This window comes from Coregonus clupeaformis, unplaced genomic scaffold (assembly GCF_020615455.1).
Source record: "Coregonus clupeaformis isolate EN_2021a unplaced genomic scaffold, ASM2061545v1 scaf0221, whole genome shotgun sequence".
In the NCBI taxonomy this organism is placed as follows: Eukaryota; Metazoa; Chordata; class Actinopteri; order Salmoniformes; family Salmonidae; genus Coregonus; species Coregonus clupeaformis.
The window spans coordinates 114,531-258,709 of record NW_025533676.1 but is presented as its reverse complement, the minus strand read 5'-3'; the positions used below and the strand labels follow the sequence as shown (position 1 = coordinate 258,709).

The 144,179-nt window shown below is 42.9% G+C and overlaps 1 protein-coding gene across 1 annotated transcript; it reads right to left on the bottom strand.

Annotated features, from left to right (window-relative positions):
• Positions 1-36,754: 36,754 nt before the first annotated feature.
• zgc:152904 (uncharacterized protein LOC767777 homolog) lies at positions 36,755-136,566 on the bottom strand. Its single transcript, XM_045214239.1, has 14 exons — positions 136,449-136,566; positions 133,702-133,857; positions 130,285-130,422; positions 114,531-114,648; positions 110,072-110,241; positions 106,734-106,879; positions 103,149-103,299; positions 99,874-100,061; positions 99,483-99,579; positions 97,054-97,227; positions 94,228-94,469; positions 67,510-67,684; positions 44,022-44,229; positions 36,755-36,875 (listed from the first exon to the last, which is right to left on the bottom strand). The coding sequence occupies exons 1-14, from the start codon at positions 136,465-136,467 to the stop codon at positions 36,755-36,757; spliced, it is 2,103 nt and encodes a 700-aa protein (XP_045070174.1). The 5' UTR covers positions 136,468-136,566.
• Positions 136,567-144,179: the final 7,613 nt, after the last annotated feature.

The window sequence follows — 144,179 nt, the reverse complement described above, 5'->3', positions numbered from 1 at the left end:
GGGTCTGAATACTTATGCAAATGTCATATTTAAGTAGTTTTATTTATTATACATTTTCAAAAATTTCTAAAAACCTGTTTTTGCTTTGTCATTATGGGGTATTGTGTGTAGATTGAGGGAAAAAACCAATTGAATTCATTTTAGAATAAGGCTGTAACGTAACAAAATGTGGTAAAATTCAAGGGGAGTTTTCGTGAGGAGCGATTTTCGGGATGTCTCCTGGTCTGACAAACACCGCTGTAGCTCACCCACTTTCCACCCCAGATGCGGGTGTGGTGGATTGATACACAGCCCATACAAGAAGATATATATCTAGCTTAATAGACTTTTAGGGATTAATGCCTAATCAAATGAATTTATTTTTTACAGATGTCAAATCTTAACTTGATCACTCTTTTGTCTTGAACTTTCCTGCTGCATCAGGAAATTCAAATGAGCCTCGCGATACCCTTAAAATTAGCCGTTCTCTTTCTCTCCATGTGGGGGCAGTCGAGTCATTGGGATCAGGGCATGCTATCAATCATTTTCTCTCTCACTCGCTCAAATGCTAGGCCTAGGTCCTATTACTGTAACCTGAAGATGGTGCCGACAGACATGGCAATGCACCTTTGCAGTATTTTTTTTGTGTGTGTGTGTGTGTGTAATTTTTTACCTTATTAGCCCAGAACGTTTTTTTGTGTTATTACATACAGCCGGAAATAACTTTTGGATATCAGAGCGGCGGTAACTCACCAGCATTATGACCAGAAATACGACTTTCTCGTACCTCCCAGGGCAATTTAACTTATCCCAGAGGCTGCTCCAAGACGCCACTGGCGGAGAAGTGGTATTCGGAGTGGTCTGCACAACATCCACCGTTTCAGAGTATATTACTCGCTAATGTTCAGTCCCTGGACAGTAAAGAAGATGAGCTCAGGGTGAGGATCAGGGACTGTAACATACTCCTTTTCACAGAATCATGGCTCTCTCTGGATATACAGTCTCCGTCCATACAGTCAGTTGGGTTCTCAGTACATTGCGCAGAAAGGAATAAAGAACTCTCCGGGAAGAAGAAAGGTGGTGGTGTATATTTCATGATTAACTACTCATGGTGTGATTGTGATAACGTACAGGAACTCAAGTCGTTTTGTTCACCTGACCTAGAATACCTCACAATCAAATGCCGACCGTATTACCTCCCAAGAGAATTCTCTTCGGTTATATTCCCCCTCAAGCCGATACCACAGCGGCCCTCAAGGACCTACACTGGAGTTTGTGCAAACTGGAAACCATATATCCTGAGGCCGCATTTATTGTAGCTGAGGATTTTAACAAAGCAAATTTGAGGAAAACGCTACCATTGCCTGTAGTACTCGCCCATCAAAAACTCTTGACCATTGTTACGCCCCCTTCCGGGATGGCTACAAGGCCCTCCCCCGCTCTCCCTTTGGCAAATCAGATCACGACTCCATCCTACTCCTCCCTTCCTATACGCAGAATCTCATACAGGAAGTACCCCTGCTAAGGTCTTTTCAACGCTGGTCTGACCAATCGGAATCCATGCTTCAAGATTGTTTTGATCACGCGGACTGAGATTTGTTCCGGGTTGCCTCTGAGAATAATATTGATGTATACACGGACACGGTGACTGAGTTAATCAGGAAGTGTATAGGGGATGTTGTTCCCACTGTGACTATTAAAACCAACCCAAACCAAAAAATTTGGATAGATGGCAGCATTCGGGCAAAACTGAAACCGCGAACCACCGCCATTCGTTATCCGGAGGGGATGGCTGCTTTTTTACTGGCTCATAACCAATTGTGCTATTTTGTATGTTTTTTCGCATTGTTTGTAACTTATTTTTTTCACATAATGCTGCTGCTACCGTATCCTATGACCGAAAAGAGCTTCTAGATATCAGAACAGTGTTTATTCACCTCGAACTGGAAGAAGATGTTTTTACTTAATGAGTGACGCTGTTGCTCCCGGACCAGGCCCAAATCATTGTCATTCGTATGAAGAAAAGACGGAGATACAGGGGGCGCAGATCCGGATGCTTTGTGAGAATTTGTCGGCGAGTACATAGACATGGAATCACTGGTCACTTTAATAATGGAACACTAGAGGGCGAACATATCTTGACTTTGGTTGCAAGCAGGACTAAGGCAGAGAGGAAGAGATGGAGCGAGAGGGCTCACTCTCGCCTAAATCTGTCCAGAATATGCCCAATGCATTTCAATGGGCTTAATATGCACACCTAAACTTGTCGCCTGCCTTCCTGCCTTTGCAGCCTGATCTCATAGACTAGACATAGTAAACGTAAATCTGGGACTCTTAATGTGTCTTCCGCATTTAATTAGTATGATAATGTTACACGTTTGGTATGGTTACATAAGACAAAAGGTTACTTAAGAAAAAACGAAAGGGTGGTTGGTCAGGGTGGATGGGTAGGCGTATAATGCGAATGACTAGCAAACCAAAGGTTGTGTGTTCGAATCTTATCACAGATAACTTTAGCATTTGAGCTAAATCGCAACTACTTACTACTTTTGAGCTACGTTGAAACGACTTAGCATGTTAGCTAATCCTTACCCTAACCCTATTTCTAACCCTTTAACCTAACTCCTAACAACAGATTGGAATTCGTAAAACATATCATACGTTTCGCAAACTGATAATATATTGTACAAATTGCAATTCGTAACATACCATAAGAAATGGATGATGGACATCCACAAATTAATACATACCATACAAAACTTTACATATCATACTTATTGTTGTCTCCCGGATTTACCTTTACTATGTTACGTCTATCTCTGAGTCCAGGTTGGCCTTTAGGACAACGACTCCCATAGTTAGGGTGGAGACATGAGCATCTCATCATTATATACAGATATCTGACTAAGGTAACACCGTCATCTTTTAGGGGGCGGTAATGAGGTGACCAATAATGGTTGCAATTGAGATCAGCTGTACGCATATTGATGGTTAATGAGTATCAGCTGGTGATAATCTAGTGCCATCAGTGGTTGCAATAGGCCCCTTATTATTTGAATATATTCCAATAGGCTACATTTTGTAGGCTACCCGTTAGCCTATCCATTGTTACACAATGAAAGGTGTGAAAACCGATAATAGGCTGTTTGTGTTTCCCTGGCTGAGTTGATGAGCTGATTTGGGCTGTCAGTTGATTGACAGATGTAGGCGTACTGTAGAACGATAAGCTTTTCTCCAGTGTGGATGCTCGCCCACGTTTTATAGTTAGTTGTAGGTGGGTAGAGTACTGAAAATCTGTACTTAAGTAAAAGTACTGTCACTTAGATTGTAATCTAGTCAAGTAAAAATAAAAGTAGCCCTCTTAAGAAACTACTCAAGTAAGAGTAAAAAATTAACAATCCCAACGGTGTGTTTGAACATTAAGAAACGTCAATAATCACATATTTCATCAGCGAGCAAGAATCCTTAAAATAACAAATACAGCTATGGGTGCCTCAATCAGATGAAACTACACTTCCGCTACACTTCCCGAGTTACGCTTACACACAGGTGTTCAGAGGATGCTAGATAGCTAATTAGCACAGGTGGTCGCCTCTTGTCTTCCATAAACAAGCACTGTAACATGGAGATATGGCCGTATGGGAACACTAACCCTATCAAGGTGTGTATCAATTTAACATTTTGTAAAAAAATAAATAATAATCTCACTGATATGAAAGATAATAACTTCAAGCTTCCAAAAGCGTACCCCAAGCAATGCCTGTTAATGTTCAGATTAAGCGTTGGGGCTCTTAACACAAACTCCCCCATACAGAAGATGCCTTCATCCAATGACGTATGTGTATTGTAATGGAACTGTGAGTCATGATCATGGGCTAGGCTGGCGCATTCTCTTCCCCCTCGGTTGTTCCGCTACAAGCTGTAAATAAAAAGACATACACCCCCAGTATATGGCACAACTCATACTGAGATGATACACTGACTGTATGACAGATGTGCTTATAGGCCTTTTGTCATAAAAACAGAATTACTTTTAGACAGACACACACACACAGCCAGTTATCTAATATAATAATAATAATAATAATATGCCATTTAGCAGACGCTTTTATCCAAAGCGACTTACAGTCATGCGTGCATACATTTTTGTGTATGGCTGGTCCCGGGGATCGAACCCACTACCTTGGCGTTACAAGCACCGTGCTCTACCAGCTGAGCTACAGAGGATCTAGTGGCAACCTAATGTGATAGCTAGTTAGTTATTGCCACACACATCTGATTAATCTGTTAACTGTTTGTGCCAATGACAAGGTGGCTAGTTAGCCAACAAGTAGAGATCATATGGGGAGCTAAAAACAGGAGATTCAACTTTGTCTGTCAGATTCTGGGTTAGCCAAAGCTACTAGCCATTTGATTTGCACTCGCCCTCGAAACACAATTTCAACAGCAGAATTTTATCTGAGAAATACTTATCTTACTCCAGAAATATATCATATTACAAAGGCAGAAGGTAATTAAAGTGCAACTTAACTCTGATCACGTCTGGCTAAGAACCCATGAACAAAAATATCCTCAGGAGTGAAGATGTGCGCTTCACTTCAAGAGCTGTGGTGGAGATATGGGGTTTGACGGACAACTTTGAGAGCCAATGAACTTAAGAGTTTGATGACAAGCTATTTTAAATACAATTCATTATTCAATGGATTGTGAAACGTTCATACAGACGTAAAGGGGCAACCAATAGTATCGATTCATGTAAAAAAAAAAAAAATCACAAAATTTGGAGTTAAAGGCATACCTCAGGAAGTTGCCGCACCTATTTCGAGTAATTTCTGTCCTAGAGAGGAAATTATCGTTAAGGTTCCACCTTGAAGTCTGACACAGGCTGCTAATACCTATTCAGGAATCAGGGGTGGGAACGTTGTGGTGATTTCCACGTGTAGCAGAGAATTAACAACAAATAGGGCACTGACTGACAGCTGTCAGTGTAACTAGCTAGCATGCTAACCTTAGCCAGCTAATGAAAGGTATGTGAGCACCATTTCAGTTAAGACAGGCATACTGTAAGTCACCAGGTGAAAATAATTATTTCAGAAAAAGACTACCAGCCTACCTGTCAAGAGATGAGTCTCAGCTAAACCGTGCCTATAAAAGCTGTTGACATGTTGAGGGTTGACGCTTGTCTGACTCTTGCCATTTGATAATTCCAGTGAAACCATGTTGGATTCCAGACTTCATTAATATTTGAACATGCACACAGACATTATCAAATAGGTATATAATTTGTTCTCTCTGTTATAATTTCAGCAAGCTAGCTAGCTACAGTATATGTCAATGCATTATCTAAATTCCGCAGCTATAGGCTATATCAATGCATTATCTAAATTGTGGCTATCTGAATTGCTGCCACGAATCTGCCACAGAAATAGAAAGAATATAAGCTCCAGTAATATGGATAGCCTAACTATTGAACGGTTTGGAGCGTGTATTGAAGCAATGGGCAAGTTAATTTAGCATGGCCCGGTGCCCCAGGTGGGTGGAGATATCTCTTTAGGATCAATGGAATGGTCGAAATTAAGCAAACCATGCACAACCAGGGCACCGGGCCATGCAAAATTAATTTGCCTAAAACGTTAGTGGTCAAAACCATTCATCTTGGAGCGGTTCTAAAATGCAATCATATCTGGCAATTTTACCATTTACTGTATAAATGGTCATATATTTTCTTTTAAATGTCCCCCCCACCCCCCTCCTGTAATTCTTACAGAAACCACTTCACAGTGCATTCGGAAAGTATTCAGACCCCTTCACTTTTTCCACATTTTGTTAGGTTACAGCCTTATTCTAAAATTGATTAAATTGTTTTTTCCCCCTCAACAATCTACACACAATACCCCATAATGACAAAGCAAAAACTGGTTTTTAGATTTTTTTTGCTGATATCACATTTACATAAGTATTCAGACCCTTTACTCAGTAATTTGTTGAAGCACCTTTGGCAGTGATTACAGGCTCGTGTATTGTCGGGTATGACGCTACAAGCTTGGCACACCTGTATTTGGGGAGTTTCTCCCATTCTTCTCTACAGATCCTCTCAAGGTCTGTCAGGTTGGATGGGGAGCGTCACTGCACAGCTATTTTCAGGCCTCTCCAGAGATGTTTTGATCGGGTTCAAGTCCGGGCTCTGGCTGGGCCATTCAAGGACATTCAGAGACTTGTCCCGAAACATCCCCACAGCATGATGCTGCCACCACCAGGTGATGAGCGGTGCCTGGTTTCCTCCAGATGTGACACTTGGCATTCAGGCCAAAGAGTTCAATCTTGGTCTCATCAGACCAGAGAATCTTGTTTCTCATGGTCTGAGGGTCCTTTAGGTGCCTTTTGGCAAACTCCAAGCGGGCTGTCATGTGTCTTTTTACTGAGGAGTGGCTTCCGTCTGGCCACTCTACCATAAAGGCCTGATTGGTGGAGTGCTGCAGAGAAAGTTGTCCTTCTGGAAGGTTCTCCCATCTCCACAGAGGAACTCTGGAGCTCTGTTAGAGTGACCATCGGGTTCTTGGTCACCTTCCTGACCAAGGTCCTTCTCCCCCGATTGCTCAGTTTGGCCGGGCGGCCAGCTCTAGGAAGAGTCTTGGTGGTTCCAAACTTCTTCCATTTAAGAATGATGGAGGCCAATGTGTTCTTGGGGACCTTCAATGCTGCAGACATTTTTTGGTACCCTTCCCCAGATCTGTGCCTCGACACAATCCTGTCTCGGAGCTCTATGGACAATTTCTTCGACCTCATGGCTTGGTTTTTACTCTGACATGCACTGTCATCTGTGGGACCTTATATGCCTTTCCAAATCATGTCCAATCAAGTTGTAGAAACATCTCAAGGATGATCAATGGAAACAGGATGCACTTGAGCTCAATTTCAAGTCTCATAGCAAAGGTTCTGAATACTTATGTAAATAAGGTATTTCTGTTTTTTATATTTAATATAGCAAACATTTGTGATATTTCAGTTTTTAAATTTTATTTGTCACATATACGTGTATAGCAGATGTTATTGCGGGTGTAGCGAAATGCTTGTGCTTCTAGCTCCGAGAGTGCAGTAATATCTAACAAGTAATATCTAACAATTTCACAACATATACCCAATACACACAGTATATATAAGTAAGGAATGGAATTTAAGAATATATACATATATGGACAAGCAATGACAGAGCAGCATGGACTAAGATACAGTAGAATATTATAGAATACAGTACAGTGGGGAGAACAAGTATTTAATACACTGCCAATTTTGCAGGTTTTCCTACTTACAAAGCATGTAGAGATCTGTAATTTTTATCATAGGTACACTTCAACTGTGAGAGACGGAATCTAAAACAAAAATCCAGAAAATCACATTGTATGATTTTTAAGTAATTAATTTGCATTTTATTACATGACATAAGTATTTGATACATCAGAAAAGCAGAACTTGGTACAGAAACCTTTGTTTGCAATTACAGAGATCATACGTTTCCTGTAGGTCTTGACCAGGTTTGCACACACTGCAGCAGGGATTTTGGCCCACTCCTCCATACAGACCTTCTCCAAATCCTTCAGGTTTCGGGGCTGTCGCTGGGCAATACGGACTATCAGCTCCCTCCAAAGATTTTCTATTGGGTTCAGGTCTGGAGACTGGCTAGGCCACTCCAGGACCTTGAGATGCTTCTTACGGAGCCACTCCTTAGTTGCCCTGGCTGTGTGTTTCAGGTCGTTGTCATGCTGGAAGACCCAGCCACTACCCATCTTCAATGCTCTTACTGAGGGAAGGAGGTTGTTGGTCAAGATCTCACGATACATGGCCCCATCCATCCTCCCCTCAATACGGTGCAGTCGTCCTGTCCCCTTTGCAGAAAAGCATCCCCAAAGAATTATGTTTCCACCTCCATGCTTCACGGTTGGGATGGTGTTCTTGGGGTTGTACTCATCCTTCTTCTTCCTCCAAACACGGCGAGTGGAGTTTAGACCAAAAAGCTCTATTTTTGTCTCATCAGACCACATGACCTCCTCCCATTCCTCCTCTGGATCATCCAGATGGTCATTGGCAAACGTCAGACGGGCCTGGACATGCGCTGGCTTGAGCAGGGGGACCTTGCGTGCGCTGCAGGATTTTAATCCATGATGGCGTAGTGTGTTACTAATGGTTTTCTTTGAGACTGTGGTCCCAGCTCTCTTCAGGTCATTGACCAGGTCCTGCCGTGTAGTTCTGGGCTGATCCTTCACCTTCCTCATGATCATTGATGCCCCACTAGGTGAGATCTTGCATGGAGCCCCAGACCGAGGGTGATTGACCATCATCTTGAACTTCTTCTATTTTCTAATAATTGCGCCAACAGTTGTTGCCTTCTCACCAAGCTGCTTGCCTATTGTCCTGTAGCCCATCCCAGCCTTGTGCAGGTCTACAATGTTATCCCTGATGTCCTTACACAGCTCTCTGGTCTTAGCCATTGTGGAGAGGTTGGAGTCTGTTTGATTGAGTGTGTGGACAGGTGTCTTTTATACAGGTAACGAGTTCAAACAGGTGCAGTTAATACAGGTAATGAGTGGAGAACAGGAGGGCTTCTTAAAGAAAAACTAACAGGTCTGTGAGAGCCGGAATTCTTACTGGTTGGAAGGTGATCAAATACTTATGTTATGCAATAAAATGCAAATTAATTACTTAAAAATCATACAATGTGATTTTCTGGATTTTTGTTTTAGATTCCGTCTCTCACAGTTGAAGTGTACCTATGATAAATATTACAGACCTCTACATGCTTTGTAAGTAGGAAAACCTGCAAAATCGGCAGTGTATCAAATACTTGTTCTGCCCACTGTATATACATATGAGATGAGTAATGCAAGATATGTAAACATTATTAAAGTGTTCCATTTCTTAAAGTGGCCAGTGATTTCAATAGGCAGCAGCAGCCTCTAATGTGCTAGTGATGGCTATTTAACAGTCTGATGGCCTTGAGATAGATGCTGTTTTTCATTCTCTCGGTTCCAGCTTTGATGCACCTGTACTGACCTCGCCTTCTGGATGATAGCGGGGTGAACAGGCAGTGGCTCGGGTGTGCAATAATTTTGCTAAAACTGTTTTTGCTTTGTCATTATGGGGTATTGTGTGTAGATTGATGAGAATTATATATATTTTTATAAGGATGTAACGTAACAAAATGTGGAAAAAGCCAAGGGGGTCTGAATACTTTCCAAATGCACTGTATGTCACCGAAACATTTAACACTTTTCCTGGATGGCACTAGTCTTGCTCAACAAAAAAAAATCCTCTTTCTCATCTCAACATTTTTAAGTCACTCCAACAAAATGATTTTGAGGTACATTTATATAATATTTTGTAATTTAGAAAAAGTTATGCATATAATCTAATGGAGTTCGATCTATAATTTGTTTTATATATACCAGTAGGGGAGCCTAAAGATAAATGATCCACTTGGTCAGAGAGAAAAATTGTAATCAGTTTTTAATACAGTAGTGTAAAGTGAGTATGTTTCGGGGTCTCAACTTACATTATTTTTTATATTTTTTATATTAACACATACAATCTACCTGCAGTGAAGCCGCTCAACATTTACATTACATTCAGTCATCTGGACCCACAGGAGCAAACAGGGTCAAGCACTCCACCAAAGGGCAAGTCGTCAGATCTCGAACCAGCAACCTATCAGCCACCGGCCCAAGCTCCCAACCGCCAGGCCACCAACCATCCGAGACCCCTCCCAAAGACCTCTCCCCAAAGTACCCCACATCCCACCCCCCCCTGAGAAAAAAATAACTCTCCCTCCATTCCCCACCCCCAAACCCCCCTCTCAAGCCACCGTCCCCCAATGCACCAACAACCAACAAAATGAACAAAAGAGAAAAAATAGAAAAACAACAACAGAAAACAATAATGCAAAAACAGCAAGACCAACTTTATACATTTGAGTGCATGTGTGGCACTATTTACATGTGTGTATGTGTGTGTGTGCACATCACAGGAGGTTGGTGGCACCTTAATTGGGGAGAACAGGCTTGTGGTAATGACCTGGAGCGGAATCAGTGGAATGGTATCAAATACGTCAAACATATGGTTTCCAGGTGTTTGATGCCATTCCATTTCCGTCTTTCCGGACATTATTGTGAGCTGATCTCCTAGTTTCCCTCAGCCCATCCCACCAATCTCTGCTGGCCACCCTCTTCGGATTTCTACGCGCCATATATCTTTAAACTATGATGTGATGTTTAACATACAATTTGAATCGATCTAATCGAATAGAATCCACAGATTGCGAGTTGAAGACAAATACTTTTACTAAGATTATTAGTATATAAGTAATTGACTGACCAGGTCTCTCCAGATTTCACATCAATGCTATTTCTAGGGTCAATTTTAGATTAATGTTATGCTTTTTCAGCCATTCCTGAACCTGAGACCAGAAACAGGCTACATGAGGGCAATACCAGAACAAATGGTCTATTGATTCTGTATCCTCATAACAAAATCTACAGAGCTGCGATTATTGTGTGCTCCAAATATTCAACATTTTCTTGGTGGCAAGAATTCTGTAAGCACGAAGTCTTGAATCTTGTATCGTTTTATATACAGTTGAAGTCGGAAGTTTACATACACTTAGGTTGGAGTCATTAAAACTCATTTTTCAACCACTCCAGAAATGTCTTGTTAACAAACTATAGTTTTGGCAAGTCGGTTAGGACTTCTACTTTGTGCGTAACACAAGTCATTTTTCCAACAATTGTTTACAGACAGATTATTTCACTTATAATTTCACTGTCTCACAATTCCAGTTGGTCAGAAGTTTACATACACTAAGTTGACTGTGCCTTTAAACAGCTTGGAAAATTCCAGAAAATTATGTCATGGCTTTATAAGGTTCTGATCATTCTGACATCATTTGAGTCAGTTGGAGGTGTGTCTGTGGATGTAGTTCAAGGCCTACCTTCAAACTCAGTGCCTCTTTGCTTGACATCATGGGAATATCAAAAGAAATACGCCAAGACCTCAGAAAAATAATTGTAGACCTCCACAAGTCTGGTTCATCCTTGGGAGCAATTTCCAAACGCCTGAAGGTACCACGTTCATCTGTACAAACAATAGTACGCAAGTATAAAGTAAGTATAAACATCATGGGACCACGCAGCCGTCATACCGCTCAGGAAGGAGACGCGTTCTGTCTCCTAGAGATTAACGTACTTTGGTGCGAAAAGTGCAAATCAATCCCAGAACAACACCAAAGGACCTTGTGAAGATTCTGGAGGAAACAGGTAAAAAATATCTATATCCACAGTAAAACGAGTCCTATATCGACATAACCTGAAAGGCCGCTCAGCAAGGAAGAAGCCACTGCTCCAAAACCGCCATAAAAAATGCCAGACTACGGTTTGCAACTGCACATGGGGACAAAGATCATACTTTTTGGAGAAATGTCCTCTGGTCTGATGAAACAAAAATAGAACTGTTTGGCCATAATGACCATCGTTATGTTTTGAGGAAAAAGGGGGCGCTTGCAAGCCGAAGAACACCATCCCAACCGTGAAGCACGGGGGTGGCAGCATCATGCTGTGGGGGTGCTTTGCTGCCGGAGGGACTGGTGCACTTCATAAAATAGATGGCATCATGAGGAAGGAGAATTATGTAGATATATTGAAGCAACATCTCAAGACATCAGTCAGGAAGTTAAAGCTTGGTCGCAAATGGGTCTTCCAAATGGACAATGACCCCAAGCATACTTCCAAAGTTGTGGCAAAATGGCTTAAGGACAACAAAGTCAAGGTATTGGAGTGGCCATCACAAAGCCCTGACCTCAATCCTATAGAAAATGTGTTGGCAGAACTGAAAAAGCGTGTGCGAGCAAGGAGGCCTGCAAACCTGATTCAGTTACACCAGCTCGGTCAGGAGGAACGGGCCAAAATTCACCCAATTTATTGTGGGAAGCTTGTGGAAGGCTACCCGAAACGTTTGACTCAAGTTAAACAATTTAAAGGCAATGCTACCAAATACTAATTGAGTGTATGTAAACTTCTGACCCACTGGGACTGTGATGAAAGAAATAAAAGCTTAAATAAATAATTCTCTCTACTATTATTCTGACATTTCACATTCTTAAAATAAAGTGGTGATCCTAACTGAGCTAAAACAGGGAATATTTACTAGGATTAAATGTCAGTGTCACGTTCGCTTAAGGAGGAGGACCAATGCGCAGCGTTGAATGCGTACATATTATTTATTTAACAGATCACCCGATCAAAGAAACGGAAAACATAGAATGAACACACCCTGGCTCAACATAATGAGTCCCCGAGCCAGGGTGTGACAGTACCCCCCCCTAAAGGCGCGGACTGCGACCGCGCCTAAATAAGAGCAAAAACAGGGGAGGGCTGGGTGGGCATTCCTCCTCGGCGGCTCCGGCTCCGGGCTTGACCCCCACTCCTTCTCGAACCCCCCAAAGTACCCCTGGTCCGGTCTGGCCCTGCTGGCCGGAGCTGGACTGAACACTGGTGGAGCGGATTGCTCTAGCTCCGACGTGAAGCCTCTGACCGGTGCCGGACCAGCCACCGGTGGAACAGGCACGGGCCGTGCCGGACTGACGACGCACACCACTGGCTTGGTGTGGGGAGCAGGAGCGGGCCGAGCCGGGCCGTCGAAACGCACTCCCGACCTGGTGCGGGGAACAGGCACGGGCCGTGCCGGACTGACGACGCACACCACTGGCTTGGTGTGGGAAGCAGGAGCGGGCCGAGCCGGGCCGTCGAAGCGCACCCCTGACCTGGTGCGGGGAACAGGCACGGGCCGTGCCGGACTGACGACGCACACCACAGACTTGGTGCGGAGAGCAGGAACGGGCCGGGCCGGGCTGGCGACGCGCACCACAGGTTTGGTGCGGGGAGCAGAACGAGCCGGACAGGGCTGACGAGACGCACCACAGACTTGGTGCGGGGAGAAGGAACAGGCCGGGCCGGGCTGGCGACGCGCACCACAGACTCGATGCGGGAAGCAGGAACAGGCCGGGCCGGGCTGGCGACGCGCACCACAGGTTTGGTGCGTGGAGCAGGAACGAGCCGGACAGGGCTGACGAGACGCACCACAGACTTGGTGCGGAGAGCAGGAACGGGCCGGGCCGGGCTGGCGACGCGCACCACAGGTTTGGTGCGGGGAGCAGGAACGAGCCGGACAGGGCTGACGAGACGCACCACAGACTTGGTGCGGGGAGAAGGAACAGGCCGGGCCGGGCTGGCGACGCGCACCACAGACTCGATGCGGGAAGCAGGAACAGGCCGGGCCGGGCTGGCGACGCGCACCACAGGTTTGGTGCGGGGAGCAGGAACGAGCCGGACAGGGCTGACGAGACGCACCACAGACTTGGTGCGGGGAGAAGGAACAGGCCGGGCCGGGCTGGCGACGCGCACCACAGACTCGATGCGGGAAGCAGGAACAGGCCGGGCCGGGCTGGCGACACGCACCACAGGCTCGATGCGAGGAACAGGAACAGGCCGGACCGTACTGGGGACACACACCACTGGCCCTACGCAGGGATCAGGAACGGGCCGGACCGGACTGGTAACACACCCCAGTACCTCTCGCCGTGCCTCCACACTTTCCCTCTCCTCTGTGACCAGTGGCCCCCTTAACCTGGCGGCCTCCTCTTCACACCCGCTGGACCGCCTCCATCGCGGCCTCCTGCTGCCCCGTCGTCCACGTCGTGAGCCCCCCTAAAAATTTTCTGGGGTTCTCTCCTCCCCCGTGGACCAGGCCTCCCTAGCTCTCGCCAGACTCTCGATCCATTGCTTCATAGACCAGCCTCTCTCCTCTTCACTTAGCGTGGCCCAGCCGAAACTCCTACTCCCCTGATCCCAGGTCCTTCCTCTCTCCTCTTCACGCTGCTTGGTCCATTTTTGGTGGTTTCTTCTGTCACGTTCGCTTAAGGAGGAGGACCAATGCGCAGCGTTGAATGCGTACATATTATTTATTTAACAGATCACCCGATCAAAGAAACGGAAAACATAGAATGAACACACCCTGGCTCAACATAATGAGTCCCCGAGCCAGGGTGTGACAGTCAGCAATAGTGAAAAACTGAGTTTAAATGTATTTGGCTAAGGTGTATGTAAACTTCCGACTTCAACTGTATATGCAAGAAAAAAAACATATGGGGGATTGGAAGTGATGCAGACAATTACTTTGATGGAAGTTACAATCTATCTGAAATATTAAAGCTGATCTACCCCCTAAAAAAAAGTTACAAATAAAAAAATATTCGGCCTATTGCTTGCCTTGAACATATAAATGTAACGTATACGCTAGGAGTCAGGAAGCAGGTGCAGAAGGTGAGTGTAATAATGAGAATAAGCAGATAAACGAAACAGGAGAAGCGTACTGAACGTGAATAAAACCAATACTGCCTGAAGACTGAGGCTACTGAGGGCTAAATAAAGGGGAAGTAATCAAGGTAATGATGAAGTCCAGGTGTGCATAATTATGGGGAGTAGGTGTGCGTAATGATGGTTGCCAGGTGTGCATAATGTGGGTTGCCAGGACCTGTGGTAAGTAGACAGGCGTTGTTGAGCGCCAGAGAGAGGGAACAGGAGTAGGCGTGACAATAATAAAACAATTGATGAAAACAAATTATTTTCCCTAACGAAAAATACATCTACCCCCTACAAATTTCAATTGATTATAATCCACATAATAATTCACACGAGACGCAGTGCAGCCTGCACATAGCCTACATAGGCTTCTTGAACTGACGTCTCATGGACCTGCAGTCTAAGTTATTGTATAGCATACAAATACCGCTTCCAGCTGCCCCCTGGCGGCGATTCTAAATATCACTCATTCAAATCCTCCTGCTGCAGGAGGGGTCAAATTAAGATCCAACATCTGTATCTGTGCTTGGAGTTCAAAAAGTTAATCGAATGTAAGCTAGCAGTGTTTAAAAAAATCCCAGTGACAGTTTTAAGAATGTTATTCAAAAAACTCTAGACAACCTTTTAGAGTGTTAAGAAAACAAAACTTCTGCAGCAGAGAATATTCTAAGTATGTTATTTAATGCCTTTAAATAATCTATCAATTCCGTTCTTAGAATGTAAGGAACCTCACAGAACCTCCCTGCCACCTGTCATGTAAAAATCTTCCCAGCGTGAAATAGTTCCCAATCGTTCTGATCATTCTGATTGTATTCTGATTGTGACGTCATGCTGTAAGATTTGTCCCAGATTGAAAATGTTCCCAGTTTAATAATTGCATCTCTTTATGTGGATGGCTGAGCTCGTGCGGATGTTTCTCACACCCTCCCTCGACCTAAAAAAACTGTTCTGTGGGCACGTGCATTTGCTTCACACATCCGCTAATCAATGGTGGCCAGGAGTATTGACTCTGACCAATCAGAAGCTTGTTGAGGCGTGAGGTCAGCATATAAATACCCGGACTCACGCGTAAAAGTGCTGAGGGTTGATGTGAGCAGAGACTTGGGCGCAAAGTTTTCGATTGACAGTGCATATATTTGTTTGTTTGTTTGTTAGTTAGCTAGCTAGCTATAAAAACAAGTTCAAACTACACACCTCTGAGAACAAGCCATCTCGATCAGTTACGCTAGTTAGCTAGCTAAATAGGGGGTGTGAGAGAAACATCTGCACGAGCTCAGCCATCCACACAGACGAGCGTGCAATTATTGACTGGGAACATTTTCACGCTGTGAAACATTTTACAACATGACGTCACAATCACAGCACAATCAGAACGATTGGGAACTATTTCACACTGGGAAGATTTTACATGACACTACCTACTTTAAAAACAAGTTCCCAGAACATTCAGCTTTCATTATCTTAGTTAGCTTTCGTTCTCCAAATGTATAAAAAACAGTTTTCCACCAGTTCACCTGCTTTTACACATGATTTCACTATTAGATGCTCAATGTTCCTTTTTAATATATTTTTTAAAGGAATGGTTTTTCCATATTAAAACAAGAGTTCAGTTCACGTAACAGGGTTGACCTTAAATCTGAAGGACGAATGTAAATTAATTAACAATCTTCAGAAATGACATAACTAGGGCTTTACAATGAGGGTGAAAACTTGGGGAAATTATGGGGTTAAGTGAGTTAAAATCTTCCTAGAAGTCAAACAAACGATGTGGGACATGCCAAAATTTGGATTTTAAGAGAAAACAATTAATTCATTTGAATGAAAACACACTACAATTGGAGTGTTAGAGTGTAGATGTAAGTGATCCAACTGTTAAATGTTGTTTTATCAAAATGTACACACATAATGTCACAAGGACATAAAAGGCATTCTATTCAGGGAACAAACCAATAGCTCTCTCCAACAAACGGCTCTTGATTTCATCTATTTCACATCTATTCAATAAACTTTCTGGAACAATTAAGAGTATGTTTCTTAACCATTCAGAGCAAAGATGATTGCATGGCTATCTCAAGAAGCATCACAATGTGGTAAGAGATGCACACAACCACTCATTGTATTATTATTCTGATTGCAAATCATTTGCTTCTTTGTACAACACAGTCATGGCCATGGGTATTTGCAAAGTTCTCCATAAGCCAACTTTTTTCTTTGTTATGAGCAGTTCTCAAGTGTGTGTGTGTGTTTGTGTATGTGTGTGTGTGTGCGCATTTACAGAATCCTGATCATTCAGTGGGGCCTAAAACCAATAACAGCTAACTTGATTTCACTGTCTGTTGAGTAGTCTATTCTGTTCCCATCACACCCCAAGGTGACCGTAACGCCATAATACACTCTGATGTGGAGAGAGAGAAAGAGAGAGAGCGAGAGGGACAATGAATAGAGAGTGAACTGAGAGAGTGGGGGAAGGAGATGAGGTAGAGGAGAGGGGGATGATACAGAGGGTAAGTCCTGACTGTGTCTTCTCTGTCTTCTCTTCATACACTATAGTGCTCTCCCCACAATGTGCTATTAGGCCCCCTCTAATCATATTTATCCAGTAGGGGCCAAGCTGAGGGCTTCTATCTGGACTAACTTAATGCAGTATTGGGGTGAGCCGCCCGGGACCCTGTTGGAGCGCCACGCCGAAATAACAGTGATCAATTCTGACAGGAGCGTTTGAGTGGAGACTGCACTCTCATTTGGCACAGCGCTCAAATGTCATTTCACCTTCGGTGCCCGCTAAAGGTGACATAACTCATCTCTTTGGTGAGGGACAGGATGGCCGCAGAACACATGCTGGGCTGGCGAAGGCTGTATGGGGAATAGAAGAGGCAAAGGCAGTAGAAAGTGGAGAGGACACATGCATTTCTAAACAGATGAGGCAATCCAAAGGAAGCTTGTGACTGATTAAAGTAAACTAAGGTGATCTGGTGTTTTACTGGTGTAAGTTTTGTGTTCTTCTCATGATGTTGTGTTAGGTACGTGAGATGTTGATAAATGTTTTAACTTTCTAAAAGCCCTACACTGCTATAGGTATCGGTTTCCATTGTTACTAATACTATATTGTTAAATGGAACCATAACCCTAGCTACTCTCGTCAGAGCTTTGTTCTCCAGCTACAGTTGGTTAGCCTGGTCCCAGATTTGTTTGTGCTCTTGCCAACTCCTATGGTCATTGCTGTTAGCAGTTGATGTTATTCTTCAATAACACAGACCCCAAAGAAAATCAGGGGGAGAAAAATATATTTATTCAAAGAGAACAAATCATAGTTGTTATGTTGGGAAGTAGATGGTAGATGTTCATTCTTCCCTGTTTTCAATGTTTCTCCACTGAACAAAGAGACAAACAGGATGTAGTTTATTGCCTCAAGCCTAGCATGTGGCTGACCAATTAGAATTCCTTGCAATAAAATTGGGCCAATGGCCAACCCCCCAAGTATCCTGTTTCAGGCTCAATGTATAGACCATTTGGACCAATGAAACTTGCCACATGTAGCTATGAATAAAAACAACTATTTCCATTGATCGTAAATTCCCTCTTGACCACTAGTCCTCTTGACCACTAGTCCTCTTGACCACTAGTCCGCTTGACCACTAGTCCTCTGCGTTGTGTACATTTATCTTCGAATATTCTTACATTGCCATGCCAAACGACTATAGTTGGCTAGACAGTACAAACTGATCTGGGACCAGGCTAACCTGGCATTGGTGCTGCTGCTGCTCTGTAACCTCTCGGTGGTCCTGAGAGGAAAGTGGACAGAAGTCGGTATCAGAAGCGATTGACCCATGGGAGACCCTGTGGTAAGGATTAGCCAAGAGCCTCCGGTGATATCCCTATGCCCATTTCCCCCATCCCATTCCAGCCGCAGGCCCCCTCCCTGTCGTCCCATAGGCCATGGATGCATCCTAAGTGGCATCCTATTCTCTACGTAATGCACAATTGTTTACCAGAACCCATTGGGCCCAGGGTCAAAATAAGTGCACTACATAGGGAATAGGTTGCCATTTGAGACGCAGCCCTAGCCTAACAGGATTGCCACTCCCCTCACTCTGTGTTAAGTCCTTATCAAGGGGCCGTGTGGGTTTAACAGTGTGGAGATGCTGTTTACTAATCCACTTACTGGGACTCTATTGGGATGAAACCGACACATGTTTTCATTTTCGACAGGAGACGCAGGGCTTTGGTTGGATTGGATGTTTTGGCTGTTTGTTGACCCAGCATGCCATGATCTCATTGGTTCTGGCTTCAGGAAGAACTCCAGTGATTGGTAAATTGGGGTGATTCGGCATGGTGGGCATGGTGATGGCTTCCTCGATAGTAACCACCAACCCCATACAGTGAGGGAAAAAAGTATTTGATCCCCTGCTGATTTTGTACGTTTGCCCACTGACAAAGACATGATCAGTCTATAATTTTAATGGTAGGTTTATTTGAACAGTGAGAGACAGAATAACAACAAAAAAATCCAGAAAAACGCATGTCAAAAATGTTATAAATTGATTTGCATTTTAATGAGGGAAATAAGTATTTGACCCCTCTGCAAAACATGACTTAGTACTTGGTGGCAAAACCCTTGTTGGCAATCACAGAGGTCAGACGTTGCTTGTAGTTGGCCACCAGGTTTGCACACATCTCAGGAGGGATTTTGTCCCACTCCTCTTTGCAGACCTTCTCCAAGTCATTAAGGTTTAGAGGCTGACGTTTGGCAACTCGAACCTTCAGCTCCCCCCACAGATTTTCTATGGGATTAAGGTCTGGAGACTGGCTAGGCCACTCCAGGACCTTAATGTGCTTCTTCTTGAGCCACTCCTTTGTTGCCTTGGCTGTGTGTTTTTGATCATTGTCATGCTGGAATACCCATCCACGACCCATTTTCAATGCCCTGGCTGAGGGAAGGAGGTTCTCACTCAAGATTTGATGGTACATGGCCCCGTCCATCATCCCTTTGATGCGGTGAAGTTGTCCTGTCCCCTTAGCAGAAAAACACCCCCAAAGCAGAATGTTTCCACCTCCATGTTTGACGGTGGGGATGATGTTCTTGGGGTCATAGGCAGCATTCCTCCTCCTCCAAACACGGCGAGTTGAGTTGATGCGAAAGAGCTCGATTTTGGTCTCATCTGACCACAACACTTCCACCCAGTTCTCCTCTGAATCATTCAGATGTTCATTGGCATACTTCAGACGGGCCTGTACATGTGCTTTCTTGAGCAGGGGGACCTTGTGGGCGCTGCAGGATTTCAGTCCTTCACGGCGTAATGTGTTACCAATTGTTTTCTTGGTGACTATGGTCCCAGCTGCCTTGAGATCATTGACAAGATCCTCCCGTGTACTGGGCTGATTCTTCACCATTCTCATTTTCATTGCAACTCCACGAGGTGAGATCTTGCATGGAGCCCCTGGCCGAGGGAGATTGACAGTTATTTTGTGTTTCTTCCATTTGCGAATAATCGCACCAACTGTTGTCACCTTCTTACCAAGCTGCTTGGCGATGGTCTTGTAGCCCATTCCAGCCTTGTGTAGGTCTACAATCTTGTCCCTGACATCCTTGGAGAGCTCTTTGGTCTTGGCCATGGTGGAGAGTTTGGAATCTGATTGATTGATTGCTTCTGTGGACAGGTGTCTTTTATACAGGTAACAAACTGAGATCAGGAGCACTCCCTTTAAGAGTGTGCTCCTAATCTCAGCTCGTTACCTGTATAAAAGACACCTGGGAGCCAGAAATCTTTCTGATTGAGAAGGGGTCAAATACTTATTTCCCTCATTAAAATGCAAATCAATTTATAACATTTTTGACATGCGTTTTTCTGGATTTTTTGTTGTTATTCTGTCTCTCACTGTTAAAATAAACCTACCATTATAATGATAAACTGATCATTTCTTTGTCAGTGGGCAAACGTACAAAATCAGCAGGTGATCAAAAACCTTTTTCCCTCACTGTACATTAAGCAATATCACAGCATTTCTAAGATAAATTGATACATATTCCCATGTTTAACTTCAAAATGATTCATTCTCCATACCAAGATGGTGATTGATACTGTGATTGATACTGTAGACTAGACGAAAACCAATGAGATAAGGGACGCTATATCCCTATGAATTGATAAATAAAGATCTATTCTATTCAATATCAATCATAATTTAGGGAAGGTCATTTGTGGACATTGCATAAATGTCACCTAATCTATATTTGATGGAAGCTCAACCATTCAGGCTAAGGACACACAGAGAAATATGAAAAGGCAAATGCATTTATCTGTCAAAAGTTCAAATTTTTGTAGTTGCATTCACACAAAGGAAAACATTATGTGCATATTTTGAAGGACAATCCTCTCCGGTGTCCATTATCCGTCAAGTGATGAATCCCATTGAAACATCATTATCTCAATCCATAACATTCTGACTCAATATCCCTGTGTGGCTGTACCCTTAGCCAATTGGTAGAAAACATGTTGGACATTTTTTAATCCAATATCCAATTAGTGTGACCTTTACCACTGTGACAATATGAGGGAGATCCAGTGTAGTCGCATGCTCTTTGTAGTAGAACCAATTAATAACCACAATGTTTAATTAGTTTGACCTACAAACCTACAAGAGCACACATTATTGTATCAACATTATTTAAATTTTACCTGTGCCTTGATAAATGCATGTGCAAACGAATTCCTACAGGCCAACACTACAATCAGACACACAAAATAACACCTTTGGATCTATCTATCTATCTATCTATCTAATCTATCTATCTATCTATCGAATCTATCTATCTAATCTATCTATCTAATCTATCTATCCTGACTGAAGGTGCCTATTCTCTTATTAGTGCATTACTTTTGACCTGGGCCCATTGGGCATATATAGGGAATTTGCTGCCATTTGGGATGCAACCTGAGTGTTCAACTCCTGTGCTGATATATTCACTACCCATTTCAGTTACAGCATGGACAGATACAAGCAGAAAAAAAAGGATATGTTTTTTTAACATGTTTTTTGTTGGGGGGGACCAGTTCTTCTTTTATTTTAGTATTTTTTGGGGGGGTGGGTGTTACAGATACAATTTTAACAAATATTTGTACAATATTCAAACAAGAAAACAAAAAAGAAGTGGGCCTCCACCCCCAACCTCCCATCCCATGCCATTTCCCCAACCCCACCCAGCCAACGTCTTCATCCAACCAACCGCCTCCCCACTCCCGCTCCCTAACACACGGTATAGCAACGTTATAGTAAGAGTGTAGTGGACAGTACTCCAATTGTTTCATTTTCCCTGTTTTCTTTTGTGTTTGATGAGCTCATGCATAGTCATCAGGTGTGAATATGCAAATGTATTATCCACCATAAGGTTATTATCCATAAATGTCAGCCTGTAATGAATTAATCCTGTCTGCCTGTTCGCTCTCCCTGCCTCATTAGCAAAGCTGAGCCTGGCTTATTGTCTTCACGTTCCAATTCCAAATATTATGGCTCTATTTTGGCTCCCCTGGCAGACTTCACTGGACTTCATTAATAGTTTGTTACTGAGTCGCTGGAGGGCCAATTGATGGCCAGAGCTGACTCGCGCCAGCTCGCTCGGCACTCATGCAGTGTCTTGTGGTTTTGGGTTTAGAAACGCAGCCCTGACCCCCAAACCGCTCCCCCGTTGTGGAGCCGTAGTGGCGTTGTCGGCGGTAATGAAAGGACACAAGCGCCGTGCTCACCGTCCCCGAGTCCTCGCAGAGTCAAACAAATTCATTCATAGATGGGCAGTCAAGTTGACTCTCGGTCAAACTGGAATCACCTTCAACGGTAATACAATCCAATGAGACAATTAGGCAGGTAATTGTGTGGTGTTTAGGAAATTGATTTCTTTAAAGCTACCCCAGAGGCACTTCTATTACTGTTGGTTTGCGTTTTAATAAAAATCCAATATGAATTTGCACAAGCCGAGAGTGGAGAAGCTTGGGCACATTATACTAATGGAAGTGAATTCCACTGTCCATAACAATGAAGTCTAATGGTTTAATGTTATCCCCCTCTCACTCAGTTGGCTGTTCATCGAGATATATATTCAGTTACAGGTGATTCAGGGGACTCACTGCTATAACATTTGTTATAGGATTTAAAGGGGAAATCTGGGATTGGTACCTCCATTTTTTGACTTTTGAAATTCATGATATACACACTACCAGCATGGCTACCACAGCATTCTGCAGCGATACGCCATCCCATCTGGTTTGGGCTTAGTCGGACTATCATTTGTTTTTCAACAGGACAATGACCCAACACACCTCCAGGTTGTGTAAGGGCTATTTTATCCCCCGACCTCAACCAAATTGAGATGGTTTGGGATGAGTCGGACAGCAGAGTGAAGGAAAAGCAGCCAACAAGTGCTCAGCATATGTGGGAACTCCTTCAAGACTGTTGGAAAAACATTCCAGGTGAAGCTGGTTGAGAGAATGCCAAGAGTGTGCAAAGCTGCATCAAGGCAAAGGTGGCTATTTGAAGAATCTCAAATATAAAATATATTTTGATTTGTTTAACACTTTTTTGGTTACTACATGATTCCATAGTTTTGATGTCTTCACTATAGTAAAAATAAAGAAAAACCCTTGAATGAGTATGTGTTCTAAAACTTTTGACTGGTAGTGTAGCCATTGATTCACATTGTTGTTGTTTGAATCCCATATTGCCCCTTTAATCATTGGAAACAGTTACACTTACAAAAAGTATGCTCAATATTTCTTTGCTTTTTAATGGTTTGTTGACTTTATATCCAGTCCCATCCAAATCTTGTGGTATAGGATCGGCGAGTTAACACTATCCTAAAACTATACTATTTAAAAATAAAAGCAACAAGGTATCTAATAATATGTTTTCTGTTTGTAAAGTATGTCAGTGATATTTAATAAAAATAACAACATAATCAACAGGCAATTTCTAAAATATAGAGGACTGTAATAACGTAAGGTCGAACATCAGTCTAGATTCCATGATTATGTGACTGAGAAAATATTGAAAGTCTGAACAAATCGTCAGCAAGTTTTTGGATACTGATGTTGGATACTTTATGCAAGGCAATACTCATTTCCGCAGGCGCTGACAATAACCAATTTAAATGCTGTGAGTTGGTGGCCTGACCTCGTTCTAAGCTAAAACAAATCTAAAAGAGAGAGAGGGAGGGAGAAAAGGTAAAGAAACTCAGCACATTCAGTACTGAAGCTGTCCCTTCCACTGAGATATTGTATCATGTTGAATATGGCACACCTCTCAGATGTAATGCCTCGGCTGTGAGAAAGTATAAATAAATAATGGGACAAGTGAAAGCTTTCACATACGTTGCTGGTGCTGTGTGGTGCACAGTTAATGTTTCCATAGTGTGCTCACTTCCTACACATACATAAATGACTAGGGGGGCTTGGCAATCCCAGGGTGCGATACATGCATGCCACATCGGACAAACTCACAGGCTCATACATGTATTAGCTTCGTACATGCTTCAAATGATGTTATGGCATCAAAAACAGTGTACTAAAACAGTGCAACGTTAACACCTCTTCTTATAGAGTTAGTGGAATAATACTGTACGATCACAAACATAGGAACTCTGGCTCCAAGTTCCACCAATGTGTCTTTGACAGATAAACAGATTTGCTTTTGTTTGTCATTTTTTTATGTTATTTTCCCTCGTAGGATTACCATGCTCTTAAATTAAAAGTGCTTGTGTCTCACTATCCCCATCATCATAGTACCTGCTGTGTAAGACTGAGGGCCCAAATGAAGGCAAGGCTTCGGCTGCAGTCAACATGGTCACTCCGGTGCTCCACTCCTGCAGCCGGGCACGCCTGCAGCCGGGCGTGAGCTGCAGCTGCAGCCAGAGGAACGAAACATCCCTCCCCCTCTTTAATTAGGAAGTGGTTATCTGCACGTGTCCCTCCAGGGCCACCAACCTCCCCCTCCTCCTTCTCTCTCCCTCTTCTCCCTTTATCAGAGGTAAGGCGAGCCTCAGGATAACCCCCACAGCATCATGGGAGATTCTGAAAGCGTGAAGATTAAGGAGGGGAGGCAGCACCTGCCAACAGGCTTACCGGAGGATTTGCTCATGTGGCGTAGAGTTTGGGGGGACCTCTCCACACTTCAGGAAAAGTCTGACTTTATTGTGTGTGTGCCTGTGTGCGTTTGTGAGCCTGTGTGTGTAACTGTGTGTCTATGTGTGTATGTTTGGTTGTGTGTGTGTGTTTGTGTGGAACTGTGTATGTCTGCCTGTGTGCGTGTGTATGGTAAGTTGTGGCAATAGTGACATTAACTATTTCCTTGAAAACTTCCAAGAGTTCTCTCATTGTGCGGATTAAAGTGCTGTCAGCCCCTAGCATCCTGGGAGATTCTGGAAACGGAGATTAGGGGGAAATGTACCTGACTGAAGGCTCGCTGAGACATCTGTTCATGCAGAGGAGGACATTAGACAGAGTAAGAGGGTGTGTGTGTGTGTGTGTGTGTGTGTGTGAAATATATATAGAGAGAGGGGGATGGAGAGCAAGAGGGAGAAAGGAGAGAGTCTGTGTAAATCATCGCGTTAACTTATGATATGCATAAAACAACAGTTTATCCTTTATAGCCTAGCCATAGGTACCTTGTCATGCACTCGGAACACAGAGGCCTTCCTCGCTGTCATTGGCCAAACTGAACACACCCAGTGATTGACATATGTTACTTGTTTCAGGAAACTAGGCGTATGTTGCGCATCACTACCTCACAGGAGAGCCATTTAAAAAAATCAAAATTAGTTTTTTGGCAGAAATGCCTTCTGGAACATGTGAAATGTAATTTGCCTTAATAACAAACTTGTATGCCATCTGTAAATATGAATACAATTGTTAAATTACGAGCCTAGTTGATTTAGCCACAGAAAAAGACAGCAACCTTCCCGCTAGCAATGTTTGGCTGAGATAATGAGTAGGTTGGACATGCCGATAGATGAGTTCGGATTGGTATGCCATGTAGCACGCTTCTGTCTATTTGAGCTGTTCAGTATGTATAGGTAATCCTGTCTAACGCAGCTTTAAAAAATATATATATCGCGTAATAGAACTGCATAAGTGTTGCTCTCCAGTTTCTGGAGGACCAAAATTTGAAATCAGTGGAATTAGAGCATGATAGCTAAGGAGATGGAGAAAACACCTGTTTCCGGATTACATCTTCAAACTAAAGGCAACCATGGCTAGTTATAGCTTAATGTTAACTAGCTAACATTGAACCTGGTTGGTTAGCTACGTGCAGATTCATGCAGGGTAGTAATGTCAGGAGTTGGGATTATGGTTCATTGTTTAGATAGCTAGCTAGCTAGCTAGCTAGCTAGCTAGCTAGATGTCTTAACAAAAGACTCCATTATGCAAGTTTCCATTCCAATAGAATGTTCATGATGTCACTGCAACAGCTGTTGATAGACGTAGCTGGTAAATTCGCTCTGGCTATCTACTCTGATTTCAGAGCACTCTCGTCTGAGTGTGCCAGAGCACAGAATAACTGACAAATTTACGAAAGCTCAACACCCGTTGAATATGGCCGGTGTCAGCAGACATTGGCAAAAAAGCATAAATTGTTTCCAGCAGCACAGTTGCAGTCACCAACGCTCTGAATAACATAAAAACAGCCTAACCAGCTCTGCTAAGGCGAGTAAAACGGTCAGAGTGAGCTGTTCTCTCATTTGTGTCTGGAAGTAGCTAGCAAGCTAGCCAATGACTTGACTGCTGTTGTTAGGACAGAACGCTCAGATCAACCCTTAAAGAGATGGGAGGGGCTAAAGCTTAAGAGGGTGTGAACGATGCTGAATGGGTGTAGACAAAGAAGAGCTCTCCAATAGGTGTACCAAAACATTCAAAGGCCATTTTCTCAAAAGTGAGGTTACAAGTTTATCAACTTTCAAAGCAGAATTACTTTCCCATTGTTCCTCAACTGTAGTGTATGATATTCCATACTTTTATCCAATGTAAAAAACACAATTTCAAATGTTGCTACATAAGATCTAATCAAGCCGGTCGGTCACATATGGTCACAGTGCACACATCCCTGCAGCCCCAAGTACATCTGCTGTCTTTCACTGCTTCCCAATGGCATAGCCATTCTTTTTTATCAGGGCCCTGCACTTTGTAGGGAATAGGGTGTAAATTAGGACGGAGCCTCTCACTCACTCACTCACTCACTCACTCACTCACTCACTCACTCACTCACTCACTCACACAAAGAGTATGCTGAATATACCAAACATTAGGGCATGACTGGATGTCCTTTGGGTGGTGGACCATTCTTGATACACACTGGAAGCTCTTCAGTGTTAAAAAACCTGTAGCTTTGCAGTTCTTTACACAAACCGGTGCGCCTGGCACCTACTATCATACCCTGTTCAAAGGCACTTAAATATTTTGTCTTGCCCATTCACCCTCTGAATGGCACACATACACAATCCATGTCTCAATTGTCTCAAGGCTTAAAAATCCTTCTTAAACCTGTCTCCTCCCCTTCATCTACACTGATTGAAGTGGATTTAACAAATGACATCAATAAGGGATCATAGCTTTCACCTGGTTTCACCTGGTCAGTCCATGTCATGGAAAGAGCAGGTGTTCTTTATGTTTTGTTCACTCAGTGTCTTTGAGCCCTCTGATATGAGTGTTCTCATTGAGCTCGTTGAGGGAGATAAACTTGGGGAAATGGCCATCTCTTTGATGCATTAAAGGTCCCGCAAAGTCATCCTATTTCCCAAGTAAAAATAGCCTTTGAATGACCAAAACATCACCCATATATTTGTATGCTATTAACCTTTTCACTCATGAGTTCCAAATATCTCTAACGGTCGCCGTTATGCAAAAGGACAGTTAACACGCGCTAACCAAAACATGCTGCCTGCTAATTATCTATATGTTTCAACTTGTCAACTTCAAGTTATTTTCTAACAAGTTTCATTTTCTAACAACAACATGTGTACGTTCATATCGAAGTAAGTGCCTTATTTTCTGTATATCGTATTGTCGTTTCTACTGTGGCATACAGTATGTATGTATGGAGCATAATGTATTTACAGTTTTATTCACATGTTTTCAAGTACTGGTGACAAATCACGCATTCCGATTATTGCATATATTGTAATGGACACCTATGATGTGTGTAGAATACTTTTTTGAAGGTTGTACTGATTATGAGCTAATGCTAAGCTATTTGCCAGCTATGTGTGGCGCCATGTTTGTTGACATTATACAATGCATTCTGGGTCTCACGTAAACTTCTGTCAGAACAAAGATGTTATAACAAAATGAGGTCAAGGAATGGTTTCACTCATCTTTCAAGTAAACTTACGGAAGTGAATGAAGGGAAGTGAATGATCGTAGACGACACACCCCCTTCAACATGTATACTGCAAACAAACCAAACTCATGTTGTCTCCTCTTCTTATCTTTGGTTGATGGGAAAAAACGAACATGGTGGCGCACACAAACTACCCATCGTCGGTTTACTTTTGATTTTTAGAAAGTGTTTTACTTAATTATTTCGATCAATGGTGAGCTCACCCGTGATGTGATGAATTGTAAATAGTAGCTAAGTACTATTAGCTAATTCATATTGTGGTTTCTGTCAGCCAAGAGTTAGCTAAATATGACCGCTTGTGTTATCAATCTTTCCTCAGTTAGCTCTAGGACTAGCGTAGCCTACATTTTCCGGTTTGGATGATTGTGTTATACTGTAACTACTTCTGTAAATGTCTAACACTGCATCCAAAAATAAACTGGTCACATTCAGGACATAACTTTGTAAGGACTGTGTTTGTGCAAAATGTTTCTGTGAAAAAACAGCGGCCAATCGAAATAAGCATTCTCTAATCACACCGGTTTGAGCGTACGCTGCAGGGACCACTGTAGAATGATCACATCCGTTTGTTGGCACGTGTCAAAGGGTTAAAATGCTCAGATTTGAAGAAATGTTTCCTTTTCTCTCATCTCTATCAGGAAGCCTGAAATAACAGGTTGTAGGCGGGGAGCTTATATTCATGAGCTCGCCTTGACTGGCACACCATTGTCTCTGCAAAATGCTCTCATGTTCATCAGAGCTGATCATGGACTGTTGGATATCAGACAAACAACAGACATACACAATTGCATTTCTATTGTTTTGTAACTAATTACAGAATACAGTTCACTGATACACTTCTTCACAAGAATTAGTAAAGCCTGAGTCACCTTAGAAGCTTAGACATAAGAATGTACGTGAAATCAGGCTACAATAAGTCTACTGGACAATCTATTGGTTGCTCTGCATTAGCATAAAAAATGACAATATGTTCATAATTGTATATAATGATCAGACATTTATTTGATTATTTACAATAGGCCAGCATAGACGAAATATTGATCAACATGAACACTCATGAGAAATAAAGGTGAGACATCATTTGTCATAAAAATTTTTTTAGAGCCATAAGCTTAATATAGGCACCCGGCCGCCCTACAGTGTACAGGACCCAATGAATCGTACAATTTGTAACAAATCAAATTGTATTGGTCACATACACATATTTAGCAGATGTTATTGCGGGTGTAGCGAAATGCTTGTGTTCCTAGCTCCAACAGTGCAGTAGTATCTAACACTCATCTCCCGTCCGAATTCTTGAAAAAAAACAATACAAAGTAACAAAATGTGATATATCAAGTAAAAATGAATAACTTAGACTTTAGGAAATACAACCAACTACTGTCAGGATCGTTAACGGATGAGACGGACCAAGGCACAGCGTGATAAGTGTACATATTTATTTAAGTACACAACACGAACAAAACAACAAACAAACGATACGTGAAGTCCAAGGTAGACTAATAACATACCCTCTACGGAAGAAGATCCCACAACGACTAGTGCCAAACAGGCTGCCTAAGTATGGTCCCCAATCAGAGACAACGAGATACAGCTGCCTCTGATTGGGAACCACCCTGGCCAACATAGATCTAAACGATCTAGCACATCAACATAGAAAATATAACACAGAAACTACACACCCTGGCTCAACATTTCAGAGTCCCCAGAGCCAGGGCGTGACAACTACAGAGATTGATGGGGAGGGGAGTGGGACAGGAGGGGGACCCATGTACCCCACTTCAATCAAGTAGGCTTCGGTCACCCCCAAGATTGAAGCGGAAGACAAATTCAGCTATGGCCTCCTCCTTGTCAGGTCTCTCACACTGGGCAGACAGGGGTCCTGGGATGGACAGCTCGCACAGCTTCCCCACATACGGCGCTGGATCAAGGGTGACCTCGTTGAAGAGGAGATCCAGGAGCCTGTCAACGTAGCCTGTAATGTTTTTGACAAGGGAAAGTTTGTTAAATGGTTAGTGAATTTGATTTCCTTTTATTTACTGTTCAGAGTTATGATGCTATCAATTCGTTGATGTAAGGATCTACTCATTCTATGAATTAATAACTATGACGTACAGTATGTTGGGTCTGTCTTCACAGGCTTTGCAGAATATCCCCCGTTCTTTGCCTTGGGAAAGCATATTTTGTATCACAGCATTCAAGCTGCGGTGGTTGCCTGAGAAGCTGTGCAGACAGAGTAGATGTTGCATTTTCTAAAATGTCTATCATTACAGCTTTGTGATAGTGGAAAGACAAAAGGAGATGGCAAAATATGATTATTCAGAGGTAAATTACAAAAACTCAACTCCTTTTGTGGACAACATTCCTTCGTGCCAGCTGTGTGCTGGCAGTTCTCAGACTCAATGTAGTGGACTTAGGGATGAAAGAACAAAAACCATATAGTGACTATCAGGTGTGTTACGGAAAATACACCATTCACAAGTCAAAGCATCCACAGCCACATTATCTAACGTTAGCCCCCCGATCCCCCCCAAAATGTTGGTTAACATGTCAGACTCATCAAACGCTGATACTTACATTATGGTCAGCGCTTGCAAGATCCACTGTCAATAATGGTACAGCATCCGTCTTCAGGATTAGCTTCCTGGCAAGACCTATCGAATGTTCTCCCCAACTGATAAAGCAACTTCACTCGAAATGTGCACTGCACACGCGTGACCATATCTTAATTTTTGGTGCAGTCTGTCCACCCAAAATGATAAGCAGCCACTGCTGTCGGATGTCTTCATTCTTCGTAAAATAGTGTACGGTTATTTTTACACTGTGGCATCCAGTCACAACACATTGTGCTTTTGCTGGCATGCTGGTAAGTAGCTTTCTACCTAACAGTCAAACCACAGGTGAAAGGTTACCAGTATCTATGGTCATACGTTCTGCTTGAGATTTACGGTTTGTAAACAAAGCCAAAGAAAGGCGTAGGCGCACATGTGATGACGGTTTTAAAGCGGTACATATTTAAATTAGTTAAGATGATAAGAGGCTACCATTGGTGTATTACATTTTCTGTCTTTATTGCATAAAGCCGGAAGTAAATCCTTGGTAATGCCTGCCTCCTGAATGAAATTGGGGGGAGGGGACCAGTAACTTTATGATCAAACTTGAGCAATGTACCAGTTACAGTCAATTTTCATACTTGGGTCACACTACTTTGAACTGGTTTCAGCCAAATATCATCCAATTTGATGAAAAACATGATTTTCACTGTTCAGGACCTTTAATGGACTCTCCTTTGAGTCTGTTAACATCGAGCAAGAACAGAGAGAAGCCCTCAAAGCCAAATCAAACCATCAGTGAACAGGGCCCTCTTGTAGGGAAAACAGAGCAGCGAGGAGAGAGGCGAGTACATGTTATCTATAAACTTCAAATGAGTTTTGAAGAGGGGGCAGCTTAGTTAGAAAACACTTCAGTCTCTTATTTTGAACCATTTGGATCCCTTTGAGCTGAGTTCAATTTTTTTGTTTAGTAAATTATCGTTAATAAAGCACTTTGTCTCTTGAAATAGAATCCAGATGAATATGTTTTGCTCGGCCCCTCTCATCCGAGGCTGGCTGATAGGGTTTTGGAAGCAACCTTGGTGCGATTGAGGTTTATCTACAAATCTGCACTTACTGACTTTGCATAAAGTGCAAAAGCATGCTGATAAATTGTGTCTTTGGGAGGTATTCTCAGCTTTTAGGGCATTCATTGCCACTCAAAAAATATTCAGAAATATGTTCATTTATTACAGGTCAGTGTGTTTAGGCAGTGTATGTAAAAATTAGCATGATGATATCTGGCTAGATGAAATGTTTAGCACTCTATAAGTAGGGCCAGGAGTAAAATCACATCTATTCATCACCGAGTTCAAATACTATTTATTGTATTTCAATTACTTTCGCATACATTTCGAAGTGAGTATTTGAATATTTTGTCTTTGAAAATAGAAGTAGTTGAATATTGGAATGTATTTGGAAATACACTTGGAAAATATTGGCATGTATTTGAAAATACTAAAATACAAAGAAAATATGTATTTAAAATACAAATGCTTAAATACGCATGTATTTGAACCCAGGTCTGACATTGAATAAATTCCCATTCAAGTCTTGTGTTGCACCACTACACTCGGTGCCCTGCGTGAGGATACCTGTGTCCCAAATGACACCCTATTCCCTATATAGTGCACTTCAGGGTACCATTTGGTACACACACAATTATTCTTTAATTATCCACACACTGGTCACCAAATGTAGTAAAATCACAACCAAGATAAAAGACGAGATGAAACCTCCTGAATGACCGACTCCCACATGCATAATCTTTTACCAGGACATGTTTATTTACAGCTGATAAAATGACAGGAGGTTTGTTACAGGGTGTTCCACAGGTTACGGCCACGTCGACAGTTTCCACCCCCTGTGTAAGCACACTCAGTCTGGGGTGTCCAGAGGGGGACACAATACACGGAGCTAGAAACACACCAGTACTCTCTATGGAAACAGACTGAGACGGAGTCCGAGGGGGAGAGATGTGGGAGGAGGGGGAGGAGGGAAGGGGGGAATTGACTCATATTCAGATATAAAATAACATGTACAAATCTCATGGCCATCAGGCACTGTGCTCCCTATTTACAGTTGTTTTAACAGGCTACAGAGCAACTCCAGGACTGCAGGTACAGTTTACACATGTGCTTGGGGGGAGAAAACAAAGCCAGTTTTATGGGGTAAAACAAATGGGGCATGGGAAACAGGGGTAGAGGGGATTCTCAGACACACATGCAGAGCGCTCCAGCCAGAGAATTGATGACTGCGATAAACATGATAATCCGTTTTTAAATTCAGTGTAAGACACACACAGCACACGCAAGCAGCACACATGGACTTATACTTACATGTACAGTACATGCACAGGCACGCACACACACGCAGTGTCACACACATATTTCAGTGGTCAAATACTGTACGCTGCCTGTGCTAATACCCTAGTTACCCTAGCAGAGCCAACTGTCAGAGTCCAGCTAGCCCTCAAGCAGTGGCAAATACTAAATTTCCCAGCATTCACAGCGCCACTGTATAATTAACGACAGGGTCATTACAAACTCATGGGCAGAACGACGGTGTCCATCACGTCGACTCTGCGAGGAACAGTCCAGTCACCAAAGATCATGTGCGCCGCTCCATCGGCTAATGGCAAACATGCCTCCTATTAAATTTTAATTTAATGATTTACACTGTTGCCACTGCAGCAAGGGACCAGGGGGACAATGGGCCGTGGGAAAACCAAGGCATGCTATTATCTTAATTACAGCCTCCATTTCAATGCTGTGAAGTAGTCTAAGGGCCCATGTGTGTGTGTTTTCTTGAGGGTAAAGTGATGAATAATAAAGACCACTGTTACGTCGTCACTGAACTGTCGGACCAGAAATAAAATAAGCGTTTTTTCAGCTGGAGAGCATTCACACAAGAAAGCCTGTTTTTGCTTTTGAAAAAAGACACATCTTTTCCAGGTCTATTTACATAAGAGCTTTGTAAAATATCTTTTTTTCTTTACCTATTTACATGACAACATCAGAGACAGAAAATGAACTGAAAAAAGTGATTGGTTTTTTATAATTAATATTGGCATTAAATTAAAATCAACTATAAATTAAGTGTATCTAAAAAAGATGACTGAAATACTGTATGTCCGTGTGTTGGAGTCCAATCTTTAGCAGTTGAGAACAGAAAAATTTGACATTCATTGGTTTTCGCCTTTAGCCAATAGAATGATGGCACAACTTTCAAATGAAACAAACAATATCGGGTCTTTTTCTTTTTATAGACTACTTTTTTTCCACTAACTACTCACACAACTGTATGACAACCACATTATTTTCACATTTCAATTTCACGTTCATGCCCGATATCATGAACAGCAAAAGAAAAGAAGAAAAAATACATTCAATGTACAGCAGAGTAACCAGGAAAGAACACAAAATGGTCTCTGTTGTTTATTGAGTTTTGAAGTGCGAGATAACAAGCGCTATAACCTGGTTATGGATACACCATGAAGACGGTTAACAAATACACAGGAAACGTTACCCATAACTCTTAAGGGCCTGGTACAGATGAATTTCCTGCCAAAAAAACAGCAATCTGTTTTTGACATTATTGGTCATGGCATCACCATCAAAACCAGTGCTAAAACGCAACCTTGCACAATCCCTACAATGAAGCCAGCTCATTGGTCAACAGTGGCAGGTGTAACTATGTTCATATTCTGTTCAAAATATTTTCAATTTCCTGGCTAACTTCCTGACCACACAGACCATGTGTGCTGACCATGTGGTCCTCCCAGATGTAACCACCTAGAACCATAATGGATCTTGGGAGATTCTGCCTCGACTGGCTAACAAATAGATGTTATCATCAAAGATATTTTTTTCCTGTCATCCTGTCACCTTATGGAAATACATGGTACACTAGTAAAATAATAGAGACAGACGGTCTGCACAGTCAACGCAAAGGATTTTGATCAAATACGCTAAATATATTTACACAAAACTAGCTCTCACGCTCATAACAGCAGATGCACGCTTCAGTGGAAGCTCTCATTCAGACACACCAAGACAAGTATCACTACAATGTGCAAAGGTACCTTTACAGTACCTGTTAATTTTTTTATCTTCTTTAAAACAAAAACAAAACAAAAAATGGTGGCATAACCGATGAGCAAGCTCGACATTCTCTGAGCCAGAAGCTCAAAGAGGAGTGGGCATACTCAGGCATACAGGGGCGGATGTAGCATAGCACACAAGCATGAGACAGGACAACCCAGACATCACATCTTAGACCAGAGCCGCAATAGAATACAGACGAGACTGCTGCAATGAGGGTAGGGTAGCTTACTCTGTAAATGCTACTGTAGGAGATATTTTTACCAGGCACAGCAGACTTGAGTGGGAGTCGATAGTGGTGGTACTTATCCTTAAGACAGAGAGCTTTGATGTGTGTGTGTTCGTGTGTGTATGTATGTATGTGTGTAGGAGCGGGTGGGTTTTGCTAATGGGGATTGAATAAGAGGGGGAAGGAAAATAAATAAAAGCAACGGATAAGCAACGGCCAAGGCGTAAAAAAACAACATCGAAACCAAAGTCAGAGGAAATAAACGAAACAATATTACAATCACTGATCAACACGAAGTGTCTTCGACTGGAGCCATCTTGGATAGAAACAACAACATTGATTAATCACATAAAAACGCTTGTTGTTGGGGTCTTCCTCTCTCTTTCTCTCTGGCTTGCTCTCTCTGATTGGTATTTACACACACTTTTCTTTTTCTCTGGGCCCTTATGGACATATAAGAGATATCATCATATTTTTTTCGGTGTCTTTTTTTTTCTGGGTTTTGGCCTCAGGGTAGGACGCTCCGAAATGTTCTTGTTTGCAGCGAGGGGCGAGAGGGCACACACGTTTTATGCTTTACTGACGTCCTGCTTTGTGTGGATGCTGTTGTCGCTGTGCACTTTGATCTCGATCATGTCGGGCTTGAGCGTCTCCTTCCCGTTCTCCTCCTTCAGCGGTAGCTTCCTGTGGGAGAGAGACAAAGGAGACAGACACATCTGAGAGAGAGAGACCTCAGAGGAAAGGGTTAATTATAACTACACATTTCACTCAACCCATGTCTCACTCATGACCATGGCTGTTAATTGTTAACTACGGTAACAGTAAACATTTTTACATTTTAGTCATTTAGCAGACGCTCTTATCCAGAGCGACTTACAGTTAGTGAGTGCATACATTTTCATACTGTACAGAGAAGACACACATAAACAATCAATATATAGAAATGTGGAATGTGAAAGGACTTAATAATAACTCTGTGAAACGTATACATTTTGATATGACATTTAGATAATGCATTTACATACATGCATACAGAGCATGCATCTTTATTGTAGAACTATAAGAGGTGCGATGAGTGGTGGTTTCCATGGCAGCATAGAGTGAGACGATTGAGAATGATGCATCCATAACATAAGTGACGGTCCCCTACTGCTACTCAATGCACGTAATACATTAAAAGTTAACACTACCTGACTGACTGTCTAATTTAATACATTTACTTTATCAATATATTAAAATAGTGGTTTATATAGTCAACAGTTTCAACAGCCCTCAATTCACTCACTGAACATACATAAAAAATACACAAACAAAAAATGATGTAACAAAAACAATCCTTAATCTTTGATCATAACGTTGAAAATACAACAAAGAACAATCTACACCTGATTCACTTACAGTACGCATACAAGCTCAGTCGATTAAAGACAACACTTCACTGACTGAGCACGGTTGTGGCCTGACTTCGCCATACTCTTTCATACTAAAGCACATTTCCACTACTATATGTCCAGTCCACTACTACAACCTATAACCATGTCGATAAATTATATCAGTTAAGTGTGTGCAAGGGTAACAGCATAAGCCAAGACCTGCAAAACAGACTAAAACATCAACTCATTATGCTTCCTGTCAACTTCAGCTAAAGCGCTGTGCCCTTTACTACTAATAGGCTGCATATTTGGGTAAGAGTGGGGTTACATTATGCTGTGGTTAGACGAGGGACACAAAAAACGTCATACCAGTCAGCATAGCTGGACAAGAAAGCAAGAAAGAGGGTGTCGGCAAAAGCAAGCCAGCATGACGGTATGCGTTGCTATGGTGATTTCAGTAAACAATCAGTGCAAATCTACATCCGGTAGAAAACAACGCTAATGCAAAAGTTGAAATATTTCAACTCTGGCGGCAAGTCCCTTCTACCATGGCAGCTACCGCCAGCATCAACAGCATTTAATGTCGTGCTGTCATTGAAAACAATGACATCCGGTTTGCCGTCTACTATCTACCTCGTAGCATCTAAACGCAGCATTAGGGTGGACAGGGCCTTAGAACCCTAGTGGTTCTGGTTTCTTACTCTGGCTCTGTGAGAGGTGTAGTCTCGTTGGGTTCGTGCACTGGGCTCCCATCGTGGTTAGTTATTCTCTCCTCTTCCGTTCTCATCTCAACGATAGGATCCTTGGACCCATCGCCCCTATGCATAAACACACACAGGCATGAGCATGCACGTGTGTGCACACACAGTTGCACACACACACACACACACAAACTTCAGCAAATCCATTTGTGACACAATGCAGACAGAAGCAGTGCTTTCCTGTTCTCGTCTCTCCTTCTCTTCTATGATATCTCCAGCGGCCATGACTCCGCGCAGCCCTGTATACTTAACCCTCACACAGAAGGCTGAGGAGATATCTCAGTGTGCCTGCCTGTAATCTAACAGAGCCTCAAAGTGACACTAAAGCACAGTGGGGAAGCCTCTCGTTCGCTCGCTTGCTCTTCCCTCCAACAATGTTAATCGCGCCAATAAGGCCATCCACACCAGTGCTTTGGGGCTTGCTGACAATCCAAAGGGATTGCATTGGGCTGAGTCGAGGAACCTGGCTGGCCCTGGGTTCAACCACTTCCTATCTCAGGGGGTTTGGGTGTTAAGCTCCACAGTATGTTAGTAGTGACTCTGAGGGGACCGATGTCCTACAGTGAGGGAAAAAAGTATTTGATCCCCTGCTGATTTTGTAAGTTTGCCCACTGACAAATAAATTATCAGTCTATAATTTGAATGGTAGGTTTATTTGAACAGTGAGAGACAGAATAACAACAAAAAAATCCAGAACAACGCATGTCAAAAATGTTATAAATTGATTTGCATTTTAATGAGGGAAATAAGTATTTGACCCCCTCTCAATCAGAAAGATTTCTGGTTCCCAGGTGTCTTTTATACAGGTAACGAGCTGAGATTAGGAGCACACTCTTAAAGGGAGTGCTCCTAATCTCAGTTTGTTACCTGTATAAAAGACACCTGTCTACAGAAGCAATCAATCAATACGATTCCAAACTCTCCACCATGGCCAAGACCAAAGAGCTCTCCAAGGATGTCAGGGACAAGATTGTAGACCTACACAAGGCTGGAATGGGCTACAAGACCATCACCAAGCAGCTTGGTGAGAAGGTGACAACAGTTGGTGAGATTATTCGCAAATGGAAGAAACACAAAATAACTGTAAATCTCCCTCGGCCTGGGGCTCCATGCAAGATCTCACCTCGTGGAGTTGCAATGATCATGAGAACGGTGAGGAATCAGCCCAGAACTACACGGGAGGATCTTGTCAATGATCTCAAGGCAGCTGGGACCATAGTCACCAAGAAAACAATTGGTAACACACTACGCCATGAAGGACTGAAATCCTGCCACGCCCGCATGTTCCCCCTGCTCAAGAAAGCACATATACATGCCCGTCTGAAGTTTGCCAATGAACATCTGAATGATTCAGAGGAGAACTGGGTGAAAGTGTTGTGGTCCGATGAGACCAAAATGGAGCTGTTTGGCATCAACTCAACTCGCCGTGTTTGGAGGAGGAGGAATGCTGCCTATGACCCCAAGAACATCATCCCCACTGTCAAACATGGAGGTGGAAACATTATGCTTTGGGGGTGTTTTTCTGCTAAGGGGACAGGACAACTTCACCGCATCAAAGGGACGATGGACGGGGCCATGTACCGTCAAATCTTGGGTGAGAACCTCCTTCCCTCAGCCAGGGCATTGAAAATGGGTCGTGGATGGGTATTCCAGCATGACAATGACCCAAAACACATGGCCAAGGCAACAAAGGAGTGGCTCAAGAAGAAGCACATTAAGGTCCTGGAGTGGCCTAGCCAGTCTCCAGACCTTAATCCTATAGAAAATATGTGGAGGGAGCTGAAGGTTCGAGTTGTCAAACATTAGTCTCAAAACCTTTAATAACTTGGAGAAGATCTGCAAAGAGGAGTGGGACAAAATCCCTCCTGAGATGTGTGCAAACCTGGTGGCCAACTACAAGAAACGTCTGACCTCTGTGATTGCCAACAAGGGTTTTGCCACCAAGTACTAAGTAATGTTTTGCGGAGGGGTCAAATACTTATTTCCCTCATTAAAATGCAAATCAATTTATAACATTTTTGACATGTGTTTTTCTGGATTTTTTTGTTGTTATTCTGTCTCTCACTGTGCAAATAAACCTACCATTACAATTATAGACTGATCATGTCTTTGTCAGTGGGCAAACTTGCAAAATCAGCAGGGGATCAAATACTTTTTTCCCTCACTGTATAATAAGCCTGAAAAGTCCATAATGCCAGGCATACACTACACTATTTTTTTTGGCCACGAATTCCCCATCCCACACCAATTTCCATGATCGGGGTGAAATCCTATGAACTTGGGCTAGGATCAGTACGTTGGGACTCGTGTAGTTTGAGCGAGTCAAGGACACACAGATGATGGCTGTTCCATTCTCCAGACCCCTGTCAGTTGTCTGAGAATTTTTGGACATTTTGGTCGTGCATCTTGTAGTATGAGCAGTGCTACAACGCGATTGGGCAAGGATTGCTGACAATAGCCAATGAGCACTCAGCATGTGAGACCAAAACAATGATGGCGAAGAGGAAAGCAACAACAACACACACCGTGTGGAATGAGGTGATGGAAGATAGATTGGTGGAGCTGTGGAGAGAACGCAATGCCTTTTCAATGGGCAAGTTCATTTTACATGGCCTGGTGACCCGGATGAGCAGAGTTTGCTCATTTTAGAACATTCCAATGGTCCTTAAGTGAAATCTCCACCCACCCGGGGCACCAATATCACATCTGCATCCTACCATGACAAAAACCAAAAAGATTATTTCATATTATCATTATTATTTCATATTAAGTCCATATTCTGCTCCTCTGTCTCTTAAAAAATAAAAATTCTGCACATAATAATGTGCACACAAATAAACCAGCTCACTGTTTGCGTGTCGGCAGTTTTTTCCTACGACAACCGAGAAACTCAGAGCAAGATAATAATAAATAATAATAATATGCCATTTAGCAGACGCTTTTATCCAAAGCGACTTACAGTCATGCGTGCATACATTTTTGTGTATGGGTGGTCCCGGGGATCGAACCCACTACCTTGGCGTTACAAGCGCCGTGCTCTACCAGCTGAGCTACAGAGGACCACACTAGGGAATCATCATGTAATGTGAGCAACCTGGGGTTGAGGATGGACAGAATGAAATATTTGAGACAAGGAAATCGGCGCACGTCCAAGTTGTTAAGATTTTAGAAGTCGTGTTGTGTATGCCCAGCATAAGGTTCAGTCCTCAAACAGTCTGAGACGGCCGAATATAAACGTGTAAAGACAATTGACAAGTACCATCCACATTAAAGCAGCTTGCGGGCCGCATTTGGCTTACGGGCCTGTAGTTTGAGACCCCTGCTTTAAACACAAGAGAGAAACGAGTCCAAGTCCTCTAAACAGCATGTAGGAAACAAATATAAACCATGCTCTTTATGAAGCAAAAGTGCAGTGCTCAAGTCCCATGAATGAACCAGACCTTAAATATCCTATTATAACCTATAATATAAGACAGCACTCCTAAGCCAAAGATGATTCAATTACTATTTCTTCCAAGATGTAGAACTAATCTTACAAACCTAAAAAAACATGGTCAGTTACTTTGCCACTATATTTGCCACTTAGTGAAAAGTGTACAGTGCTTTAAATGCTAAACAATAATTAAGTGTAGGAGATTAATTGCACATTTATCTCGGTAGAAGACATAAATGGGTTAATCAATACTGTTCGGTGTTGTACATAAACAAACTGGAACATTATTCTGTGTAATTTATTCCATCCTAATGTTATTCATAGTAATATTATGTCCCCAAATGCATTTTTCTAGATTTGGACGTGTGTTAATTTGTTTTTATATAATGTTGTGCTTGTTTATTTAGCTTTTTAAGCACTTAGAGATGTTTTATTGTACTGAAAAGCACTATATAAACTAAATAAATTATGATTATGAATTATTTCTGTTTCTATAGAAACACAATGTGAATCTCTTAAAAGGACACAAACCGTTTATAAACACCTTTTCCACATAAGCACGTCCTTGCTCAATACAAAATTAATTATGGCAGGCAAAACCACATCAAATATGTAACTAAATAACTCATATTATACATTGCTAATGCACATTTATATGTTTAGTCACCTAAAAATGCTGAAAGCATTCATTCCTGAAATCAATGAATAGTTAATTAGCCAGTGAATTAAAGTTAAAGTTTAATTTAATCAAATTATTTAGTGATAATGTGATTCTTTGGGAAATATAAAGTGGGCAGCTATTGTTCAACACCCCTGCAGATCTGAGACAATTGAGTTGGTGTAGGCAGTAGCTCCAGCTAGTTTATTTTATTTTGCTTACACCCAGTCTAATCAGATCTAGCGAGGCTGCAAGGAAGGGAACAACTTTTTGGAATAAGATGCTGCCCAAAGCAAACTGGTAAACCACGCTGTATGTTTTCCGTCATAGACATGACCAGCACAACCATACACGGATTACGTAGCACAACCCTACACGAGTCAACTCCATCAGAATCAAATGTAACTATACATATGGTATTAACTCTTTCCATTCACCACTTACTGGCATGAGTAGGTGGACCATTTACATGTAAGTGTCTTACATAACTTATACAATCCTACAGAACATTCAACACATCTCTAAGACTTAGAATCCCATCTTAGCTCCACTTAAGCACCGTGATGGACCTGAATTAGCATCTTAAACTTAAAGCATCTCCTACTTTCCATTAATCCAAATCCCTCAGATGTGTAGAAAGGCCTGAGTCAGAGGCAGTCAGAAGTCTCAGCAGGAAGATTTCACCCACCCACCGGCCAGACAGTCACACGCACGCGCACACACACACACACACACACACACACACACACACACACACACACACACACACACACAGCAGACTCCATTACACCTCCCTGTGACTCAGCACAATGTCAGTCTAGCTACACGCTGTCTTGTTAGGCTCTTCCCTTCTCATCCCTTGCCTCAAGTGAGAGACAGCACGTAGGCACACTGACAACTCTCCCACTCTATCCATCTTTCTCCCTATATTCAGATCTCCTCTTGATTCATCTTTCACTCTCGTTCTCCCCAACCCCTATCTCTCGCTCTTTCCATCTCTCCCTATCTCTATCGCTCTTTCACTCTCACTCTACATCCATTCTGCTGTGCTAGAGTCATCAGTCCTATCTTGAATGTATTAATTATTCATGCTTTTGTCAAATTAAACTCCAGTTCCATGGGAATGAAAGCGGAGGTACATAGTAATAGCTGTGGTTTTGTAATGGCATGCTCAGTGAAGCCTGAACACAGATAAGCACACACTGTACCTTGATTTAGACACTCTGAACAAACACATAGCCTTGTATTCCCCCTCTCTCACACATACAGATTTGTCCGCGTACACTACCAGTCAAAAGTTTGGACACACCTACTCATTCAAGGATTTTTCTTTATTTTTACATTGTAGAATAATACTGAAGACATCAAAACTATGAAATAACACATATGGAATCATGTAGTAACCAAATAAGTGTTAAACAAATCAAAATATATTTTATATTTGAGATTCTTCAAATAGCCACCCTTTGCCTTGATGACAGCTTTGCACACTCTTGGCATTCTCTCAACCAGCTTCATGAGGTAGTCACCTGGAGTGCATTTAAATTAACAGGTGTGCCTTGTTAAAAGGTAATCAGTTGTGTTGTGACAAGGTAGGGTGGGTATACAGAAGATAGCCCTATTTGGTAAAAGACCAAGTCCATATTATGGCAAGAACAGCTCAAATAAGCAAAGAGAAATGACAGTCCGTCATTACTTTAAGACATGAAGGTCAGTCAATACGGAACATTTCAAGAACTTTGAAAGTTTCTTCAAGTGCAGTCGCAAAAACCATCACGTGCTATGATGAAACTGGCTCTCATGAGGACCGTCACAGGAATGGAAGACCCAGAGTTACCTCTGCTGCAGAGGATAAGTTCATTAGAGTTACCAGTCTCAGAAATTGCAGCCCAAATCAATGCTTCACAGAGTTCAAGTCACAGACACATCTCAACATCAACTGTTCAGAGTGGACTGTGTGAATCAGGCCTTCATGGTCGAATTGCTGCAAAGAAACCACTACTAAAGGACACCAATAAGAAGAAGAGACCTGCTTGGGCCAAGAAACACAAGCAATGGACATTAGACTGGTGGAAATCTGTCCTTTGGTCTGATGAGGCCAAATTAGATTTTTGGTTCCAACCGCCGTGTCTTTGTGAGACGCAGAGTAGGTGAACGGATGATCTACGCATGTGTGGTTCCCACCGTGAAGCATGGAGGAGGTGTGATGGTGTGGGGGTGCTTTGCTGGTGACACTGTCTGTGATTTATTTAGACTTCAAGGCACACTTAACCAGCATGGCTACCACAGCATTCTGCAGCGATACGCCATCCTATCTGGTTTAGTGGGACTATCATTTGTTTTTCAACCGGACAATGACCCTTCACACCTCCAGGTTGTGTAAGGGCTATTTCACCAAGAAGGAGAGTGATGGAGTGTTGCATCAGATGACCTGGCCTCCACAATCACCCGACCTCAACCCAATTGAGATGGTTTGGGATGAGTTGGAACGCAGAGTGAAGGATAAGCAGCCAACAAGTGCTCAGCATATGTGGGAACTCCTTCAAGACTATTGGAAAAGCATTCCTCATGAAGCTGGTTGAGAGAATGCCAAGAGCGTGCAAAGCTGTCATCAAGGCAAAGGGTGGCTACTTTGAAGAATCTCAAATATAGTTTGATTTGTTTATTACCTTTTTGGTTACTACATGATTCCATATATGTAATTTCATAGTTTTGATGTCGTCACTATTATTCTACAATATAGAAAATAGTAAAAATAAAGAAAAACCCTTGAATGAGTAGGTGTGTCCAAACTTTTGACTGGTACTGTATATGTAAAGTTTGGACAGGTGAAAATAAATATGTCTGAAACCAAATGGAGGATTAACTTTCACCTATCCAATTTTTCCAGATCAGAATGTATGAGGGAAAAGGGAGTAGAAAGAATTGAGATACACTCTGAGTGAGTGAGTGAGTGAGTGAGGTAGTGAGTGAGTGAGTGTGTGAGTGAGAGAGTGAGTGAGAAGGTGAACAATAGCTTGCGACTAACTGCCTGACTGACTGACAATGTCACATCACACATTCTATGACACAAGGTCAGTCTTCGCAGTTCAAAGGTCAAAGGTCCACTCACAGGTAGGCGGCCTTGCCCTCCTCCATCTCCTTGCTCTTGCCGCTGGTGGCCGTCTTCTTGCTGCAGAGTTTGCGCGTGATGCACATGAGCAGGCCGCACTGGCGCAGGAAGTAGCAGCTCACGTCCACCACCACGAGGACCAGGAGGAGGCCGACCAGGCCCAGGCCCACCACAGGCCCCAGGCCCAGGCCGCTGAACAGGGAGTCTGCTGGATGGAGGCCGGACAGAGAGAGAGTTCTGTCACTCAACGAGTTACAGAGAAAGAGTAAGTGACACATATCATATTAATGTAACCCAGGCCCCCCACAGGCCCGAGCCCAAGGCCACTGAACATGGAGTCTGCTTGATGAGAGAGTATTGTCACTCAACGAGTTACATAGGCATCAGACACACATCAAGGTGATATAACCCGGGCTGAGCCACATCACCACTGCCCCCAGGCCCAGGCTGCTGAACATGGAGTCTGCTAAGACGGGAGAAACAGAGAGCGAGCCCTGTGGGAAACTGCTATAGACCACCAAGTGCTAACAGTCTCAATATGTGTGAAATGCTCGATAATGTATGTGATATCAACAGAGAGGTATATTTTGTGGGTATTTTAAATATTGACTGGCTTTCATCAAGCTGCCCACTCAAGAAAAAATGTCAAACTGTAACCAGAGCCTGCAACCTGGTTCATGTTACCAGTCAACCTACCAGGGTAGTTACAAACAGCACAGGAATAAAATCATCAACATGTATTGATCACATCTTTACTTATGCTGCAGAAATGTGCTTTAAAGCAGTATCCAAATTCATTGGATGTGGAGATCACAATATAGTAGCCATATTTAGGAAAACCAAAGTTCCAAAGGCTGGGACTAATATAGTGTATAAGAGGTCATTCAATATGTTATGTAGTGATTCCTATGTTGTTGATGTAAAAAATATTTGTTGGTCTGTGGTGTGTAGTGAGGCACAACCAGACGTTGCACTTACTAATAAGCATGCACCCATTTAAGAAAATGACTGCATGAAGCCAAGATGGCACCAACATACAAGGCAGCTCTGCTTCTAGCTCCTAAGCAACTTTGCAGTATTTTGTTTTTTTGTGTGTTATTTCTTCCATTATTAGCGCAGAACGTTTTCATCTCATATGTATATACTGTATTCTATTCTACTGTATTTTAGTCAATGCCAGTCCGACATTGCTCGTCCTAATATTTATATATTTCTTAATTCCATTCTTTTACTTTTAGATTTGTGTATTGCTGTGAATTGTTAGATACTACTGCACTGTTGGAGCTAGGAACACAAGCATTTCACTACACCCACAATAACATCTGCTAAATATGTGTATGTGACCAATACAATTAGATTATATTTGATTTGTAAAAACGGTTAAATCACCGTGGATTGAAGAGGAATTAAAAAATTGTATGGTTGAGAAGGGTGAGGCAAAAGGAATGGCAAATAAATCTGACTGCACAACCGATTGGCAAACATACTGCAAATTGAGAATCATGTGACTAAACTGAATAAAAAGAAGAAGAAACTATACTATGAAACAAAGATAAATGATATAAAGAATGATAGCAAAAAGCTTTGGAGTACCTTAAACGCAGCTCCATCATTCATAGAATCAGATGGCTCATTCATCACAAAATCCACTGATATTGACAATTACTTCAATGATTTTTTTATTGACAAGATTAGCAAACTTAGGCATGACATGCCAGCAGCAAACGCTGACACTACACATCCAAGTATGACTGATCAAATTATGAAAGACAAGCATTGTAATTTTGAATTCCGTAAAGTGAGTGTGGAAGAAGTGAACAAATGATTGTTGCCTATCAACAATGACAAGCCACCGGGGTCTAACAACTTGGATGGGAAATTCCTGAGGATAATAGAAGGCCAATATTGCCACTCCTATTTGCCATATCTTCAATTTAAGACTACTAGAAATTGTGTGCCCTCAGGCCTTGAAGGAAGCAAAAGTAATTCCGCTACCCATGAATAGTAAAGTCCGCTTTACTGGCTCAAATAGCCGACTAATCAGCCTGCTACCAACCCTTAGTAAAATTCTGTTTGACCAGATACAATGCTATTTTACAGTAAAGAAATTGACAACAGACTTTCAGCATGCTTATAGGGAAGGACATCGAAACAAGCACAGAACTTACACAAATGACTGATGATTGGCTGAGAGAAATTGATGATACATATATTGTGGGAGCTTTTTTGTTAGACTTCAGTGCAGCTTTGACACTTTCGATCATAGTCTGCTGCTGGAAAAATGTATGTGTTATGGCTTCACACCCTCTGCTATATTGTGGATAAAGAGTTACCTGTCTAAAAGAACAAATAGGGTGTTCTTTAATGGAAGCATCTCCAATATAATCCAGGTAGAATCAGGAATTCCCCAGGGCAGCTGTCTAGGCCCCTTACTTTTTTCAATCTTTACTAACGACATGCCACTGGCTTTGAGCCAGTGTGTCTATCTATGCGGATGACTACTACAGCGACTGAAATGTCTGCAACACTTAACAAAGAGCTGCAGTTAATTTCAGAATGGGTGGCAAGGAATAAGTTAGTCCTAAATATTTCTAAAACTAAAAGCATTGTATCTGGGACAAATCATTCACTAAACTCTAAACCTCAACGAAATCTTGTAATGAATAATGTGGAAATTGAGCAAGTTGAGGTGACTAAACTGCTTGGAGTAACCTTGGATTGTAAACTGTCATGGTCAAAATATGTTGATTCAACAGTAGCTAAGATGGGGAGAAGTCTGTCCATAATAAAGCACTGCTCTGCCTTCTTAACAACATTATTGTCATGACTTGCCATCATGGGTTGAGGATCAAACATGCCAGCTAGGCAAAGGTTTGAACACCCCCTTTCCTGGGGGCCAGTTTTATGACCGGTCTAAATACCGTGCAGACTTTCCCTTCCTTGCCATGAAGTATTGGGAGAAAGGACCCCTTTGTTAACAACGGAAGTCTTCCCGCCAAGACTCCAACATCCAAAAGTGGATAATGAAACAATATTCCTACTTAAAATAATGTGGGAAATGGTTGGTGGGGACTTAAAGAACAATCATGTCAAATTCGTTACTATGTTGTGATGTCATTAAAGATGGTGGAACAACATAACTGTATCTCTGGAGGGGTACACTTCCCAGTTATGAGGTTTGCATCTAATTGTTGTATAAAACAAATGATTTAAGTATAATAATACTTTGTGAAGATAACAATGTGAATTTAGCATTCTAGATGAGATTATTGTTTTCCATATTGATTTGTTCTCAGTCAGTGGCCATGCCCAGATGAGCACAAACATGATGGAACGCCCCTTTTACCCCGAGTGCATAAAAAGCCATCTGACAAAATTCACCTCAGACCAGCAGATGTGAAGCGTGAGCTAAACGTTGCAAATGGTTGAATTTCTACCAGACCAGGAAGCCCACGGCTTAAAATGGTTGACACTCTACAAGACCAGCAGACGTGAAGCGTCAGCTAAACGTTACAAAATGGTTTAAAACTACAACTCCATTACCAAAGGAAGACCAAGCATACTACGGTATAAGCCGGATGTTGCAAATGGTTGAATTTCTACAAGACCAAGAAGCGTGAAGCTGAAGCTATACGTTACAAAATGGTTAGACCAGAAAGACCAGAAAACGTGAGACGTTAGTCCACACGTTTGAAATGGAGAAACTCTGAAACTCTCAACCTCTACCCGAGGTGAAGAAGAAGACCATGCACTAGACCTTATCATCGCAGTCTGCAGCTGGCATGTATAGTCGTCTAGAGAACTTTCACTACAGACACGAGAGCAGAGGACAATCCCTCTCAGACAACCACTGGTACATCTGAAGTATCCAGTCTAACCACTACTACGACCAGAAACTCTACCAAGGACATTGGGATCTCTGGTGGGCAAACCAAAGTCCTACATCATCAACTCAACTATCGAGGACAGCTACACGTAAATAAATGTTGCATTTCTAATCTGAATGAGCGTATTTGGGTGCATAAGTATTACGTCAGCATAGTAACCACGATAGTTTGAATCTCTGTCTCTCCCTTCCACTCTGACCCTCCTTCTACCCAAGCATTCATGCTATTGTTAGTCCAGTCCACTAGGGACCTGTTTTCATTGTATAACGTTAGTAATCAATGACCTGTGTGTGTGTGTTTGTATTGTGTTATTATTTAGTTAGTTAGTAAATAAATAATTAAGCCAATTTATGTATTGCTGATTCATCAATAAGGTTAGGGTTCTTGCAGGTTCATGGATTATGCGACGTTCAGAATGAGACTGTTGAAGTAATTATTAGATAAGTGACTGTTATCGATATATAACATATATATTCAAAGAGTTTAATTCGGGAGATGGTAACTCATTAAACAACTTCTTCCATGGTGCCCCAAATTCCTAATGAGTTAATTGTTACATGATTCATTTAATCGAGTGACAATTAAACATAGTTAGGTGATTCAATAAATAACAGTCATACATTAAAGTAAGTCACGTCACAACACTATAAACAAGGCAGGTCCTACAGGCCATAGTTTTGTCGCACCTGGACTACTGTTCAGTCGTGTGGTCAGGTGCCACAAAGAGGGACTTATTACAATAGGCTCAGAACAGGGCATCATGGCTGACCCTTAAATGTATATGGGGAGCTAACATTAATATTATGCATGTTAATCTCTCATGGCTCAAAGTGGAGAAGAGATTGACTTCATCACTACTTGTTTTTTTAAGAAGTGTTGACAAGCTGAATGCACTGAGATATCTGTTTAAACTACAAGCACACAGCTCGGACACCCATGCATACCCCACAAGAAATGCCACCAGAACAGACTATGGGAGGCGCACAGTACTACATAGAGCCATGACTACATGGAACTCTATTCTACATCAGGTAACTGATGCAAGCAGTAGAATCAGATTTTATATTATGCATGTTAATCTCTCATGGCTCAAAGTGGAGAAGAGATTGACTTCATCACTACTTGTTTTTTTAAGAAGTGTTGACAAGCTGAATGCACTGAGATATCTGTTTAAACTACAAGCACACAGCTCGGACACCCATGCATACCCCACAAGAAATGCCACCAGAACAGACTATGGGAGGCGCACAGTACTACATAGAGCCATGACTACATGGAACTCTATTCTACATCAGGTAACTGATGCAAGCAGTAGAATCAGATTTAAAAAATAGATGAAAATACACCTTATGGAACAGCGGGGACTGTGAAGAGACACACAGACAGGTACACACACACATATATGCACATAAATGCTAGCACTCTACAAACACGTACATTGAAATAACGTTGTATGGTGGTATTATACATTTTGTATTGTAGATACAGTGCATTTGGACCCCTTGACTTTTTCCACATCCCCCCCCCCTCATCAATCTACACACAATACCCCATAATGACACAGCAAAAACAGGTTTTTATAAATTTTAGCAAATGTATAAATAAAAAAACTGAAATATCACATATACATAAGTATTCAGACCCTTTACACAGTACTTTATTGAAGCACCTTTGGCAGCGATTACAGCCTCGAGTCTTCTTGGGTATGACGCTACAAGCTGGGCACACCTGTATTCAGGGAGTCTCTCCCATTCTTCCCTGCAGATCCTCTCAAGCGCTGTCAGGTTGGATGGGGAGCGTCACCGCACAGCTATTTTCAGGTATCTCCAGAGATGTACGATCGGGTTCAAGTCTGGGCTCTGGCTGGGCCACTCAAGGACATTCAGAGACTTGTCTTGAAGCCACTCCTGTGTTGTCTTGGCTGTGTGCTTAGGGTCATTGCCCTGTTGGAAGGTGAAGCTTCGCCCCAGTTTGAGGTCCTGAGTGCTCTGGAGCAGGTTTTCATCAAGGATCTCTCTGTACTTTGCTCCGTTAATCATTTCCTCGATCCTGACTAGTCTCCCAGTCCCTGCCACTGAAAAACATCCCCACAGCATGATGCTACCACCACCATGCTTCACTGTAGGGATGGTGCCAGGTTTCCTCCATACGTGACGCTTGGCATTCAGGCCAAAGAGTTCAATCTTGGTTTCATCAGACCAGATAATCTTGTTTCTCATGGTCTGAGAGTCCTTTAGGTGCCTTTTGGTAAACTCCAAGCGGGCTGTCATGTGATTCTCCCATCTCCACAGAGGAACTCTGGAGCTCTGTCAGAGTGACCATCGGGTTCTTGGTCACCTCCCTGACTAAGGCCCTTCTCCCCTGATTGCTTAGTCTGGCCAGGCGGCCAGCTCTGGGAAGAGTCTTGGCGGTTCCAAACTCCATCCATTTAAGAATGATGGAGGCCATTGTGTTCTTGGGGACCTTCAATGCTGCACACATTTTTTGGTGGCCTTGCCCAGATCTGTGCCTCGACACAATCCTGCCTCGGAGCTCTACGGACAATTCCTTCGACCTCATTGCTTGGTTTCTGCTCTGACATGCACTGTCAACTGTGGGACCTTATATAGACAGGTGTGTGCCTTTCCAAATCATGTACAATCAATTGAATTTACCACAGGTGGACCCCAATCAAGGATGATCATTGGAAACAGGATGCACCTGAGCTCATTTTCGAATCTCATAGGTATTTCTGTTTTTAATTTTAATACATTTGCAAACATTTCTAAAAACCTGTTAACGCTTTGACATTATGGGGTATTGTGTGTAGATTGATAAGGATTTTTCTTTTTTTTATTCCATTTTAGAATAAGGCTGTAACGTAACTAAATGTGGAAAAAGTAAAGGGGTCTGAATACTTTCCGAATGCACTGTATGTAGTAGTGTAATTATGTTATATGATGTACTGTTTTATCTTTTGTTTTATGTGTAATGTAAGTTTGTTAATGTGTTTGGACCCCGGAAGAGGGGATCCACAATAAAATACAAAATACTGAGTAACCCACACAGACACCAGACAGAAAGAACACAGTCACAGTAACCTTCAAACAGAGAACCAATAACCCAGACAGGCATAGTACAAATCATACATTAAAATACCCCATTTCTACAACAGAGTCTGCTAAGGCAGGGCAAGAGGGACAGAGAGAACACTGTCACTCACCGAGCCAGATAGGCATAGACTGAGATACTATACGCTCAGGATCCTGCATAGAGTGCCAATAACCAACCCAGACAGACACACATGTCATAGTCATATACTCCAGGCATAGGCTGTTGGAGATAAATGCAGGCCCAGGCAGGACAAGAGGACATAGAGAGCTAGACAGACAGACAAACAGACAGACAGACACTGTGAGCCATTACCTGTGCCGGTAACCTGGACAAAGGTGGTCATACCAAATAAATACGATACCCCTCACTGAAAGCTACCCCAGCTATTTCCACATACAGTGGGGGAAAAAAGTATTTAGTCAGCCACCAATTGTGCAAGTTCTCCCACTTAAAAAGATGAGAAAGGCCTGTAATTTTCATCATAGGTACACGTCAACTTTGACAGACAAATTGAGGAAAAAAATTCCAGAAAACCACATTGTAGGATTTTTAATGAATTTATTTGCAAATTATGGTGGAAAATAAGAATTTGGTCACCTACAAACAAGCAAGATTTCTGGCTCTCACAGACCTGTAACTTCTTCTTTAAGAGGCTCCTCTGTCCTCCACTCGTTACCTGTATTAATGGCACCTGTTTGAACTTGTTATCAGTATAAAAGACACCTGTCCACAACCTCAGACAGTCACACTCCAAACTCCACTATGGCCAAGACCAAAGAGCTGTCAAAGGACACCAGAAAAATTGTAGACCTGCACCAGGCTGGGAAGACTAAATCTGCAATAGGTAAGCAGCTTGGTTTGAAGAAATCAACTGTGGGAGCAATTATTAGGAAATGGAAGACATACAAGACCACTGATAATCTCCCTCGATCTGGGGCTCCACGCAAGATCTCACCCCGTGGGGTCAAAATGATCACAAGAACGGTGAGCAAAAATCCCAGAACCACACGGGGGGACCTAGTGAATGACCTGCAGAGAGCTGGGACCAAAGTAAAAAAGCCTACCATCGGTAACACACTACGCCGCCAGGGACTCAAATCCTGCAGTGCCAGACGTGTCCCCCTGCTTAAGCCAGTACATGTCCAGGCCCGTCTGAAGTTTGCTAGAGTGCATTTGGATGATCCAGAAGAGGATTGGGAGAATGTCATATGGTCAGATGAAACCAAAATATAACTTTTTGGTAAAAACTCAACTCGTCGTGTTTGGAGGACAAAGAATGCTGAGTTGCATCCAAAGAACACCATACCTACTGTGAAGCATGGGGGTGGAAACATCATGCTTTGGGGCTGTTTTTCTGCAAAGGGACCAGGACGACTGATCCGTGTAAAGGAAAGAATGAATGGGGCCATGTATCGTGAGATTTTGAGTGAAATCCTCCTTCCATCAGCAAGGGCATTGAAGATGAAACGTGGCTGGGTCTTTCAGCATGACAATGATCCCAAACACACCGCCCGGGTAACAAAGGAGTGGCTTCGTAAGAATCATTTCAAGGTCCTGGAGTGGCCTAGCCAGTCTCCAGATCTCAACCCCATAGAAAATCTTTGGAGGGTGTTGAAAGTCCGTGTTGCCCAGCGACAGCCCCAAAACATCACTGCTCTAGAGGAGATCTGCATGGAGGAATGGGCCAAAATACCAGCAACAGTGTGTGAAAATCTTGTGAAGACATACAGAAAATGTTTCACCTGTGTCATTGCCAACAAAGGGTATATAACAAAGTATTGAGAAACTTTTGTTATTGACCAAATACTTATTTTCCACCATAATTTGCAAATAAATTCATTAAAAATCCTACAATGTGATTTTCTGGATTTCTCATTTTGTCTGTCATAGCTGACGTGTACCTCTGATGAAAATTACAGGCCTCTCTCATCTTTTTAAGTGGGAGAACTTGCACAATTGGTGGCTGACTAAATACTTTTTTCCCCCACTGTATATATATATTTTTTTACCACAGCAAAAATATCTAATCTCATACATATTATGCGAATACACACTTAAGCCATTAGCTCAGATTCCTCTCCTCTCCTCTTCTGGGCTGTGTCCCAGTACTGTAGTGCACTATATAGGGCTAACGGTAACATTTGGGACACACCCCTGGTGTTTTCTGATTGTGAGCACCGGTGACCTTGGTGTTAATCAAACAGAGCCAGTGGTATGGGGTCAGAGCTGAACACCTACAGACACCTTCGAACGAGAACGAACGACACTGGCGGCAAGCGCAATCAGTGGCAAGCACCGTCAGAGCTAACGAGCAGCTTAGCACAAGGAAGAGAGGGAATAGAGAGAGATGAAGATTGAGAGAGAGAGAGAGGGAGAAAGAAAGAGAGCCTTGTGGCTAGGAATTCTAATTAAAGTAGTGTGTTTTTAGTGTTGCATCATGGGACATGAGGCAGCGGCAAACCTCTTTGATTGGATCAATATTTCTCCTCCGCCACGGGGCTCTCTTTGCCGGCAAATGTATCTGAATTCATTTGAAGGCAGATGAGCCAGAGCTTAGTAGATAGTAACCACTTTCCTGTCTCCCATGAAGAATGTTAGCTTGCATCCCAAATGGCACCCTATTCCCTTTATCGTGCACTACTTTTGAGTAGGTGAGCAGTAGTGCAGTATATAGAGAATAGGGTGCCATTTGAGACGTACAGTGGGGAAAAAAAGTATTTAGTCAGCCACCAATTGTGCAAGTTCTCCCACTTAAAAAGATGAGAGAGGCCTGTAATTTTCATCATAGGTACACGTCAACTATGATAGACAAATTGAGAAAAAAAAATCCAGAAAATCACATTGTAGGATTTTTAATGAATTTATTTGCAAATTATGGTGGAAAATAAGTATTTGGTCACCTACAAACAAGCAAGATTTCTGGCTCTCACAGACCTGTAACTTCTTCTTTAAGAGGCTCCTCTGTCCTCCACTCGTTACCTGTATTAATGGCACCTGTTTGAACTTGTTATCAGTATATAAGACACCTGTCCACAACCTCAAACAGTCACACTCCAAACTCCACTATGGCCAAGACAAAAGAGCTGTCAAAGGACACCAGAAACAAAATTGTAGACCTGCACCAGGCTGGGAAGACTGAATCTGCAATAGGTAAGCAGCTTGGTTTGAAGAAATCAACTGTGGGAGCAATTATTAGGAAATGGAAGACTTACAAGACCACTGATAATCTCCCTCGATCTGGGGCTCCACGCAAGATCTCACCCCGTGGGGTCAAAATGATCACAAGAACGGTGAGCAAAAATCTCAGAACCACACGGGGGGACCTAGTGAATGACCTGCAGAGAGCTGGGACCAAAGTAACAAAGCCTACCATCAGTAACACACTACGCCGCCAGGGACTCAAATCCTGCAGTGCAAGACGTGTCCCCCTGCTTAAGCCAGTACATGTCCAGGCCCGTCTGAAGTTTGCTAGAGTGCATTTGGATGATCCAGAAGAGGATTGGGAGAATGTCATATGGTCAGATGAAACCAAAATATTACTTTTTGGTAAAAACTCAACTCGTCGTGTTTGGAGGACAAAGAATGCTGAGTTGCATCCAAAGAACACCATACCTACTGTGAAGCATGGGGGTGGAAACATCATGCTTTGGGGCTGTTTTTCTGCAAAGGGACCAGGACGACTGATCTGTGTAAAGGAAAGAATGAATGGGGCCATGTATCGTGAGATTTTGAGTGAAAACCTCCTTCCATCAGCAAGGGCATTGAAGATGAAACATGGCTGGGTCTTTCAGCATGACAATGATCCCAAACACACCGCCCGGGCAACGAAGGAGTGGCTTCGTAAGAAGCATTTCAAGGTCCTGGAGTGGCCTAGCCAGTCTCCAGATCTCAACCCCATAGAACATCTTTGGAGGGAGTTGAAAGTCCGTGTTGCCCAGCGACAGCCCCAAAACATCACTGCTCTAGAGGAGATCTGCATGGAGGAATGGGCCAAAATACCAGCAACAGTGTGTGAAAACCTTGTGAAGACTTACAGAAAACGTTTGACCTGTGTCATTGCCAACAAAGGGTATATAACAAAGTATTGAGAAACTTTTGTTATTGACCAAATACTTATTTTCCACCATAATTTGCAAATAAATTCATAAAAAATCCTACAATGTGATTTTCTGGATTTTTTTTCTCATTTTGTCTGTCATAGTTGATGTGTACCTATGATGAAAATTACAGGCCTCTATCATCTTTTTAAGTGGGAGAACTTGCACAATTGGTGGCTGACTAAATACTTTTCCCCCCACTGTATACACAGCTTTGCAAGTACTCCTCAAGGGTAAACAGAACAATGTTAAAAACATTTTACCTTATTAATAGACAGCCTAATGTGGAGCTGTTTTTCTTTTGCGGTAGAGGTTAGGCCTTGAACACTTCGTCAATGAATGCAATCAATTCAACATGGGTAGTAATAAAACAGTTAAATATAGGGTGAATTGAACTAAATAAATTAAAATCTATTGAATAAAATAATCACGCAAAAGCCGCCATGTTATGAAAAGAGAAAACTATGGAATACACATAGAAAAAGAAAAGAAAACAGTAATAGATGATTGGCCTTCCCTGAGCTACAAACCCCATTCTGAATGAAGGATAAGGACAAAATAATAATTTAAGGACATAGAAGAGACACAATTACTTTTATTTACCCCTAGTTGCCTTCTAAATAGGACATTATGAGAATTTGGTCATAGCCATAGAAGGGTATTTACTGTTGTGCTGAGTCACATTCTGCACACTTCCTGGTTGTTGTCCAATAGGCTCCTTTGGTTTGGAGGCTGGTGGCTCTGGCCCTACGGCTTTAATCCCCTTGTATCATAGTAATACAACTTTACTATTCAATTATAGCCTTTTGAAGGACAGGGACAGATCCTTATGGATCAAGACAATTACAGGAAGCAAAAGAGAGACAAAACATAGTGTTAGTGCATCACTTTAATGTCGTAGAGTTTGGGGGTTATAATGAAGAAAACTTTTACCTGGTTGTAATCTGACATCTCTATAACTAGAAACCAGTTTACAAGCAGGAAGCAACGTCATTATAACGTCCAATGTCAATATTTGCCGACTGGGTATGATGGTTCACTGACCACGGTCCAAGTAGTGGAAAGAACATTGTCAAAGCATATATAGTAAATTAGAAATAGTTTGGGATTGAAAATGGGGCATTCCATGAATAGTGTCGCTTTTCCTCACAGTGGCACATACTCTCTAAACCGTATCAATCTTTCTTGAGCCGGTAGCTCAGCAGTCGTTTGCCTTGTATTCCATTGCGAGCCTGGTTTGATCTCTGCATTATTGGAGGGAATCAATGGACGTGAAGCAACACATTTCAAATGAGCGGGACCAAGGAAGGAAGCCAAGGGGAAATACACAGCGCATTTCGACTTTTCACACCTCCGATTTCCAATTTGCTGAGCAATAAGGTGAAATGAAAAAGAATCCTCGCCAAGTGAATGTAATTCAAATCTTGACAAAGACATGTTGTAAATGTCTATTAGGTGCCTTGCAATTTTCAAACGATGATAGTGGGGGTGTCTCAAGGTCTCGGGGTAGCTAGATCTCTCAACTGAAAACAATGAAAATAAAAAAGGAGGGAAAACAGAAAAGGAGAACAAGGAGAAGTCTCGTTCTGCTGTCAAGTGCCTCTGGGGTTAGCTGCTCTAGCTGCCTAGCTTCTGTGTGTTCCAAATTCATTCCAATCTATTCTGCCAAATGTATTACCTGGGCTCGGCTTCAAAACACAACTACTACTACTTCCTTTCGCAGTGCCGAGTTATGTTTTTGAGGCCTTTGAGAATAACAGAGACCATATCAGTTCCAGAGCCCCAGTGAGGGAATAGAACTCTATATCTTATCCTCTTAAAATAATCCAAGTAATGACAAATCAGCTCATAGTAGTAGAAAAGACCGGAAATGACAACGCTAATTGCGTGTCTTTATAGTCTTCTACTCTATATCCTATCAAACCGATGGCGATGTGTATCAATTTCCCTGTCTGCTTATTCCATGTCATTAATCTAGAAAGCACCTCCTATTGGCTCTTGATTTATTAGCCCATTAGCGGCTCAATTTGATAGCCTGTTAATGCTAGTCATCCTGCAACACTCTCAGAGTGGGAGCCATCCGTATGCATCTGCGTCTCTGACATCGACTCATTAGGCCTGAGCACTGATTGAGTTGCACTTGATTATATCTGAGAGGTTGTTAGTCGAATAACAATGACTAAACGGGAGCCATTGATTGGGCGGAAACTTGCGGGTGCTAATGCATTTTAGGGATAAAACATCACTGTGAGTGTGTGTGACTGTGATGCCATCATAGCTAGACTTAAGGGTACACTTTGTGCTCTATGACATGGGGAAGTATTGCTACTCCATTAGAGAAAGCCTTGGAAGAGAATCAGCACACCCACACCAGATCCTCTTATTCAAGAGATAAGAGGAATGATGAGTCTCCACCATTACTAAGGCTGAAGTACACTTCAATAATCAGGAAATGGAAAAACCATCAAAGACTATTAAGGAGTCTGAAACAATAATGTTGTTTTAAACTAGAGTGTTGTCTGGAGCAACATATATGTTGTAAATCATTCTTCTCGTGCTATTTCAAGCAAACTAAGAAGTGTATAACTTTGCACTTTAATGCTTGAATTGCATGTACTATAATATCTACTCTATAATGTCATTTTAAACATTCTCCTTGCAGTTACGAGACAACATTACCTTGACCAAAAGTTTAGCCCTCCTTTCACTCTTTATCCCAGTGCTTTTACAGTGTTCCATTTATACTGTCTACTACATCTCTTCCACATCCAAGACCAAAGGTCACAGAGACATTAGACACAGATATCCAGGCACTTTCTCTCCTTAACCACTCTCCAACAATTCGGCAAGAGCGATGACTCACGAAAAGGACCCGAGAACTGGCCTGCACACAACTCCAAAACGGCGAGCCCAAACGGAGCGTTACCACCGAACACGCTTTTAAAGAGCAAAGTACCCTCGTTGCCGCTAGGGTTGTGGAACTAAATGGGTCCGACCATTTGGGCCCGACGGTGTGGTGATTGCTGTAAAGCACATATAAAAGTGTTCCTGGGAAAGGCCTAGAATCAGCCACTCGTTAAATCACACGGCTCAAATGACTCAAAATGACCGCATAAATGGGATGCCTGACGACCGAACGACTGTTATCATAGTGACTTGACATGGTCTGTCCTTTCGGAGAGTTTCTGTCATATTCAGAGGCTCCACCAGGGATTATTGCGTAGAAATGTTAGAGAAAGTACTTAAGGGTCCCTTAGGGGTCATGGCGGTGAAGAAAAAAAACAGCCAGGCTAATCCGTTCCCTCTGTCTTTTTATCTGTTCCCTCATATTTGTATTAATTCCCTCAGATTTTTTTTGCCATTCCCCCTGATAAAATAAAATAATCTGTTCCCTACTATTTTTTATTGGTTCCCTCTTCTCTTTATGTAGGCTACCATGACGGTCCCACTTCGCCGATAACATATTGCAGCCTATATGCTTAAAATGGTGGTGATCAATGACCATTCAATAGCTTATATTCATATGCCTCTGAATCATAAGGGCATATTAGTAACGGCGTTTAAAACCACTCAAGGTGCAAATATGCTGCAATGATGCACTCTCATCCCTAGGCAGGAATTCCGTCTGGCTCTGCTTGATGAAAGTATTCAGACCCCTTGACTTTTTCCACATTTTGTTATGTTACAGCTTTATTCTGAAATTGATTAAATTGTTTTTTTCACTCATCAATCTACACACAATACCCAATAATGACAAAGCAAAAACTGGTTTTTAGATTTGTTTGCTAATTTATTTAAAATTTTTGGGAAACGGGCTGCCATTTGCCTTTTACTGAGGAGTGGTTTCCGTCTGGCCACTCTACCATAAAGGCCTGATTAGTGGAGTGCTGCAGAGATAGTTGTCCTTCTGGAAGGTTCTCCCATCTCCACAGAGGAACTATAGAGCTCTGTCAGAGTGACCATTGGGTTCTTGGTCACCTCCCTGACCAAGGCCCTTCTCCCTCGATTGCTCAGTTTGGCCGAGCGGCCAGCTCTAGGGAGAGTCTTGGTGGTTCCAAACTTCTTCCAATTAAGAATGATGGAGGCCACTGTGTTCTTGGGGACGTTCAATGCTGCAGAAATCTTTTGGTACCCTTCCCCAGATCTGTGCCTCGACACAATCCTGTCTCAGAGCGCTACGGACAATTCCTTCAACCTCATGGCTTGGTTTTGCTCTGACATGCACTGTCAACTGTGGGACCTTATATAGACAGGTGTGTGCCTTTTCAAATCATGTCCAATCAATTGAATTTACCACAGGTGGACTCCAAGTTGTAGAAACATTTAAGGATGATCAATGGAAACAGGATGCTCCTGACCTCAATTTAAAGTTTCATAGCAAAGGGTATTTTTGTTTTTTGTAGATTGCAAAAAATATTTATTTTTTAATCAATTTTAGAATAAAGCTGTAACGTAACAAAATGTGGAAAAAGTCAAGGGGTCTGAATACTTTCCGAAGGCACTGTATATTCCGGAGCAGTTTTTTAGCTACCTACCCTAGCCTGGAAATTAGCTCATTTCGAGGTGAATGTATTGTCATCACAAAAAAGCAAATAGCTATCAGTTTTAGTTATGAACATAGAGCCATCTCTCTGTGCCTGGTTGTCTACGTCACACAAGATGTTCACCTGCCTAGCGCAGGGATGAGAGTGCATAATTGCACCTGTTAACACCGAAGCCTCTTGGAAATGATGCACAATAAATGTGCAAGCCTTTCCTTTCTGTCTCCGATGAGTCACATGTACAACTGTAAACTACATAAACACATACAGGTGCTTGGATGCACCACGTTTTGCTGGACGTATATGACCCTAACTTGAAGCACGAGGGGTACGCGCCCAAAATTGACAAATGTTCATGTTGTCCAAGTGAGCCTATTTGGTTTGCATTGTAAACATACAGTTGAAGTCGGAAGTTTACATACACTTAGGTTGGAGTCATTAAAACTAGTTTTTCAAACAATCCACACATTTCTTGTTAACAAACCATAGTTTTGGCAAGTCGGTTAGGACATCTACTTTGTGCATGACACAAGTAATTTTTCCAACAATTGTTTACAGACAGATTATTTCACTTATAATTCACTGTATCACAATTCCAGTGGGTCAGAAGTTTACATACACTAAGTTGACTGTGCATTTAAACAGCTTAGAAAATTACAGGAAATGATGTCATGTCTTTAGAAGCTTCTGATAGGCTAATTGACATCATTTGAGTCAATTGGAGGTGTACCTGTGGATGTATTTCAAGGCCTACCTTCAAACTCAGTGCCTCTTTGCTTGACATCATGGGAAAATCAAAAGAAATTAGCCAAGACCTCAGACATTTTTTTTTAGACTACCACAAGTCTGGTTCATCCTTGGGAGCAATTTCCAAACGCCTGAAGGTACCACGTTCATCTGTACAAACAATAGTACGCAGGTATAAATACCATGGGACCACACAGCCGTCATACCGCTCAGGAGGAAGATGCGTTCTGTCTCCTACAGATGAAAGTACTTTGGTGCGAAAAGTGCAAATCAATCCCAGAACAACAGCAAAGGACCTTGTGAAGATGCTGGAAGAATCAGGTACAAAAGTATCTATATCCACAGTAAAACTAGTCCTGTATCGACATAACCTGAAAGGCCGCTCAGCAAGGAAGAAGCCACTGCTCCAAAACCACCATAAAAAAGCCAGACTACGGTTTGCAACTGCACATGGGGACAAAGATCGTACTTTTTGGAGAAATGTCCTCTGGTGTGATGAAACAAAAATAGAACTGTTTGGCCATAATGACCATCGTTATGTTTGGAGGAAAAGGGGGGGTGCTTGCAAGCCGAAGAACACCATCCCAACCGTGAAGCACGGGGGTGGCAGCATCATGCGGTGGGGGTGCATTGCTGCAGGAGGGACTGGTACACTTCACAAAATAGATGGCATCATGAGGAAGGATAATTATGTGGATATATTGAAGCAACATCTCAAGACATCAGTCTGGAAGTTAAAGCTTGGTCGCAAATGGATCTTCCAAATGGACAATGACCCCAAGCATACTTCCAAAGTTGTGGCAAAATGGCTTAAGGACAACAAAGTCAAGGTATTGGAGTGGCCATCACAAAGCCCTGACCTCAATCCAATAGAACATTTGTGGGCAGAACTGAAAAAGCGTGTGCGAGCAAGGAGGCCTACAAACCTGACTCAGTTACACCAGAGCTCTGTCAGGAGGAATGGGCCAAAATTCACCCAACTTATTGTGGGAAGCTTGTGGAAGGCTACCCGAAACATTTGACCCAAGTTAAACAATTTAAAGGCAATGCTACCAAATACTAATTGAGTGTATGTAAACTTCTGATCCACTGGGAATGTGATGAAATAAATAAAAGCTGAAATAAGTCATTCTCTCTACTATTATTCTGATATTTCACGTTCTTAAAATAAAGTAGTGACCCTAACTGACCTATGACAGGGAATTTTTACTAGGATTAAATGTCAGGAATTGTGAAATACTGAGTTTAAATGCTTTTGGCTAAGGTGTATGTAAACTTCCGACTTCAACTGTACATCATTCAGTTATGACTGCCAGTGAGACTCCTTGATTTTCAGGCTTTTGAAATTACTTAGGCTAATTGAGGGGGTTTTCACGCCCATTACTTATTATTTGCCCTTATGATTTAGAGGCATATGAAAACACTGAAACTGGAAATAAGCTATTGAATGGTAAGTAATCATCACCATTTGAAGCCTGTAATTAACTAAATATAATTATGTTATGGGTAAGTGGGACTATCATGGTAGCCTACATAAGGAGAACAACAAATAAAACATCTGAGGGAACAAATACAAAAATCAAAGGGAATGGAAAGAAAACTAGGGAACGGATTAGCCTGCCAGTCTTTTTTTCTGCACCATGACCCCTAAGTGGCTCCATAAGAAAGTAAACATTTTCAAAGCATTTCTAGGATGCTTCCCGAACCTAGTTTATCTCCAAACTTAAATTACTCTTGATGAAAAAAATGTATTGCAACAGTGTTGAGTGTTTTGTTTTGCATGTACATGCTTGTGAGTTGTCACGCCCTGGCTCTGGGGACTCTTATATGTTGAGCCAGGGTGTGGAGTTTCTATGTGTTATTTTCTATGTTGTGTTCTAGTTCGTGTTTTCTATGTTGGCCAGGGTGGTTCCCAATCAGAGGCAGCTGATTCTCGTTGTCTCTGATTGGGAACCATACTTAGGCAGCCTGTTGGCACTTTTGTTTTGTGGGATCTTGTTCCGGAAGGTTTGTGTATTTAACCTAGGACTTCACGTATCGTATATTGTTTTGGTTCGTTGTGTGTACACTAATAAAAGTATGTACGCCTATCACGCTGCGCCTTGGTCCGCTTCATCATGTGTCAACGATCGTGACAGAAGATCCCACCTCGACTGGATCAAGCAGCGTGACGAGGAGAGAGGATGGACGTGGGAGGAGAAGAGTGAGAGTCTGGCGAGAGCCATGGAGGCCATGTTCACGGGGGAGAGACAAGCCCAAAACATTTTTAGGGGGGGCTCACACCGTGGATGGCGAGGCAGCGGGAGGCCGCGATAGAGCGGTTCGGCAGGTTTGCAGAGGAGGCCGCCAGGTTACGGGGGCCACTGGTCACGAGGGAGAAGGAGAGTGTAGAGGCACGGCGAGAGGTACTGGGGTGTGTTACCAGTCCGGTCCGGCCCGTTCCTGATCCCCGCACAAGGCCAGTGGTGTGTGTTCCCAGTACGGTCCGGCCTGTTCCTGTCCCTCGCACCAAGCCTGTGGTGCGCGTCGCCAGCCCAGTCTGGCCTGTTCCTGCTCCCCGCACCAAGCCTGTGGTGCGCGTCGCCAGCCCGGTCCGGCCTGTTCCTGCTCCCCGCACCAAGCCAGTGGTGCGCGTCGCCTGCCCGGTCCGGCCTGTTCCTGCTCCCCGCACCATGCCAGTGGTGCGCGTCGCCAGCCCGGTCCGGCCTGTTCCTGCTCCCCGCACCAAGCCAGTGGTGCGCGTCGTCAGCCCGGTCCGGCCTGTTCCTGCTCCACGCACCAAGCCAGTGGTGCGCGTCGCCAGCCCGGTCTGTTCCTGCTCCCCGCACCAAGCCAGTGGTGCGCGTCGCCAGCCCGGTCCGGCCTGTTCCTGCTCCCCGCATCAAGCCAGTGGTGCGCATCGTCAATCCGGCACAGCCCGTTCCTGCTCCACCGGTGCCTGGTCAGGCACCGGTCAGCTGCTCCACACCGGAGCCTGAGCAATCCGCTCCACCGGTGTCCAGTCCAGCTCCGGCCAGCGGGGCCAGACCAGACCAGGGGCGCTACGGGGGGGTAGCGAGAGAGTGGTGGTCACGCCCGGAGCCGGATCCGCCCCCGAGGTGGAATGCCCACCCGGCACCTCCCCTGTTGGTTTTGGTTGACGCGGTCGCAGTCCGCGCCTTTGGGGGGGGGGGGTACTGTCACGCCCTGGCTCTGGGGACTCTTTTATGTTGAGCCAGGGTGTGTAGGTTCTATGTTATAGTTTTCTAGGTTTCTGTTCTAGATCGTTGTATTTCTATGTTGGCCAGGGTGGTTCCCAATCAGAGGCAGCTGATTCTCGCTGTCTCTGATTGGGAACCATACTTAGGCATTCTTTTGGCACTAGTTTATTGTGGGATCTTGTTCCGGAAGGTTTGTGTATTTAACCTAGGACTTCACGTATCGTTTATTGTTTTGGTTCGTTGTGTGTACACTAATAAAAGTATGTACGCCTATCACAATGCGCCTTGGTCCGCTTCATCATGTGTCAACGATCGTGACAGAAGATCCCACCTCGACTGGATCAAGCAGCGTAACGAGGAGAGAGGATGGACCTGGGAGGAGATGAGTGAGAGTCTGGCAAGAGGGATGGAGGCCATGAGCACGGGGGAGAGACAAACCCAAAACATTTTTAGGGGGGGCTCACACCGTGGACGGCGAGGCAGCGGGAGGCCGCGATAGAGCGGTTCGGCAGGTTTGCAGAGGAGGCCGCCAGGTTACGGGGCCACTGTTCACGAGGGAGAAGGAGAGTGTAGAGGCACGGCGAGAGGTACTGGGGTGTGTTACCAGTCCGGTCCGGACCGTTCCTGATCCCCGCACAAGGCCAGTGGTGTGTGTTCCCAGTACGGTCCAGCCTGTTCCCATCCCTCGCACCAAGCCTGTGGTGCGCGTCGCCAGCCCAGTTCGGCCTGTTCCTGCTCCCCGCACCAAGCCTGCGGTGTGCATCGCCAGCCCGGTCCGGCCTGTGCCTGCTCCCCGCACCAAGCCAGTGGTGCGTGTCGTCAGCCCGGTCCGGCCCGTTCCTGCTCCCCGCACCAAGCCAGTGGTGCGCGTCGCCAGCCCGGTCCGGCCTGCTCCACCAGTGCCTGGTCAGCTGCTCCACACCAGAACCTGAGCAATCCGCTCCACCGGTGTCCAGTCCAGCTCCGGCCAGCGGGACCAAACCAGGGGCGCTACGGGGGGGTAGCGAGAGAGTGGTGGTCACGCCCGGAGCCGGATCTGCCTCCGAGGCGGAATGCCCACCCGGCCCATCCCCTGTTGGGTTTGGTTGGCGCGGTCGCAGTCCGCGCCTTTGGGGGGGGGGTACTGTCACGCCCTGGCTCTGGGGACTCTTATATGTTGAGCCAGGGTGTGGAGTTTCTATGTGTTATTTTCTATGTTGTGTTCTAGTTCGTGTTTTCTATGTTGGCCAGGGTGGTTCCCAATCAGAGGCAGCTGATTATCGTTGTCTCTGATTGGGAACCATACTTAGGCAGCCTGTTGGCACTTTTGTTTTGTGGGATCTTGTTCCGGAAGGTTTGTGTATTTAACCTAGGACTTCACGTATCGTTTATTGTTTTGGTTCGTTGTGTGTACACTAATAAAAGTATGTACGCCTATCACGCTGCGCCTTGGTCCGCTTCATCATGTGTCAACGATCGTGACATGAGTTTTTGTTTCTGGGGGGGTTCAAGGTAATTGGCTGTACATAACCCTGTCTTGTTTTCCTCTGAAAAAAAAACGGAATTTATGAGAACTGCAGTTACATTAATGGGCATCATTATCATATCTATTTTGATAGCAACAGCAGCATTGTACTGAAATAGTTTAAGCATGCATACGTTGTATTCTTCCAAAATCAAGGGGAATATTTTAGAAGTTTACATTACCAGTGAACAGTGGTACAACTTACAACTTTAATGATCCTTTAAAGGTGGTTTAAGGAGCACATAGTTTGCAGGCCTTTCTGTTCTGTTCTTTTCAATAGCTTTAAACCAGCACCACTGGTGTGTGTTGGAAGGGTGTAGTCTATGCTATTGTCCAGGAGGATGATTAGCTCTATGGTAGCTTTAAACAGAGACAAACACTCACATCAATATCATTCAACATACAAAATGTTCCATTCCATTCACATCCACCAGGCCATATGGTAAACACACAGGGGACATAAAACCAAGATGGATGCTGAAAATCCCACAGAAAGGAGATAATTCAAAAAGAAACAGCCGGGACAAGAGAGGATTTAGGAGGGAGAGAGGGAATACTCTATAGTGATTTAGGAGGTTGAAAGTGAGTCGAGTGCTATGATTTAAGAAGGATAGAGGGAAGGAGAGTAAATTGAAAAGGAACCAAGGGCAGAGTGGCAATCAATGATATTTTTCAAAGGGCAGTTTATGGATGGGAAAAAAGGAATGAAGCAGGGAGAGGGGAGGTGTAGTGGCAGTTCATTGCAAGAAAAACTAGGAGAGAGAAAGAAAGGGAGGAGAGGTGGAAAAAAGAAAAGTGACAATTTCAGACCCAGGGAATGCATAATGCATATAGAGGGGGAATTGAATAGAGAGATTGTTTAGAAAAGAAACACAGAGGCATATAGTAGATCCTTGGAGGTTATACAGCATATCAGATAGACTGCAGGTAGGCATTTAATGGTGCCACTACAATATCAAAAGTCAAACAATTTGGGTGTGTTCAGTGAGGGGAAATATTCAGAAGGTTGCAGATAGAAATATAATGGATAGAGCTGTCACGAATCCCTATTCAACAGACAATCATTCTATTCTACATACTACATTTATATAATTTTTCTTTAATATTTCACCCTCCTGAACAGACCCCATTGGCGGCGATTAATGACGAATACTGACAGGTGACAGGACTCCATTGTCATTGGTCCATTTTGGCCCCTCCTTTCCCTCTCATTGGACCCTTCAACAGGAAATAAATGTTTTTTTTGGTTTTCTTGCCACTGGTCTCCCTCTCCCTCTGTTCGCTAACGAGAGGGGACAGCCAATCGAAGTGACTCGGCTTAAGCACTGTGTTCGCAGCCTTGTTTTCCATTTAAGGAGCAGCACACACACACACACACACACACACACCACACACACACACACACCAACACACACGCGTGAACACACACACACACACTCACAGGCAGTTTAGCCACCCCAGTAATGAGAGAGGCAAAGTCACTCCTTCATGAGCAGCAGTAGAAACGACCTAAGCAACAGAAAGAGTAAACACCAAAGAAAACATGTTCCCCTTGTTTTTTTTATCAGACTCTACAGGGGGGCATACATATTGAAGTGGTGACTCACTGTAAACTGTTCCCTTTGTGATGGTTTGTGTGTGTGTGTGCATCTCTATGTGTGTGTGTATGTATATGTGTGGTCTAATATAAAACTCTGGGGGCTGTTTGAAAATGATATGCATCCTACAGTGGGCCTCAGAAGTCTTCTCTCCAAGGAACATTAAGAGTTGGACTTTTCAAAGGCCCAGACAGATACTCTCTTCAAACAGCATGGCCTAATCAAACTAACGCTCTCTGCATTTGATCCTGCTCCCTTTGCCCACACATAACCTCAATACAAGGTGATTGGAGTGTGTGCTCATAACTCTACAGTGGGTTTACCTGGGTGAGTGGGTACAGTACAGTGTGTGTACAGTATGTGTTTGCGCTCAGCAGTGTGTGTCACAGGAGTCTGGTAAGGGGAGGACGGCTCATAATAATGAATGGAACGGAGTAATTGGATTGGTATCAAACACATGGAAACCAGCTGTTTGATATGTTTGAGAACATTCCATTTATTCCATTCCAGACATTACATTACATTCCATTCCAGACATTAATGGAACGGAGTAATTGGATTGGTATCAAACACATGGAAACCAGCTGTTTGATGCGTTTGAGAACATTCCATTTATTCCATTCCAGACATTACTATGAGCCCGTCCTCCCCATTTAAAGTGTCACCAGCCACCACTGGTGTGTGTGTGCACGTGCGTCTGTGAGTGTCAGTGAATATAAACAACTGTGTGTGTGTTTGTCTGAGCAATTGTTGTCTTTGTGTGTGTACACGATTGTCTGTGTATGCATGCTTGCACATGCAGGTCCCACAACTATGTGTACCTATGATGTCGGGTTTCTGGGGCATGAAGAACTGGTAGAAGGTGGGCTCTGAGAGGCCCTTGACGTTGCGAGCCGTGATCTCCACCTCGTAGCGCGTGTTCCACTGCAGCGGCTGTAGCAGGGCAAAGTCATGCTGCCCTGACACCAGCTTTGTCATCCACTGCTCCTCCTTGTCCTATGGAGAGGGGGTGGAGAGGTGGAGGGAGAGAAGGAAAAATAGAGAAAGGGGGAGGGGAAGAGGGGAGGGAGAGAGACAGAGGGTTAGATGGGAAAGGGGGTATTGAGGGAGGCGAGGGGGAGAAAAGAAAGGATGAGAGAGAGGGGAAGAGAGAGGGAGAGAGAGTGTTAATGACTGTACGAGAACAAGCACACTAGGTAAATTACAGTCTTTGTATACACTTCATCTTCATATGATCAAATTCGAATCAAATATAGAACAAAGTACACTACATGGCCAACAGTAGGTGGACACCCCTTCAAATTAGTGGATTCAGCTATTTCACCCACAACCGTTGCTGACCGTTGTATAAAATCGAGCACACAGCCATGCAGTCTCCATAGACAAACATTGGCAGTAGAATGGCCTTACCGAAGAGCTCAGTGACTTTCAACGTGGCACCGTCACAGGATGCCACCTTTCCAACAAGTCAGGTCGTCAAATTTCTGCCCTGCTAAAGCTGCCCCGGTCAACTGTAAGTGCTGTTATTGTGAAGTGGAAACATCTAGGAGCAACGTCAGCACAAGAACTGTTCCTCGGGAACTTCATGAAATGGGTTTCCATGGTGGTGTAAAGCTTGCCGCCATTGGACTCTGGAGCAGTGGAAACACGTTCTCTGGAGTGAAGAATCACCTTCACCAACTGGCAGTCCAACGAATGAAACTGGGTTTGGCAGATGCCAGGAGAATGCTATATAGTGCCAACTGTAAAGTTTGGTGTAGGAGGAATAATGGTCTGGGGCTGTTTTTCATGGTTCGGGAAATCTTAACGCTACAGCATACAATGACATTCTAGACGATTCTGTGCTTTCAACTTTGTGGCAACAGTTTGGGGAAGGCCCTTTCCTGTTTCAGCATGACGATGCCCCCGTGCACAAAGTGAGGTCCATACAGAAATGGTTTGTCGAGATCAGTGTGGAAGAACTTGACTGGCCTGCACAGAGCCCTGACCTGAACCCCATCAAACACCATTGGGATGAATTGGAACACCGACTGCGAGCCTCACTAATGCTCTTGTGGCTGAATGGAAGCAAGTCCCCGCAGCAATGTTCCAACATCTAGTGGAAAGCCTTCCCAGAAGAGTGGAGGCTGTTATGGCAGCAAAGGGGGGACCAACTCCATATTAATGCCCATGATTTTGGAATCGGATGTTCGACGAGCATGTGTCCACATACTTTTGGCCATTTTGTGTAATTACATTGTGAGTGTACCTAACCTTTATGTATGTCTGAAAAATCGGAGAAAATGTTATTCTGAGCCAGAGTCAAGAACATTGTTGTAATAGATCCAAATCAAATCCAATTTTATTTGTCACATGCTTCATAAACAACAGGTTTAGACTAACAGTGATACTTACTTCCCAACAAAGCAGGGAGAAAAATAGAAACATTATAGAAAAATAACAACAGAAGGAATAATTACACAATAAGTAACAATAACTTGGTTATACAGTCGTGGTCAAAAGTTTTGATAATGACACAAATACCAATTTTCACAAAGTCTGCTACCTCAGTTTTGATGATGGCAATTTGCATATACTCCAGAATGTCATGAAGAGTGATCAGATGAATCGCAATTAATTGCAAAGTCCCTCTTTGCCATGAAAATGAACTTAATCCCCAAAAAAACATTTCCACTGCATTTCAGCCCTGCCACAAAAGGACCAGCTGACATCATTTGAGTGATTCTCTCATTAACACAGGTGAGAGTGTTGACGAGGACAAGGCTGGAGATCACTTGTCATGCTGATTGAGTTAGAATAACAGACTGGAAGCTTTAAAAGGACGGTGGTGCTTGAAATCATTGTTCTTCCTCTGTTAACCATGGTTACCTGCAAGGAAACACGTGCCGTCATCATTGCTTTGCACAAAAAGGGCTTAACAGGCAAGGATATTGCTGCTAGTAAGATTGCACCTAAATCAACCATTTATCGGATAATCAAGAACTTCAAGGTGAGAGGTTTAATTGTTGTGAAGAAGGCGTCAGGGTGCCCAATAAAGTCCAGCAAGCACCAGGACCGTCTCCTAAAGTTGATTCAGCTGCGGGATCGGGGCACCACCAGTGCAGAGCTTGCTCAGGAATGGCAGCAGGCAGGTGTGAGTGCATCTGCACGCACAGTGAGGTGAAGACTTTTGGAGGATGGCCTGGTGTCAAGAAGGGCAGCAAAGAAGCCACTTCTCTCCAGGAAAAACATCAGGGACAGACTGATATTCTGCAAAAGGTACAGGGATTGGACTGCTGAGGACTGGGGTAAAGTCATTTTCTCTGATGAATCCCCTTTCCGATTGTTTGGGGCATCCGGAAAACACCTTGTCTGGAGAAGACAAGGTGAGCGCTACCATCAGTCCTGTGTCATGCCAACAGTAAAGCATCCTGAGACCATTCATGTGTGGGGTTGCTTCTCAGCCAAGGGAGTGGGCCCACTCACAATTTTGCCTAAGAACACAGCCATGAATAAAGAATGGTACCAGCACATCCTCCGAGAGCAACTTCTTCCAACCATCCAAGAACAGTTTGGTGACGACTAATGCCTTTTCCAGCATGATGGAGCACCTTGCCATAAGGCAAAAGTGATAATTAAATGGCTCGGGGAACAAAACATCGACATTTTGGGTTCATGTCCAGGAAACTCCCCAGACCTTAATCCCATTGAGAACTTGTGGTCGATCCTCAAGAGGTGGGTGGACAAACAAAAACCCACAAATTCTGACAAACTCCAAGCATTGATTATGCAAGAATGGGCTGCCATCAGTCAGGATGTGGCCCAGAAGTTAATTGACAGCATACCAGGGCGGATTGCAGAGGTCTTGAAAAAGAAGGGTCAACACTGCAAATATTGACTCTTTGCATAAACGTAATGTAATTGTCAATAAAAGCCTTTGACACTTATGGAATGCTTGTAATTATACTTCAGTATACCATAGTAACATCTGACAAAGATATCTCATAACACTGAAGCATCGAACTTTGTGAAAACCAATAATTGTGTCATTCTCAAAACTTTTGACCACGACTGTATACATGGGGTACCAGTGCCAAGTCAATGTGCAGTGGTCCGAGGTAATTTAAGTAGATATGTAAATATAGGGAGGGTAAAGTGACTAGGCAACAGGATAGATAACAAACAGTAGCAGGAGAGTATGTGATGAGTGTCAATGCAGATAGTCTGGGTTACGATTTGGTTAACTATTTAGCAGTCTTATGAAGCTGTTCAGAGTCGTGTTGGTTCCAGACTTAGTGCATCCGTGCCGCTTGCCATGCGGTAGCAGAGAGAACAGTCTATGACTTCGGTGGCTGGAGTCTTTGACAATTTTTAGGGCCTTCCTCTGACACCGCCTGGTATAGAGGTCCTGGATGGCAGGAAGCTCGGCCCCAGTGATGCACTGGGACGTAAGCACTAACATCTGTAGAGCCTTGCTGTCAGATGCCAAGTAGCCATACCAAGTGGTGATGCAGCCAGTCAAAATACTCTCAATGGTGCAGCAGTATAACTTTTTGAGGATCTGAGGGCCCATGCCAAATCTTTTCAACCTCCTGGGGAGGAAGAGGCATTGTCATGCCTTCTTCACGACTGTGTTGGTGTGTGTGGACCATGATAGATCCTTAGTGATGTGGACACCGAGGAACATGAAGCTCTCGACCCGCTCCACTACAGTCCCATCGATTTGAATGGGGGCGTGCTTGGCCCTCCGTTTCCTGTAGTCCACAATCAGCTCCTTTGTCTTGCTGACGTTGAGGGAGAGCTTGTTGTCCTGGCACCACAATGCCATGTCTCTGACCTCTTCCCTATAGGCTGTCTCATTGTCGTCTGTGATCAGGCCTACCCCCGTCATGTCGTCAGCAAACTTAATGATGGTGTTGGAGTCGCGCACAGCCATGCAGTCGTGGGTGAACAGGGAGTACAAGAGGGGACTAAGCACGCACCCCTGAGGGGGCTCTGTATTGAGGGTCAGCGTGGTGTATGTGTTGTTGCCTACCCTCACCACCTGGGGGCGGCCCGTCAGGAAATCCAGGATCCAGTTGCAGAACGAGGTGTTCAGTTCCTGGGTCCTGAGCTTATTGATGAGCTTGGAGGGCACTGTGGTGTTGAACGCTGAGCTATAATCAATCAGTTCCTCTTTTCCAGGTGGGAGAGTGCAATAGCGATTGCGCCATCTGTGAATCTGTTGGGGTGGGCTCAGGGTGTCTGGGATGATGGTTTTGATGTGAGCCATGACCAGCCTTTCAAAGCATTTCATGGCTACAGATGTGAGATCCGTTGTGTATATTGATCAAGTATAAATGTTTTTTTTAAATTAACCTTTCATGCGTGAGTGTTTTTATGCGTGTGATGTCAGAATGCGCTCACTGTTCCAAAATTGTTACGCAACAGGACAGTTAAGCCGTGCTGCCCTCAAACCCAGGCACGCTGCCTGCTAACTATTTATAGGCTATGTTTCAACTAGTCTATTTAAAATGATTTTCCAACAACAGTTTTATTTTCAAACAGTTTGAAATTAGGTGCGAACTGCCTCCTCATTAATTCCCATAGAAGTAGCCCATTTCACTGTGGTGGACAATTTACGTTTGAGGCATGCTATGCTAATGTAAGGCGAAGATTAGCTAGATGAGCCGGACAAACTTCTCTCTTCAGTGAGAGCCCAAGCACTCCCCCAGTGTTTCCCCAGGTCAAGTATGCAGACATTTGCGCATATCCCGCCCAATCTTTTTCCCACTGGCTCCTGCATTGCCTTTATTGTTGTTTGCCTTACTAATAATAACTTTGTATGTTCCTATCAATAATAAAAATGTCTGTATATCGTGTTATGTCATTTCTACTGTAGCACACCATATGTATGTATGGAGTATAATGTATTCTGTGTGTATTCCTTTATAAAAGCAGATCCGCGAGGTACTAAATTCATTACCTTTATGGTGTTATATTCAATTGTGCTTATGTAGCTACATTCATCTATTAGTTCTGTAAAACAATGCTAATGGCGTCAGAGAAGTATTAGCTTGTGTTGTATCCTTTGAAGCTGCCCTGGCCTTATCATGACCATTGCATTGGCCTGTGTATTCATTTGGCCTGTTTAGAATAGCTCTGCCCTGCCCTGCTCCCTTGTGGAGCTCTTCAGTTACTGTTTCTTATATCATTCAAAATTGTCATGTTGTCAATGCAACTTATTATTTTATAGCAGTGTTATTATGTTACTTCTTTGTAATATTGTTTTATTGCTATATCCTGATATAGTATTATAATTACTAATAATTCCTGTTTATTCTGTACTTTCAGAAACCACATACACAAACAGTATTGAACATAATTTGCCATATCATAACTGGAACTGGACATATTTCTTGCCGGAGATTGAGCCCAGATTTTGTATGCTAGCAACAGACTGTTTGGAGAGAGAGTGAGGAGGATGAGGGAGTGGATTTTTATTTTATTATGATCTCTTTTAGTCCTCATTTGGACTAATCTTCCAAGTCCTTAAACATTAAAATACAATTTATAATACGATCACATTTTCACATACAGTGGGGAGAACAAGTATTTGATACACAGCCGATTTTGCAGGTTTTCCTACTTACAAAGCATGTAGAGGTCTGTAATTTTTATCATAGGTATACTTCAACTGTGAGAGACGGAATCTAAAACAAAAATCCAGAAAATCACATTGTATGATTTTTAAGTAATTCATTTGCATTTTATTGCATGACATAAGTATTTGATCAGAAAAGCAGAACTTAATATTTGGTACAGAAACCTTTGTTTGCAATTACAGAGATCATACGTTTCCTGTAGGTCTTGACCAGGTTTGCACACACTGCAGCAGGAATTTTGGCCCACTTCTCCATACAGACCTTCTCCAGATCCTTCAGGTTTCGGGGCAGGGCAATACGGACTTTCAGCTCCCTCCAAAGATTTTCTATTGGGTTCAGGTCTGGAGACTGGCTAGGCCACTCCAGGACCTTGAGATGCTTCTTATGGAGCCACTCCTTAGTTGCCCTGGCTGTGTGTTTCGGGTCGTTGTCATGCTGGAAGACCCAGCCACGACCCATCTTCAATGCTCTTACTTACATTTACATTTTTACATTTTAGTCATTTAGCAGACACTCTTATCCAGAGCGACATACAGGAGCAATTAGGTTTAAGTGCCTTGCTCAAGGGCACATCGACAGATTTTTCACCTAGTCGGCTCGGGGATTAGAACCAGCGACCGTTCGGTTACTGGCACTACGCTCTTAACCACTAAGCTACCTGCCGCCCTTACTGAGGGAAGGAGGTTGTTGGCCAAGATCGATACATGGCCCCATGCTTGAGCAGGGGGACCTTGCGTGCGCTGCATGATTTTAATCCATGACGGCGTAGTGTGTTACTAATGGTTTTCTTTGAGACTGTGGTCCTAGCTCTCTTCAGGTCATTCACCAGGTCCTGCCATGTAGTTCTGGGCTGATCCCTCACCTTCCTCATGATCATTGATGCCCCATGAGGTGAGATCTTGCATGGAGCCCCAGACCGAGGGTGATTGAACGTCATCTTGAACTTCTTCCATTTTCTAATAATTGCGCCAACAGTTGTTGCCTTCTCACCAAGCTGCTTGCCTATTGTCCTGTAGCCCATCCCAGCCTTGTGCAGGTCTACAATTGTATCCCTGATGTCCTTACACAGCTCTCTGGTCTTGGCCATTGTGGAGAGGTTGGATTCTGTTTGATTGAGTGTGTGGACAGGTGTCTTTTATACAGGTAACAAGTTCAAACAGGTGCAGTTCATTCAGGTAATGAGTGGAGAACAAGAGGGCTTCTTAAAGAAAAACTAACAGGTCTGTGAGAGCCGGAATTCTTACTGGTTGGTAGGTGATCAAATACTTATGTCATGCAATAAAATGCAAATTGTTTACTTAAAAATCATACAATGTGATTTTCTAGATATTTTCATGCTTTGTAAGTAGGAAAACCTGCAAAATTGGCAGTGTATCAAATACTTGTTCTCCCCACTGTATAATACACTGTTACAAACAGACATAATACACTGACATATTGACCAGATAAATACTCTAACAGTCTGAAAAGATAGATTGATTCTTCATCGATCATAGTCCTGCACAACCTTCCGATTTATTATATTGAAATGGTTCTAAAGTATTGTTTGAATATATATATTGAAAGGTTTCTGGTTTCTGTTATTTTGCCTATTTCTCTTTTCTGTCTGGATAACACATAGATGGTGGACAATCTATTCCTAGTATTTACTGAATGTCTGTCTCTTACCAACTGAATACTGTTGTGAATGGAGTTTGGCCGTTTTAAATGGTGTACATTGTGAAATAAAATAAGCATGTTTTTTTCAATTATCTTGTTAATTGATGACCAACCAAGAGCATTGTGCATATCTACAACAGAATAACCATATATCCACCTTAAAACAATCCTTGCTGCTTTGTTCTGTGCAATCTACAGCCTCCTAATTTCACTTGCTGATGCATTTCCCCAGACCACAGTACAGTAGTTCACCTGACTCCCAATTAATGCTTGGGTTGTTTGCTTAAGAATCTTTCCCGGTAAATATTTAGCTATCCTTCTGATCATGCATGCAGTTTTTATTTATTTATTTTTACATAGATTAGTTATTTGAGACGACCATGATAAGCAGTTGTCTAGCTGCACCCCTAGTAGTTTTGTTTCTGACACATCCTCAATTTGTTTTCCCCCCATACTTAATAGTATCCCATGCTGTGTTGGCCTTTTCCTGATGGAACAGACCAACATAACCTTGGTTTTCTTGGTGTTCAAAACACGTTTTTTCCGGCAAACCCACTCCCTGATATTTCCCCGATCTACCTGTAGAGCTTGCTGTACCTGTTGAACCGATTGTCTTGCTGTATAAATTGTAGTATCATCTGCAAGTATAGTAGCTTGACTTTCAGATAAGGCATAAGGAAGGTCGTTGGTATATATTAAATAAAGAAGTGGCACAAGGCAGCTCCACAGATTAAAGCATGAGGGGAAGAAAACGACCCATTGATATAGGTGGACTGTTTTCTGTCAGTTAGATATGACTGTACCCAATTCAATGCTGCCTCAGTAAACCCATAATGCAATAATTTTGTCAAAATTATTTCATGATCCACTAAATCAAATGCTGCACTAAAATCTAAATATAGTACACCCACAAACCTGCCATTATCTATAGCATTGAGCCACTGGTCAGTCATGTCAACCAATGCAGTGGTAGTGGAATGGTTTTTGCGATAAGCATGCTGATTGGCTGTGATCAGATCATTCTTTTCCATGTACTCCCATATTTGTCTACTTACAATACCCTCCAATATCTTACTGAGTGAAGGGAGTAGACTAATTGGTCACCTATTGGCAGGAGAAATGGGTTCTTTGCGGTCTTTCGGGATTGGACAAAGTTTAGCATGCTTCCATACATTTGGAAATGTCCCCTATTCCAGTGACAATTAAATATGTATTTCAGCTGCAATCTGGGGAGCAGCATAGCGAAGTAAAAATTGTCCATAAGGTCATAACCTGTAGATTTACCATTGGATAATGACTTCAATAGGTTTAAAACCTCCTCTACTGACACCATTTGTAGACTAAAAGAGCAGGTTGTTTTGCTCATAATATGATCATCAATCCATTGGAAGACATTTTCTTTGTAAAAAATCAGCAAAATGATTGGCAATATCAGCTGGTTTTGTTATTGTTCTCCTGTCAACCTCCACACTAGATGGGCATGATGAGATAGATGTACAGTGGGGGGAAAAAGTATTTAGTCAGCCACCAATTGTGCAAGTTCTCCCACTTAAAAAGATGAGAGAGGCCTGTAATTTTCATCATAGTTACACGTCAAATCCAGAAAATTACATTGTAGCATTTTTTATGAATTTATTTGCAAATTATGGTGGGAAATAAGTATTTGGTCAATAACAAAAGTTTCTCAATACTTTGTTATATACCCTTTGTTGGCAATGACACAGGTCAAACGTTTTCTGTAAGTCTTCACAAGGTTTTCACACACTGTTGCTGGTATTTTGGCCCATTCCTCCATGCAGATCTCCTCTAGAGCAGTGATGTTTTGGGGCTGTCGCTGGGCAACACGGACTTTCAACTCCCTCCAAAGATTTTCTATGGGGTTGAGATCTGGAGACTGGCTAGGCCACTCCAGGACCTTGAAATGCTTCTTACGAAGCCACTCCTTCGTTGCCCGGGCGGTGTGTTTGGGATCATTGTCATGCTGAAAGACCCAGCCACGTTTCATCTTCAATGCCCTTGCTGATGGAAGGAGGTTTTCACTCAAAATCTCACGATACATGGCCCCATTCATTCTTTCCTTTACACGGATCAGTCGTCCTGGTCCCTTTGCAGAAAAACAGCCCCAAAGCATGATATTTCCACCCCCATGCTTCACAGTAGGTATGGTGTTCTTTGGATGCAACTCAGCATTCTTTGTCCTCCAAACACGACGAGTTGAGTTTTTACCAAAAAGTTCTATTTTGGTTTCATCTGACCATATGACATTCTCCCAATCCTCTTCTGGATCATCCAAATGCACTCTAGCAAACTTCAGACGGGCCTGGACATGTACTGACTTAAGCAGGGGGACACGTCTGGCACTGCAGGATTTGAGTCCCTGGCGGCGTAGTGTGTTACTGATGGTAGGCTTTGTTACTTTGGTCCCAGCTCTCTGCAGGTCATTCACTAGGTCCCCCCGTGTGGTTCTGGGATTTTTGCTCACCGTTCTTGTGATCATTTTGACCCCACGGGGTGAGATCTTGCGTGGAGCCCCAGATCGAGGGAGATTATCAGTGGTCTTGTATGTCTTCCATTTCCTAATAATTGCTCCCACAGTTGATTTCTTCAAACCAAGCTGCTTACCTATTGCAGATTCAGTCTTCCCAGCCTGGTGCAGGTCTACAATTTTGTTTCTGGTGTCCTTTGACAGCTCTTTGGTCTTGGCCATAGTGGAGTTTGGAGTGTGACTGTTTGAGGTTGTGGACAGGTGTCTTTTATACTGATAACAAGTTCAAACAGGTGCCATTAATACAGGTAACGATTGGAGGACAGAGGAGCCTCTTAAAGAAGAAGTTACAGGTCTGTGAGAGCCAGAAATCTTGCTTGTTTATAGGTGACCAAATACTTATTTTCCACCATAATTTGCAAATAAATTCATTAAAAATCCTACAATGTGATTTTCTGGATTTTTTTCTCTCATTTTGTCTGTCATAGTTGACGTGTACCTATGATGAAAATTACAGGCCTCTCTCATCTTTTTAAGTTGGAGAACTTGCACAATTGGTGGCTGACTAAATACTTTTTTTCCCCACTGTACCAAGTAAGCCCTTAACTGTATTCCATACCGTTTTTGAATAATTTTTACAATCAATAAAATCATTTTTATAAAATAACATTTTTTCCTTACGATTTAATTTAACTGCATAATTGCGTAGTGTTCTATAATTATGTTCATCAATTTCTAGTTTAGATTTGGCTGATAAGACTTTTGCCATATTTCTTTGAGAAAATGCCTCACCCAGTTCATCATCAATCCATGGAGATGGACGAGACCCAACTGTACTCTTTCTTACTGGGGCATGATGGTCCATTACCTCATTGAGAAAATCAATAAAACATTCTGTAGCGTGATTTAAATCATCCTCTAGATAAATCAGCTCCCAGGGTACAGCAGCCAAATCATTTTGAAATAGCTCATGATTAAATGTTTTAAAATGTATCTTGACCACAATCCTTGGGGGTTTCTTTGGAACCTTGGTGTTCATGGTTATGGCCACAATATTATGGTCTGTCCAGCCCACTAGCATTGATCTGGCTTTTGAGCATTGCAGTGATATATTACAGAAGATCAGATCAATGCACGTGTCCGAACGGTGACCTAACTTAGGAGAAGATGACGAGGGAGAGAAGAGGTGGGTGAGATAGACAATATAATTGCATAATGGAACTGTATTTGATTTGTAGGTGAACCATATGCCAAATTACAAAAGACCTTGTTCAATAATCATCTCACTTGTGACCTATGTGGCCATTGAGGACAGCAGTGTCGATCAGATGGAAAAATATATTTTTAAGCAAGCAAGCAAGTTTATTTATATAGCACAATTCATACATTGAAGCAATTCAATGTGCTTTACAAAGATGTTTATCAAAAATAATGAAAACATCATAATAATAAAAATACAAGATTTTTTTTAAAATAAAGATTAAAAATTAAAAATTAAAAATGGGATAAAAACATAGGAAGCTATAAGGCTAAAGAGTGTGGTTAAGTTTAAGTGCTCAGTCGTAGACACGTGAAAAGAGAAGTGTTTTTAACCTGGATTTTAAAATGGATACGTTTGGGGCACATCTAAGATCTTCTGGTAGTTTATTCCAGTTGTGTACAGCATCAGTGCTAAATGCAGCTTCTCCATGTTTAGTTTGGGCTCTAGGCTCTACTAGCTGACCTGTGTTCATGGATCTAAGAGCCCTGCTCGGTTTATATTCTTCAAACATATCAGACATGTACTCGGGTCCTAAACCATTCAAAGATTTATAAACTAAAAGCACCACTTTGAAATCAATTCTGTAACTGACTGGAAGCCAATGTAAAGATTTAAGAACCGGAGTGATGTGCTCCGTTCTCTTGGTCCAAGTTAACATTTTAACAGCTGCATTCTGAATGAGCTGCAGCTTTTTTACAGTCTTTTTCGGGAGTCCTGTTAAGAGGCCATTAAAGTAGTCAACCCTACAAGAGATAAAAGCATGGATGAGCTTCTCTTGATCTTTTTGGGACACCAAGCCTTTGATTCTGGCTATATTTTTTAGATGATAGAATGCTGTTTTGGTGACCGCTTTGATATGACTGTTAAATGTGAGGTCGGAGTCTATCAGAACACCAAGATTACGCACTTGATCGCTGGTTTTAAGGACCCGAGAATCCAGCTCTTAACTAATACTTGTTCTTTTTTTGTTGTTGTTGCCAAACACAATAATCTCAGTTTTATCTTGGTTTAATTGTAGACAATTTTGGTTCATCCAGGTATTTATGTGCTCTATACAGTGACAGAGAGTCTATTGAGCTGTTGTCATACGGTTTGAGAGCCATATATATTTGAGTATCATCAGCATAGCTGTGGTAGTTAATGTTGTTGTTCTGTAAAATTTGGCCCAGAGGTAGCATATAGAGATTAAACAGAATCGGTCCGAGAACTGATCCCTGTGGAACTCCGCATGTCATAGCCACCCTATCAGATTCATGATTACCAATGGTGACAAAGTTACTCCAGCCATCTAGATAAGATCTAAACCAATCAAGGACTGTCCCGGAGAGTCCTACCCACTTTTCCAGCCTATCTATAAGTGTTCCATGATCGACAGTGTCAAATGCTGCATTGAGATCTAATAGAACCAGAACTGTTACTTTATCAGAATCAGTATTCAGCCGTATATCATTTAAAACTTTAATCAGGGCCGTTTCAGTACTGTGGTGAGGTCGGAAACCTGACTGAAATTTGTCTAAGAGACCGCATGAGGTCACAAAATTGCTGAGTTGATTGAAGACAACCTTCTCAATGATCTTGGCTATAAAAGGGAGATTTGATACAGGTCTATAGTTGTTCATTATAGATGCATCCAGTGTTCTCTTTTTTAATAGAGGCTTAATGGCAGCTGTTTTTAGAGACGTTGGGAAAATGCCTGATTGCAGAGAGCCATTAACTATTTGCTGTAAGTCCATTGTTATAGAGTTAAACATTGTTTAAAAAAAGTCTGATGGCAGTGTGTCGAGACAGCCAGTGGAAGCTTTAAGATGTCGAACTGTTTCTTCTAGGGATTCTTGATCAATTGTATTAAAATGCGACATAATAACCAAGTTATGTCTTGGTGGTCGTGGTGACGGTACAGAGTCCTTTTTAGACTGAGCAGTTTTGATGGTCCGTCTTATACTTATAATTTTTTCACTAAAGAAACACACAAATTCATTACATTTCACAGTGGACATGAGTTCTGATGGTATCTGTTTTATTGGGTTTATAAGCTTGTCAACCATGACAAATAGAGTGCGGGTATTGTTGATATTCTTGTTGATCATTCCCGATAAATGTTGCTGTCTGGCCCTGCGTAACTCATTGTTGAAGCTACCAAGGCTTTGTTTATAGATGTCATAGTGAATTTGAAGTTTAGTTTTCCTACACTTGCTTTCTGCTTTCCTACATTCTCTTTTCAGGGTGCTTACCATCATGGTGGTTGTCCATGGTGTTTTCTGTTTGCTCATAGTTTTCTTTACCTTTACCGGTGCAACATGATCCATGACATTCAATATTTTGGCATTAAAATTATCCAGGAGTACATCAACTGACTCAGCACTTATTATTGGAGAGATAGCTATGGCTTCCATAAACTGAGCATTGGTACTCTCATTAATGTACCTTTTCTTAACAGAAACTGAGTTTACTGGAACATTCGGGGTGATAAGTGATTAAAAAAAGACAGAGAAATGATCAGACAGGGCCATGTCTTTAACCATGACAGAGGAAATATCGAGACCTTTAGAGATAACCAGATCTAAAATGTGGCCCAAGATCTTTCTACAACTTGATTGGAGTCCACCTGTGGTAAATTCTATTGATTGGACATGCTTTGGAAAGGCACACACCTGTCTATATAAGGTCCCACAGTTGACAGTGCATGTCAGAGCAAAAACCAAGCCATGAGGTTGAAGGAATTGTCCGTAGAGCTCCGAGACAGCATTGTGTGGAGGCACAGATCTGGGGAAGGGTACCAAAAAATGTCTGCAGCATTGAAGGTCCCCAAGACCACATTGGCCTCCATCATTCTTAAATGGAATAAGTTTGGAACCACCAAGACTCTTCCTAGAGCTGGCCGCCCGGCCAAACTGAGCAATCGGGGGAGAAGGGCCTTGGTCAGGGAGGTGACCAAGAACCCAATGGTCACTCTGACAGAGCTCCAGAGTTCCTCTGTGGAGATTGGAGAACCTTCCAGAAGGACAACCCATCTATGCAGCACTCCACCAATCTGGCCGTTATGGTAGAGTGGCCAGACGGAAGCCGCTCCTCAGTAAAAGGCACATGACAGCCCGCTTGGAGTTTTCCAAAAGGCACCTAAAGGACTCTCAAGCCATGAGAAACGAGAATCTCTGGTCTGATGAAACCAAGATTGAACTCTTTGGCATTAATGCCAAGTGTCACGTCTGGAGGAAACCTGGCACCATTCCTACGGTAAAGCATGGTGGTGGCAGCATCATGCTGTGGAGATGTTTTTCAGTGGCAGGGACTGGGAGACTAGTCAGGATCGAGGGAAAGATGAACGAAGCAAAGTACAGAGAGATCTTTGATGAAAACCTGCTCCAGAGCGCTCAGGACCTCAGATTGGGGCGAAGGTTCACCTTCCAACAGGACAATGACCCTAAGCACACAGCCAAGATAATGCAGGAGTGACTTCGGGACAAGTCTCTGAATGTCCTTGAGTTGCCCAGCCAGAGCCCGGACTTGAACCCGATCGAACATCTCTGGAGAGACCTGAAAATAGCTGTGCAGCAATGCTCCCCATCCAACCTGACAGAGCTTGAGTGGATCTACAGAGAAGAATGGGAGAAACTCCCCAAATACATTTTACATTTTAATCATTTAGCAGACGCTTATCCAGAGCGACTTACAGTTAGTGAGTGCATACATTTTTCATACTGGCCCCCCATGGGAATCGAACCTACAACCCTGGCGTTGCGCGCGCCATGCTCTACCAACTGAGCTACAGGAGGGCTTACAGGTGTGCCAAGCTTGTAGCGTTATACCCAAGAAGACGCGAGGCTGTAATCACTGCCAAAGGTGCTTCAACAAAGTACTGAGTAAAGGGTCTGAATACTTATGTAAATGTGATATCAGTTTTTTATTTACATTTGTAAAAATGTTTTTTTTTTTAAACGTTTTTTGCTTCGTCATTATGGGGTGTTGTGTGTAGATTGATGAGGAAAAAATGAATACTTTCCGAATGCACTGTAGGATGTGTGTAAAATAGTTTTTTAGAAAGTTGTACTGATTATAATGAGCTAATGCTATGCTATTTGTTTGTTGACACACAAGGTGTTATAGCAAAACGAGGTGAAGGGATGGTTCACTTGTCTTTCGAGTAAACATCCGGAAGTGAACGATATGAAGTGAATGATGATAGACGACACACGCCCTTCACCTTGAACATGCATACTGCAAACAGACCCAACTCATCTTGTCACATCGTCTTATCTTTGCTTTACTCAATTATTTTGATCACTGGTGAGCTTAGGGCTGTAGCGGTGATCATATTACCGTCACACCGGCAGTCATGAGTCATGACCACAGTCAAATTCAATTTGACCGTTGAGTCATGGTAAACTCCTCTTATGCACTCTGGATATGCATTGGTAGTACCCAACTCGTTAACAAGTCAGGTCGCTAATGGCCTGGTACTCAGCTCTCTATGTCCCTCTAACCACTCTGACATCAATGCAAATGCAATTGAAAATCACATCAAACACTTATCATCAAAACAGTATCATGCTTTTAAAACTCACAATTAAAGCTACATTGTTTGACCTCACTGATCTATCAATTTGAAAAAAGAAGTTCAACAACATGGTTTTTGTGGATGTTGTTTCAAAGCCAAACACAACGAAATGGACAGCGTTTTTTAAGGTGATGATTAATTCAAAGCATTTAGATGTCGCATGTAGAACACCCATACGCATTTTGAGCGTATGCATACGCATAAGCCTATACATGATGCCAAGCAAAAAAATTACAATTACAATAATGATTGTGCCGTTATACAAATCATAGCCTAATGCATATTACGCATGGCAGAAAAACATTTTTTTAAAGGATTTAAGAGGTCTTTGGTACATAATTGGTCTAGCCTATACTCAAAATTAAACAAATTCTAGTAATTGCCTTTGATTGTGGACTGTATTATTATGCATACTGGATGGACTGGTTACCTTATGCTATGCTCCAAAATTTCTATTCATGAGTCTGGGAGAGAACATATAGGCCTAGGCAATGCTGTTGCCTACAATCATATTGAATTTGTATTGATTTTGAATAGATAAGTAATAGGGCATTTTTTATATTTTCATTATTAATAGGCTGACACATTACCTTTAGCTACAGAATATCTCACCACTGTGCGCTTCCATCTCCTCCCTTCTCTCCTTCATTCCTTTCTTGAGCTCACAGAGAGAGGGGCTGTCAACAGTTTAATTAAATACGTTTTGTTGTGAAAACATGTTACTATCGATGTTCCCGAACAGATTTCACTTGGTTTCCCAAATTAAGCACTGGATAGCTGCAGGAACAGGGTTGGAGAGCCAATGGCATACATAGTTTGGGTGGAATATCACCCGTCGCGCAGGAGAGCCTACATGCTCCTCAAACATTGGTTGATGCGTGGAGTGAAATAAGTGTTCTTATAAGCCCATACATTTCTATATACAATCCCGTGTGAAAGCAGAGTTTTGATGGTTGCCACTAAAAAGAGGAGGATCCCAGCCTTCTACTGCTGCTATATTTATTTCTTAGCTGCTAATATTAAGCATTGCGCCGCTATAAAACCAGAGTAGCCTACCCGCCATGATTGAAAAACGAACCAAGGGAAAGCGGCCTCCATTTACTATTCGAGTGCATACGGATGACATGTCTTTTTTCCCCTGACCCTGTTCCTGCCCATTTGATAATGGGCCATTATAAATCAAAACTAATTTTAGATATTAGTAAAGACTTGATTAACTGAGAATAGTCTGATGGGTGAAAATCTGATCACTTGATGAGAGAACAGCATGTGCTGCCTGAGGCAAAGAACAGAGCGCAAGCTTTTTATGCAACTTTTTCAAATCATCAATAGCCTATAGTCGCATCATGCAAACCATATATGTTTTCATTTCGAAGACATTCTAATGTTTGTATCATTCGCAACTAAAGTTGCGAAATAACAATAAATCTAGTTTATAGGACCTGTTTCAAATTATTACTTTTATGCTCAACATAGCCACTTCCTATGCACACTCATTCTGGAATAAGTTCAAGGATATACAGTTGAAGTCGGAAGTTTACATACACTTAGGTTGGAGTCATTAAAACTTGTTTTTCAACCACTCCACACATTTCTTGTTAACAAACTACAGTTTTGGCAAGTCGGTTAGGACATCTACTTTGTGCATGACACAAGTAATTTTTCCAACAATTGTTTACAAACAGATTATTTCACTTATAATTCACTATATCACAATTCCAGTGGGTCAGAAGTTTATATACACTAAGTTGAATGTGCCATTAAACAGCTTGGAAAATTCCAGAAAATGATGTCATGGCTTTAGAAGCTTCTGATTTCTCATTTGAGTCAATTGGAGGTGTACCTGTGGATGTATTTCAAGGCCTACCTTCAAACTCCGTGCCTCTTTGCTTGACATCATGGGAAAATCAAAAGAAATAAGCCAAGACCTCAGAATTTTTTTTGTAGACCTCTACAAGTCTGGTTCATCCTTGGGAGCAATTTCCAAACACCTGAAGGTACCATGTTCATCTGTACAAACAATAGTACACAGGTATAAATAACATGGGACCACGCAGCCGTCATACCGCTCAGGAAGGAGACGCGTTCTGTCTCCTACAGATGAACGTACTTTGGTGCGAAAAGTGCAAATCAATCCTAGAACAACAGCAAAGGACCTTGTGAAGATGCTGGAAGAATCAGGTACAAAAGTATCTATATCCACAGTAAAACTAGTCCTGTATCGACATAACCTGAAAGGCCGCTCAGCAAGGAAGAAGCCACTGCTCCAAAACCACCATAAAAAAGCCAGACTATGGTTTGCAACTGCACATGGGGACAAAGATCGTTCTTTTTGTAGAAATGTCCTCTGGTCTGATGAAACAAAAATAGAACTGTTTGGCCATAATGACCATCGTTATGTTTGGAGGAAAAAGGGGGGCGGCTTGCAAGTCGAAGTACACCATCCCAACCATGAAGCAAAGGGGTGGCAGCATCATGCTGTGGGGGTGCTTTGCTGCAGGAGGGTCTGGTGCACTTCACAAAAAAAATGGCATTGTGAGGAAGGAAAATTATGTGGATATATTGAAGCAACATCTCAAGACATCATTCAGGAAGTTAAAGCTTGGTCGCAAATGGGTCTTCCAAATGGACAATGACCCCAAGCATACTTCCAAAGTTGTGGCAAAATGGCTTAAGGACAACAAAGTCAAGATATTGGAGTGGCCATCACAAAGCCCTGACCTCAATCCTATAGAACATTTGTGGGCAGAACTGAAAAAGCGTGTGCGAGCAAGGAGGCCTACAAACCTGACTCAGTTACACCAGCTCTGTCAGGAGGAATGGGCCAAAATTCACCCAACTTATTGTGGGAAGCTTGTGGAAGGCAACCCGAAACGTTTGACCCAAGTTAAACAATTTAAAGGCAATGCTACCAAATACTAATTGAGTGTATGTAAACTTCTGACCCACTGGGAATGTGATGAAAGAACTAAAAGCTGAAGAAATCATTCTCTATACTATTATTCTGACATTTCACATTCTTAAAATAAAGTGGCGATCCTAACTGACCTAAAACAGGGAATTTTTACTAGGATTAAATGCCAGGAATTGTGAAAAACAGAGTTTAAATGTATTTGGCTAAGGTGTATGTAAACTTCCGACTTCAACTGTAATATAAAATAATGGTACGGGATTTATAAGCATATATTGTCTGCTAAATGAACTAAACTATGGCATGGCACATAGCCAGATAACATCCTGAAATACATTTTCTTTATATCATAATGTTTCTTTAGACTTGCCTAAAATAAATAAATGATTTATTGTGATGGTGAATATTAAATGGATTTATTATACTTTTTTTAATGTAAATGTTCCAAAGGCGCGCATCAGCGGCTTGTATGTGTGGAGGCCAGGTTATGCTAAACGTGTTTATGTAAATTAACGGTAATTTACCGTGAGACCGGCCAAATTTCATGATCGCCACAGCCATAGGTTAGCTCACCTGTCATGTAATAAATTGTAAATAGTAATTGCTATTAGCTCATTCATATTATGGTTTCTGTCAGCCAAAAGTTAGCTAAATATGACCGCTTGTGTTAGCTCACTCTTTCCCCAGTTAGCGCTAGGACTAGCCTACATTTTCCGAATTGGATGAGAATTGTGTTATGCTGTTGCTACTTATGTGAATGTCTGAACATTGCATCTGAAAATAAACTGCTCAACTTCTGTGAATGTCTGAATATTGTATCTGAAAATAAACAGCTCACATTGGGAACTTAAAGTTGTAAAGACTGTGTTTGTACAAAATGTTTCTGTGAAAAAACAGTGGCCAGCTCAAACGCTGACTGTTGCGTGAATCAATACTAGACATTATAATGAAGCATTATAATCACCCTGGTTTGAGTGTACGCTGCAGGGACAACTGTAGAATGATCCACTGTAGAATTATTACAGCCCTGTGCTCCTATGCCTCAAAGGGTTAAATAGGCTACACAACTATGCACATTTCCACAGTTTATTTTAGATTTCCACAACAACAGAGAAGGAGAAATTCACTTTTCATGCGAACACTTTTCAACTGTTCAGGTCACCATTGCCACCTAGCTTCTTTCTTTCTTTCTTTCTTTCTTTCTTTCTTTCTTTCTTTCTTTCTTTCTTTCTTTCTTTCTTTCTTTCTTTCTTTCTTTCTTTCTTTCTTTCTTTCTTTCTTTCTTTCTTTCTTTCTTTCTTTCTTTCTTTCTTTCTTTCTTTCTTTCATATCCTTTATTTCCCTTCCCTCTCCTTTTCTTTCCTCTCCCCTCTTCCCACTCTCCTCTCCTCCCCACCCCTCCCAGTCTTTAACTTTATTTTCCTTTCTTAAATCAGCTTTTTATCTCATCATAGGAGAACAGAGTGAAGTGTCACAGTGTGAGGCCTGTGCTTTGACAGCATGCCAAATGCATATTCAACCGTTTAGCCTGTGAGGATTCTTCCACAAAATGTCAAAATAGAAGAGCGAGAGATAATATTGTGGAATGGGCTTCAGGAAAACGGGCCATGGTTTCATTTTTCAGAGTCATGGTAGGTGGAATAATGTGGAATAAAGCTAAGGCTAGCCCAGCATTGGAAAGCAGTTAGATACGGGTGACTGTGTGTGTTAATACAAATATGTGTGTGTGTTGTGTGTGTGTGTGTGTGTGTGTGTGCATGAACATTTGTATGCATACTGTATGTGTGTATGTGTTTGTGTAAGAGAGTGCATATATGTGCACACATGCATGTGTGTATATGGCACTCCTGCCTGGCCTGTGCGTACTCGCATGAGCCAGGGTCACAGTGGGAGAGAGAGGAGGATGGATGGTGGGATTACTGGGGTGTGGAGGATTGTCCTATTCTTCCCCTCGTTCCCCTGCATTTGGCCTTCAAAGGGCCTGCTGGAGAGTCCCTGACGTTCTCTCCACACACACACTTTCATCTGCTATAGTATAACTACACATCGCTGTCAGCCTCCCAATGAGACAGAGACACAGCTGTATGGATATATTAGCATTGGCTACATCAAATCCCATAAATCAAAGTGTGTGTGTGTGTGTGTGGGGGGGATTGTGTGTGAGAGAGAGAGAGCGAGAGAGCGAGAGAGAGAGAGAGAGAGAGAGAGAGAGAGAGAGAGAGAGAGAGAGAGAGAGAGAGAGAGAGAGAGAGAGAGAGAGAGAGAGAGATGAACGAATTGCGGGATTCAACGCAATTGTGCATTAGTTGATGCCTTCGCAATATGGATGTGCCTATTATGTTGATTTTTGCTCGTACTAAATATATTTGTTAATAAACAGTGCATTCTAAATAGTATTTAATATGATTAGTACACAGTGTGTAGTTTAAGTAAGTAGTAGGCAAGCCAGATTTCGGACACGGCCATAGTCTATACTGGTCTCTCTCCACAGAATAGTATACAGTATTTACCCCCCATAGTTTCACTGCCGAAAACAAAAGCACTTCAAAGCAGACATAAACAAAGTGTGTGTGCTAATTATTTTTAGGCATTGAGCGTGTGTGTGTGTGTTTGTGCACATGTCAGCACGGGGACAGAAAAATACAGCATTCGTGCGCGCAAACACACTCAAAGCAATGTGATAGACACTGCTATTTGCGATTACCTTAAGGGGAGGTATGCAGCATTATCTACGACCATTAAACTAGATACAAAACAACTAATGTGCTTTACGAGAGTGCTTTAGAGTAGAAGTGGACCAAATTGGCCTTGTTCAGGGGCACTTGCAGTCCGTAAATGCTGTGGTTCTTAACCTTTTTTGATAACTGTACTCCCAACCACTCCTCAGCCTGATGTACGCCCTTCTGTGCAACCATTCATTAGGCCTATGTTATAGGTGTTAATGCTTGAACTGATAGTAAGCCTACCAAGAACCATTTTCATCTGAAGAACCCTTCTTGGAAAATGAGGGTTCTTTGTAACCTTTTTCATCCTAAGAACAGTTTTTCTAAGAAAGGGTTCTTTGATGATTCTTTGGAAAGCAATAAGGATCATTTCTACATAGAACCATTCTGAAGAACCCTTCTAAGCTTTATTTATTGTATTTTTTTTCTTTCTTTTAAATAGTGGCTAAGCATTAGTGTTTACCTCAGTGTTAAAACTGCCATGATGTATTTCAAATGAGTATTTTCTGTTCAATATCTGTGTTTTTGCATGTATATTGATTGGTTGATTAATGTTATTCTACATATAAATAACATTTTTCTAAACTAATCTAATCTGTTAGCAGTTGGACTTATTGCAACCATTACTGAAATGGTTGTTCCAATTTAGATGATTTAGGTAGTCTTAGTATTCAGTTTTCCCTACCATGGCAGTTATTCTGAATGCAGGTTGCAGGTGATTAAACATTCCAATTGTTGGACATCCTCAATCTAGTTGGACTCCAATAGGAATTATACATCACCTTGCAAGCCAGCATAATGTGACTTGCAGGCCTGATTAGGCCTGTAAACCAGAAGTTTCCGACCACTGTGTTAGGGTATAACTAGGCCTTGAAAGAAAGGCCTTATGATATACACTGAGTATACCAAACATTAGGAACTGTTGAGCTTGAAAAACCCAGCAGCGTTGCAGTTCTTGACACAAACAATACCCGGTTCAAAGGCACTTAAATGTTTTGTCTTGCCCATTCACCCTCTGAATGGCACACATACACAATCCATGTCTCAAGACTTAAAAATCCTTCTTTAACCTGTCTCCTCCCCTTCATCAACACTGATTTAAATGGATTTAACAAGTGATATCAATAAGGGATCATAGCTTCCACATGGATTCACCTGGTCAGTCTGTCATGGAAAGAGCAGGTGTTCTTAATCTTTTGTACACTCAGTGTATGTACGCGACGCGAACTGGCTGAGTCAATTCAGTGGCTAGCTTTGCACTTGGCTAGCTAACAGTAGCTGCTAGGGGTAAGTCATAACCTACATTTGTGTTTGTTTTTACATATTGGTAGCCAGAGTCGTTCAAGGAATTTGGGACATGGGTGACTAGTTAACGTTAGCTTGGCTCTCTCTGTGTGTTCGTGCCGTGAAAGGAGGGGTTTCTTCTTTGTCTGAAAGCAATGGCTAGCTAGTATGCTAACTATTCTAGCTAACTAACTGACTGAATAAGTTGACGACGGACTCGCTCAAGCTGTCGGAACTAACCCACAACGTTAGACACGGACACGAACAATCTGCTTGGCGTGTTGACACACTGGTGGTTTGTTGTGGCCGAGTATTGGTGCTAAACCGTGTTGTTGGAGTCCGGCATGCTAGCTGGCTGTGGCGTCTTATGACTAGGTGCCCTGGACGATTTTCACGGAAGAATACTGTACCAAGTTAGCTAGTTGAATAAACTAAGTTAGTCTATTCCTAGAAAACATTGAACCGCTGTAGTTTACAACAATTATAGTTTCTGAGGTGGAAGTGGGAGAGTTATATTTGGGTGTTGTGGTGAGGGAGGCCCCGCTCTCTCCTTTCCCAGATGTTTAGTTCATTTCATTCCGATCTCCTTTGCATTATTGTAGCCATTTTCTGCAGCCTGTCAACTATGACTCTGTCTATCCCTGTTCTCTCCTCTCCGCACAGGCTATACAAACGTCTCACACCGTGTGGCTGCTGCCTCTCTAACCTGGTGGTCCCTGCACGCACAACCCACGTGGAGTTCCAGGTCTCAGGCAGCCTCTGGAACTGCCGTTCTGCTGCCAACAAGGCAGAGTTCATCTCAGCCTATGCTACCCTCCAGTCCCTCGACTTCTTGGCGCTGACGGAAACATGGATTACCACTGAAAACACTGATACTCCTACTGCTCTCTGATCGTCTGACCATGTGTTCTCGCATACCCCGAGAGCATCTGGTCAGCGGGGTGGTGGCACAGGAATCCTCATCTCTCCCAAGTGGACATTCTCTATTTTTCCCCTGACCCATCTGTCTATCTCCTCATTTGAATTCCATGCTGTCACAGTCACTAGCCCATTTAAGCTTAATATCCTTGTCATTTATCGCCCTCCAGGTTCCCTTGGAGAGTTCATCAATGACCTTGACGCCTTGATAAGTTCCTTTCCTGAGGATGGCTCCCCCCTCACAGTTCTTGGGGACTTCAACCTCCCTACGTCTACCTTTGACTCATTTCTCTCTGCCTCCTTCTTTCCACTCCTCTCCTCTTTTGACCTCACCCTCTCACCGCCCCCTACTCACAAGGCAGGCAATACGCTTGACCTCATCTTTACTAGATGCGGTTCTTCTACTAATCTCACTGCAACTCCCCTCCATGTCTCCGACCACTACTTTGTATCCTTTTCTCTCTCGCTCTCCTCCAACACTACTCACTCTGCCCCTACTCAGATGGTAATGCGCCGTCGCAACCTTCGCTCTCTCTCTCCCGCTACTCTCTCCTCTTCCATCCTATCATCTCTTTCCTCTGCTCAATCCTTCTCCCTCCAATCTCCTGATTCTGCCTCCTCAACCCTCCTCTCCTCCCTTTCTGCATCCTTTGACTCTCTATGTCCCCTATCCTCCCGGCCGGCTCGGTCCTCCCCTCCAGCTCCGTGGCTTGATGACTCATTGCGAGCTCACAGAACAGGGCTCCGGGCAGCTGAGCGGAAATGGAGGAAAACTAGACTCCCTGCGGACCTGGCATCTTTTCACTCTCTACATTTTCTTCATCTGTTTCTGCTGCTAAGGCCACTTTCTACCACTCTAAATTCCAAGCATCTGCCTCTAACCCTAGGAAGCTCTTTGCCACCTACTCCTCCCTGCTGAATCCTCCTCCCCCTCCCACCCCTCCTCCCTCTCTGTGGATGACTTCGTCAACCATTTTGAAAAGAAGGTTGACGACATCCGTTCCTCGTTTGTTAAGTCAAATGACACTGCTGGTCCTGCTCACACTGCCCTACCCTATGCTTTGACTTCTTTCTCCCCTCTCTCTCCAGATAAAATCTTGCGACTTGTGACGGCCGGCCGCCCAACAACCTGCCCGCTTGACCCTATCCCCTCCTCTCTTCTCCAGACCATCTCCGGTGACCTTCTCCCTTACCTCACCTCGCTGATCAACTCATCCTTGACCGCTGGCTATGTCCCTTCCGTCTTCAAGAGAGCGAGAGTTGCACCCCTTCTCAAAAAACCAACACTCGATCCCTCTGATCAGTATCCCTTCTGACCAGTATCCCTTCTTTCTTTTCTCTCCAAAACTATTGAGCGTGCCGTCTTTAGCCAACTCTCTTGCTATCTCTCTCAGAATGACCTTCTTGATCCAAACTAGTCAGGTTTCAAGACTGGTCATTCAACTGAGACTGCTCTTCTCTGTGTCACGGAGGCTCTCCGCACTGCTAAAGCTAACTCTCTCTCCTCTGCTCTTGTCCTTCTAGACCTGTCTGCTGCCTTTGATACTGTGAACCATCAGATCCTCCTCTCCACCCTCTCTGAGCTGGGCATCTCCGGCGCGGCTCACTCTTGGATTGCGTCCTACCTGACCGGTCGCTCCTACCAAGTGGCGTGGCGAGAAGCTGTCTCCGCACCACGTGCTCTCACCACTGGTGTCCCCCAGGGCTCAGTTCTAGGCCCTCTCCTATTCTCGCTATACACCAAGTCACTTGGCTCTGTCATATCCTCACATGGCCACTCCTATCATTGCTACGCAGACGACACACAACTAATCTTCTCCTTTCCCCCTTCTGATAACCAGGTGGCGAATCGCATCTCTGCATGTCTGGCAGACATATCCGTATGGATGACGGATCACCACCTCAAGCTGAACCTTGGCAAGCGGAGCTGCTCTTCCTCCCGGGGAAGGACTGCCCGTTCCATGATCTCGCCATCACGGTTGACAACTCTGTTGTGTCCTCCTCCCAGAGTGTGAAGAGCCTTGGCGTGACCCTGGACAACACCCTGTTGTTCTCCGCTAACATCAAGGCGGTGACCCGATCCTGTAGGTTCATGCTCTACAACATTCGGAGAGTACGACCCTGCCTTACACAGGAAGCGGCACAGGTCCTAATCCAGGCACTTGTCATCTCCCGTCTGGATTACTGCAACTCGCTGTTGGCTGGGCTCCCTGCCTGTTCCATTAAACCCCTACAACTCATCCAGAATGCCGCAGCCCGTCTGGTGTTCAACCTTCCCAAGTTCTCTCACGTCACCCCGCTCCTCCGCACACTCCACTGGCTTCCAGTTGAAGCTCGCATCTGCTACAAGACCATGGTGCTTGCCTACGGAGCTGTGAGGGGAACGGCACCTCCGTACCTTCAGGCTCTGATCAGTCCCTACACCCAAACGAGGGCACTGCGTTCATCCACCTCTGGCCTGCTGGCTCCCCTACCTCTGCGGAAGCACAGTTCCCGCTCAGCCCAGTCAAAACTGTTTGCTGCTCTGGCACCGCAATGGTGGAACAAGCTCCCTCACGACGCCAGGACAGCGGAGTCACTCACCACCTTCCGGAGACATTTGAAACCCCACCTCTTTAAGGAATACCTGGGATAGGATAAAGTAATCCTTCTACCCCCCTTACCCCACCCCCACCCCCCCCCCCAAAAAAAAAAAATACATTGGAAAGTGGTTATCCCACTGGCTATAAGGTGAATGCACCAATTTGTAAGTCACTCTGGATAAGAGCGTCTGTTAAATGACGTAAATGTAAATGTAATGTATTGCCAGAAAATATATGCAAATAAAGTTAGCTGAACCGTTCATGGAGGGTTCTAAGAAGAACCCTTCAAATATAATAAGGCTCTTGGTATAACTGTTCATAGAGGGTTCTAGAAAGAACCCTTCAAAGATAAAGTCTCTAGGAAGAACCATTCATAGAAGGTTCTAGGTAGAACCTTCTGCAAAGGGTTCTACCTAGCACCAAAAAGGGTTCCCCTATTGGGACAAATTGAAAAACCCAATGGTTCTACTAAGCACCTTTTTTTTTTCTAAGAGTGTATGGTAGTATTTGTTGTCAATCCTGACATCCAGCTACTCACTGTCTTGTACTTGACAATGTACTCAACGATGGGCATGCCCCCGTCATCTTGCTTGACCAGGCCCAGCCGGTAGGCCTTGCCCATCCCTCTCTGGCCATGCACCGCCGGGGGGCTGGGCTCACGTATGGGTAGAGTCTGGAAGGACTCTGTGTGGCTGAACTCCCCCTGGCCCTTCCCATTGACTGCAGCCACTCGCACTTCGTAGGTGGTGTTGGGCTCTAGGCCTGTCAGCAGTACTATCACTGTAGGAGGAGAATCAGGGAGAGCATTTGTTAGCACGTTAGCATGTTGTTAGCTTGTTCGCAGACAGACAGAGAGGTAGAGCGATAGAGAGAGACATACAGATAGGCAGGCAGACAGACAAAAAGACACAGCAACAGAGACGGACGGAGAGACAGAGACGGAGAGACAGGTGGAGAGACAGACAGACAGTCAGACAGACAGAGGTTGAGAGAAGGGAAAAATACAGACAGACAGAAGAAGAGATACAAAGAAGCATAGAAAGTCAGAGAGGGATACAGACGAACACAGATTTTTTGACAAGTGGAGTGAAGGGGGTGGTCACCATCTACGCTAAAGCTAATCGCTAACAGCACCGCTAACACCACTATGCTAGTGCCACAAATCCCCTGTTCCTATCAGGACCACTCTCTTGTCAATACAGAGGGTGGGACGTACCATTGTGGAGTGCCACAGGGGGATCTGTGTGCCTAGATGTGTTGGGTGAGTAATCCACTGCAGCTGAGCTAGCTAGCATACCTCCTCCCTGCCTGCTTCCATTCATGGCCAGAGAGATAATACAGAAGGTAATGCTGTACACTGAGGCTCTAAGCCAATATGTGGGAGTGCTGTTTGTGTGGAAACAGTATGAAAGCAATAGTACTCCATTATTGATCCTCTGGGATCAGTAGATAGTAAAGCATCAACATCAATGTTCGGAGTAGAACAACATGTCACTGTAACCTCTTTGGAACTCTCAAACTCTACCGGAATACACTTTAAACTAGTGACTACCGATATACTATGTGACAACTTCACAGTGTGGAGTGAAATGATAAGCATCTGTCAATAACTGATATTCAATATCGGCCTAAAATATTGGCCATCGGCCTCCTTGACCCCCAGAAAATGGTATCGGCATCGCCCCTAAAGAATCCATATCGGTCGTTCTCTAAAAAAGACATTAGATCATACAACCACTCCTAAAATAGCAATACATGAATCAGTAGAGCTTTATGACATTTTCTCAGCAGTCAGCCCAAAATCATTGATTTCTATGTAAATTCGACAATAAAGTAATTTACATAGCTTTCATAGGTCGTCCTGCGGAAATCCCAAGTTAGGCATTAGCTGAACTTGGGTGAAGGTTGTTGTTTTGCAACTTGTGCTGCTGTAAACGTGTGCTAAGGGTAATGGTTGCTTTGCAATTGTATAATGGGGGATCTAAATACGAAATGAGCTATTTGCTAAACTTGGGGCTCTACCAGGGGTTTGACGAGACCTTTAGTGAACGCCACTGGCATTCAGATGAACAAATTGTGCCAACTCATTATACACGTAGCAGTTTTATAGTGCAAATGTGCATCATTACTATTAAGGCCCTGAAGTGGCTCCGAGGGCTAAATGTCAATTTGCAACTGGTAATTAGTTGATTTGGCTATCTCCATTAACATGCTCACCTCAAGACAAGGAAGGTGGTTAAACAGGTGGAGGTGGAACACAAGAACTAACACAAATTAAGAATTCTCACTGTACATATCTCTCGAATATCTCCCTCTCCCAAATCTCCCTTTCTCTCTAAAATCTTTCTTCCTTCTTTGCAAATCTTTCTTTTTGTTTTTCTCTCCATCTTCCTCATCTTTTCTCTTTTATTCTTTCCTCTTTAACGCCCTCTGTCTTTCTTTCTGTTCCCATTGCCTGTATATATCACTTTGTTCTCTCTCTATCCCTCAGTGCTTCCACGCTGCTCAAAATTCTCCGCATTCCATCTCACTATTGTAATTGACTCCAAAATGAGGGATATTAGCGATAAGCCCTTCAGGTTTGTCAGACCTGCTTATCGTCTGAGCATTCGTCCTTCTGAGTTCCTTATTTTTTTTTGTCCTCCATCACGCACACACTCCCCTGAGTGCCTCCAAAATCAATATGGAGTCGTGGAGCCAGAGCGGAAAGGGAAATAGAAAGTTGCTTTTCAGCCCCCCCACCCCACCCTCCCCTCCCCCCTCTCTCTCCCTCCCTCCCTCCCTTTCACAGGCTCTGTGACCCGAGCGTAGGAGGCCTCCTGATCTTGTGGAGGCTTGCCATGGAGCGACGGTTTTAAAGGATCGCCGCGCGGATCAAGTAGCGACGGTTTCCTGCTCACGCTTGTTTGGCTGGTTCACTGGTTCGATTTGTGTGTGTGAGGACTGGGACTAACGTGCAGAAACAAAGGTTCGTCAAGGATGAGGGGTCTTAGTCTGACTTAGGTGGGCAAGACCTTGCAGTGAAAGACCTAACCTTACTTAGTCCCCGAACACAGCAGCTTTTTTTTGTCTGAGTAAATGTAAGGAGTGTAAATGTGAGAAAACGTGAGGTGTGTCGCTATAGTGGAGATGGTCATCTAGAATGTCCGTACCATTGATGATGATGATGATGATGATAATGACGACAACGATGATTGATGATGATAAAGATGGTGTTGAAGATGAAGATGATTAAAATGATGTCCATTTTGATGTAGATGATGATGGGAATGAAAATAACAATGATGATGACATAATGACAGCGATAATGATCAGAATAGGGATAATGAAGACCAAAACAGGGGAAATAAGGGAACACACTCACTCTGGATGCCATGTGACTTGACGTCTCTCCAGTCCTGCGAGCCCACTTCCTTGTAGTTGACCAGGTAGTGGCCAATGGGTACGCCGCCATGTGAGTCGGGTTTCATGAATGTCACTGTGGCGATGCGCTGCGACACGGCTGACAAGCGCACCGAGTACGGGTTCGAGGGCACGTCTGGAAAAGAGCAGAGAAATAGGTGTCACACTCATAACCGTCCCCCATTGAAACACACATCCAAACATCAGTTCCGGTAACCCTTCAGAAATATTACATTGATGTCTCTATTTGTTCTGAAACATAATGTCGCTGGTGTGTAGTTATTGGCAAATCAAAACTCTCACACTTGATAAAAAGATGTAGCCATGGCAACTCGAGCTCATTGGGTTTTGCAATGCAGAATGCTTTGTGTTAACCCACACACAGTGTTCAGGCGTAGTTCAAAAAAGCCAAGGCCATTATATTTATCAGTGGTCGACTCAATCCCGTTATCACACAAACACTTCCCTTTTATCTGGTGGAGCCACGGGGCTTCGAGCAAATCAAAAGAAAATGTTGCTGTCCTACAGAGCCTCTCTTTTATAAGACCAGGAATACATTAAGTAGAGCGAGGCCTTTCAGCACGGTTGCGGGGCTGTACATAATCGAGCACACACATGCCCACACATACACACACAAGCATAAACGCACGCACGTACACACTGATATGCAGCATGCACACACACATACTAGTATAAGTACACGCACACACACACTCACACACATAAACACACATGCAAGGCCATGTGCACACACACACACAAAGGGAAACCATCAACCATATAGATAAAAGCAAAGTTTGAGCTATGAAGGTCTGTGTACAAAGCCAGATTCAACAATTGATTCTGAAAACCCATCACATATCTTCTAAATAAGTCGTACACATCGCTAAAGTTGAATAGTTAGAATGTGTATCTAGCAACAAGTTATTATTTACACATAAACTGTATTTATTTCATTCTTTCTATCTCTGTTGAGATATGACACAAAGTTAGAGTGGGAAGTGGGACAAATTGAACTCTGTTTGCTAGCACTGTGGGTATAGGCAGTTCAATCCTTCAGAGTCAAACCTTCACAGTCTTATATACACTGCATTTTTACTTGGCACAACCCCATGATATCTTGAGTAATACACCAGAGACCGTATTCACGATGCATCTCAGAGTAGGAGTGCTGATCTGATTTAGCCTTTTAAGTCATAATGAATAAGAGGATGGACCTGATACTAGTTCAATACTCCTACTCTGAGACGCTTTGTGAATACAGGCCCAAATCTTCTTAACATCAGGGATAATACATGACTTTTCAACTATGATCTGCTATTCATAATATCATTCAAGTTACATAAAGAGTTGCATAAGCTGGTTAGCGCTGCGACACAGTTTCCATATGAATGAATTGATCATGAATCAAGTGTTAGCATTTAGCTGGGTAGTTGGCTGACAGGGTTGGCTCACAGTCTTCTATCTAGAGAAGTTTCCTCTCTCTTTAATGATCAGACTTTGAAGCCGAATCAAACTGATGGGCGGGAGAGTGTGTGTGTGTGTGAAGGACCCGTTGTTTCATTTAATAGATTCCCAAACCTCTGTTTTAGTCTTATGGTTTGTTATTCACAATGTGGCGACACTCCATTCATTTTGAGAGAGAGGGAAAGAGATCTGAATCTTAATTCAGCGACGCCTTGTTTACTTTCCTTTAGTGTGCGTGTCTGTGTGTGTGTGACAGAAGGAGAGTTTGTAAAGGTGTCTCTGTGTGTTTGAAGTGTGCGTTCCGACGTGTGTGTGTGTGTGTGTGTGTGTGTATGCGCAAATGCATACGTATCTGGGTATGTGTGTGGAAGAATGTCTCTTAAAAAAATAGTAAGTCCTTTTTCTCAGTATTCTACTTCTAAGAGGCCCTGTGTTTGAAGTAATTGAATCTGCACTAAAGTGAATTGGACTGCGTTATTGTATATTAGCCTGCGCTATGCACCGTAAATTAGGGGGTACTTTAGTAAATAGGGGGAACTATGTTAAATCAGCGAGCACTATTTGAGATTAGGTTAGGCTAAATAGAGGTTGGGGGGTGGTTATGGGATTTACTGCCATGGAAATGGCAAATAAGGAGGTTATCAACAACAAAAAAGAGCAGGTGGGGTGCAAAACAGTTGGAAGATCCTATCTGGACTTCCAGTTGGGGTGGAGTTTTGTTGCTTTGGTCAGTAGTAGATTATATCATTGGTTGACTGGGGCTATATTTGGTCAATCATGCCACATGGATGATACACAGTTGGAACTATTTGGTTAATGGATGAACTTTGATATGTTGAGGTGCATGGTTTACCCGATTCCATGTGTATGATATCAAGGGAAAGTCCAATGTGGAATTGGTTACTTTATGAGGCCAGCACTTACCTGCCTGGGCCAAGATGAACTCCTGGTATTTCGCTCCGATGTTGTTCCGGGCCGTGCAGTTGTAGCGTCCGAAATCCCTATCGGACACTGGGGTGACCTAGGGACAAACATTTGAGTGAGCACAGAGACCAGAGCTAAGTCAATATACTGACACTGGCATTACACTTAGTGAAGGCTTTGGGTAACACTATTTTAGCCAGTATAAAGCATTGTTTCTTTCATTCAGCCCTTATTTTACCAGGTAAGTTGGCAAGGACCTAGGGAAGAGATGCAGAGGAGAGGAAATGAGTTGAATAGACCACTTGGAAGCTGGGGATGATAAGGTGGCCATGATTTTTATTTCTGAAGTTAGACTGTTACCGGTGAGTGCCCTGTTGCTTCCTATACCCACCTCTAGCAAGGACTTGCCGTCGGTCGTGTGGACGCGTGTGTTGGCAGTGCCCTCGGCCGAGATGGTGAGGCGTTCTCTCCTCCATAGCATGGTGGCGGGCGGGTTGGACTTGACGTCACAGCTGATGTTTACCGGGTTGCCCTCCCACGAGTAAAATATGGTTTGGTTGGTCTGGAACTTGGGCATGTCTATCCAAGACACAACATGATTGGTTGGTTAGCTTCCAAGTCATGCAAAACCAGCCAATTAAAAAACACCCAGAACATCTGAGATGATCCGTGTAGCACAGTTGGTAGAGCATGGCGCTTGCAACGTCAGGGTTGTGGGTTCGTTTCCCACGGGGGGCCAGTATGAAAATGTATGCACTCACTAACTGTAAGTCGCTCTGGATAAGAGCGTCTGCTAAATGACTAAAATGTAATGATCAAAATCCAAAAAACTGATTGTTGGGCTTAAGTGTAATCGCTCCCTAAAGTTAAAAGGAAGCTTAAACTTAATTGAAGACACCTCATGCTGGGCGAGAGATCTTCATTATGATACTCTTCCTGAGTGTGTGTGTGTGTGTCATTGTGTGTGTGAATGTGTGCATCTGCGGTGCCGAGCTGGATAGGCGCTAATGAACGATCCCCCTACTACATTGGGGGGGCCGCTCGCCATCACCGCTCGCTGCTGCATTCACCCCGTAGTCAGTAGAGTGGCATTATGGTCTGTCACGTGGCCTGGCGCTCTGTCACGAAGGAGGACGTGCCTCTACCTCCTCCTCTCGTCCCGCCACAGACTTAATAAATTAGTTCATTAGTTCCGCTGCAACGGTTGGCTTAGCCTCCGCCACTCCTACACCCAGTCACACAGCTCTTGGACCCATTTTTGTCCCTCTACTTTCTGACTGTCATGTGTTGAGGGAGGGTGTGATGGGTCACTGTTCTGAGGGAGTGGCACTGCCAAGAGTGGCGGGGGAAAATCTCAGTGATCTCATGCATGCTCACCTCAAAGGGTGCCACCTGGGTCTAGATAGTTACTAAGTGCAATTGCACATCTACTTTGGCAATTATTACATGTGTGTTTCATGCCATTAACCTTTTCACGTGTGAGTTCCAAATATCTCTAACGGTCACCCCAGCGTGAGTTTTTTTATGCGTGTGATGTCAGAATGCACTCACTGTTCCAAAATGTGATTGTTACGCAACAGGACAGTTAACCCGCGCTGTCCTCAAACCAAGGCACGCTGACTGCTAATTACCTATAGTCTGTTTCAACTTGTCAATTTCAAATTATTTTCTAACAAGTTTTATTTTCTAACAACAGTTTGAATTGAGGTGTGTTCCGCCTCCTCATTAATTCACATAAGAAGTAGTCCATTTCACTGTTGCTGACAATTTATGTTTGAGATTTACAGAGCCGGACAAACTTCTCTATTCAACAAGAGCCCTTCCCCAGTGTTTCCCCAAATCAAGTATGAAGACATTGCACATCTCTAGTCAGAACAGGCCTTGCACAAACGATTCCCCCCTGGCACTGTTTCTGGCTGGCGCCCGCATTGCCTTCATTGTTGTTTCCTCACAAATAATAACTTTGGACATGTGTGCGTTCCTATCAAAGTAAGTGCCTTATTTTCTGTATATCGTGTTGTCGTTCCTACTGCAGCATACTGTATGTATGGATCATAATGTATTTACTGTTTTATTCACGTTTTCAAGTACTGGTGACAAATCATGCATTCCGATTCTTGCAAGATTGTAATGGACACATATGATGTGTGTAAAATACTTTTTGATGGTTGTACTGATTATGATGAGCTAATGCTAAGCTATTTGCCAGCTATGTGTGGCACCATGTTTGTTGACATCATACAATGCATTCTGTTTGTCACGTAAGCGTCTGTCAGACCAAAGATGTTATAAAAAAACCAGGTGAAGGCATAGTTCACGCGACTGACTTATGGTGCTTTCAAGACAACTGGGAACTGGGAAAAATACGAGGTCAAATCATGACGTCAGTGATCTTCAGGTCGGAAAGTCGGAGCTCTAGAAAGAGGCCTGAGTTCCCGAGTTGGAATTCCTAGTTGGAATTCCTAGTCGGAGCTCGTTGTTTTCAGAGTTCCCAGTTGTCTTGAACGCACTGAAGTCGGAAGTTGGAGATTTCCGAGTTCCCAGTTCCCAGTTCTTTTGAACGCGGCATCAGATTGTAACTATGGTACCTCAGGGTTGCCAGCTCAGACCCCCCCTTTCCAGGGGTTTTATTTGATTTATCCTGTGTTTGCACCCCATTTATTGATAAATCCCCCATCATAGTAATATTTCCTGCATCATATCTCCGCACAATACCTTCCCCCATTTCTACCTCCCATGGACTTCAAAACCCCCCCACAAATGAAATGAACCCCCCCACAAACCCCCCTAAAATGGTTTCATCCCTGTCTAGCTTTCGCACTACGGTTAGGCTAGGCAGTAGGCTTATATTTGGGGTGATGATCTGTGAGGTGATAACATTTGATTTGTGAAAAACGGTAAACGACTTGTCAAGTCATGTGCTCCGGTTCTTGTATACACTGTAACAAGTATATCGAAGATTTGTAAAATGCTGAAAAGTGGCCAAACTAAGTTCATATGTTTCAGGCAATGGGCGCAGCCATCTTTGACTTCGTTTATTTGCATCTTATAGTGAATGGTATTCTGGGATTATGGAGTTTTCGCTTGTCAAACATAAACAAAAAGAATTTAGCTGCTTAAAGAACCATTGGATTGAATTGAACTGTGTTCTGAAATGAGATGGTGAGATCTTTAGCTTTAATCTTATTATTAAAGAGTACTTGAGGAAGCAGTTTTTTCACCAGGAATTATGTGTGTGTGTGTGTGTGTGTGTGTGTGTGTGTGTGTGTGTGTGTGTGTGTGGATAAATAATGCAGCAGGATATCCTCGTACTAATTAGCCTTTCTGGGGGGCAGGCAACTCTGTTGTGATTAATCTAGCATTTGTTAAAAAGGGAAAACAGAAACAGTGTTCAACAATGGAATATTACAAGTCAGCAGCTTTGTGTGTGTGGTTGTGATGCTTTGCATGTGCAAATGAGTTGTATTGGTTTTAGAAATAATAATAAAAATAAGTTTTTTTATTAACTTCCATTGTCCTCAATTCATGCACCTTGGTTAAAGAGTGAGGTAGCGGCTGTGCTCCATTCTCTTTGTGTGTATACTGTTCAGATGTGCAAACTTGTGTGTGTGTGTGTATACTGTATCTGTGCAGGCATGTGTGTTTTTGTTCTCAGACTGTACTTACACTCTATATCGAGGAACATGCTCTTTTGGTGGCCCCCGATCCTGCTGAGGGCCTCACAGTCAAAACGGCCCAAATCAGTTAGCTTCACCCCACTGATGGTCAACATGGACTTGCCATGGCGGCCCCGCACGTCCACACGCCCATCCTGGCTCTGTGCACACAAACATGCATGAGCACACGCATGCACACACACAGACACGCGCGCGCACACACACGCACACACCACACACACATGAATGGATCGTGAATGTATTTCATACAGTACATCTCGTGAAGAATTTGCTTTATCCACTCCATCCATCCACACACACACATACACTTTTTTTTCTGTTGACCTTTTACTCCATAACAACCTCACACACCTTCAAAACTGTTAAACCCCCTCTGACACTCAGTCAAACCAAGTATCTGATGTAAAATCCGTTTTACGCCTCTGGCTAGGATTAATGTGATTGACTATCAATTGATTTGCAATAATTAGATAGAGAACTGTGAAGACAGATGGTCTCAATTTGAAGCCAAGGGTCAATTAGATTGGCAGCAGCAATCATTCCTTATAATCATCAATGATGCTTAACAAAGACAAACTATCTCAGGGTGATCATCACTTAGAAAGGAGATCTTTTGGGTTCTTCAAATACTTTGAGAGTTTGATCAAGCCTGTCTGGAGTGCCAGATGGGCGGGATTTGCACTTTTGAGACTACTCCAATGGTTATTTTAATATTTGAAAGAAAACAAATATTATTTGAACACGTCTGCTAGCTGGGCGGACTCCCTAAACAGATAGTGACTGCCATTGATTAATCAAGTGCTAGGGTTAGAAACCAGCACTCAGAAGACTGCAGTCGTAACCCACAGAGTTCCCATGCCAGGTCTAATTTGGCCTATAGACATCTCTCCCCCCTCTGGGACCCGTCTCTGTGTCATTTTCCTCCCTTCTCCTTTAGTCTTGACACTCTTTCAGACTGACACATTCTCTTGCAGTTATTTCAGCTCACACAGTCTCTCGCTACTGCCAGGTTAAAGAGGCCTCCCTTTTTAGGAGTGATAAAGGGTATAATAAAGTTGGTTTGATTTCGGGTGAATCGTCACTTGTGTAGATTAAAGTTGGTTTGATCCTGGTTTTACCTTGAACATGATTTTTTAAAATAAAATTGTGGTTGGCTATGAAAGTGGTGCTTTCAGTAGCATGGTCACAGTGTGCTCCCTCACCTATACAGCAGGTTCCCTCCACATTCCATTTGAACAATTCAGGAGTGCAACTGGACATTGAATTTGGAGTGAATAGAAATGCTGTCAAATAAACAGGGGGGCAGAAAGCAAAGCAAATCTGCCAGAGGAAGAGAATGCTGACTCTGGGCTTTGTGCATTCTCTCTCTCGCTCTCCCTCTTGCTCTCTCTCCTAGAATTGGGTTATTTATTCCCAGGTTCCCCTGGCATAGGAAGGGATGCTCTCTCTAGGGAGAAGGAGGGAGGCGATTGGGGGAGGAAAGGGAGGAGGGCGAGAGAGAGGGCAGGAGGGAGTGAGACACTAGCCTGTTTGATATGCAGTGCAGAGGAGCTGACATGGACAGGAGGCACTGCAGGAGCACACACTCAGACACAGACAGACACAGACAGACAGAGAGAGAGAGAGAGTATGAGACAGCAAGCCCACATAGCAAGAAAGAGACAGAGATGAAAACAGAGAGATAGGTAGAGAGAGAGAGAAAGAGAGAGAGAGAGAGAGAGAGAGAGAGAGAGAGAGAGAGAGAGAGAGAGAGAGAGAGAGAGAGAGAGAGAGAGAGAGAGAGAGAGAGAGAGAGAGAGAGAGAGAGAGAGAGAGAGAGATGGAGAAAAAGAGAGAGAGGTAAAGGTAGGTGGAAGATGAGAGATGGAGAGCAGATCAGTGGAAGCCCTCTCCTATCTGATGTGATGAAACTGGATATGCCCTCCCAAACCCTGCAATGATCACACATGATTTTAAATAAGATATCTCCAAAGCTGAACTCCATACGAACTTCTCAGATGGTATTAGTACTGGCTCTGGATCAGTTAAAACAAGATGCCCCATCTTTCCTTATCCTCTTTCTTCAGTAAAGATATAGTGGCTGTTGCTGTTGCCCTTGGGAGTGTCGGCTCACTGTAAGACCTTATTAAGCTGCCGTGAATGGGGAGCTGCTGTAGCTCGCTGCTGCGTCTAGCATAACCTCGCCATTGGCATTGAGAAGAGAAAACAGGTGAACAGAAACCCACAATGCTCTGTTACTATGTATCATTGACTTTCAGCCAGGGTACAATGTTTCTCAGCAGGTTTGCTGGGTTTGTATGTGCTTCAATGAGAAACAAATACGCTAGCTGGCTGGCGAAGGCGAAAAGGAAACAAAACAAAACAAAACAATGCTCTTGCTACATTACCCCGACGTAAAAGTAGTTGCGTTACGCTTTATGGTACTGGATAAGAGAATAAGAGAATAGAGACTAGCGTGCTGGCTGTGTCTGGATATGCAGATGTAAATTGAGAGAAGAAGCAACTAGCTTTACACCTAAATGACCATGGCCATCCATCAAGGCAGCAGTATACACAAAGCCCTGTTTGTTCTTTCCCATACATTTAGGTGTGTTGCTCAGCGCTCACATAATTGCATTTGCCTCGGTGCGCAAAGACGCATTTACTCTCTTTCGGCACCGTGATTTATCAAGCCGAGCGGTTTGAGCCAACGCACACATTCATTTATCTCAGCCATTGACCTTTTTTCCATAGAAAGCGGCAGCCATCTTTGCTAATGCAGCGTCTCTTGAAAAGCATTAGTGCTCGGCGGCTACTGAGACAATGACAGACAAACACACGGTAGCTGTCTGTTTCCTCTTAGCCATGTTGAGAGCATTTCTTTAACCTTTGTCCGTTGAGGCACTATGACTCACAATGTATGCTCAGAGAATCTCAGATTAATGGTCTTTATTGAAAACATCCTAGTCGTATACAACATGGTTTTATTTCGATTGAGTCATCAATGGCATCCAACCTTGATACACTGAGTATAACTTAGCTTACCCTATGGCTTAAATGTATCTCTTTGTTTAGTAACACAATTAATAATATTTTACTTCACATATACCTTAGGAAGGAGATGTTGGAATTACTAGGCCCACAAAACGTTTATACAATATTTTTTCTCAGTGCTGAGAATTACTCTATGATGCAGTCACAGCCATCCTCAAAGGTGAGCATTCTCCTCAGACATGTTCTTTGTTAATACCAGCCATCTGGTTTGCGCATGTGTGTCTGCGCAAGAAATAAGTGGTGAGAGAGGGTTGAGGACGGTACTTTGTGTGACTGTAGGCAGTATGCAGTGAGCGGAGGGCGGACAGTAAAAGCAGGGACAACGGGGTTACCTTGTGTGTGTGTGTGTGTGTGTGTGTGTGTGTGTGTGTGTGTGTGTGCACTCAAGCGTGCCTGCGTGTGTGCGAGCGTGTGTGTGCTTGCTTGCATGTGACTGTGTGTGTCTAGAGAGGGGGAAACGGGTACCAGTAGAGTGCAACAGTAGGCAGCATATAGTGAACAGGGGGGCTGACAGTAAGAGCAGGGGACAGCCCAGCGTTACCTTGTCTCTGTCGGCGAAGCTCCGACCGTCGCTGGCTCTCCTCCAGGAGATCTCAGGCAGCGGCTCCCCCTCGGCCACGCAGGAGATCATGGCGGCGCTGCCCTCTACCGCCGTCACGTTACGCAGCTGGGTAATGTGTGGCTGGACTGGAGGGACAGAGAGAGAAAGAGATTGAAAGAGAGGGAGGGAGGGAGAAGGGGGGAGAGAGTCCAAGATAGATAAAGGAGAGAGAGAGAGAGAGAGAGAGAGATGGAGGAAGGGATGAAAGAGATAAAGAGAGAGCGATAGGGAGGAAGAGAAAGACAATAATTTAAGACAGGACACGCCTAAGGCTAACACCATGTATTGGGGGATGGACGACATTGGGCTTGATTATTAATGCCAGCCATAAGATCTAAATCTACTGTTCATACTTCTCTAGGCTATAAACTGTGCAGTCCTTGGTACATTTGAGTCCACTGTCCACACCGTGCCCAGACAGACAACCAGGACTTTAAGTCTCCCTACTCCCTCAAAACCTCTTTCTCACGATACCTTTACTCCTCCTCTTTCTCTTCAACAGAAGTTTCTTCCTCTTTCATATATTCTTTAATATACTGTCTATTTTATTCCTTCTTTCTGTGGATCCTCTGGCTTCTTAACAGACACAGCATTATGCTGGCTGGCTGCCGGTGGGGGTGTTTAGCGACGAGACACGCGGTGTACAGACAAACCCTTTTTTGATGCTGAGCGCCTCTGATAAAAAAACATTAAGGAGCGGGGCACCGCGGCTGTGACGTCGAGGCCCGCTCACCATTTGTCTCTGGCGAATAAGCCACTCTCAGACACGGCTGTCTAAGCTAGAGCCTGAACGCCACACGTGTCATGGGCAAATAGTGTGCACTATAAATCATGTATTTTTTTTTAAATGACACCCTGTAAAAGTAAAGTAGAGACGGCTGTAAAGCTGTGAAGAAATGGAAGTGAATGGAGAAATAGGCCTAAAGTGTGTCTGGATTTTAAGGCTTTCTTGGCGAGATCAAGAAGTCATTTGTAATTTCACACAGAGTGAACCTTAGGGTGGATGAGCCATCTGAGGGGATTTGGAGCTTTTCACATAACGGGGTCATACACACACATATGCCTAAATGCACCAACACACACACACACACACACACACACACACAAACACAAAATCAATGACTTTCTTTAGGCCTTCGGCCTACATAGTTAAATTTGCTTTGTCCTTGAAGCCAAAAATGTAAACATAAACAATTATCTTTCGACAGAAATAACGAGGCACTAATATTTTGGTGGAGATAATTTTTTAAGGTAAGCTAAATACTTTCAAACATGGCCTTGAGACCGGCCTCAAGTACTACACCGCTTCTCTATTTACACCCAGAGGCCCTAGTGGGAACCAAGCAGCGATACACAGATGAGGCCTATGATTCATACAATAACTCCTTAACCCGCTTAAGCTTCTGAACAACAGGTACAAGAAATGGTCAATTCGGTTGAAGTGTGTCTTCTCCTTTATAGATGAATAAATGATCAGTGGAGCAAGCTGAAGATTAAAAGATATTAAGCGACTCTTGGTAGCACAATGGAAGTTTGTTTTATTGTTAAAATCTACGCGTTTAGCCAATACCTTCATCAAGGTCTTCTCTTATACACATTATTATGTAAAATAAGCTTTTGCTTCAAGTTTTTTAACATGTAGATTAGATTCCCATTTCAATATAGCCTATGTATATTGATATTTCATGGTAGACCCTATGTTGGCCAGCGCAGCTCGCTGCGGAGGACACCAACCGCAAGAGGCCACATATTCAACCCTGTGAAACACCAAGAAATGTGGCATAAACTCTTAATGACAAATCCCTCTCTTCTCTTTATCCCCTGCTCTTTCAACTGTCAGGGGTAATAAAACTATCTTACAACTGTGTTTCCCCGCCGCACTTTGCAAAACAAAACTCAAGCCCTCCACTAACTTCTTCATTTAAATGTGCATTTTGAAGAACAACCGGAGCCTGGGCCTTGAAAGGATCTTGATGACTAGAGCATAAATCTCCATACATTTTCATAAAGAGGAAAGAGCTCCATCAGAATAATCAGGGAGGAAATATGCTGGCAGCTTTATTAAAATATACATTGAAACTTTTATGAACAGGGTGTCACCGATTGTAAAATAAATTAGATATATTTTTTCCCTCCGGAATTGTATTAGATTCAAGTTGTTGGATGATTGGTTGAGGTAGTGGCGACTGTATAGCGAACGTTTTCCACTGAAATAATATTTTCCCTTGGTGAATAGGAATTGGCTGTTTGTAACGCTCAAGACGAAACACCTTATATTCAAATCCATATTAATATTCATAGACACAGATGAGGTCGCATAAGGTCAAGGACTGTACACTCTCTAGAAACATCCAGTAATACCACAGATATTGAGCCAGATATTTCACTGGATGTATAAGTGTGAAGCATCTGGTTGGCGTTTCCACTCACTACCAAATACGGTGCTGAGAGGAAGCCCAGTGGCCGGCATTGGGAGAAGATGGAGCGAGATGGATTTTGGTCGACATTATTCAAATGTTCTCATCAATAAAACATTTGATCTCAACACAGTTTTCTGTTCCCAAAACTAAAATCTGTTACGAACAGAGTGGACTACGTTTTGTAGATATTTCAATGGAAATATGAAAATACATTGTAGAACGCGCCAATAGGATCTCACTTGCTCATGCTTGGCTCTGCCCACTATGACTCATTTGTTCCTATTGGAAACGACAGGCTGTGGTCTATCTTGGGCTAGTTATAATACTCAGGAATATGTAGCTTATGTTGGAATATGTTCCTTATAATGCACAGGAAACATGTAGATTCCTATAGTGCCTGCTGCCTATGGCGGAATTTGCAGTTTGTGGCTCTCAAGACCCAGTGTCTTTCATTCCAATCCATATGGATTTCTATTTATAGAGAGACACACATAAGGTCAAAGACTATAGACTCTCTAGGAACATACAGGGATACACAGTAAACATGTTAAAAACTTTCTATAGTGCCTACTGTTTATAGACATCTAAAGAAAAATTTATTGAAAAGTAAATGGGTATGCTATAATGACATCAATTCTTGGTCCAATTCTGGTTTTCTGGTCGAAGCAACATCAAATAGCCAGATAAAATCCAGGTATCAATGTGTTTTTCATGATGACATCAAGACGGCTGCGAAGGACATTATATTTTGGTTGTAATTATTAAATGCGACTTGAGACCATTTTACATGTTTACTTAAATTTGAGAATGTCATAACATAAGTATGGATGCCCACGAGGGACATGCTGCTACACTCACCGAATACTTTGAGGAAGAGCTCCCTCTCCTCCGCCCCGGCCTTGTTGGTGGCTCGGCAGGTATAGTCGCCCCCGTCCCCCTGGATGATGTTACGGATGGTCAGGGTACTCCTGCCTCCCTCCAGGGTGTTGAGGACATACTGATCCGACCTCTCCAACTGCTGGCCCTTCCTGTGTACAGAGAGATAGTACAGGTAGAGATGATGAATTCGTACAATACACATAAAAACATATAGGCTAGAGGTGCACAACCAATTCAATTACACACACATGCAAACAGAGATAAAACATGTACAGTGGGGAAAAAAAGTATTTAGTCAGCCACCAATTGTGCAAGTTCTCCCACTTAAAAAGATGAGAGAGGTCTTTAAATTTCAACATAGGTACACGTCAACTATGACAGACAAAATGAGAATTTTTTTCTCCAGAAAATCACATTGTAGGATTTTTTAAGAATTTATTTGCAAATTATGGTGGGAAATAAGTATTTGGTCAATAACAAAAGTTTCTCAATACTTTGTTATATACCCTTTGTTGGCAATGACACAGGTCAAACGTTTTCTGTAAGTCTTCACAAGGTTTTCACACACTGTTGCTGGTTTTTTGGCCCAATCCTCCATGCAGATCTCCTCTAGAGCAGTGATGTTTTGGGGCTGTCGCTGGGCAACACGGACTTTCAACTCCCTCCAAAGATTTTCTATGGGGTTGAGATCTGGAGACTGGCTAGGCCACTCCAGGACCTTGAAATGATTCTTACGAAGCCACTCCTTCGATGCCCGAGCGGTGTGTTTGGGATCATTGTCATGCTGAAAGACCCAGCCACGTTTCATCTTCAATGCCCTTGCTGATGGAAGGAGGTTTTCACTAAAAATCTCACGATACATGGCCCCATTCATTCTTTCCTTTACACGGATCAGTCGTCCTGGTCCCTTTGCAGAAAAACAGCCCCAAAGCATGATGTTTCCACCCCCATGCTTCACAGTAGGTATGGTGTTCTTTGGATGCAACTCAGCATTCTTTGTCCTCCAAACACGACGAGTTGAGTTTTTATCAAAAAGTTCTATTTTGGTTTCATCTGACCATATGACATTCTCCCAATCCTCTTCTGGATCATCCAAATGCACTCTAGCAAACTTCAGACGGGCCTGGACATGTACTGGCTTAAGCAGGGGGGACACGTCTGGCACTGCAGGATTTGAGTCCCTGGCGGCGTAGTGTGTTACTGATGGTAGGCTTTGTTACTTTGGTCCCAGCTCTCTGCAGGTCATTCACTAGGTCCCCCCGTGTGGTTCTGGGATTTTTGCTCACCGTTCTTGTGATCATTTTGACCCCACGGGGTGAGATCTTGCGTGGAGCCCCAGATCGAGGGAGATTATCAGTGGTCTTGTATGTCTTCCATTTCCTAATAATTGCTCCCACAGTTGATTTCTTCAAACCAAGCTGCTTACCTATTGCAGATTCAGTCTTCCCAGCCTGGTGCAGGTCTACAATTTTGTTTCTGGTGTCCTTTGACAGCTCTTTGGTCTTGGCCATAGTGGAGTTTGGAGTGTGACTGTTTGAGGTTGTGGACAGGTGTCTTTTATACTGATAACAAGTTCAAACAGGTGCCATTCATACAGGTAACGAGTGGAGGACAGAGGGGCCTCTTAAAGAAGAAGTTACAGGTCTGTGAGAGCCAGAAATCTTGCTTGTTTGTAGGTGACCAAATACTTATTTTCCACCATAATTTGCAAATTAATTAATTAAAAATCCTACAATGTGATTTTCTGGAGAAAAAAAATCTGAATTTGTCTGTCATAGTTGACGTGTACCTATGATGAAAATTACAGGCCTCTCTCATCTTTTTAAGTGGGAGAACTTGCACAATTGGTGGCTGACTAAATACTTTTTTCCCTACTGTATATCTCTATGCATGCACACAGACACAAAACACACACGTATGCACACACACACTCATACACACACACACGCACACAGACAAGACACACACACATCCCCCTTCCACCACCTCAACCACCTTCACCCTGATACGATAAACATACAATAGCTCTACTGCATTTAGAAATAAATGGTTTATCACACATATACATCCCCCACCCCCACACACATTACAATGGTGTTAAAACTCTGTCTCTAAAGGAAAGAGAAAGTGAGAGAGAAGGAGGATAATTGAAAGGGGACTGGGAGAAACACTGAGGCAGAGTAATAAGGCTGGAAGGAGTCAGGGAGGAAATGAAGAACAGTGTGTGTGTGTGTGTGTGTGTGTGTGTGTGTGTGTGTGTGTGTGTGTGTGTGTGTGTGTGTGTGTGTGTGTGTGTGTGTGTGTGTGTGTGTGCGTGCGTGTACGTCCAAGCTGGTCTGTGGAGCGGGCAGCGCACTAGGCACAGGAAATTACTCTGACTTTATCGGAGTCTATGACTGACTGAAAGGCACAGCCAGCCAGCCAGGTGGAAACACAACACAACAGGAAATATAACTGTGGGAGGAAGGGGAAGGAGGGTGTGTGAGCAAGAGAAGATGAGAAAGAAAGAGGTGTGCTCTAGCTCTTTAATACCAGAATGGTGGGGGGTATGGTTATGGTGGCCCAGTGGTCAGATTGCAGTTGATCATGATGAAGAGGTCACAAGTTGTTGTAGTTGTGGTCAGTGATGACATGTGGTCAGTGTGTGGATTGATGGTAAAAGGGTGAAGCTGCAGTCAGGGTGGAGATATGGTCAGGGTAGAGTTGTGGTCAGTGCGCAAGGTGAAACAGAGAGGGCAGTACACTCTTAGACAAAAAGGTTCCAAAAGGGTTCTTCGGCTGTCCCCATAGGAGAACCATTTTGGTTCCAGTTAGAAACCTTTTGGTTCCAGGTAGAACCCATTTTGGTTCCATGGTTTTGGTTCCAGGGTTCTACATGGAGCCCAAAAGGGTTCAACCTGGAACCAAAAGGGTCCTTCAAAGGGGGGACAGCCGAAGAACCCTTTAATGTTCTAGATAGCACCTTTATTTCTAAGTGTATGGTGATGTGGTCACATGCGGTCACAGTACAGAGTCAAGCTTGGCAGTCAGGATGGTTAACAACCAGAGCTTTCTAAACCATTTATTTGAAAGTCTACATGGAGCAATTATGCAAGCCAGTGGTGCAAGGCGAGGCACATCAAGATATAATTTTCACAGGATAAACATAGATTTAACATTTCAATTGCTTTCTGTAATTATACGGCCAATTATAACTCCATCTCTCCCATTGATAGAAAAGCTATTACAAAAGTGAATTTGAGGCGGGGGAACAAAAACATTGTCAGTCAAAATCCTTCCCACAGCCAATACAAAAACTGTTCTATTTGGAACCACTCCAAAGGTTATATGCATGACACAGTTTAGACTTTTCTTCTGAAAGTTGAATATGAACTTTGACATGTACACAACATTTATGAATTCCTCCCACACAACTGTATTAGCGTTTGATAGAGCAGCATATATATATGAAAGTACATTTGGGACACCTCCTTGAGTTTCCCAAATCTCTCCTCAAGTATCTCTAGCCCCTCCACTTTTTACATCTATTACAGTACTAGCTCACATGAACTAATCAAAGGCTTGATGATTAGTTGACCAGAAGAATCCGGTGTGCTAGCACTGGAATATACAAAAGAACGTGAAAGGCTGGGGGGTTTCACAAAAGAGAGGTTGTGTTCATTAGGGCATACATTGAAAAGTGTTTTAAAGCATTTTGCAATGGAGAAGAAATCTGCATATCTCATTGGACAAGCGCAAGTTGTTCATCCATGTTTCAGACTGTTTTCTTCTGTTTGGTGCCTAATGAACACAACCCTGTTATTATAGCTTCTAAGAGCATGCTAATGAGTGTGTCACTCAGGTTAAGGATATATGCAACAGATGTTGTATGAATGAATGAGTGTGTTACATGTAACATATGTTACTGATGCAGGTGTGACTAATGTGACACACGGTACAGGTGGCGGCACACTCTTGAAGGACATGTCACAGTGTCAACGCAATGTCATCATTTACAGTGTCTGTCGACAGCACTGGCTTGTGAAGAAAGAGTGTGTGTGTGTGTGTGTGTGTGTGTCATTTAGAACATTGGGACATTGAAGGAGGCACTAGTCTGTAACAATGATAGATAAACCAGACTACAGTTGGTGACATCGCCATAATATAAATCAAAACCTACCCCAAATGTGGTTGAGCTAGTGGTCTGATTGGCTAATAGTTTTGTCAAAGAATGGGTGGATTACATTTGGTTTACCAAGCCACAAGCGTATAGAAGTTTCGATGTATGAATAGGACACATTAATCATGTTTATTAGGTCACAAGGTAGCAAAACATTTTGCAATGGAAAACGAAAACGAGCGTTTCTTTTTGAAGTTCAGGTAGTGCCTCCCCTGTATTCTTCAGTTTTGTGCTTAATGAACACAACCATGACTTAGTATGTAGGGGGGCTAACTGTACCTGTGCCAGGTGACCTCGGGGTCGGGGGATCCCGATGTGACGCAGGTGAAAGTCACTGACTCCTGGTAGTCTGCTGTGGCATTGAATGACTGCTGTAGTACCGACAGCACAGGAGGAACTAGAGAAACAAGACAAGGATTACAGTTAGTGGTGAGGAGAACTTAATCAAATTACACATAGGAGAGCAAAACAGTGCCAGTGAAACAATATGCACACAGACAACTAGCATTGTCATCTTCCCACCCCCTCTTCAAATGAAGATTGTTGTGACTTAAGAACAAGGCAGATCAACACGAATTTCAGCCGTGCACAGTGGTTGTGCAGAGAGTGGTTGTCCTATTGCTTCTGACCATAGAATATCAGATGTCATTTTTTTCCAATTTCCAAACGATTCTACATGTTGAATCGCCACCGTTCATCAACACCAAGTGATTTACTGTGCACGGCCAATGTTCGTGTTGGACTGTCTTGTCCTTAAAATAGGGGAAATAGGGACACTGTAATGTCACTGTGCATTCTTCCAAGGGACAGGTAGACAGGTAACCAGGCTAGCAATGGTGGCTAGCATTTAGCCTGTCATCCTAGCTAGTTAACCAGGCTAACGTTGAGCTAGCATTTAGCCTGTCATCCTAGCCTAGCTGGTTAACCAGGCTAATAGTGGTAGCTAGCATGTAGCAAGTCAACCAAGCCTAGCTGTTTATCCAGGCTAAGAATGGTAGGTAGCATTTAGCCTGTGATCCTAACTGGTTAACCAGGCTAACAGCAGTAGCTAGCATTTAGCCTGTCGTCCTAGACATAGCTGGTTAGCCTGGCTGACAGCAGTAGCTAGCATTTAGCCTGTCATCCTAGACCTAGCTGGTTAGCCTGTATGAAAGCAGTAGCTGTATTCTTCCCTATTCAACCAGGACACTGTGTGTAGCCAGAACGTCCAGACAGATCCATCATGGGGGACAATTACCCAAGGAACGATAAGAAAAGAACAGAGCAAAACATCTCGTCGAGAAGTTGTCTTCCACACACATATACAGATGGATTTTGAGGTGTTACTGTCCTGTACATAGCCAATGAAATGTGTCACTGCCATACTGCCATGCAATCAACATGAGCTGTCATCTCGTAGCAGTGAAAGGAGAGCTATCCCAGACTGCTGGCTGATAGTCAGCCTACTGACAGGCCGGTGACAGCTCTATATTACAACTGTGTTTATCCGTTCTCACTCTCTGACTGCACAGTCCTTTTTTCTGTCCCCTCCGTCTACTCTCAATCACTCTCTGTATGTCTCTCGCTCTCTCTTCCACTCTCAGTCGAGGATGCAGTTGCACATGTGAACATACAGGCCTGCCTAAACAGACACATACACATGCATGCATGCACACACACACAACCCCCCACACACATCCACACACTCACTCATTATTATTCACGATTCACTCAGGATTATCTGTAATCATGGTAGCATCCTCATTAATTTAGAAGTGTTTAGAAACATTCTATTCTTATTTACAATAAAATAACATTTACCATTAACTTCTATTGGGCACATAAGTCAGAAGTTTACAAACATTTAGGTTGGAGTTTTTCAACTCCACAAATTTATTTTTAACAAACTATAGTCTTGGCAAGTCGGTTAGGACATCTACTTTGTGCATGACACAAGTAATTTTTCCAACAATTGTTTACAGACAGATTATTTCACTTATAATTCACTGTATCACAATTCCAGTGGTTCAGAAATGTACATACACTAAGTTGACTGTGCCTTTAAACAGCTTGGAAATATTCCAGAAAATGATGTCATGACTTTAGAAGCTTCTGATAGGCTAATTGACACCATGTGAGTGAATTGGAGGTGTACCTGTGGATGTATTTCAAGGCCTACCTTCAAACTCAGTGCCTCTTGCTTGACATCATGGGAAAATCAAAAGAAATCAGCCAAGACCTCAGAAAAAAATTGTAGACCTCCACAAGTCTGGTTCATCCTTGGGAGTAATTTCCAAATGCCTGAAGGTACCACATTCATCTGTACAAACAATAGTACGCAAGTATAAACACCATGGGACCACGCAGCCATCATACCACTCAGGAAGGAGCGCGTGTTCTGTCTCCTAGAGATGAATGTACTTTGGTGCGAAAAGTGCAAATCAATCCCAGAACAACAGCAAAGGACCTTGTGAAGATACTGGAGGAAACAGGTACAAAAGTATCTATATCCACAGTAAAATGAGTCCTATATCGACATAACCTGAAAGGCCACTCAGCAAGGAAGAAGCCACTGCTCCAAAACCGCCATAAAAAAGCCAGACTACGGTATGCAACTGCACATGGGGACAAAGTTCATACTTTTTGGAGAAATGTCCTCTGTTCTGATGAAAAAATAATGTAACTGTTTGGCCAGTATGGAAAATGTATGCACTCACTAACTGTAAGTCGCTCTGGATAAGAGTGTCTGCTAAATGAATAAAGTGTAAAGTGTATAATGACCATCGTTATGTTTGGAGGAAAAAGGGGGAAGCTTGCAAGCTGAAGAACACCATTCCCACCCGTGAAGCACAGGGGTGGCAGCATCATGCTGTGGGGGTGCTTTGCTGCAGGAGGGACTGGTGCACTTCACAAAATCGATGGCATCATGAGGAAGGAGAATTATGTGGATATATTGAAGCAACATCTCAAGACATCAGTCAGAAAGTTAAAGCTTGTTCGCAAATGGGTCTTCCAAATGGACAATGACCCCAAGCATACTTCCAAAGTTGTGACAAAATGGCTTAAGGACAACAAAGCCAAGGTATTGGAGTGGAGGCCTACAAACCTGACTCAGTTACACCAGCTCTGTCAGGAGGAATGGGCCAAAATTCACCCAACTTATTGTGGGAAGCTTGTGGAAGGCTACCCAAAATATTTGACCTAAGTTAAACAATTTAAAGACAATGCTACCAAATACTAATTGAGTGTATGTAAACTTCTGACCCACTGGGAATGTAATGAATGCAATAAAAGCTGAAATAAATCATTTGCTCTACTATTATTCTGACATTTCACATTCTTAAAATAAAGTGGTGATCCTAACTGACCTAAGACAGGGAATTTCCACTAGGATTAAATGTCAGGAATTGTGAAAAACTGAGTTTAAATGTATTTGGCTAAGCTGTATGTAAACTTCAAATGTGTATATATATATATATATATATATATATATATATATATATATATATATATATATATATATATATATATATATATATATAATAGCATAACTCAGTATTTGAATTATTTCATTTAGTCATTATTGCTCATCACCCCGGGGCACTGTATATGAGTATCAAAACTTTCCAAGCTTCCAGGCTATTGAAACGACCAACCAATATCAATAGCATGCATTTTATTCAGTACTACAGTGCCCCGGGTTGAGCTGAGACAGAATTTCTCTCTCTCTCTCTCTCAGACAAGATTACCATTGATTTGCTTGCCAATCGAACACCATTCTCTCAAGTCCCTGATCCAATACAGTCCATTCCCACATCAGTGAGCCTCATTGAAAACAGCTCAGTTAATGGGAGACCCATGCTAGGCACAGAGACAGCAAAAGAGCAAATATGCAACATGCTAAGTAGCCGAGATAATACATGTTCAATCTCCTTTATCATTTCAATTTCAAAGACTTGGAGAAGAAGAAAGGTTGAGAGATGTATGAGGTGGGGGGAGACATGCTCCCTTGTGCACACAAACATACAGTAATAGACAAAAATGCACACACATGCATGCACACACACAGGCACAAACACACACAAACAAACACATATAATTGAACTAATTCATTTTTTGATCATGCAGGGTAATTGACTGTAATCAATCACATAAAATGGGTGCCAGAAATCTACCTAAATCAAACTTATTTCTGAAGGTTGTCTGAACAATGATGAGTTTGAAAAGGCTACAGGTCCTTTTTGCATTTAAAAGTTGTTTCAATTGGAAAGGGTGACGAAAGAGCAGGTGTAGCCGATGGGTATCAGCCTCAAATGACTCAGCCTCTTCCCTGACAAACTTTTCTTTTCAGCCGGCCAATCAGAAGAGGAGGACACCCTGCTGAGTTGACCCCTATCCACCAGCCAATCAGTGGGAGGCCAGCCCTCTGCCACTTCCTCCTCTATCGCTTGCTTTGATGATAACGCCGGAGTCTGAGAGGGAAGGGTACGCTAGGCTAGCCACACTGTTTGCATGATAATGTCAATGTTAATCAAAAACATCTGAGCCGTATCGTGGTTTAATCCATTATAGACCAACTCTGTACTGACTGGCAAACTGACTGATGCAATGATTCCCCCCTCAACTAAACTTCTAAATATGTTTTTACATGACTATTTGGTTGAATCTATAGTTTCATATATAATTCTGAGGTTTGGGGAAAATTATACCCACTTTGGGACAAGCTGTGTAACAGAGTGAGTAAAACACATAAATGAGTACACTTCAAAGTCCAGAAGGACCTTGTATCTATGTTACTTAGGGCCTTCCTTTGGGTGTTTCTTTCTTTAGTGTTTCACTTATGGTCTCCTAAGATCTAGTTAACTTCTTAGAGCACGAGTGACAATACTTCAAATTCCATTAGGACCACATATAGTATCTATGCTTCTTAGGAGGGCCTTACTTTGGGCTGTTTAGAGGGGTTTCCTTCCCTTCGTTCTACTTAGTTTTCCCCTCCTTAGGGCTCTTAGATTATTCTTAGTCTTTCCCTATTTCCTCCCTCTTAGAAAGTTCCCACTGGGCACACTACATCACTTCAACGTGGATAATTGGGTAATATTTGGTTGAGACGTTGATATATGAGATTACAACCTATATTCAACCTCTCAAAAAGATAGCTAAAAGTTACTTGAATTTCCAATGTGTTCTCACTATGCTTTCAACCATCTAAAAGCACAACCACATTCTAAATGGAATAACAATGTCAGATTTTTGGTTTAGTTGTCACCCAAATGTCTATCACTGCGCTTTCAACCATTTAAAAGTACAGCAAAGTTAAAATATGAATACAATGTCAAACATTTCGTTAATTTATACAACAGATGAATGTGATATCACTGTGCTTTATCTAATAGCAGAACTAAATGACCTGGATTGCAGTTGATATTACATTACATGATCAATGCCAATCAAGTATTACAGCAATTGTGAAGATCCCCACAGACCTGCATCAATGCCAATCGAGATTCTGAGTAGAGTATTACAACAATTGTGAAGATCCCCACAGACCTGCGATGACCTATGCATGCTATCTTGAACATGCAGGCTTTATATGATTACATAAGAAAATATTTATAGTTACACTAGCTAGGTTTCCATCCAATTGGCGACAGCTTTTTATGCAAATATTCTAAAATCCGCATTAAAACAATATGCAAATATTCCCACTAGAGATGTGTTTCCATCAAATTGACTTGTTGCGTATAAAGTGTGTGATGACGTAGTGCACATAAAAATTACTTTTGTGGTTAAGTTCTCAAGTGTCAAATAAAAAATACAATTTAAATGGATTTCCATTGCATTTTCTAGAGAAGAGTATTAGGGCTAAGTGAAGAGAAAAAATAATGGGTGGTGGTACTTGGATTTTGTTTTTGCCAGGATAGTACTTAAAAAAATTGAAATACTTTGATAATAAAGTCAACATTTCGAGAATAAAGTAGATTTTTTTTTTGGGGGGGGGTCTAAATACATTTATGGGAATAAAGTGGCAATATTTTGAGAATAAAGTCTAAATTAAAATTTGAGAATAAAGTGGAAATATTTTGAGAAAATAAAGTGCCAAAATGTTGAGAATAAAGTGGCATTATTTCGAGAATAAAGTGGGAATACATCGAGAATAAATAGGCAATATTTTGTGAATAAAGTCACAGTTATATTTTAAGATTAAAGTAGGGGATTTGCTTATTAATTGCATGCCTCACTGGCTCCCTGTTGCTGTGCACGCCACCTTTGAAATGCCTGAGTTAGATGACTGGTGAAACTATACTTTAAAATTGGCTTTAGTAACAAGAAAATCCTTGCCCTTAGCACATAATAACCATATTATTATAAGTAAAAGGACCGGGAAAAGGTTGTGCCACAGATTGGGTATTTTCAGAAGGAGGAACCACACGGACTTGGATGAGATATTTAATCCAAGTCCATGTGGTTACATACAGTGCATTCGGAAAGTATTCAGACACCTTGACTTTTTCCACATTTTGTTACGTTACAGCTTTATTCTAAAATTTATTAAATTATTTGTTTCTCATCAATCTACACACAATACCCCATAATGACAAAGCGAAAACAGGTTTTTAGACATTTTTGTAAATATATAAAAAATGAAAAACAGAAATACCTTATTTACATAGGTATTTCAGACCCTTTGCTATGAGCCTCGAAATTGAGCTCAGGTGCATCCTGTTTCCATTGATCATCCTTGAGATGTTTCTACAACTTGATTGGAGTCTGCCTGTGGTAAATTCCATTGATTGGACATGATTTGGAAAGGCACACACTTGACAGTGCATGTCAGACAAAACCAAGCCATTAGGTCGAAGGAATTGTCCTTAGAGCTCCCAGACAAGATTGAGTGGAGTCACCGATCTGGGGAAAAGTATCAAAAAATGTCTGCAGCATTGAAGGTCCCCAGGAACACAGTGTCCTCCATCAATCTTAAATGCAAAAAGTTTGGAACCACCAAGACTCTTCCTAGAGTTGGCCGCCTGGCCAAACTGAGCAATCGGGGGAGAAGGGCCTTGGTCAGGGAGGTGAACAAGAACCTGATGATCACTCTGACAGAACTCCAGACTTCCTCTGTGGAGATGGGAGAACCTTCCAGAAGGACAACCATCTCTGCAGCACTCCACCAACCAGGCCTTTATGGTAGAGTGGCCAGACGGAAGCCACTGCTCAGTAAAAGGCACATGACAGCCCGTTTGGAGTTTATCAAAAGGCACCTAAAGGCTCTCAGAACATAAGAAACAAGATTCTCTGGTCTGATGAAACCAAGATTGAACCCTTTGGCCTGAATGCCAAGCAATACGTCTGGAGGAAACCTGGCACCATCCCTACGGTGAAGCATGGTGATGGCAGCATCATGCTGTGGGGATGTTTTTCCGCGGCAGGGACTGGGAGACTAGTCAGGATCGAGGGAAAGATGAACGGAGCAAAGTACAGAGAGATCTTTGATGAAAACCTGCTCCAGAGCGCTCAGGACCGCAGACTGGGACAAAGGTTCACCTTCCAACAGGACAACGACCCTAAGCACACAGCCAAGACAACGCAGGAGTGGCTTCGGGACAAGTCTCTGAATGTACTTTAGTGGCCCAGCTAGAGCCCGGACTTGAACCCGATCGAACATCCCTGGAGAGACCTGAAAATAACTGTGCAGCGACGCTCCCTATCCAACCTGACAGAGCTTGAGCGGATCTGCAGAGAAGAATGGGAGAAACTCCCCAAATACAGGTGTGCCAAGCTTATAGCGTCATATCCAAGAAGACTCGAGGCTATAATCACTACCAAAGGTGCTTCGACAAAGTACTGAGTAAAGGGTCTGAATACTTATGTAAATGTAATATCAGTTTAATATTTTTAATAAATGTGTTAAAATTTCTAAAAAACTATTTTTGCTTTGTCATTATGGGGTATTGTGTTTAGATTGATGAAGAAAAACATGTTTAATCAATTTTAGAATAAGGCTGCAACGTAACAAAATGTGGAAACAGTCAAGTGGTCTGAACACTTTCCGAATGCACTGTACATATTTATAGACGGGCGGATTGTGTGTGTATGCAGGTGTGTGTGTGGGCAGTAAAAACAAATGGCCATCAATCTAATCAATCTGCCCAGCCTATTGTGATTTTTTTCTGATAGTGGATATAACGTTGAAAATCCGATGTAGTTTTAAAAAGGTACAAATTCAACATATTTTAGGTTTGTCTATGTTGAAATTTGGTTACCATGATGACATAATCCTGTGGTTGAAATTTCACCCTTAAAAACAACAATTTCCATTGGTGGCAAAACTGAAAGATGGCGGACTGAAGATGGTGGTGCAGAATGCCTCGTGAAAAAGCTTAGAAATTAATGTCCCTAAAACTGACCAAATAATAGTACTTTTACGCTGATCTGCGTAAAAGAGGGTAAACACCGAAAGAATGGAGAAGCAACTTCTAAAACAAAACAAAAAAAGAGATTATTCGATTGACAGATTACCTATTTTCACCGTGTGGAAACCTAACTGCTAAATTCTATAAATGATCAATTAAGCGTACTTGAGTTAGTCCGTAAAGATACACATGAGATGAAGGCGAGCCTTGAAATGAATGATGAGAAAGCCGCGACACTGGAAAAAGAAACTGAAAAGCTGAAGGGTACAGTCAATGTTATCGAAGCTGACGTTAAGGAACTTAAGAGAGAGAACAAGTTGTTGAGAGAATCCCTACTTGATATACAGACAACATCAATGGGCGAAAATCTGGTGCTTACCGGAATTAAAGAGGATGAAGGTGAAGATCCAGAGAGAGTAGTGAAATAATTAATGGTTAAAGCACTGCAGATCCCAGGCGACACTGTCGACCAAATTAAACTTGAGCGCGTACATCATTTCGGACAGAAAGAACAGCGATATGAGCATCCAATCGTTGCCAAATTTGCATCATTTAAAGACAAAATAGTGATTAAAAGCCTCACCGACTTTAAAATAGGCATGGAAGATCAGTTGCCAAAGGAAATCGCAGAACGACGTAAAGTACTGTATCCACTCAATGAAATAATAAAATATAACAATCAATACATAAATTATAATTACACTATACTATTCAAGTTAGGGAATGCTGTAAAATAATTTATATTCTATTTTAGATTTTTTTATAGTATTTATAAATAGATAAAAGATAGGACAATTCATGAAATACTAAATCCCCAAATACAAGGAACTGGAACACAAAAGTATCCAAAGCCCGAAATAAAAACATGACAAACAGAGGACATAGAAAGGCACAGTATGTGGGTATGTACAGGTGTATATGTGAGAGGCGCGCAGTTGTGTTGGAAGATGGGGTGCCTGTTTGATTGGAAAAGTGTGATGAGTTAAGTGCGTGAGGAAGGAAAATGGTTGCAAATGTGTGTCTGCAAGCAGGAGTTGTGACAGAGTGAGTGTCTTCACTCTTGTGGAGATATGGGATATAGCTTGTTTATTTTTGTCCCATCATGACGGAACATTGCCAACCCCTATGTCATAGACACTGACTTGAGCGGCCCACCCACTTATCCGTTTTATAGGATAAGGTGCCTGAAAGTGTTCACTTTTCTGTCATGGCTGCGTAGGCATGCCAAGAGTGTGCAAATCTGTCATCAAGGCAAATGGTGGCTATTTGAAGAATCTCAAATATAAATAACATTTGATTCATTTAACACTTTTTTGGTTACTACATCATTCCATATGTGTTATTTCATAATTTTGATGTCTTCACTATTATTCTACAATGAAAAAATGTGTACAAATAAAGAAATACCCATGAATGAGTAGGTGTGTCCAAACTTTTGACTGGTAATGTATACTGTACAGTGAGGGAAAAAATAATTTGATACCCTGCTGATTTTGTATGTTTGCCCACTGACAAAGAAATGATCAGTCTATAATTTTAATGGTAGGTTTATTTGAACAGTGAGAGACAGAATAACAACAAGAAAATCCAGAAAAACGCATGTCAAAAATTTTATAAATTGATTTGCATTTTAATGAGGGAAATAAGTATTTGACCCCCTCTCAATCAGAAAGATTTCTGGCTCCCAGGTGTCTTTTATACAGGTAACGAGCTGAGATTAGGAGCACACTCTTAAAGGGAGTGCTCCTAATCTCAGCTTGTTACCTGTATAAAAGACACCTGTTCACAGAAGCAATCAATCAATCAATCAGATTCTAAACTCTCCACCATGGCCAAGACCAAAGAGCTCTCCAAGGATGTCAGGGACAAGATTGTAGACCTACACAAGGCTGGAATGGGCTACAAGACCATCGCCATGCAAGGTCCCCCTGCTACGCCATGAAGGACTGAAATCCTGCAGCGCCCAAAAGGTCCCCCTGCTCAAGAAAGCACAAATACAGGCCCATCTGAAGTTAGCCAATGAACAGCTGAATGATTCAGAGGGGAACTAGGTGAAAGTGTTGTGGTCAGATGAGACCAAAATCGAGCTCTTTGGCATCAACTCAACTCGCCGTGTTTGGAGAAGGAGGAATGCTGCCTATGACCCCAAGAACACCATCCCCACCGTCAAACATGGAGGTGGAAACATTATGCTTTGGGGGTGTTTTTCTGCTAAGGGGACAGGACAACTTCACTGCATCAAAGGGACGATGGACGGGGCCATGTACAGTCAAATCTTGGGTGAGAACCTCCTTCCCTCAGCCAGGGCATTGAAAATGGGTCGTGGATGGGTATTCCAGCATGACAATGACCCAAAACACACGGCCAAGGCAACAAAGGAGTGGCTCAATAAGAAGCACATTAAGGTCCTGGAGTGGCCTAGCCAGTCTCCAGACCTTAATCCCATAGAAAATCTGTGGAGGGAGCTGAAGGTTCGAGTTGCCAAACGTCAGCCTCGAAACCTTAATGACTTGGAGAAGATCTGCAAAGAGGAGTGGGACAAAATCCATTTAAAGACCAAAAAATGGACAGCTGCGTCATACAGGTTGCAAATTAGTTGGGAGGAGATTTTCGATGTACCGATTCCATGGCACATGGTTTATGAACTGATTTACAAAACGACGCCGGATTCAAAACTTAAAGAGTTTTTCAATTAAAATTATTATACAAAATTATTGCAACCAATAGAATGTCATCTATATGGGAGATACAACTATCCCAGCTCTGCAGATTTTTCTGCGAAGAGACAGAATCCTTAGATCACTTGTTTTGGTACTGCCCATATGTAGCTTGTTTTTGGTCACAGGTTCAGGAATGGCTGAAAAATTGCAACATGGGTGATTTGAAAAGTCATAGTCAATCGATCAATATAATAATACTCTAAGCAAAGGTGTTTATCTTTAATTTACAATCTGTAGAAACTATGAGAATAGAAAGGTTCAGAACCTTTGTGAAACATCACAGTACAGTAGAAAAATGGCAGCTAGAAATCAAAACAGGATGGTCTTCAGAGATGGGAGGGGTTGAGGGTAGCTGAAGGCTGGGACTAAAAACAAACAAAAGATAACTCATGTAAAATATACTGTCTGTGAAATGTTGGTAGTATGTTTAAGCTGTAAGTGGAAGCCTAAGTATTGTTGTCCATTACCCCCCCCCTCCCCCACCACCCCATTAAACAAAATAAAAAATAAAAGTGGTTGTCCCACTGGCTATCATAAGTTGAATGCACCAATTTGTAAGTCGCTCTGGATAAGAGCGTCTGTTAAATGACGTAAATGTAAATGGTTGGTAGGGTTAGGGGAAAATAATAAAGGATATATATATATATATATATATTAGGGGTGTAACGATCCATCTACTACATCGATGTATCGATTTATATTCCTATGATCCAACTACATCGATCTGTGCTCGGCGAGTTGGCCTTTTGGACAACATATATCGATCTAACATCGTTTTAAAATGTAATAAATCGATTGTTTCGATACTAGGAAATAACCCATTGGATTTAAGCACGTCAGACTTTATATGGATGTTTTTTCTTAGCACTTTTAATGATAAAGGCTTTAAACATTACTCGATTCAGTCTGCCTATCCGTGAAGTCATCGCGCCAACAGCAGCGCAAAGGCGCAAAGACAACAAAACATAGCATGGCGGACGACAGAGGAGAAGCCGACGAGCGAGAAATTATCAAGCCACCATTGCGGTCCTTACAAGAAACAGGAATCTAGGAAACTTCACCTGCACTGTCCAGTATTTATTTCAGTCACACTGGTTGAATTTTTGGCTAAAAGGTTACTGAATCGATTTCAAGTCACTGAATCGTTTCGGATCGTATCGTTCTAAATGAACCAATATCGTCCTTGAATCGTATCGACAACCACGAATCGTGATACAAATCGAATCGTTGTTAAAACGAATCGTTACACCCCTAATATATATATATATATATATATATATATATATATATATATATATATATATATATATATATATATTTAAAATAATATATACAGTACCAGTCAAAAGTTTGGACACACCTACTCATTCCAGGGTTTTTCTTTATTTTTACTATTTTCTACATTGTAGAATAATAGTAAAGACATCAAAACTATGAAATAACACATATGGAATCATGTAGTAACCAAAAAAAGTGTTAAATATATTTTATATTTGAGATATTTCAAAGGTGCCACCCTTTGCCTTGATGACAGCTTTGCACACTCTTGGCATTATCTCAACCAGCGTCATGAGGTAGTCACCTGGAATGCATTTCAATTAACAGGTGTTTCTTGTTAAAAGTTAATTTGTGGAATTTATTTCCTTCTTAATGTGTTTGAGCCAATCAGTTGTGTTGTGACAAGGTAGGGGTGGTATACAGAAGATAGCCCTATTTGGTAAAACACCAAGTCCATATTATGGCAAGAACAGCTCAAACAAGCAAAGAGAAACGACAGTCCATCATTACTTTAAGACATGAAGCTCAGTCAATCCGGAACATTTTAAAGAACTTTGAAAGTTTCTTCAAATGCAGTCGCAAAAACCATCAAGCGCTATGATGAAACTGGCTCTCATGAGGACCGCCACAGGAAAGCAAGACCCAGAGTTACCTCTGCTTCAGAGGATAAGTTCATTAGAGTTAACTGCAACTCAGATTGCAGCCCAAATAAATGCTTCACAGAGTTCAAGTAACAGACACATCTCAACATCAACACCGCGTGAATCAGGCCTTCATGGTCAAATTGCTGCAAAGAAACCACTACTAAAGGACACCAATAAGAAGAAGAGACTTGCTTGGACCAAGAAACACAAGCAATGGACATTAGACCGGTGGAAATCTGTCCTTTGGTCTGATCCCCCTCTATCCCTCTCCACCTTCCTGTCTTTGTGAGACGCAGAGTAGGTGAATGGATGATCTCCACATGTGTGGTTCCCAGCATGGAGGAGGTGGTGTGATGGTGTGGGGTGCTTTGCTGATGACACTGTCAGTGATTTATTTAGAATTCAAGGCACACTTAACCAGAATGGCTACTACAGCATTCTGCAGTGATACGCCATCCCATCTGGTTTGCACTTAGTGGGACTATCATTTGTTTTTCAACAGGACAATGACCCAACACACCTCCAGGCTGCTTAAGGGCTATTTGACCAAGAAGGAGAGTGAGGGAGTGCTGCATCAGATGACCTGGCCTCCACAATCACCCAACCTCAACCCAATTGAGATGGTTTGGGATGAATTGTACCGCAGAGTGAAGGGAAAACAGCCAACAAGTGCTCAGCATATGTGGGAACTCCTTCAAGACTATTGGAAAAGCATTCCAGGTGAAGCTGGTTGAGAGAATACCAAGAGTGTGCAAAGCTGTTATCAAGGCAAAGGGTGGCTACTTTGAAGAATCTAAAATCTAAAATATATTTTGATTTGTTTAACACTTTTTTGGTTACTTTCATATGTGTTATTTTATAGTTTTGATGTCTTCACTATTATTCTACAATGTAGGAAATAGTAAAAGTAAAGAAAAACCCTTGAATGAATAGGTATGGAAAAACATTTGACTGGTACTGTATATGTTTACAAATAAATATGGTGGATTGCAAATTATGCAGACAATTACAGTTATAGAAGCCACAATCTATCTGCAATATTAAAGCTTATCACCCCCTAAAAAAACAACAACATAAAAATACTAATAAATCAGTTGATTACTTTTTTTCAAATCCAACGTATTTTCCACGTAGATTCCACGTAACAATAAGTTGACAAATTACGTTGAAACAACGTTGATTCAACCAGTTTGTGCCCAGTGGGTTACTTCTGAGTGTTTCCTTCTCTCAGTCGGACACACTCTATAGTGACGGCGGCGGTGGACTGTCCCATCTCCGTAGCCGGATGGCGAGTGTCATGTTGCCGGGCAGATAATAGGATTCGCCTCATTGAGCAAGCTTATTGGATATTCATCACAACTATAAGTGGTGTTCTAAATTGAACGCAATCCGTGTTTTTTTTCCGCTGAGTGCCTTTATTACATTAGGTGGGAAGAGCTAGATAGCCGAGACAATATTGTGGTCGCTCATGCATAACCGGTGCTTATAGCTCGCGGGAGATCACATTTCAAATCCCTCCCGAAACGCTCTCAGGTGGCTCGTGTTCCTGGCTTCTCTGGGGCCTCGATGAGGACAAATTAGTGAATTAAAAGGACAACCTTTCGCTTTTTGGGCTACAAAGCCCAGAGTTGGCGCTAACTGAAATCTTCAATCACAGAAATAGTGCGAGTATAGAGGAAATCAAAGGAGCGGTGGCAGCCAAACTGACCATCATTCAGTAGCTCTATAATGAGCCTGTCTAGATCGGTGAGTCTGTTCTTTCTCTCAAAATAAGCCAATCTGAAGTGTATGCTCAGTTCTTCATGTTCAACACGGTACAATTCAGTGACTCCACAGTTCTAACTCACTGCCTTTGTAGCGGTGGTGGTTCGAAACTACACTTGCGTGATGAGTAACCTTGCTTGAGACCTGAACTTGCATTGGCCCCCCAATATTTTGCCCAGGCTTCACCTCAGTGGGCTAGCAGTCTTCAAACCCCTGTCCATCACACTTCCACCACAGGATGCTGCTGAGGGGAGTACGGCTCATAATAATGTCCGAAATGGAGCTAATGGAATGGCATCAAACACAAGGAAACCATGTGTTTGATGTATTTAATACCATTCCACTAATTCTGCTCAAGACATTACCACGAGCCTGTTCTCCCCAATTAAGGTACTACCAACCTCCTGTGACCTACACAATAAACACGCTTAAATCTGAATAAATTACTTGATTCTTACACACCAGGTAGGATTATTTTTGTATCAATATCTCAAAAGAGAACCTGAATTGAATCAGATCAGAGAGTCTGAGAAAATACATTTTCTGCCACTATTGACAATCTTATCCCCACCACCGGAGACAGACGTTCCTTTATGTGAGGCCAAGTGTCTCTGGAACGTTAAGCGTTTCATTTTGCCCGTGGTCCTTGGGTGCGATTGTTTGGGAGCTGGCAATCCTTTACCTGTATCAGCGCTGTGACTGTGGAGTGTAGGAGGGGAGAATGATTCTGTCTCACTAGGTGACTCTATTCTCACCCTGAGAGGAGCAACAGTTCTGTATGCCACCGATCGATAAACCCCAGTGCCTGGCCTAAGAGAGCCTTTACACTGTGGCTCTCTATGGGGCTTCTCATCCTTTACACAACTGCTGTATGGCTGCTATTGTAGAAGGGACCACTGTATATGGTTGGATAGGCTTTGGATATGGATAAAACGAGAGCAGGTAGCCGTACTGAATGCCACGCTATTCTTAATTAGTCTGCTCTGAGATCAGGCCCGGCTGCTACTGTGAGAGGAAAAATATGTCTGGGTAGGTTTTGTTTTAATGGTTCTGATTTGTTGAGCTTTGTTCCTTCAGAGAACCAAGGTTACATATATAACTGAACGTTTTGGGGAGAGTAGGTATGCTATGCTAGCTAGATGGCTAACTCTTCGTTCACCACTGCATATGACTGGATAGGTATTAGCTACAGTGGAAGGTAAAGAAGGTAGCAATATGCTACGCTACAGCTACTCACCATTCACCACCACCTCGATGTCGACAAAGTCGATCTCGCCACGGGCCTCCACTCGCGCTTCGCAGCGGTACACGCCCTCGTCCGCCTTGGTCACCTTGTGGATCTGCAGGTTGTTGTTGGGCAGCACCTGGAACCTGCCTTCACAGGAGAGAGGGCGGAAGAGAAAGAGAGGGGAGGGGGGGGGGTAGAGAGAGCGATAGGGAGTGACAAGGGGAGCGATAGAGAGAGATAGAGGGGGACAGACAGAGAGAAGGGGGGAAGAATATAGAGAGAGGGATAGCGCATGAGAAAGAAATAAAGAAAGAAAGAAAGGTGGAGAGAGAGTTAGAAAGAGACAGAGGAAATAAGGAAAGAAAGATACATGGAAAACGATAGAAAGGAAAAAGAGTGAAAGGAAGTCACATGACTCCAGTCACATACTTGCTATCAAATAATATTTTCATAAACCTTTACCACTTTCACCTTTTTTAAATAAAGTTAGCTAAGCGAAGTGAGATAAATACATTAGCAGTTAGGTCTGCAGTTCACAAACAGTTTCCCATCCTTCTCCATTGTCACTGGCAGATAAGTGAGAACCTTATCTCTCTCTGTCGAGCGCAAAGATATTTATAACCTTGTCCCGTAATTAGCGTGGAATTTAAAAAAAACACAGCTATCTCTACCTTTAATCATTACCGAACGGCAAGGCGAGATAGTGTGTCGAAGGGAAGGGCCTTTGAATTTCAATTAAAAAACCTGACTACTTTCAAAGGTTTCAAACAAATCATTTTCCTAATCAGCCCAGGAAGTCTGTCTCTGTGATGGGTGGATGAGGGGGAAGGTGTAGCAGGAGGAAAAGTAATGATGGGGTGACAGAGTATTGGTAAACAAGTCTGAACCTACAAATTAACTTCTGTCCATCATGCAGGAGCCATGAATGTGTTTCCAATAGTCGAAGATACATTTCATTCCTTCTCCTTTCTTTCTCAGCCCCAAGATGTGTTCCAATAATCTAAGATACATTTCTTTCCCTCTCCTTTCCTTCTAGCCCCAGAATGTGTTCTAGTAGTCTAAAATCACTTTCCCTTGTCCTTTCCTTCTAAGCCATAGGATGTGTTCCAATCTAAGACACTGTTCTTTCCTTTCCTTTTAGGAGCAATGATCTGAAAGGACTCATTTAATGAAGAAAAAGAAAAGTTGAGAAATATGGTGGAATAATTTCCTGTGCTGTCACTTAAAGTATCAGTGTTCAAGACAGAAAGAATACCCCCTTCATATCCCCACCTACTGTATGTCAACATAAGCACACAAAAAATAAGTGAAGAAATAATAAATTAATTAAAGTGAAAATAAAATAAAATAAATCAGGTGGTATAATGTCCTGTACTGTGACTTTTCAGTGGCCATGAGAGAAGGAAGATCTTCTTTCCAACAGATCTTAACAACATACCTGGAATTAAAATTGATTTTTGGGGGGTTTGTATCATTTGATTTACACAACATGCCTACCACTTTGAAGATGCAAAATATTTTTTGGGGTAAAACAAACAAGACATAAGACAAAAAAACAGAACTTGATTGTGCATAACTATTCTCCCGTAAACAGTTTGTTTATAGAGCCACCTTTTGCAGCAATTACAGCTGCAAGTCTCTTGGGGTATGTCTCTATAAGCTTGGCACATCTAGCCACTGGGATTTTTGCCCATTCTTCAAGGCAAAACTGCTCCAGCTCCTTCAAGTTGGATGGCTTCCGCTGGTGTACATCAATCTTTAAGTCATACCACAGATTCTCAATTGGATTGAGGTCTGGGCTTTGACTAGGCCATTCCAAGACATTTAAATGTTTCCCCTTAAACCACTCAAGTGTTACTTTAGCAGTATGCTTAGGGTCATTGTCCTGCTGGAAGGTGAACCTCCGTCCCAGTCTCAAATCTCTGGAAGACTGAAACAGGTTTCCCTCAAGAATTTCCCTGTATTTAGAGCCATCCATCATTCCTTCAATTCTGACCAGTTTCTCAGTGAGAGGTGTTGGCCAAAAAGTGTAGTCTCATCTGACCAGAGTACCTTCTTCCATATGTTTGGGGAGTCTCCCACATGACTTTTGGCGAACACCAAACATGTTTGCTTATTTTTTTCTCTAAGCAATGGCTTTTTTCTGGCCACTCTTCCGTAAAGCCCAGCTCTGTGGAGTGTATGGCTTAGTGGTCCTATGGACATACTGTATACTCCAATCTCCACTGTGGAGTTTGCAGCTCCTTCAGGTTTATATTTGGTCTCTTTGTTGCCTCTCTGATTAATGCCCTTTTTGCCTGGTCGTGAGTTTTGGTGGGCGGCCCTCTCTTGGCAGGTTTGTTGTGGTGCCATATTCTTTCAATTTTTTAATACTGGATTTAATGGTGCTCCGTAGGATGTTGAAAGTTTTTGATATTTTTTTATAACCCAACCCTGATCTGTATTTCTCCACAACTTTGTCCCTGACCTGTTTGGAGAGCTCCTTGGTCTTCATGGTGCCGCTTGCTTGGTGGTGCCCCTTGCTTAGTGGTGTTGCAGACTCTGTGGCCTTTCAGAACAGGTGTATATATACTGAGATCATGTGACAGATCTTGTGACACTTAGATTGCACACAGGTGGACTTTTATTTAACTAATTATGTGACTTCTGAAGGTAATTGGCTGCACCATATCTTATTTAGGGGCTTCATAGCAAAGGGGGTGAATACATATGCACGCACCACTTTTCCGTTATTTATTTTGTATAATTTTTTGAAACAAGTTATTTTTTATATTTCAGTTCACCAATTTGGTCTATTTGTGTTTGTCCATTACATGAAATCCAAATAAAAATCAATTTAAATTACATGTTGTATTGCAACAAAATAGGAAAACCGCCAAGGGGGTTGAATACTTTTGCAAGGCACTGTAGGGCTCTGGTCAAAAGTAATGCACTACGTAGAGAATATGGTGCCATTTGGGACACAACCATATTTTACAGTATAGCACATTTATTCAACTGATATGTCTTGAAATGGTGTGTGAAGCAATCTGACATGTAAACTGAATTATTTTGATGTTCCATTTTTTTATGCACTAGCAAACCCGTTAATTGGCTTCTGAAATCAATGATAATGTAATTATCAGCTGCTTCATTAAAAGTAGACTGTAAAATACCATCAAAGAGTGGGCCCATAAAAAAAACCTGCATCCAATGACATGACAATCCAATGAAAATATCACTTGATTTCTATATGGTCTGTACTGCTCAATAGATAACTTTTCAAGAGTCACGTTATGTTGCTAATATGGTAGCCACAGTATGCACGTTACAAAGTTATGCTTTAATTAACCAACTGGTAATTAGGTACTTATTTTAACAAGCAAACAAGGTTTACCAGCACATCAACAGAGGCAGCATGCATCAAATGACCATAAGCAGACTTACTGTAGTGCTCCTCTGTGATCTCCATGCTCTTGAAGCCCTTTTGGTAGAACCAAGAGACCACGGGCGCCGGAGAGGCGATGACATAACACACCACCTCTGCCACCTCGCCGTGACGGAACTCCTGGGGGGACCTCACGTCGTGGAACGTCAGCTTCTCTGTCACATAGGAAGTGAGGTAACAGGAAGTGAAGTCACATTAGAGACATGTCTTTCCAAAAGAGGTTATGTTCCAATATTCACACAAGTATACCATTTAGAATGCATAGCCAATACATCGCCTCATTCTAAGTAGTATGCGAGGGTGGACTTTGGAACAGAGCCCAAGTAATGTGTATTGATTGAGGTACTGATAGATTGATTTAGTGATTGATGGAATGACCATGAAACAAGAAGAGGTGTCTGTTTGTAATGTATTAGTTTCCTATCATAAAGCTGGCTATGCTACATCCACCATGTTGATTGCCCCCCCCTGCATGTTTTCATTTCTTGCCGTAGCACTTGACAGCTGATTACTCATTACTAAGATTTGATTATTTCAATCAGCTGTGTACTGCTAGGGCAAAAAACTAAACGTGCACCCGGGGGGGGGCCCAGGACCGAGTTTGGGACACCCTGAAGTGGAGTACAGAGTAAACTCCATTCTATAGAACAAACTGTTCTACTTATTGTCTATGGTTCTACACCACTGAAACAACTCAGATTCTATGTGCTCTAAAATAGTCCCATAAACATTCCCACAGCATATTGAATGAATCCTACCACCCCGAAAGTTCTGTTTGTAATCAAATTATTGATTTAACTTGTGTCTGTCTAAAGCTGTGGCACCTGTCTGACAAGCCCTGGCAGGTGTTTGATAGATTACATCTGGGGAAAGCTGACCTGGGACCTGCGCTTCTATTCTCTTAAAAAACACTCCACCACCCTCTCAGAACCCGTCGTTTTGGCTAGTGTCGTCGACTTATCACACGGCGTGTGTGTGTGTATGGCGTATGGAGAGAAAGATAGAGTGTGCATGCATGCGTGTGTGTGTGGCACGTGGAGTGTGTAACACCATCGGGTTATCCACTGTGTGTGGCGAAATTAAAGCGCGCATAAATCACATGCATGGCCCTATTTATTTCAGTCCCTTCCAGTAGATCACTCTGCAACCTAGCACATTAGCATTTTGCAATGTGATTTATGTCAGGCGGCTCTCCAAAACGTGCTTTTTTCTCCTCGCCGCTCTTTAAAGTGCCTTGCATCCTACTGACTCTGAATGTGAGATTCAAACCTCCTCATCTGCTGGTTTAATTCCACGGCACGTTTTCATTTTCTCAATCCGTCGATTGGTCTCTCTCTCTCACTCTCTCCTCTTTCTCTGTGTCTCATTTCCTCACCCCCTCTCTTGTGCTCTGTCATTCCCTTTAATTCCCTTACCCCCTCACTCTCATTCTCTCCCTCTCCTTCTCTCACTACCTCTCTCTCAAATTCACTCACCCCTCTCTCCATCTTTCTCTCTCTCTCGCCCTCTATTTAATTCCCTCACTCCCGCTTTCTCGTATTCTCTCTCTCTCTCCCCCCCCTCCTTCCCCCAGTTCTCTCCCTGGGATTCAAACATGTTGTTGTCCCTTGTTCTCCCGCTACTTGTTTTCATTTCCCATCTCCTTTGTCGTTACCCTGCTCAACAAGAAAATCAGTGAGAAAAACAAATCCTCTCGTGTTACAGTCTACCGCTCGCTTGACACAGTCAAATTGGTAACACAGTGAGCATTTCTCTTCCGTTATTTTGCCCACATAGCTGCAAGGGTAACTGTCAAAGTGGGGTGACATGCCAATTTTCTTGGAGCTCCCTCAGGTGGGACATCGACTGCCTACTCTGTAATGGGTCTCTGTTGGCCGGTGCTCAAAGATTGACTCTGGGAACTCTATACCTGTCAATTACTCAGCAGTGCGGATAATTATAGTCCTTCAACCGTGAGCTATAATAAAGCTATAATTTGAGTTTGAATATGGATAGCTTTCGTCAGGTTGTGATGTACGAACACATATGATAATGTCAAGACGTGTGCACGTGTGTGTGTGTGTGTGTTGACATCTTTGCGGAATGTCACAACTCACAAATGGTAATGTACAGCACATTTAAAGTTGACGTCCATTTTTCATAACGTGGTGTTTATCACAAGAAGATCACGTTCGGTATCGCCTGATGGGTGCTGAGTACATTATGCCTGCCCAAGCCCTTTAGGTGACTATCTCCCTGTTACTAGTTGAACGGTGGCTGACTGACGTTGTCATGGATACGGGGGGGGTGGTGCATGTGTGTGCATATGTACATACACACACAGTACACACACCACACCGGTGATCCAAATCAAGCGTCTGCCAGATGGCTACCAGCGGCAGAACTCCTCTGTGTGTCACGTCTCATTAACAGCCACAGCAGAAGATTCCCTCTCCCATACGATTAGAGCCTGCCTCCGTCGCCTACACACATTCAGTACTATCCATCACACACACCGCCAGACCCAGCGAACATTCACTACACTCTTTAATGGGCAAGTGGGCAATGGAATATAAATATGGTGTATCTTTATGATCTAACAGAGGAGACGGCGATGTATTCAACTCATGTCTTTGTATATCTGAAGGACCTGGAATGGATACAGAGGGAATGCAGAGAGTGTGGTTTGTGTGTGTGAGTGTGAGTGAGTTAACCTATAGCCTATATCAATCTACCTCTGTTACAGATGCATGTAATTGACACTCACGGTACATCTCCAGCACCATGGTGGCCTCCTGCGTCTGTCCCTGGGCGTCGGTGGCCTGGCAGCGGTAGATGCCCGCATCCTCCACTACAGCGTTGTAGATGGTCAGCCTGGAGCTGTCCTCCCCGGTGTGCAGGGCCACACGCTGGGACGACACGATGCGCTCCCCCTGGGGGTTAAACCACTCCAGCTTCACCGGCTCGCCGATCACTGGTGGGAGAGAGAGAACTTATAGGTAACATTAAGGAACTGTAAAAAGAACCAAGACAAGCCGTAGACTCTAGAGCAGTATTTCCCAAACCTCCCCTTGAGTGCTCCACTTATATATTCACAAGCACACTTGAAATAAATGGTAACCTAATCAACATGGGAAAGATATACTTCTTTGAAATTTGATAAACTTGTTATCCCACTTTGGAGACAAGTAGGAGAAAAATGCAGTTGAATGATTTTCACACTTTCTAGTCTTTTTTGTTTATGCCCATTCAGCATCGTTCACACCCTCTTAAGCCTCAGCCCCACCCATCTCTTTAAGAATACACATGTACTGTAAAGACTTGAGTCAGCATGGCATTGTCCTCCAGAAAGCAGTCTCTCTATTATCCCCCTCCATTATCTCAGCCAATCATTGATCCTACCTCGCTCCCTATATAGCTCAGTGCTTTCTCGTTGGCTAAACTAGGCTAATAATTTAACATTTTTATTCATGTTTACTTAATAATAAGTCTGTAAATGAAGGGGTATTAAACTCAACCTCCTTACTACACACACTTGCCCGCCTGCACGCCAACCCACCCACACACACACGCACATGCACATGAACGCACACGCACACGCACACACAGTGTAAGTAATCAAATGTCTCGCCTTGGCCCTGATTAATATGCAATTCCTGTTTTGACTGCATAGCTAGCAACTTTTCAACAAGGGCCACAAGGGGTGGAGAGTGCCATATGCATACTACAGTTGTCTTCATCTGTAAATCACACTACTGGAGGGCCATAAACGCCCCAGTGTGGAGCACCGCTCCTCTGCCTATCAATCAGCAAAGGCCTGGGCACTAAAGTGAAAATCTCCCCAGGGGAGGGTAGTGAGGTCAGGGGCTGGACAGGAGAGTGACTGGTGCATGGTGGAGAGGTGGAGGGGCTTTGGATCCACAGAACCATAATCAAGAGGTGAACAAAGGTGGCTTGTGGCTGTGATTGTCTGAGTGTAACAGGATCTTCAAGGTGTTAATTACCAGCAACTATCGTGAAATAACACAAATCAAAATGTTCACACTTTTAAAAAGTGTTAGTTTCAACAGCTACTGTACAAACATGATGTAAAAAAATGAAAAGGGGGGGGTTTGTGCTAAGCAACAGGCGTAGAGGTGCTACTTTAAATTATTGAACAATGCATTGGAAGGTGATGTGCGACACTCTCTCACTTATAAAAACAAAATGTATTATCAATGCATAGTTAAACACACTCACACAAACATCTTGGCTGTAATTTATTCAACTCTAGGCGAGGCGAGTCAGGAGATGTGTGTATAGTGGCATACAGTGTGTGTAGCCGAAACAAGTGTTGTGTGGTGAGAAAAAATTTGTATGTGTGTGTGTGTACCCAGAAAGGGTGTGTAGCAAGATACACTACATGACCAAAAGCATGTGGATACCTGCTCGTCTAACATCTCATTCCAAAATCACGGGCATTAATATGGAGTTGTTCCTTTGCTTTCTACTAGATGTTGGAACATTGCTGTGGGGACTAGCCACAAAAGCATTAGTGAGGTCGGGCACTGATTTTGGGCGATTAGGCCGGGCTCGCAATCGGCGTTCCAATTCATCCCAATGGTGTTAGATGGGGTAGAGGTCAGGGCTCTGTGCAGGCCAATCAAGTCCTTCCACACCGATCTCGACAAACCATTTCTGTATGGTTCTCGCTTTGTACACGGGGCATTGTCATGCTGAAACAGGAAAGGGCCTTCCCCAAAATGTTGCCAAGCACAGAATCGTCTAGAATGTCATTGTATGCTGTAGCATTAAGATTTCCCTTCACTGGAAATAAGGGGCCTAGCCCGAACCATGAAAAACAGCCCCAGACCATTATTCCTCCTCCACCAAACTTTACAGTTGGCACTATGCATTCGGGCAGGTAGCGTTCTCCTGGCATCCGCCAAACCCAGATTCGTCCAGATGGTGAAGCGTGATTCATCACTCCAGAGAATGCGTTTCCACTGCTGCAGAATCCAATGGCGGCGTCTTTATACCACTTCAGCCGACGCTTGGCATTGCGCATGGTGATCTTAGGCTTGTGTGCGGCTGCTCGGCCATGGAAACTAATTTCATGAAGCTCCCGACAAACAGTTATTGTGCTTATGTTGCTTCCAGAGGCAGTTTGGAATCAGTAGTGAGTGTTGCAACTGAGGACAGACAATTTTTACATGCTACGCGCTTCAGCACTTGGCGGTCCCGTTCTGTGAGCTTGTGTGGCCTACCACTTTGCGGCTGAGCCGTTTCCACTTCACAATAACAGCACTTACAGTTGACCGGGGAAGCTCTAGCAGGGCAGAAACTTGACGAACTGACTTGTTTTCCCTTAATTTCTATGTACATCTGTCATAACTCATGAGCTACCATTTCCATCCACATAGCCTCATCTGGCAATATGTATTCATATTTATTCACTGACCTGTCTAGCAGCATAACTTTTAATATATTTGTACAATTATCAAGATATCAATATTTAAATTGCCATCTAACAGTCAAACATTAAAGCTGCACTGTGTAACTATGTGAGTACAGTCTAAGGCACTGCATCGCAGTGCTAGCTGTGCCACTAGAGATCCTGGTTCGAATCCAGGCTCTGTCGTAGCCAGCCGCGACTGGGAGACCCATGGGGCGGCGCACAATTGGCCCAGGGTAGGGGAGGGAATGGCCAGCAGGGATGTAGCTCAGTTGGTAGAGCATGGCGTTTGCAACGCCAGGGTTGTGGGTTCGATTCCCACGGGGGGCAAGTATGAAAAAAATAATGTATGCACTCACTAATTGTAAGTCGCTCTGGATAAGAGCGTCTGCTAAATGACAAAAATGTAAATGATGTCGCTTTAACATCCACCCTGAGATTTTGTGGCTGTGGTATCTAGTGGAAACCCAGTATAGCCCATTTTGACTTTGTGGCCATGGTAACTAGTGACAACCCAAGTCTGGAAATTTGAGACTGTGGATGCCAATGCGATAATAGTTACGGACAAGATTGAAGACAACTCGATTCCATTTTAGTAACAAAGTCTTCAGAACAGGTCCTAAAAATGTTGTACACCGGCTATAATTCTCGATTTTAGATTGTAATAACAAATACTGACGTTGTTGTCAGCCAGAAAGGTAGCTAACGTTAGCAATGTCAATGAATTTTGACTATCATAGCTCTGCATTCATGGAAAATAAACTTGGCTTTGGCATGCATTCAGTCCACTGCCCTTCTGACTCCTAGCTATACTAGCTAGCTAATAACATTACTGGGTTGGCCCCTTGATTCTTGAGAGCTATGGCTATGAAGATGTTGTGTATGGATTGGAGAAGTGTTATACTCGACTCTTCTGCATGAAACAAATTATTGGTTAAACATAAATACCATGTAGTGAACATTACAATAAAATCCTAACACCAGTGTTGTGTACATGTTTTTTTATGTAGGATTCCAGTTTTGAAGAGCCACAGACAAGCCAGAAAGAATTGGATAGGAACTTGATAGGGCTGCCCGACTGCAAGAAATCAAATCAAATCAAATGTTATTTGCCACATGCGCCGAATACAACAGGTGTAGACATTACAGTGAAATGCTTACTTACAAGCCCTTAACCAACAACGCAATTTTTAAAGATAAATATATATATATATATATAAGTGTTAAATAAAAAATAAATAAAAACAAACAACTAAAGAACAGCAGTAAAATAAAGTGGGGAAAAAATTATTTAGTCAGCCACCAATTGTGCAAATTCTCCCACTGAAGAAGATGAGAGAGGCCTGTAATTTTCATCATAGGTACACGTCAACTATGACAGACAAAATGAGAAAAGAAATTCCAGAAAATCACATTGTAGGATTTTTAATGAATTTATTTGCAAATTATGGTGGAAAATAAGTATTTGGTCAATAACAAAAGTTTCTCAATACTTTGTTATATACCCTTTGTTGGCAATGACACAGGTCAAACGTTTTCTGTAAGTCTTCACAAGGTTTTCACACACTGTTGCTGGTATTTTGGCCCATTCCTCCATGCAGATCTCCTCTAGAGCAGTGATGTTTTGGGGCTGTCGCTGGGCAACACAGACTTTCAACCCTCCAAAGATGTTCTATGGGGTTGAGATCAGGAGACTGGCTAGGCCACTCCAGGACCTTGAAATGCTTCTTACGAAGCCACTCCTTCGTTGCCCGGGCGGTGTGTTTGGGATCATTGTCATGCTGAAAGACCCAGCCACGTTTCATCTTCAATGCCCTTGCTGATGGGTTTCACTCAAAATCTCACGATACATGGCCCCATTCATTCTTTCCTTTACACGGATCAGTCGTCCTGGTCCCTTTGCAGAAAAACAGCCCCAAAGCATGATGTTTCCACCCCCATGCTTCACAGTAGGTATGGTGTTCTTTGGATGCAACTCAGCATTCTTTGTCCTCCAAACACGACGAGTTGAGTAATTACCAAAAAGTTATATTTTGGTTTCATCTGACCATATGACATTCTCCCAATCCTCTTCTGGATCATCCAAATGCACTCTAGCAAACTTCAGACGGGCCTGGACATGTACTGGCTTAAGCAGGGGGACACGTCTGGCACTGCAGGATGAGTCCCTGGCGGCGTAGTGTGTTACTGATGGTAGGCTTTGTTACTTTGGTCCCAGCTCTCTGCAGGTCATTCACTAGGTCCCCCCGTGTGGTTCTGGGATTTTTGCTCACCGTTCTTGTGATCATTTTGACCCCACGGGGTGAGATCTTGCGTGGAGCCCCAGATCGAGGGAGATTATCAGTGGTCTTGTATGTCTTCCATTTCCTAATAATTGCTCCCACAGTTGATTTCTTCAAACCAAGCTGCTTACCTATTGCAGATTCAGTCTTCCCAGCCTGGTGCATGTCTACAATTTAGTTTCTGGTGTCCTTTGACAGCTCTTTGGTCTTGGCCATAGTGGAGTTTGGAGTGTGACTGTTTGAGGTTGTAGACAGGTGTCTTTTATACTGATAACAAGTTCAAACAGGTGCCATTAATACAGGTAACGAGTGAAGGACAGAGGAGCCTCTTAAAGAAGAAGTTACAGGTCTGTGAGAGCCAGAAATCGTGCTTGTTTGTAGGTGACCAAAAACTTATTTTCCACCATAATTTGCAAATAAATTCATAAAAAATCCTACAATGTGATTTTCTGGATTATTTTTTTCTCAATTTGTCTGTCATAGTTGACGTGTACCTATGATGAAAATTACAGGCCTCTCTCATCTTTTTAAGTGGGAGAACTTGCACAATTGGTGGCTGACTAAATACTTTTTCCCCCCACTGTACAGGGGGGTACCGGTGCAGAGTCAATGTGCAGGGACACCGGCTAGTCGAGGTAATTGAGATAGTATGTACATGTGGGTAGAGTTAACTTGACTATGCATAAATAAAAGACAGAGTAGCAGCAGCGTAAAAGGTGGGGGTGGGGGGGGGGCAGTGTAAATAGTCCGGGTACCAATTATTAGCTGTTCAGGAGTCTTATGGCTTGGGGGTAGAAGCTGTTGAGAGTACAGTCTATGACTAGGGTGGCTGCAGTCTTTGACAATTTTGAGGGCCTTCCTCTGACACCGCCTGGTATAGAGGTCCTTGATGGCAGGAAGCTTGGCCCCAGTGATGTACTGGGCCGTACGCACTACCCTCTATAGTGCCTTGCGGTCGGAGGCCGAGCAGTTGCCATACCAGGCGGTGATGCAACCAGTCAGGATGCTCTCGATGGTGCAGCTGTAGAACTTTTTGAGGATCTGAGGACCCATGCCAAATCTTTTCAGTCTCCTGAGGGGGAATAGGCTTTATCGTGCCCTCTTCACGACTGTCTTGGTGTGTTTGGACCATAATAGTTTGTTGGTGATGTGGACACCAAGGAACTGGAAGCTCTCAACCTGTTCCACTACAGCCCTGTCGATGAGAATGGGGGCATGCTCAGTCCTCTTTTTTTCCCCTGTAGTCCACAATCATCTCCTTTGTCTTGATCACATTGAGGGAGAGGTTGTTATCCTGGCACCACACGGCCAGGTCTCGGATCTCCTCCCTATAGGCTGTCTCATCGTTGTCGGTGATCAGGCCTACCACTGTTGTGTCGTCAGCAAACTTAATGATGGTGTTGGGGTCGTGCCTGGCCATGCAGTCATGGGTGAACAGGGAGGGGACTGAGCACGCACCCCTGAGGTGCCCCCGTGTTGAGGATCAGCATGGCAGATGTGTTGTTACCTACCCTTACCACTTGGGGGCGGCCCGTCAGGAAGTCCAGGATCCAGTTGCAGAGGGAGGTGTTTAGTCCCAGGATCCTTAGCTTAGTGATGAGCTTTGAGGGCACTATGGTGTTGAACGCTGAGATGTAGTCAATGAACAGCATTCTCACGTAGATGTTCCTCTTGTCCAGGTGGGAAAGGGCAATGTGGAGTGAAATAGAGATTGCATCATCTGTGGATCTGTTGGGGCCGTATGCAAATTGGAGTGGGTCTAGGGTTTCTGGGATAATGGTGTTGATGTGAGCCATGACCAGCCTTTCAAAGCACTTCATGGCTACAGACGTGAGGGCTACGGGTCGGTAGTCATTTAGGCAGGTTATCTTAGTGTCCTTGGGCACAGGGACTATGGTGGTCTGCTTGAAACATGTTGGTATTACAGACTCAGTCAGGGACATGTTGAAAATGTCAGTGAAGACACTTGCCAGTTGGTCAGCACATGCTCAAAGTACACGTCCTGGTAATCCATCTGGCCATGCGGCCTTGTGAATGTTGACCTGCTTAAAAGTCTTACTCACATCGGCTACGGAGAGCGTGATCACATAGTCATCCGGAACAGCTGGTGCTCTCATGCATGCTTCAGTGTTGCTTGCTTCGAAGTGAGCATAGAAGTGATTTAGCTCGTCTGGTAGGCTTGTGTCACTGGGCAGGAGTCTCCCTGCCCAGAAAAAAAAATATTTCACCTGTGGCAATGTTTACCCGTTTCACAACATTCAAATCATATCACACATTTGACTGCATTCTGTAATTTCATGTTGCTTTTTTTCTTATCATTACAAGCTAAATTGCAAGAGCTGTCCTTTGAAGAAAGGGGAGATGTGCTGGAGCTGGCCGCTTCCCGTCTACCTGGAGTTATTCTTTACATCATTGAGTACCCAGACCACGGACAACTTCGCTGGTGCACCTGCCTGAATTGCAGGGAGACTCCTGTACCTTATAACACACAACTGCTGCAATATTCAAAATATTTTTTACCAATAATGTTTACATAACTAATAATATTTGACCTGATCTGTGTAATCGGAGTGACTGGTTTCGTACTGTATTTCCATCCGTCTTTCTGGATATCTACCCAACTGTAGGTCTGTTAATTTGAAGTGTAAACTGTCGGTCTGTTAATTTGAAGTGTAAACGGTCAAGCGCATAGATATCCAGGAAAAGATAACAGTTTAGTAAATAATTCTAAAACCATTCCAAAAGTACAATAATGATGACTATATGCTAGATAAAGAATGGA

Bases quoted from the DNA above. Each gene is read 5' to 3' on its own strand.
- zgc:152904 (XM_045214239.1), bottom strand. The intron at 99,580-99,873 runs GTGGGTATAGGA...GTTTGTCCCTAG, and splicing joins ACGGCAAGTCCTTGCTAGAG to GTCACCCCAGTGTCCGATAG. The intron at 67,685-94,227 runs GTGAGTAGCTGG...CCCTCTCCATAG, and splicing joins ACATTGTCAAGTACAAGACA to GACAAGGAGGAGCAGTGGAT.